The sequence below is a fragment of the Neolamprologus multifasciatus genome, chromosome 23 (genome assembly GCF_963576455.1).
Source record: "Neolamprologus multifasciatus chromosome 23, fNeoMul1.2, whole genome shotgun sequence".
Lineage (NCBI taxonomy): Eukaryota > Metazoa > Chordata > Actinopteri > Cichliformes > Cichlidae > Neolamprologus > Neolamprologus multifasciatus.
In genome coordinates, this window is record NC_140460.1 from 13,091,911 (window position 1) to 13,214,664 (window position 122,754).

At 41.8% G+C, this 122,754-nt stretch overlaps 3 protein-coding genes across 7 annotated transcripts in view; all 3 read left to right on the forward strand.

Moving 5' to 3' along the window:
- Positions 1-17,166, forward strand: part of gabrb3 (gamma-aminobutyric acid type A receptor subunit beta3) — a 48,239-nt gene extending 31,073 nt beyond the window's left edge. For 3 of the 5 annotated variants that reach the window (XM_085150234.1, XM_085150230.1, XM_085150229.1), the window contains exons 5-11: positions 2,126-2,346; positions 3,380-3,462; positions 4,064-4,201; positions 7,693-7,845; positions 11,301-11,545; positions 12,804-12,884; positions 13,809-17,166. In XM_085150234.1, the coding sequence (XP_085006360.1) occupies positions 2,126-2,346; positions 3,380-3,462; positions 4,064-4,201; positions 7,693-7,845; positions 11,301-11,545; positions 12,804-12,884; positions 13,809-14,156 (1,269 nt within the window). In that variant the 3' untranslated portion in view covers positions 14,157-17,166. The remainder of the gene's footprint in view (positions 1-2,125; positions 2,347-3,379; positions 3,463-4,063; positions 4,202-7,692; positions 7,846-11,300; positions 11,546-12,803; positions 12,885-13,808) is intronic. The other 2 variants (XM_085150232.1, XM_085150231.1) reach the window with 2 other exon arrangements.
- A 43,914-nt stretch (positions 17,167-61,080) lies between these two features.
- Positions 61,081-117,895, forward strand: atp10a (ATPase phospholipid transporting 10A). Its single transcript, XM_085150785.1, is given in 22 exon segments — positions 61,081-61,879; positions 68,445-68,649; positions 69,826-69,911; positions 74,559-74,665; positions 74,742-74,873; positions 76,405-76,535; positions 78,554-78,806; positions 78,906-79,123; positions 79,197-79,391; positions 83,594-84,155; positions 99,955-100,058; positions 100,540-100,666; positions 100,755-100,939; positions 102,559-102,907; positions 105,396-105,472; positions 107,071-107,196; positions 107,288-107,488; positions 110,386-110,466; positions 110,950-111,054; positions 113,868-114,055; positions 114,231-114,710; positions 114,712-117,895. Coding segments are annotated over 22 exon segments (4,500 nt in total). The 5' UTR covers positions 61,081-61,451; the 3' UTR covers positions 114,872-117,895.
- On the forward strand, positions 88,885-96,194 carry LOC146491178 (uncharacterized). The gene has a single exon (XM_085150790.1). It carries the CDS (start codon positions 88,907-88,909, stop codon positions 89,972-89,974), a length of 1,068 nt encoding a protein of 355 aa, XP_085006916.1. The 5' UTR covers positions 88,885-88,906; the 3' UTR covers positions 89,975-96,194.
- Positions 117,896-122,754: the final 4,859 nt, after the last annotated feature.

A 122,754-nucleotide genomic window follows, 5' to 3' on the forward strand; every position in this document is an offset into this window, starting at 1 on the left:
ACTGAAACTATTTCGTTCCTCAGACGTGTAAAGTTTTAAACTGCTTGCGGTGTTTGATTCTGTTTTTAAGGGAGGTCTAATTAATGAGGAGCTCTGTGTCACATCCTGTTTGGATGGCTTCCACAGGCAAATCTGAGCCTGGATTTTAAGAGCTTAAACAGTCGTTACTTTGTACAAAGGCTGGGCAACATTTCTCTCCAGAGGGCCTGACTGACACCGATGAAGGAAGACAAGGGTCACATGTTTAATAAAAAAATCAAAACTTATGCTGCAATGAAAACATTGCCAGCATAAAGGAAATACGTAAATGGTACATAATCATGTACCATTACATTGCGACCACATGCCGTGCAGCCAGAAAGCACAGTCCTCATGCATTGATTAATCCAATTACAATCAGATTTCTAACCTTGAATTTAACTAGTTGTTGCATGTATTGTGGCACATTGATATCTTTTTTATTAATTCAATATTATATATGTAATATGTAAACATAACCTTTGATGATAATCTTTAAAAGAGACAAAGTACAACTAGTTAAACTCTAAGTTAAGTCTTTTTGCTCCAAACAAGTGAATTGTGACAAGATCTGGCATCTGAGTCTCTTTCTTGAGTTTTCATTGGACAAGAGTTGACTACGCTGCCCTCCAGTGTGGCTGTCTGACTGTACACAAACTGAAAAGCCTCTGTGGGGAATTAGCCGAGGCCTAGAATAGATCCCTGAGGGAGCCTGCAGGTTACACAGGGTGCTGGGAGCTCGAGGGCGTACAGCACAGCATGTACAGCGAGAGTGATGTGGTATAAATTTGTTTCTGAGCTGCTTGTTTAAAGTAGTCAAGGATAGCTGTGAGATCTGAAGATCTCAAAGAGACTAAAATAGCTGTGGTCCAGACATGGAGGGAGCGTGTTGGTAGAGGGGCACCATCGCTGTAGTAGAAGAGCTGTTGTGTAAAGCTGATTCACCCATCCCACTGCTCTGCTGCTTGTGGGAGGAAGCATAATGAGGGCATCTTCTGTTTGCAGGGGGGTGAAAGAGAATTGGGAGGGTGAAGGCATCTCAGAAAAGAAAACAGTCAATTCGCAAGCCAGGGATTTTCTGAAATCTAACTCACCACAGTTCACTACAGAACCTACACCCAGAACCTGATGAGTTAAAAATGTTTCCTGTACGGCAAACAAATGAAAAAGCCTCGCATAGTCACAGTAACGACTGTGCAGCTCTTTGAAATGAATATCTATTCTGATTATACACACACACACACTGAATTATTCATTGGAATCCATGCTGCATTATAATATACTGTCAAATCACATACACAAAACAAGCTTATTATTTGTCAGTCCTCCAAAACCCAGGTGTCTCTTTGCACTTTGTATACAAAGTAAAAAAGATGCAGTTCTTTCATCTGTTGCGATCAGATCAGCAGTTTATAACGTGACACCACAAAGACCATCCTAAGCAATAATTAGTTCAGCGTAGAGAGAGAAAATACCACCGACGCATTTTTGAACACTTTATTGTGAATATGTTGTTGCACCGGAGGATAGGCATTTTGAGCGCGGACAACTTTTTGTTTATTTCCTGTTTTATTTATTCAGGAGAACATAAGTCAGCAGAACAAAGCAAAGCGAGCTAGTAAAGAGCTCCATTAAAGGGCTGAAAAAGCTTTTGTGTTTGATGGATTAACTCGTGGAGCTAGCTGCAAATGAATGCTCAATAAATTATGGATGCCTTTGTATGTATAGCTGGTAATATGCAATGCTATCTAAAAAAAAAGTGGTCAGTACTAAGCTGAAACACGGTGTTGACACGGCTTGTAGTAATGGAAATCTATAGTTTGAGGGCTTGTGTCAGTCTTGTGCAGAGAGAACAGCTGAGAAGGGTTTCTTTTTAAGGCAGGTCCTGAAATACGATCACCCAGAGCAGACTGACAGTCCTATAAATATCGTTTTTGTGACCAAAAAATCAGTCCAGACCTGCGGGCTGCACAAATCAAGCGCTAAACTTGAAATCCTTTTTATAAATCCTGGCTACAGTTTGGATGGTGTTTGCCTCCTGTTATGTATGCTATGCACTTCTCTGACTTAGCATAGCTACATGACCGTGCTCTTTCACATTTCACAGGACTACACACTGACTATGTACTTCCAGCAGTATTGGAGAGATAAGAGGCTGGCTTATGCAGGGATCCCTCTCAACCTGACACTAGACAACAGAGTAGCAGACCAGCTCTGGGTCCCAGACACCTACTTTCTCAATGACAAGAAGTCCTTTGTGCATGGTGTCACAGTAAAGAACCGGATGATTCGACTTCACCCGGATGGCACTGTTCTCTACGGCCTCAGGTAAGAACTGCTGTTTAGCTTGACCTTTCAGGGTAGGCTTGTATTCTTTATTAATCAGTTTATACGAGCTTCAGTTTTCTTCCCGTCTTGAAAAAGACCGACATTTAAAGTGGGGCCCCTCAATTGAGGAGAGGCTGGATTTTCAAGTGCAATAATTCCACCAGATTCTGGGTGTTTTTAACCAAGTATTATTTGCAACCGGCCTTTATTTCAGCCACTGTTGAAAAAGGAAAACTGTTGTTTTAACCGCAGGAATTTATATTAGCCGGTCAAGTTCTGCTCTCAGCTCTTTGGAGAGTAGCAGTATGACTCCAGCACAGAGCAGAGCTGCAGCTGGGGTGGGTGGTGCAGTGGCTTGCACATGCACCGTATAAGAGATTGGATTTGTAGGATTTCAGTGGCTGAACCACTGAGATCAGCTCATATGCTGGGATCAATTTCTTCATGCTGATTCTGTCGTGTTTCTAATAATATAAGAATTTGTCAGTTATTTCACATTAGTAACATATTGGCTGTGGACAAAGACTTAGAGGTCATTTTTCTTGTTAATATTCATACATGATAGGCTTCCTCTCATAATATACATAATACTCTCTGCAATTAATTACCAATCCATCTCCGGTGCTTATTGGCTGCATCTGGCTTTTACGCCATCGCATAGCTCTCCAAACTGCCCAAGATTCATGAAGTGGCAAAAAGCGTTATTTGTTTTGTTGAAGCAATTTAAGCTGCAGTTCAACACAATTTAATGCTAATGCAGGAAGTCGCATCTCATAACTGCTGTCATATGTTTGTTTGGACTAACTCAGTACTGGATTCTCAGTGTAAATGTGCAAGTCTGAAGAGTCTGGAAATGAGAGTGGAAGTAATTGGCAGGAAGTTTGTTTTTCTTCCTTTAATCAATTAATAATAAAAATGGATGCCATTTGCATCTTCCTCAGATGGAACGCATTTCTCCTAACCATCCTCTGCTCTAACAGCTGTCCTGAATCTAAAACGAGGTCACCTCTCTTTTGTTCCTGTTTTGACTCAGAATCACGACGACGGCGGCCTGCATGATGGATCTGAGGCGATACCCGCTGGACGAGCAGAATTGCACTCTGGAAATTGAGAGTTGTAAGTTTAAGCCCTGCATCTTGTGCTTTGTAAAGAAATACAGCAGACAGCCCGACTTTTTCCATCACTTAAAAATATGAACAGCGCCGTAATTCTCATAAAAAATGTTCAGTCATCGGGTGGAGACAAAAACTGCACAGGCTGCTGAACTGCTCTGGATTTATTAATCTGTCATATCCCAGTGAGATTGCTCGCTGCACCCTCTCCAGTTAAACGACTTCGTCTGCACGGCGAGGTTCTGAGCTGAGCAGACAGTGATTTCCATAGTGGAGCACCGTAATGATTAGTCCAGCTTCATCAGTCTAGATGACGTGTTCGGCTGTCCGTGCTGCCATAAAACTGTTGGCAGTCATGGATCTCATGCATTTGGTATCAGCCTGTCTGTCTGCACTGACACACATCCCCATGAAGATTCACATCTCATGCAATCAGTACTTACAGGATCTGTGTGATTCATGAGACTTCCTCTAAATCAGTTACAGCTACCGGGCGTCCTGATTTCTCTTAAGGATATAAAAATACTTCCAGTGAAATGAGACAGATTCACTTTTCAGAGCTTTTCCACTGTTAAGGACACATCATGTGACTTCTTTTCTTGCAGATGGTTACACAACAGATGATATAGAGTTTTACTGGAAAGGAGGAGAAACTGCTGTGACCGGGGTAAAACGCATTGAGCTCCCTCAGTTCTCCATAGTGGACTACAAACTGGTTTCCAGGAATGTAGTCTTCTCCACAGGCAAGTTATGGCACTCACATTTTTAATGTTTCTTCTCGAATCCATGAAAGAACATTTTAGAGGGTGCATGCTCGCGTTCAGATCTGTTGTCCCTGATTATAGTGTTAAATAACCTCAGTGAAAATAGCTTATAACTGAGATAAAAACACCTTGCCTTGTATTAAGAGTTTGGCACAACGTGTGCTCAGCAAACAATGTAAAAGCAGCACGTCTCACACGCCTCCATCAAGATGCATTCAGATGCATTCTTGCACTTCATCCAATAATCAGTGATCCCAGATTAAAACAGAAGAATAAGACTTTAAAACATTTGCAGCGTCACAGATGAATCTGTCACCTGAACTGCAGAGATGTAAGACTCTGCTGAGGTTGTGTTCTGTTACCTGTCGTCAATCTTGAGACGTCCCAGTATATTAATTCATGACTGGCTGTTTTACGGTGCATTCTATAAAACTGCTGCTTTAAAACTAGATAGAGCTGCACACTGCTGCAGAAGGACTGCTTGCTTCCTCCCATAGGTGGAAGTGGGTGTTTGCAGGTTCTGGATGTCTCATGTACTAAAAGTTCTGCTGCCTACTAAACACATACCTGTTTAAAATGATCCTCCAGTTTGTAACTCTGGCTGAAGACACACAGAGTGCAGGTTGAGAATTTGGAACTAAACTATGTCTGACATGAGAATGTCTGCAGTCTCCCATGATGCATTTGATTGCACTTAGACAAGAACCTGGACTGTCTATTTAGTTCAAACATGCCTGTAAAGGTACAGTGGGTGAAGGGTCTTAGTGCTACTAATGGGCCTAAAAAAGTAGAAAATAACCTGCTTTTTGTGGTGTTGACTCACGTTTCTTTTTATGTATCTGAGCCGAGTCAGGATGATAAACTGTCCTTCATGCAATGACCAGATCTGTTAAACTTTATATTCCCATTGCTTGAAATTAAGAGATGCACTGAGCTTCCTTAAGTGCAATATTTGCATCATACCTCCATTTTGTTCTTGATGCTGTTGATAAAGAATGGGGGCTGTTGCATACAGCAAAATAATGCATTCATGAGGCAGAGTGCTGGCAGCATGAATTATTCTCCTATAATACAACAACAACTCAGAGGCATCAAAACAGTGATTATCCTCACTGCTGAATTAATGACATGTAGGATGGCTACTGTCCGAGCGTTTCTATACAGATAATGTAGAGAAACCTATTAGAGCTCATTAGGATCACTGTCACATTCTGATACAATAAACTCTAATAAATGGAGTGTCTGCAGATGCTTTTAACTTCTTCTCAACATCCTCTCATTGTGTGTGTGTGCCTGTGTGTGTGTGCGCGCGTGTGTGTTTTAAATTCTCATTATCTGTACATATACACTGTGTGTTTGTGAACAAATACTTTTATGTAGAAATCTCTGTCTGGGTTTTGAGATATTTAAAAATTAATATACATATAACCTTTTAAGAATGTGCACACATATTGCCACATAACTTTTACCCCTCAGCCGTAAAAGGCTGATGGGGTATTGTTGTGGGGGACATGGACCAATAGGTTTGTGAATGCAATAACTTGAGAACGTGGCAATGTAGGATTTTCAAATAGGTGCATGTACTAAAAATCTTGGATAAGTCTGAATCTCAGTGATGACCTCAAGGTCAGAGGTTATGTTTTCTGAAAATCTTGTGATCGGGATCACTTGAGAACAAGGCGATGTAGAATTTTGAAATCAATACCAGAGGTGTGTCTGTCTTGATGCATGCTCAGTTATCCAGATGAATTTCCCAACTCCCTGTGAATGGTACTCATGGCCATTAATCAGTTCTCATTAATCAATGGTCTTAAATCAGTGCTTGTTGATTGATCGTCATGACAATTAATGACCTAGAAACTGACTTCACAGCCCGTTGTTCGTCAGTGGTGCTAGTTCAGTCATTATGCAAATATACTGTTTATAAGGTGTGGGAAACCTGCAGTCAGCTGAGACCGAAGAAGTCACTTGGATGAGTGACGAAATGTTTCTCCTGCTGAAAATGCAACGTCCAGATGAACAGAATCAACTTTAAGTCTGTCTACTAGGAGCCTTTACATTTACAAAGTTTTGTGCACATTCTCAGATACTTATTTTGTTATAAAACTAAACAGAATCAATTGTGGTGAGAAAATTATCCTGGTATCAAAATGAAGGGAAAAAAGGAGACTTTATTTTAAGCAGCCATGGTGATATGCGCCTTGAGAGTTTACCCAGAATGCACTTGTTGTCGCTTACTCCATGAATTACTGGAAATGTATCAAACATCCAAGGTCACCAATACTTGTCTCGGTCCCTCTACATCGAGGACACCAAACTTTTGTAGTTTCTTTAAACTATGACACATCCCAAAATATTGATGCTCACAGTTGGTTATAGGACAAAATCATACTGAACAGCAGCAAAAGATTTTGTCTTCATGTTGTGACACGTGGAGTGCGTGTAGAATTGCAGTTTTTAACAGCTTAAATGTGTTGTTCAACCCTGAAAATGTGGATATGTCCAAGTACATATGAAGTTTGGAGGGCTCAAAAATGCTGGGAGAAATAACAAATTAAAAAGCTCCAAACTTCAACCCACCCCATCCCCCTGAAGCGTCTGTAACTCTGAAAATATTTATGGTGTGAAGGTAACATTTTGTGTGGCTTCGTTAAATATACTGATGCTACTGTACAATAAATGAGCAGACTGCGAGGAGGCCTACTCGAAACCGCTTAGATGTGACTGATTTCATATTCTTATTTCTCATTTTTGCATATTTTGTTTCAGATTATCAAAAAAAATAATATTAGTCAAAAATAAGCAGACAGAAAATGTAGTTAATAAATGGCAGCTATTAGGTTTAAGGGCCACTTAGTTTTTACTTGGTCCAGGTAGGTTTAGATAGCTTTTGTTCCCTTAATCTTTGTCTAAGATTAAGGGAACAAACTAAGAAACTGAGTACTTTATATTTAAATATACATTCATAGGGACTTGTAAATAATGACAACTACTTTTACTCATGAACAGTTTTCATCGACTCTGATATTATATGAAATTCTTAATGGAAACATGCAAACCATTCTCTAATAAGTCCTTTTTCACTCATGCACTGCAACCCTGAGATTTTCATGATACTACCTGGTTGAGCTGTATGTGAAAACCTAAATGTCTAAGTTGGAGCAGATATTAAATGTCTTTAATTTGCCAGATGCCAAGTATAAAGTCTAAGGGTTGGTATATTTTTGTCCTGCTTGTAACGTTCCTGAGCAAGTGGGCTTCACGTGTCCTGTCTCCGGCACCCTTTTCCCCAAAGTTTTGTTTGTTTGCATCATGTGAGAATGTGGACAGTGTCTCGTTTCTGCCTGCAGTTCACGTGTAAATACAATTGATGAGCTCATCACCACAGAAACCAAATCAAAGTGGAAGGCATCCCCATGTTTCTCCTGAATTATAGAGGCCTGATTTTTACCTGATGTGTTGTCCTGCAGGTGCCTACCCTCGACTGTCTCTGAGCTTCAAGCTGAAGCGAAACATCGGATACTTCATCCTGCAGACGTACATGCCCTCCATCCTCATCACCATCTTGTCCTGGGTGTCGTTCTGGATAAATTATGACGCCTCAGCTGCCAGAGTTGCATTAGGTATGATTTTTCCAATGCAGTGAGTTGACCTCTGGACTGTAGTTTAATCTACATGCACTCTGTGTTTTCTAAGACTTGTGAACAGTGACCGGCTCTGTGCCAAAGCTGGAAACCAGAAAGTAACACTAAACTGTGACATTATCAAAGTGGCGATTCTGTAATTACAGGATGGATTTGTGACTGGTTACTTACAGTTATTTTACATCAACATTATGCATTCAGTATCCATCCGTCTGACTTATAAATGTGTCAAATGTAGGACCAGATGAATCTTGACAGTGAAAATATTGAAAGAATTGGCTTGTGTGGGAATGAAAAATTGGTTTGTTTAAAGAATATTTATGTAAAAGAAAGCATTCACAAAGATTCTGTAGTAGCACTAACAAAGAAGAATAGTCCTGGTGAGGCATTATGCATTCAAAACTAAACTGGTGAGTTCCTCCCACGTGCCACATTTGAACAGATAAACAACAGATTCAAGAAGAACAAATAATCACAGCTGTGCGTTTCCTTCAGTCTGTTTGAAGCCTCTGCATTGTGGTGTAATAGGAGACTCAACTGGATCTCAAGACTCACACTTTCCACTGGCTTCTAGGGCTGAAACCGTTCACCGTTGTATAACACCATACCTCCCTAACTGCATTGATCGCTGCTAGAATATTTGCCTTAATGGAAATCCTCAATCAGCTTTGGTGCACTCTCAGTCAAGTCCGCGTAAGGAAGAGCACATTAACGTACCAATAATAAAATCTCACTTGAGCATACACTGTGATTAGATGAATGTAGTACATCTTAGGAAGTCTGGTGGGAAGCTGGATTTGGAAGCCCCTGTGCTGGCTCAGACCTCGTCATTTAACGCACGAGTCGGCTCACTCCGCCGTAACGCCTCCTCGTTGAGAAGACTGCTGTCTGGGACGCTGTCAGATCAATGCAAGTTAGAAAGCATCCCTACTCTTGTGCTTTACAAAATCAATCAGTGGTGATTCATTACAGGTCTCTATTCTCTTTGGTGGGTGGTGTGAATATCCTGAGCAAAACCAAATTAGCTGGGCTACTTAACAGGCTTCATACATGAGGAGCGGAAAAACATGTCGGAAGCGTATGGAGTTTTATGAGTCATTCAGAAAGGTGTAATAAAATATATATACTTTTAATGCAAAAAAAATATGCACATCCCAGAAGGATATACACCTTTTTTTTTTTTTAAATTCTCAAACAGTCCAGACCATTTGAAAAATGGTTAAAAAAAAATCATATTGTGCATGGTTGGATCTTAACAAGGTTCCAAGTAGAGCTTCAACATGCAACAAGAAGAAATGGGAGTGAAACATAAAAAAATTTGAGCATGCAATTTATTGAAAACAACGCTTAAACTGAAACAGGCTGTTTTACAGCTGATTAAATGTTTAGGACCACACCTCCGAAAAAAATACCCTAAACCCCCCAAAACAGAAATCAAAGTTCCAAACAGGATCTCAGTAATGAGTAGCTCCACCGTTACTGTTGATCACTTCAAAAATCTGTTGCAGCATGCTTGATGTGAGCGTCAAGCATTGTGAGTGTTTCCACTCACTTTCTGGAAGTGGTGAAGACGGCCGCATGAAGAACATCTACTGTCTGGAACTCCATTGTCCATTTTTGTAAACTTCTCTTGCCATCCATCCCTAAAGGTTCTTAATGGGATTTAGATCTGAGGGCATTCTGTACTGTTGAAAAACCCAGGCGTTACCACACAGACGATGACCCTCACTCATTAGGGATGCTCTCTTCAACATCTGGACATAGCCAGTGGCTGTCTGACGCCCCTGCACCTCCTGAAGCTCCACTGAAGGAAAAAGCACCCCAGACCATTATGGCGCCCCCTCCACTGTGGCACGTAAAAAACATCTCAGGTGGGATCTCCCTTTCATACCAGTTACGTTGGAAACCATCAGGACCATCAAGGTTACGTTTTTTCTCATCAGACAATAAAACTTTCTTCCACCTTTCGATGTCCCATGTTTGATGCTCTCTTGCAAAGTCCAAATGGTCAGTTCTGTGGCGTTTAAGGAGATGAGGCCTTTGAAGACGTATTTTGTTTTTGAAGCCCTTCAGTCTCATATGCCGTTTGATGGTTATGGGGCTGCAGTAATACCAGTAGCACCAGTAATGGCCTTAATTTGGGTTGAGGATTGTCCAGTGCTTAACAGACAGCCAATTAGATCCTCTGGCTCAGTGCTGATGAAATTTAGACTTTTTGTTCCATCACCCTCAGGATCATTTAAGCAATTCCAAATGACTGTCTTACTGTGTCCTACCTAAGCAGCGATGCCACACTGCCAGAGACCCTACTTATGCAGTTCAACAACCCGACCATGTTCAAAAAAGGAAACATTTTCTTGCCTTTGTGAACAGAACATCATGACTGTGTTACTACATGTCAGAAAATGACAATGAAGCCACATTTTTGCACAGATTTGGCTTTTTAAAGGCATGTGGTGCTAAACTTTTGATCAGCTGTCAAACAGCATGTTGCAGTTGAAGCGTTGTTTTCAATAAATTGCATGCTCAAAAAGATGTTGTGTCTCACTCCCATTTCTTCTTGTTGCATGTTGAAGCTCTACTTGGAACCTTGTTAAGATCCAAACATGCAAAATATGACTTTTTGCCATTTTTCAAGGGATCTTAAACGTTTGATCGGGTCTGTATTAGCCAGTTTTTTTGGATTTAACACCAGAACTAGAGCTCAGTTGAGCAAACACAGGATTTTAAAATCATCTGTTCAAATTACACTCCTGTTTTGTCACATTTTATAGTTTATTAGGGGCAGATGCCATCTTGAGGAGTCCAGTGATATTTTTTTTTTCACCATTACTTTCCTACCCCTGTGACATGAACAATAGTGTACAGCAAGTGTTATCATCTTGTATGATTATCACTTCTTAATTTGTCCATCTACTTTTACCTGCTGTGTTCTCAGGGACAGCACTGCGCAGTATTTCAAGGGGTTTGTTGAGTAACCATCTCCTCTGAGCTCTCAGAGTGTTCAGAATCTTGCTCGTCCCTTTGTTATGCAGAAATCGATGCCATGTACCCACTGGCGCTCTTGACTCCCCCACACACTCCATACAGTGCAACATTTTTTGTTTTAATTATGTAAGCCTGAATCGACAGAAATAGACACACCGTCCAGGTCGGTGAGCCTTCATGGAGACACAGAAACATCACAGGAGCATTACTGTGGATGGCGCAAACTACTGAGAGAGTTTACAGTGTGTTTGCTGAGTCTGTTCGCTTGTCATGTGAGTTGTAATTCATCCAAGTTCAGAATATTCAACATCACCCAAACAGACGACTTTTAGCTTCTCAGAAAACAAAAAATCGGGTTCATGGTATTCTTCAGGATATGGTCATTTTAGAGATCGGGTCTCAGCCCTCCTTTAGTACTGTGGAAACAGATTTTTTTTTTCTTCCAGGGATCACCACTGTGCTGACCATGACAACCATCAACACCCATTTGAGGGAGACGTTGCCCAAAATCCCCTACGTCAAAGCCATAGACATGTACCTGATGGGCTGCTTCGTGTTCGTCTTCCTGGCTCTGCTGGAATATGCCTTCGTCAACTACATCTTCTTTGGCCGAGGTCCTCAGATGCAGAAAAAGCTGGCTGAAAGGGCGCAGAAGGCAAATAATGACCGCAGTAAATTTGACAGGCCCAAGGTGAGAATTATTTCCAAACACCAAGAAGGTTCATAAAAAACAACTGCGGTGTTTCTTTTAACAAGCAAGGCTGAAATTTAACAACTTTTAGTGCTTATAGCTGTTAAATCAACCATGTGGAGCAATTCTCCTTGGACATCACACAAATATACACGAATTAGCCGTTACATTTAAAACCGCTGCTGGGAAATGTCACCATGCAGCATTGTTACAATAATGATAATGAACATTATTGCAGTAATTCATCTGTAGTCATTATGTTTTGGCTTTTCGGTGCCGAGATGCAGCGTTATCGTGGTTCAGGTTGTTTTTTTTTTTGTGGATTCCATTTCAAGCAGTGATTTATTTAAGTAGGCGTCATCACTATCTGAAAGTTACCTATTTAACTGTGTGGGAGTATCTCTAGCTGCTAACTGCAATAAGAAGACCAGTCGTACAGCAGTTTGTGTGAAAAGAATCCGAATTCTGTCTTGATCTTTGACTCCAGTAAACATTTTTACAGTCTTAATTCTCAGGTCAAGTATTCCTTGAAACTCTGCATTCGAACTGGAACATGTAGAGGATTAATCAAGGTGTGCTTTAGGATGTGTTTGCCTTGTTACTGATTGGTCACAAACCAGTGGCCATGCGTTCAGATCCACCCCTAGCAGTACTGTAGGGGTGGATCCCTACAGATTCCCACCTGAACATTGAGAGTCTTTTGTGCACATTTAGCTTTAGCATATTTAATGAAACCATATATCTCATACTATGAATGTATTCAGACTTTAAGCTCCTCAGAGATTTTATACCATTTTCCTCATAATTTCATTAATTCAGACATTTTCACCCAAATAAGCTCTAAGAGTCACAGTACAAAGCCAAAACCTCAGCTTTAGTAGAAACAAGCACTGGGGTTGATAACTCAAAAACTGCATTCTGGCTTAACACCATGGCTTTCAATAGCCTGTGGAATTTCTGGCTGATCAGAACAATTTACACCATGAAAGATCTCCTTTTTACCTACATTTGATGCCAGGATGATCTTCAAATCAAGGATAAAGATGAGCCGATTCTGAGGGATAAGGTGGGAGACGGTGATTTTTAATGTGACTGGATCAATACATCCTACAGATGTTTTTTTTAAATTAATCATCAGTCACAGCTTTAACCAGTCCACACTGTGTGACTTTCTGACTCCTGACTCCGATGTTCTGTGAGCATCTTAGGTGACCGAATCTCAGACAAAAGGGTTTGTGTTTGTCTTTTTCCTGGCTAGTCCTTTCTGGAAGGAGGCAATTGCAAGTCTTCGTCTCTTAAACTGTCCAATCAGGTACAAGGGCGTCGTCACTCACGACGGGTGAGTGTCTGTCACTGCCTGTTGTGTTACATCTGTGAAACCCCTGGCTGAAACTTTGCTGCTGCAGTGCAAAGTTTGACCTCATTTAACAAAGTAACACGTCATCACAACCATTTCTCTAAACATCTCACCGTACGAGTACATTCTGCTTAGCCCGCCTTTCCCACTGTCGTATTTTTGCCCTTTTTTAATGTCTTTATATGTCTGTGTTGCTAACATGCTATCCAGTAAGTGCAATCAAACCATTCCAACCATCATTAATGTCATTAGGTGAATACCTTTACACTGCACTAATTCGGTGGCGCATAGAAAACATGAAAAATCACGAGTTACATTTTAAATCAGTTTACAGGATTTAGCAGTCAGGCGTATCCTTGTTGTCCTGTGGTCTATTTGACCATGAATCATGTAGAAACATTCCTTTTTTTGGTTAAGAATTGTATGAGGACTGGAGAGAGTTTTTATCCACTCTCTACAGTCTGTTAAAAGAGTCCGTGTAACACAGACCTGAGCTCATTTTTAGACACAGTGTATGTCAGGTCCGAGGTTGATCTGTAAAACCACAGCCAAAAAAACAAGACAAATATTCACTTTTTCACCTCCTCTCATGCCTTGTGGTCACCTTTTTATATCTTTGTTCATCCTGTGCCTCAACTGGTCTGAATGATATATCTGTTTTTGTGCGGGAAGCAATAGTTGTCACTACATTAGTATTAAAGCTGGCCAGTCCAACCTTGAGCTGATTTGTGAGAAGACGTTTAATTTTGGGACAGAAAAACCTGCCTTTGAAGGTCGCTCTGGTTCCCAGGCTGTAAACTGTCAGCCTGCGAGAGGAGACCGACCCCGGGGAACCGACGCGTGCTGCACATGTGTCGTCAGTCGCTGTAGCCTGTTTTAAACATCGCTGCTGTTTGTCGGTCCTAGGTCGACTCCCAGGGGAACATTTTGCTGACAACCTTGGAAATCCACAACGAGGTGGGAGGGAACGAGATAACAACCAGTCTGAGCGAGACCCACAACTCGTCCTCCATGGTTTTCGACAACTCAGCTATCCAGTACAGAAAGCCAAGCGGGTCACGCGAGTCGGTCCGCCACAGCCTGGACAGGAACGCACATCTTAAGAAAACCCGTCTACGAAGACGGTCCTCGCAGCTCAAAATCAAAATCCCAGACCTCACCGATGTGAATGCCATCGACAGATGGTCACGGATTATATTCCCCTCTGCCTTCTCCCTCTTCAACCTCATCTACTGGCTTTATTATGTTCATTAATGCACAGTGTTTTTTTTAAGCCCATGTGATTCTGGTTTATGACTGAGAGAAGCCTTGTGTGGCCGACCCGACACGGTAACGTCCTGAACGCTTTTTTAACATGTTACGTGCAGAAAGAATCATGCACAGCCACAAGGATTTACCTGCAGAACATGCATCTTACAAAGACTTGCATGTGAAGTCAGCCCTGTGATCACCTGCGACTCTATCACACGAACTGAAACACACTTTTGCAGCACTGCATCTCCAAAAGATGATTTAAGTTGGTTTCGATGAGCTGCTGAAACCTTCCCCTGTAATTTCAGTATAACATGTGGCCACACTATTAAATTTAATCGTAAAGGTTTGTAGTATTATGACAGCGCTAGCCTTCCTTATATCTGCACATGGACAAAGGCGGACCTGTAAGATCCCATGCACCCAGACTAAGCAGATTTTGCCCAGGTGGGAAATTATTTGGTATGAAATCAGCCATAAAGGAATAGTTGTGATATTTTGGGAAATGTGATATTACAAAAGCCTAGTTGAGATAAAATGACATTAAAACAATAAGGCTGCATCCAGTTTTGTTATTTTTCACGATGTCCTTTGTTTGTCGTATTATATACATCCAGCATACCCCTTTTCCTTACAATTGTGCACTTTTGTTTCTCCCAAAATGCCAAAGCTCATTAAGTGTTTAGTTCCAGTTGCTTCAAGACGATAGAAACAGAGTCTGTGGTCAACAAGCTCAATCTAGAAGTTGTACCAAGGTTACAGGAGCTGGACCGTGTGTTGTTGTCCCTGTGCCGTTGTTCAAATGTTCCCTAGACTTGAGATCATTTGGTTTCAGTTCAAATTGTATTTCTTAAAAAGCTCAGTAGGTTTTTACTGATCCTACTGACCAAAATCTTTGTTAGCATTTCTGCTAATCAAATAGTTTAATGCTATGCTCATTTCTATCCTGTAAGTTCTTGTTGATGATGGAAAGTAACTACAACACGTTACTCTATGATATCAAAACAGAGCCATGTCTTTGCAGTCGGGAACAATAATGACCTTCCTGACACAACGTGTAGTATTTCTGTAAAAGTAGAGTTAGGATTATCGCATGTCGTTGATGATGACTCAGAAAGTTGAGTATAAATACCAATATCCAATCAACTTAGCTTAATTTTCAGAACCCAATTTTAAACAACAGGAATAGAACCAGTACTGCATTTTAGAAATAACTTTATTTTCTCATTTAGTGCCATGAATGAAAGATTTTTAAAAGGTTGGAAGAACTAGCCCTAATCGTATTTCTGATACTAACACATTATGCCACTTCAACCACTGCAATAAAATTGTCATTTTAACATATATGTGTGAACAAATTAGGTCATGAGTGATGTTTTGTGTTACTCTGTGGGCTTTTGAGGCTAGTACATGAATTATTTTCATATTTGTTCAAAGCAATGCTAGCAATTTACCACTAAGCTAGGCTAATCCTCTAAAGAAAATGCAAAAACAAAAGGACTTCCCAAAATATCAAACTATTTTATCAACGTGTGCATTTACACATTTTCAAAATGCCATATTTCCGACAAAAACTGGAGAGATTGTGTGACCTTAGTACAAAGGTTTCCAGGCTTTTGTAGTGAATTTTTTATCGAGGAATGTATTAGAACAGTTTACATCGTCCCACTATTTTTGTCACGTTGCTTTCTGTTGATTTTGTGAAACACGTACATAATACAGCACAATCCATAACTTCCTTGTTTGTTTCAGACTGCATGTTGTACTGAGGACTGAGTCGTGGCTGCAGATCCCGACCCTCTGGGGATTTGATGTACATACTGTAACATACTGTTTTCTCTCAGCTCACAGTAATTACATGGCTATGTTGTCAACGATGTTTTGCTCAGTGATTTCTGGCCTCGCTGTTCTGTTTTTGTTAGTCTTTACACAAACTTATCATTTCCTTTTTGTGACAGTAAATATAAAAACACAATATCAGTTCGTTATCATTTCCATTCTTTCCTAAAGGTAGAGCATGTGAAGTCCTGTTAAGTGAAGGAGGAACTGATGGGAGGTGTGTAGCGTCTCCTAAACACCCATTCCTGCCAGACACAGCTTACAACATGCCATCTGACTGCTTGCTTGAGCAACTCGCAGCGCGTGGGAGTGACACCACCTGTCAGTAATCCTCGCAGCTCGGTGACATCCATGCACGCCGGCCTCACGGAGCCCAAAATCAAGAACGAATCGCACATAACGAACGCTTTCTCAATGGGCTTCGCATTTTTTTTAAACACTTTGCTTGATGATCTGTTTCTGCAGACACTGCAGCTTTTTCCATGAAGTGCTCCACCTTCAAAGTCTTAATGGGTCAGGAAGATCGGGGCAGGAAATAGTACATATTTTTGGCATTTGCTAAATAAATCAGAACATTTTAATTCATAATTTTTGGTCCGAGCACTATAAATATCCCTGCTACGCAAACACTTCGGCTTTGCTGCCAGGATTAACCCTTGCAATTACATTACAGACATTATAATATAGATTTTATATCTTTTTATCTCTCTCAAGGATATCCATTCCTTTTTAACCATCCATCTACTATGAATGGAAAGATCAATACATATCTGGAGAGATATAAGTAGATTTTTGTGTTGTCTTTTTCCATCTTTGAGAGATGGATAAAAGCATCTGTGTGGATATCTGTCTGTCTGTGCCATGAACAGAAGGTATTTTTAGCCATCCTTCTATATGGTACCCTGTTGAAATTTTACCTTTGTGTCCAATATGTGAGCCCAAGTAAGAGTAAATACACCTCAGCGATCATTATTGACAAGACACTGTGCCAAAAAATGAAAATTTAATTGTATTCATGCATATTTATGCAAATATCATGGTACACTGTGGTGGACTTTGCCTGCCGTATAGTTTTTCCTCAAGCTTAGCTAACAACTGAATTACAATAGCGTTCCCACCTTAAATAAATTAGTGACGTTTTCTTGGAAATTAGGAACATATGTTTTCATTAACTTGTATTAAATTACAATTTTTCTGTTTTTTAATAAGTTACTGTTACATGTGTGATGAAAGTAACAGTATACTCATTGTTTTTGGGTCACATTTAGACATTTAAGTTTAAATATTATATTGAATATTGTACTCATAAATATACACTGATTAGTGTTTAATTACATCTTTCAACAAATTGATGCCTTCTCACAAACTGAGAATTAATCCATTAAACATAAATACGAGCGGAAGGTGGTTTGTGGAAGTCATCACATGGCCCTGCCATCTTGAATACAGTCGCCGAGGTGGACATCACAGTTCCACTTGATCACGTTTTATGTATCTCTGGAGATCGAACACATACGTAAGAACGGAGAAGAGAACGCGAAGGCATTCTTGTGCTTTAGAACCAAATTTTAATTCATATCAGCAAGATATGAGAAGAAGAAGAAGACTAACTCGGTCACGGCATCAACCGTCCCCTTTTCTCAGATTAGCAAACAAGCAAGCAATTTATTCATATAGCACTTTCAGAAACAAAGTGCTGTACACTTGACAAACAAAAAATGATAAGCATATTAAATTACATTTTAAAAGGCGGGGAGGGGGCTGTCTAATATGCAGGGGCAGGTTATTCTGAGTTCCCTCTTGGACCCGGGTACCTCCAGGAGCAGCTTGTCAGCTGACCTGAGAAACCAGGGGGCGTCAGATTCATTTAAAAAACAAACATACGAATTTTAAAATGACCTCTAAGATATGCAGGCAGCCAGTGTGGTGAAGCCAGGATGGGAGTTATGTGCTCTCTTTTGCGAGTTTCTGTTAAAAGTCGTGCAGCAGCATTTTGAACCATTAGCAACAGTACAACAAGTAAAGAGTAGTGTGCTTGGAGTTTAACCCCTTTTGGCAAGCTTATTTTCTCTAAGTATAATGTAAGTTTCAAATATGTGTGTGTTTACATTTCTTGCTCAGTGCAGCCAACATGATTTAATGACTTGGGTAAAAGCTGCCAGTTATTAGACTGTTAATGGTTAAAACCTTTCTGGATGAATGTGTGGAGGCTCGTTCTAGCCATAAAGCCTAGCTGTCCTCACCACTGTAACCCTTATATTTGTGCCATCTGAGAGTGAAAGGTGGACAGATCTGAAACCTGTTTTGCTAAAGATGATGTAGTGACTAAAGTTTGGTCCTGCAGGTGTTACAGCAGGTAAAATCCATGCAAATAATGAGAGAATTGATTATTTCTGATACAAAGTTAACTCTCAGTGGCCTGAGAGGTCAAACACAGTGCAAGAAAAGTCCAGAGGTGACTAAAGCAAACATGTAACTACAGAATGATAGGAATCATGTGATTTCTTTTTTAATCCCTCTCAGCAACAATGAATCCTCCATTTCTGTTCAGTCACATTAGTGTCTCCCTGTTCAGCTCTGTGACGACGACTGGACACAGATGTAGGGTTAAAAGGGTTAAAAAGGATGTTTTATTTAAAGTATTTCTTTGAGTCAATTTTGGGGATTGTAGACAGGCGATTGTACCAGGGTTTCTTTTTCCCTTCTAAAATTCTCCTAAATGAATTTTCTCTTGACGGCAGCAGGTGTCTGAACAAAGGCGCCCATGGTGAGTAAACCAGACTGTGCCTACTGCAAGATCCACACGTTTACCACATGCGGTGCAACATTCCGGCATTGATTGGATGGAAACACCAGCGTCTTATAGTGGAGGCCCAATCAGGTCAGCAGTGTGCAGGTGCGTAATTGGGAATGTCTTCCAGGTGTGTGATTAGCAGGGCAGAGATCCCTAGAAAAAAGTGCAACAAAAGTGTGTACACACACTCTCACTCACACAGACAGGGAAGAGAAAAAATGGTAAATGGCCTGTATTTGTATAGCACTTTTCTAGTCCCTAAGGACCCCAAAGCACTTTACACAACCAGTCATCCACCCATTCACACACTGGTGATGGCAAGCTACATTGTAGCCACAGCCACCCTGGGGCGCACTGACAGAGGCGAGGCGGCCGGACACTGGCGCCACCGGGCCCTCTGACCACCACCAGTAGGCAATGAGTGAAGTGTCTTGCCCAAGGACACAACGACTGTCCAAGCTGGCGCTCGAACCGGCAACCTTCCAATTACAAGGCGAACTCCCAAGTCTTCCTCCAGGAGGACAAGGAGACCATGACACTCCACTAAATCACTTCCATTGTGTTTTGTGAGCTTTTGTTTTTTTTTAAACTGCTTATGTTGTTTGTTTTTGTTTCTTCTTTCCACTTCTTTTGTGTTTTGTGAACTAGCAGCATTTTTCTGTTAGCTGGTGTTTTCTTGGGTTGATGTTCTTTCTGGGCCACCGTACAATGAAGCTCGTTGTAGCCACATTGGCTGTGTCACTACCCGATCCGTACCGGAAACCCGATCGGTACCCCGCATGCGCGAAAGGTGTCTACTTCCGGTCGTAGCGTTTTACGATAGTTACGGGTCAGAGTATCTGTTAAGATGTTAAGAATAATAAGTATATCTTAAAATGTTTGCAATAATGAAGCATTTCAGTACAATGTAGACAAAAACGAAAATAAAAAGGTAGTTACGGATCGGTACTCCCCAATCCTTACTGCGCGTGTGCAAAGTCGGACCGTACTGTCACTACCCGATCCGTACCGGAAACCCGATCGGTACCCCGCATGCGCGAAAGGTGTCTACTTCCGGTCGTAGCGTTTTACGATAGTTATGGGTCAGAGTATCGGTTAAGATGTTAAGAATAATAAGTATATCTTAAAATGTTTGCAATAATGAAGCATTTCAGTACAATGTAGACAAAAACGAAAAATAAAAAGATAGTTACGGATCGGGACTCCCCGATCCTTACTGCGCATGTGCAAAGTCGGACCGTACAAATGGGGTCTACCCGATCCGTACCGCGCATGTGCAGATGTTTTCTTCTTCTTCTGTTCGTTTAATGGCAGTGTCTTCCCCAGTGTACGAGGATACTGCCACCTGCTGACCGAGCGAATGAACCCCATTGTAAAATGAATTGGCGTCATTACAAACGTGTGTTAAATTTGATTTAGTGATACTCGAGTGTGTTTATGCTTGTCTGTGAGGAGAGGATTGACTGGAATAGTGATGATGATGTCCGCTATCACTGTCAATTGTCAGTAAACACTTAATCTGGCTGATGAATCTTCACGTGACACATTGCTAAATCAATATTATTAAGTCTGTAATTAGGCGCCATTCTTCTTATTTTACGGCGCTGTTGTTAAATCGGGGAACGCTCTCTGTTGAGGAGAAAAGCATGAATTTGTTTGTATACGGATTATCCATTGTTTAAATGTCCCGGGCAGTCGAAAAGGAGGCAGAGCTGTTGAGAAATGCTAGGAGCTAACTGGGTGCTAACCGTATCATTCAAATATATTGAATGTCGCAATGTTGCCAAAGAGAGGAAGTGACGTAAGATTTGCGCATGCGGGGTACCGATCGGGTTTCCGGTACGGATCGGGTAGTGACACGTACAAATCGGGTCTACCCGATCCATACCGCGCATGTGCAGATGTTTTCTTCTTCTTCTGTTCGTTTAATGGCAGTTTACGCCCCAGTGTACGAGGATACTGCCACCTGCTGACCGAGCGAATGAACCCTATTGTAAACTGAATTGGTGTCATTACAAACGTGTGTTAAATTTGATTTAGTGATAATCGAGTGTGTTTATGCTTGTCTGTGTGAAGAGGATTGTTGGAATAGTGATGATGATGTCCGCTATCACTGTCAATTGCCAGTAAACACTTCATCTGGCTGCTGAATCTTCACGTGACATATTACAAAGTCTGTATTATTACCTCTGTCATTAGGCGCCATTGTTCTTATTTTACGGCGCCGTTGTTCAATCGGGAGACGCTTTCTGTTGAGGAGAAAAGCAAAAATTTGTTGCGGATACAGATTATCCATTGTTTAAATGTCCCGGTAGTCGAAAAGGAGGCAGAGCTGTTGAGAAATGCTAAGAGCTAACTGGGCGCTAACCGTGTCATTCAAATATATTGAATGTCGCAATGTTGGCAAAGAGAGGAAGTGACGCAAGATTTGCGCATGCGGGGTACCGATCGGCTGGCTAATTGACTATGTGCACGTTATCATATGCTACTTCCGGTGCGGAAACTCCCGTGGGGAGCTTTGTTTCCGGTGTTGTGCCAAAAAGTGATTGTCTGCCAAAAAGTGATTTCCGGTATTTGCCAAAAACTGCTTGCTCGTATTTAAACTGCTATAAGTAACTTGTTGGGCTATAATATGTGAAACATATGTTAAATGCATCCCTCATGGATGACATAAAGTCATATTGAGCCACAAACAACATTCGTGTAACAAGGTAGAAGCCGCAATCAGTTTTTGGCAGTGACTTTTATATAACCTTTATTTATGCAGTTAAAAAAATCTCATTAACATTAAAAATGTATTTTGTCAGAGTAAGCTGGCCAAGAGGACAGCAGAAATGGCAGCAAATATGACAATAGTTCTGTAAAAATATTTTAAACGAGGATAAAGGACCGGATTGGTTATAATGTAAGTACAATAACACAGAGCTGTAAAGATACTTGAAAAAACAGATAATTTTTTAATTCTATATATAACCCCTTTGTAAACGCTGTTCACCGAAGTCTATTTACCAACTTACATAAAGATATTACACATAAAAAATACACGGAAACATTGGAAATCAGTTTTTGGCAGGCAATCACTTTTTGGCACAACACCGGTGTCCTATTCGCGCCCTGTTTACGGTCCAAAACAAGTTAAGCAAATGAATGAATCAAGCAGCGATTTACATTTCTATAGATGTCTCGGGCATTTACCCATTATATCTGTAAATGATATTCATCGACTTGTCGATATTTTTTCCCGCGCGCCTCAGAGCAAAAGAGAAAAGGGATTCAGATGTTATATTTCTCAGCTGTCCCTCGTTTGTTGGGGTGTTATGTTCTAAAAATAACCAGCGATAGGTGAAATCAAGTAGCCAATTTTATTTTTTGATGGTGCAAAACGTTTCGTGTACATCGTGGACATACAGTACTGCACTTCAGAGTCACACTGCTAGCAATCGATGCAGCGATTCTGTACTGTACAGGAGAGACGTCACGGAGGAGATCGTCTGCAGCGATCAGGATGCAGGACACAATGTGAAAATAAGCATGCAAACTTGCACTAAAAAATCTGCTAAACAGCGAGGTGAAAGGTGAACCGCGTTATAGCGAGGGACCGCTGTAATTTTGAAGGTAAGTCACAACATACCCTTTGTAAATACTAATGTGTAGAAACCGTTACCAGCAATCATTCATTTTTTTGTGGGGCTTTTTTTCACGGTTTGTTAACATGCTGTGTAGGTGTGTACTTGACTAGCTGATATTGACATAACAAGAAACATCTGGTTTTACTATTTACAAATCTGTAGTTTGAATGCTGAACATTTGCCTGTTTAAATCATAAGACCAGTCACTATACAGAGATGTGCTTCTGAATGTGGACGATGTGTCTTCTGCTGCAGTAATGCAGTTCTGCTTGTGTTGAGTGATGTAAACTACTGATCGATCTAAACTCTTGAAACATCAAAATTGATCATTCGATTTTTTATGACACAACAGTGTTGAGTGTTCCCACCTCCTGCTCTTTGTAACTTAACTCGATCTTTCCGTTTTCGAGTTTTGGACATGATTTTGGAGTATATCTTCGCAGTAGCGATTGACCGCAAAGTAAAGCTACCGGAAATGTACAACCCTACATCCGGTCTCAAACCAGGAAGTTAGCATTTTCTCGTGCACAGGGTCAATTAACCATCATATTTGCTCTAATATATTACTTATGTATTTACTATTGTATATACATTTGGATGTAGATGAATTGACCGAAGTACAACATCTGCGTTTAAAGAAGTGAAATATTACAAACTACTGTAAAACTGAAATTGGTATTTTTAAAGTGTTTGAAATTGAGAGCATTTTACCAGATAATGTATTGTGCTTCATCAACCTGTCAATATCTGTTAGCCATACTGTTTTAATGGATGGTCTCAAGTACCTACGTCATGTTTTTTTGTTTTTTTTTACATCATGTTTAGGCTATTAATAATTTATGCTTGGACTTAAAATGTGATTGTAATTATATTTAAGTCTGCACAGTCTCTTGAAATGGTTTTTAAACCATCACATGACCTGGCAAACCTTTTCGTCCATTTGGACATCATCTAAAAATGATGTTAGCAAAAAAATGGCAAGTTGTGTAGAGCGCTTTGAGTGCCCAGAGTAGAAAAGAGCTGCATATGAACCAACTGATTTACCATTAGTTGTTTAAAATATTAAAGACCGTTCAGAATTACTCAATATTTTAAGTATTAAGTACTTAGAGTTTTTATTTTGTCATGTAAACTTGCAAGCATGTCTCTGGACTGTGGGAGGAAGTTGGAGTACCTGAAGAGAACCCCATGGTGGGGGGGGGGGGGGGGGGGGGGGGGGGGAATACAAACATCACACGGAAAAGCCCTAGCCAGCAGGTGGACTTCTTGCTGTGACACACACACACACACACACACACACACACACAAGATAGTCCAAAAAAACAAGTATGATGATAAAGTTTACTTTTTTTCCTTATATGTCAGTGTAAACGTGTCCAAACTGACCAGAATCACACATTGGTGCAGCTGTTTTGCACTTAAACATGCACCTATGAGTCTGCCTGTGAATTGCTCCTATCCTGCATTTGCCATCAGATAAAGGCCACATATTTTCATGTATAACAACATATTCACAAACAATATGCAGCATGTGGTTTGTTTATTTCCTGCTGCAGTGCAATAAATGATCTTCAGCAGCCGTGGATTTCATAAGCCAAGATAGAGAAGGCCATTTTCCTGCGGGACCTCATCAGCAGAAACAAGACAAACAGCCATAGCAATGACCATAACACAAATAAGATCCCTGGTTTGCTGTGTGCATTATCAGTGCCAGCGCCGTATAATCATCATAACCTGCAAAACAAAAGTAAGCATGCCCGCGATCATTCATTAGTCATCGGCGTTCATCATCTACTCTCCTAGTCCTTTCTCTGCTCCGTTATGTTTGCACTAATGTTCGTCATTCTAATCTCGTTTCTGTCGCCGCGCCTGTTTGTTCCTCATTCCCCCGCTCGTGTCAGTGTTGTGATTGGTGTTGTGTGGGATGAATGGATAGGAGAATTCAGCTGCGGGATATTCCAGACATGCAATAATTCAATCTGCAAATTACAGCTGATTGATAGTGGTGCACTTCAGATAAATGAACAGCAGGTGTGCGTTTGGCTGTGAGCTGCACATTATGAGGAGTTTTGGGGGCTGAAATTTGCCTCTTACATTGCCATGAAATCAGAAATATGCCATCTCAGGTCCCCTGCTCTCTGATTAAATGGACACGTTCTAGGGCAGGGGTGGGCAATCTCAGTCCACGAGGGCCGGTGTCCCTGCAGGTTTTATATCTCACCTTGAGTCAACACACCTGAATCACATGATTAGTTCGTTACCAGGCCTCTGGAGAACTTCAGGACATGTTGAGGAGCTAATTTAGCCATTTAAATCAGCTGTGTTGGTTCGAGGACACATCTAAAACCTGCAGGGACACCGGCCCTCGTGGACTGAGATTGCCCACCCCTGTTCGAGGGCTTATCTAGGGCCGGTTCGCGGGCAGCAGCCTAAGCAGTGAATCCCAGACCTCTCCCCGGTCACCTCCTCCAGCTTGTCTGGGGTAACACCAAGGTGTTCCCAGGCCAGCCAAAAGAAATAATCTTGCCAGAACACCTCTCACCCAGGAGGCGCCCTTATCAGATGCCCAAACCATTTCAATGTGGAGGAGCAGTTTAAGCCTTTCCAAAGTAATTTTTATTCAGAATCTTTTTAAGGGAGTAATTGATGCCTGTCTGAATCTAGGTTGTGCCAAACCTTGACCACAGATTTATTCAGAAGATGAACATAGTCACCATTAAATGACCATTTGGTTTGTCAAGCCCTGTTTGTCATCAACAACATGTTGTTTTCACAGGCATATATAATGAATAGAATAGAATAGAATAATCCTTTAATTGTCCCACAAGGGGAAATTTGGTTGTATCAGCAGCAAAAAAACAACAACATACACATATACAAAAGGAACAGGACATGGAACAGAAAACAAAAAACACAATTTTTACATGTTTACATCATGGACAATAGTTACCAGAGCAGAGTACAGTACAGTTGTTAAAATTAGCGTGCAGATTGTGTGCAAACAGAACAGGATACTGAAAGATGTTTAAATAGTTAATATTTAGAATAATTAGAAAAGTGCAAATTGTGTATTGTACCTGTGCATTAAAAAGTAGACATGTAACTTCCAATAAGTTAGTGTATATATAAGCTGAGAAAAGTAATGTGCTGTTATAACAGTAGAAGTTGTTACAGCACTGATGTAAACATCTATGTTTATTGGGAGCAGTTTTTATTGTACAGTCTGACAGCTGCAGGGAGGAAGGACCTGTGGAAACGCTCCTTCGTGCATCTAGGATGCAGCAGTCTGTCACTGAAGGAGCTCTGCAGTCAGAGATGTTATTTTGGCCCGAGTCCTTCTGTCTCCCACCACCTGCACTGGGTCCAGGGTGCATCATAATTATGCCAATTCTCATGACCATTGATCAGCAACCACTGATCACAGCCCATTGATCAGTGGTTATGAGTACCATTCACAGAGAGGCGGGGAATGGCTGCAATCACAGCATTTTAAGATGGTGAAAGATGTACCCTTAGGTCCCCTCCTCGATTCAGAGATGGTCTTTCCCTTTTCTTTTTTTTTCTTTTTTTAAAAAAACTAAACAAACTTGCTAACCTTAGCTGCATCCCTCCATGCTCCTGTTGAAGTATTTTTCACTTCCCAGCACAAAAAACAGGACTTCTCAAACCAGTGTGAGAGTGCGCAGTAGCAGCATCCATCATTTCACAACCTCCACCTCAAAGCATGTAACAAATCCCAGTTTAATCCTCATGAGAATCACATTTCATCTAGAGTATTAAAATTCTGGTGTCCACATACTTCTAATGCCATGTAATCTATTTTAATTCCATGTCCTCTTTAAAGTATATGTACTTGTTTTGTTTTTTTCAGGACATTTTATGCAAATTGTTTGCCATCAAAGCCAAAACAGGCAAAGGTATGAAAATGTGTTTATTCTTAGAAACTAACAAACGCATCCTGACTGCACAAATGCACTGTTCCCTATAATGTCTGTGCTGTTTGTTAGCCGTGAGAGCAACTAGTGTCTCCCTTTAAAAAAAAAAAAAAAAAAAGCCTTTAAAGCTTTTTGTTTAAAGCACAAAACTGAAAAACATCAGCCCGTTACTGAACAGTGACAATGAAACTACAATAAAGTTGCCACTTCAAAGCAGGCGTACAGCAAGAAACAAAAGGCTTCCTTTGTGATGAAATCCCTGAGGATCCTGGACGGTAAACGCTCCCTGAAAAATGCTGCTTTGAGAATTTGACTGTATAATTAGGGTTTTTACAGTGAAGCTGTCAGATGGGTGGGTGAGAGTGTGTCACTTATAAAAAAATATATATATACAGATTTGTTCAGTAATTGGCATGAAAATTAGGGATCAGATGGTAGGAGGCTAGCAGGAGAAAAAGTGCACCGCTGGGAATCTTAAAAGGAATACGGAGCGGTGTAATGACTGAAATGAATGTATACAAGGTATTTTTAACCATGAGATCAGAATCTAATACTAGTGATTATGAAATAAGGAAATTATTGTTCGAAAGAAAGTGCCTTCAAATTTGCAGATAATGAACCTCACAGGAACTGTCTGCAGTAGAAGCAATAAAGGAAACAAACCAATCACTTGATTGGGTTTCTTTGGAAGGCCGTGAGGAAGATAATTAGACTGAGGCAATAATGTATTTCTGTGTGTAATGAGACAGTTGGAATATCAGCACATTCATCTGGGATAATGAATCTAAAGGAGTGATATTAAAACTGAAGGCGGGAGCAGCAACAACAGCAGCTGCAGTGTGAGTAAACCCCCACCACCACCACCTCCTCCACAGTAAGAGCAGGCGGACTGAGAGCTGGGAGCCAAGGTTTTTCACCTCCAGTCGGTTCTTTGCGATGAGCCCAGTAAACTCTGGGCAAAGAAGATGGATGATACTGATATAAAAAGAATATTTATGCAAAAAAGAGTTTGTGGAGACAGCCGTGATGGGTTTTAAATAGTTTTACTTTACACTTTTATTTGAATGTGTGTGGGATTTTCTGTGTTATCTCAGAATGGTTGAAAAGGACAGTCTGTTCAGCCAAACTGAGCAGCTTTGACAGCTCTTTTTGTGCATGGCTGTGTGTGTTTGGGAACTTTTTGCAGTCATCCAACTCTCCAAAGAATGCTCATCACACCAGCTAGAGCTGCTAGGGAACTGTGACACAAGTATGCAGCCTCATATGGGATCTGTTTTTCTTAGTTTTGGCTCCTGTTTTGATTTAATTGTTGTTGCGTCTTGTGTTTGCAGTGTGTCCAGTGTTTGTGAGTATTTCTGCCTTCATCTTCCTGGTTTATGCTGGTAATCTCTGTTGCTCACAAGTCCGTCTGTGCTTTCCCTTCCTGTCTTCATCATTCCTCTGATTGTCTCCGCTTGTGTCTTTTCCTGTCTGTCTTCCCTGTCTTGTGACTGCCTGCCCCACCCGCATTGTTTTCATCCATGTTTAAACCTGCACCAGGGCTCAGGAGGTATTTTGAGACATCGACCAATCAAAGGTAAGTGGTTTAATCTCTAGCTCCTCCAGTGTGGATTGTTAAAAAAATGCATCCGTCAGAGGGCAAGTGTGCAAATGTTTGATAAAAGTGCTCAAACATTTAAGAAGCAAAAAGCAGTTGTATGAATGTGCTTGGGTGAATGAGGCATAAACACATGGCTAAAAACTGCACATCTGCAAGGAAATGTTATTGCCAAGATCATTTTGGTTTCAGCTGGATTACTTTGGATATTTTTTCAGTAAATTTCCTCAAATGTTTTATTATTAGCAATGGATCCATCATTAGCCTTCAGCTACTTTACCTGAATTATTACAGTTAATAGACACACGTTTCCCAGACACATATTGTCCTAGACTCTTCAAAGATCTTCACTGAATTTTTCTTTTACTTTGAGGCTAAACTTAAATTATCGCAACGGAAATCTTGCATCCCTATGCAAATCATCCTTACAGATGTGTAACTCTACCCTTTTATCGCTAGGATCATCCTGGAGCTGACAAGACAGAGAACTGCACAGATGAATTTACAGCAGCTGCACAGCAGCTTCATCATGCTGGCCCATCTGAATCATCACTTTTCTTAGCACACCTCAGCTGGCTGTTAGTGAAGTACTGCTCACCAGCTGGGCTGCAGTGTGTCCAGATGGTTCTGCTGCACCCATATACATATAAAGTAGTCTTAGTGTTGTTTCACATAAGTGCTGAAATGTTTTAAATTCAGTTTTGAACTATTACATGTTTTATTCTAATGCATATAATGGAAACTGTTCCAAATCACATTTACATACTTGAGTCGTATGTGCTTATACATCCACTGTGGTTTAAGTATATGAAAATAAAGCAACACAATGACTTATACATCTCATAACCCTATATTTCATTCACAATAAAAAAAAAAATAGAAAACATATTAAATGTTTAAAGTAAGCTCTAAGTTCCCCTCTACTTTTAACTACAGTCTGGAAACATTGGAGAACTGAGGAGGCCGGCTGGTGGACTTGTGGGACAGATGGCAGTCTGAACTGAGCTCTGCTACCAGGATGGGTCCTCTGCTCTTCAGTCACTCTTTAGTAAATCCAATAAAAATTACTCAGTTTGAACATTTGCCTAGTTTTCTATGTTGTGTGGTGAATAAAATATGAGGTTATGACATCTGCATTTACATTTTACACAACATACCAACATTTGGAATTTGGATTGTAGTTGATTTGCATTCAAATGTATTACCCAGAAGTTTAAAAACCTTAATTACTGCGAGTCATAGCTGTGACTTCATTGCAATGCTGAGAGTCACTGGGTTTTTCATAGTATCTTAGCATCTTTTTCTTTTTTTATATCTGTGGGACTGATTCTGTGTCTCTGCAGAGGGATGGCTATTTACCTGCTGCTCCTGGTACACCTGTGTCCAGTCTGCTTATTTCTCTTAGCTCTTCCATATATGCTTTGCCACATTGTTCCCTCACTATTGTTGGTGGCATCACTCCGGCTCTATAATGTATTCTTAGTTCTCCATTTTGTTTATTGCATATTCTGTGACCTAGACTTTCACCTTATGTGTCAGCCAGCATCACATCCACTTCAAGTATTCACTTCTGGATTGGCTGCCTTCCCACTCTCCACCTCTTATAGACCTCAGCCTGTTGACGCTTTTACGTTTCTTTGCACAATCTGAGGTTTTGTAATAAATCTGTAGCTATCCTTATTCCAATGTGCCATCTCACATCAGTTATTAGCTCTGGTTCAAATATTACACAATACTTGTACTAGGTTTTCATCAATGATAATATCTTCTACATTTACCTGGGATATTCTTCTGCATGGTCATTCTCTATAGTCTCTTACAGTATTTGCCTACTGCAGCATTAGACTGACTTAAACACTGTAGCAAAGTTTAACTTGAAGCATTAGAGCACTTGTGTTTTTATCCTTAGGTTAGCAGAAGAATTCAAATGAAATGGTGTGGAATTAAACTGGAAATGTGCAATGCAGCAAAGTTTCTGTTGTTCTTTTTTGTTTTTGCAGGGTTGGTGTTTAAGACAACTCAGAGCACTTAGACAAAATATCAGTGGCTTTCAAGTTCCCATTAGTTACAGGCATGTAGGAAAGGGCTTGATAAGCAGTTGGTGCGCTCCAGAAATCTCACCATTATTAGTTCGAGGTCAGTAACCAACGCAGGAGCTATACTAGATGTTTAATGAATTTCACACACAGTTCAGTGAAGAGGAAACTTGAAATACGCTCATTCATTATAGAAATTCATTTAGTTTAGATCAGAGGAAAATGTCTGTTTTCGTATATAGCTATAACATTATTTTTGACATATAATACCATTTTTCTGCTTGATTGTGAATTAAAATGATAGAATCTTACAAAAACAATCCAGCACCAGACCAATTGTTTCCTTTACAATTGATCAGACATCCCTAAACAAAACCTTTTCCTCAGACACGTGTGTGCTGTTGGCAGATGGTAAAATAAATGGGATCAGCCAAGTGTTCCAAAAGAACCAATCATGCAGCCAGAGAGAGAGAGATGGGATGAATTTGGTGGGACGTCCAATCCCGGGATGATTTTGACATTGTGTTAAAACACAGCTGAAGGCTCCAGACCTGCAAACTGACGATAACACTGTACAGCTACTTAAAAACAGCTGCTGTAAGTAACCTCAGATCAAGATGTCGGCGTATGACAACACAGGTCCAGCTGAGTTTTGTCAGGATGTGAAAATCAAAGAGCTCAAAAGAAGCTCTTGAGCAAATCCCACATTGCTGTTCTTTCTTACTATGCAGCCAGCAGGTCTGCAACAAGCAGAACTTCTTTTCAGCTCCCCATGAAGACTCACAGTACCACTCTAAAGTTTGGAGTCTATAAAAACTAATACCCTCTATAATGTAACGTGAAGAAATGTTTTAATTATTGGCATTAAAATAAATCAGAATGATTTACCTGGATCCACAGAGACACCGATGCGGGTTTTATTATATTCTATTATTTGTGTTCTCATAAAACAACACTTTTATGTTTCCAGCAAAATAATCATTTTATCTCTTCTTTTTCTCTTTCACTTCTGCTCTGTCTTCCTAAAGGACGCTCTTAGCTGGAAAGCGCCAAGGCTTTCCCGACAAATGGGCTATCTGCAAAATAAATGTGAGCATTTTTATTTTTTTATTCAATTCTACTAAAACATTTCTATAAAGCGCTAAAAGAGAGAAGCTGCCAGGTCTTGGATATCTTGTGATAATATTGGTAGTGTAAAAAAAAAACTATTTCTGTACAAATCATATGAAAGCACTCTTTCTAGCTAATTACTGATCATCAAGATTAATGTGAGGGCACAAAGAAGCTGTATATATATATATGCTCCTAAGCAGTTCATAGCTGCTTATGGATTTTATGGTGTGCAACCTGCAGCCCCTCCACATGTTAAAGTGTCCCTGGGTAGGACACTGAATTCCAGGCTGACAGGCCGCATCTTGCACAATACTGTTATATTGTAGACCACCATGCTGTTAAAGTATCAAGTATAGTTAAGAGGTGCCATGTGAGCACATGCCATTCTGAAGATTTGCTTTGTGGTTTATGAAATGACTGCTGTAAAGTCACATCAAGTAGATGCTACCATAACTGCACAGGTCTCTAGTATTTTCGTCAGGATATGAACATCACGGAGAAAGTACCTTTCTTCCAGCAACATGAAACTCAAGGAAATCCCACCTTGCTGGGCTTACTTACTGTAAAGCTGAGTGTGTATCCCAGCCTTATATAGAGGTTACTGCATCAGTAGCACAGCGCTTCCTCTGACGCAGCACAAACAGCAGGGCGAGAGTGTCTTTGTGAGGAGCCCTGAGACGGCTCTCTAATGGGAAATAGAGATACTCTTAGTATTTTGCACCTCTTCACTCTGCCGAATCACTTGCTCTGTGGCTCTTTACACGAAGGGTTTGCCTTGCAACGTTTACATGCTGACACATCACAACGATCAGTAACCTGGGGTTAATCTTCCTGTAAGCATGTCAAACAATAAAATATCATCTTTTCCTGTTCGCCCTCATCACACCTACGGAAATTATCTTAAGAAGTGAGCTGAGGAGTTGATGAATGCAGGATGTGACTTTTAGTTCATAAATCAGAACCTTTTTTTACCAATAAATGTCCTGTAAAATAACTTTTATTATCATCTTATGACATTATGTAGACTTCATAGTGATTCATACCTTTGCTAACACCTTTCCAGAGATGGTGCCTGTAAGCATGTCGTGGTCACGGGATTTTGACTTTTGGAGGTTGAGTTCTTGTTTTTTTTAGTTTTGTTTCTTGTTTAGTTTTTGAGTCTCGAGTTCTGGTTATATGTTAGTTCTAGTTTGCGGTTATGGAGCTTTATGTACTCCCCTCTGCCCCCTGTGTTTTTCCCTTCTGCCAAGTTTAGTTGAGGTTGTTATCAATTTTCTCTTTTATTTTCTTAGTTATTGTCTCTTGTTTCTTCAATCATTGTCCTCATTCATTTAGCTGTGTCTCATCACTCTCCTGTTTCGATGTCCCTTATGTCCCATTCACATTTATAGTCCTGTCTTCCTTTGTTCCCTCAGTTCCTCTCCTTCCCTGTGAGCTTAGAGTTTGGGGTTATTCCACTTGTTTACCCTTCATGGAGTCTTGTTTTCTTGGACTTGAAATTTCACATAATAGAAGGATAGTTTTTTGTTCATTATCAGCATGGTTGAGTGTTGAGTTTGGGTCCTTAACAGTGGCAGCTCATCAATAGAGTACACCTGGGCCCTGAAGTCTACAGTCTGTAATATATAAGTACTTTTTTTAATTAAGGCATCCTAGCTTTTAAATCTTTTGAAACATATTTGTGACAACCAGTGTTGGGTAAGTTACTTTAAAATAGTAACTTAGTTACATTACTAGTTACTTCTATCAAAAGTAACTCAGTTACTTCAAGTTACTCGTTACTTTCAAAGTAACTAGTTACTAGGGAAAGTAACTTTGGTTTTACTCAGAATTCTCTTATTAATGTGTTGCTTCCATAACTTTGCCAGTCTTCTAGCTTGCTTACTTGCCACAAGTGCACTGTGCCACCTACCAATAGAAAGGAAAAGATAATGTGCATATTTCCACGAGAGAAATCCCACGCCTGGACCGTCATTGACCGTTGCCATGATTCTAGCCTACGTCACAGCGTCATGTGTGCCTTTTACATCCAACACAAAAACTGCAGTCGTGATGCTTTGATTGTACTCAACTTACTGTACTGTAACTCGGAAATTCTGCCTTCTGAATAGGAAGATGTAGGTAACACCAGACTGCAGATGAGCTGCATACAGGGCTGGACGGGCATTTTGACTAGAGACTGGCCCACCATTATAGGAAAAATCATAAAGCCTTTGAATGAAAACAAACGCTGTTGTGACAGTGATGTACACTGTTTTGATGGTACATATGCATCAATCGTTTGTTGTAAGATTGAGATAATTATTTTTTTAAAGCTAGACATTTTAAATGAGAATAAGAAAGGAAAGTATTTCTTTGTGCCCCCGTCTCCCTGTTAATGCCCTACCTGGCCCCCCTGGCAAAACTTTGCTAGATCCGCACCTGCACAGTTACCAGCTGTCAACTACCTAAAAAAGGATCCTGGGGTTATCTGTCTCTCAGAAACAGTTTATAACTTCCCTTCAACTCATTTATGTCACCTAAAAGGTAAACCTGTTTCTCCATCACCTGTTCAGCTCTGATGATTCAGTAAGGACATCTCCTGGTTTCATCTTCATGTTTCCCTTTCACCAGATAACCAAACCGATATCATGACCAGCAGCTTTTTTGCAGCTGTGGCTCCAGCAAACATCAGCTGATAGTAGAAAATAATATTAAATAAATTCTAACAACAGCTGATCAAGCTTAAACGTGCTGCTGTTGTTTAAGGCGACATCGGCTGGTTTCCTCTTTCTGGCGCAAAGTGGGCGATAAACAAACAAGAGAGCCGATCAGCTGATCATTGATCAGTTTTCATGATTGAAGTAGAAACGGGAGAGGGAGGGGGGAGAATGAAAGAAGAAGAGGCAGCTGTGCAGCGTAAAGACAGAATAACTCCAGCTTTGTGTCTTTTTCATTGTAGCTGAATTACGGGACAAACTGTTCCTTTTCGCCTCAATAAGAAACGCGTAATATTTTCTCTGAATACCAGACGGGACGGTTGGCAACTCTAATAACTTATGAACAAAATAAAGTTCAACATCATTAACTTCATAGCACCCACCCAGCTGTATAGAAACTCCTTCATGCTAGCTAGTATACAGTATGGAAAAAGTCAGAATAACGAAAATAAACTCCACCTAAACTTGGTTTATATCTGACCCAGATAGACTGCAGGTCATAACTTCTTACCTGAAGTTCAGTTCATACTTGGACCGGCGGCCGCCTCGGGTCTCTTTTCCTTCTGCGTCCACTTTCTCTCATCCACCTGCTGCCTCCACCACTTGCTAATGTTACTGAATCTGTGGAAGCTCTGCGATAGCCACACGAAGTAACGAGTAACGACCCTATCTAAATCCCAGTAACGACTAACGCGTTCCTGATTTTGGCATAATAACTAGTTACCGTGCTCGTTACCACAATAATAACGTAGTTACCGTAACGCGTTACTTAATAACGCGTTAGTCCCAACACTGGTGACAACTAAAAGCCACCCTGAACCTTGTCAATACAGCTAATCCTGTCTAACAAACTAATCTGATTAGTATAAATCTATCAAAATGAACATGATAGAATGACTGAATTCTGTATTTAAATTCACAATAAATACAGATACATGAATTTCAGTAGGTTATTTAAGATTTGTGTAGATATTTGTGTTTTTTACCTTTTTTAAACATTTTTTGACAATGACACAATTTTTTGAATTTTGCTTCTGTAGCACACTGCTGTGAGCAAACACTCGAGGTCATCATTAACATCTCTTTGAACTACTTATGGTGGTCCTTTTTGTTTTGTTACAGTCAATTAATACATAAATATAAAAGAAAATGTAAACTCTGAAAATAAGGTGCCACCTTCAGAAAACTAAAGAAGGTGGCAGATCTCTCGTGATGTTTGAGGTGACGAGAAGGGGAAGGAGGACAGTTTCCTGTGGGGCTCCTGTGTTTCTGACACAGAGTGCTGCAGGCGCACACACTATGGTCTGCCAGTCAGGTAGATAGTTCAGGTCAGTGGGATAAGGATGATTTCCTGTGGTACATTGTGATGAAAGGAGTCTTTTGTTTTAACCTACTCCTGTCACTGTCCAGTAGGTCATGGAGAGGAAATGAAGTCTTGTCCAACACAGGATGCTGCAATATCCTCCTTTCTGACAGCCGAGCTACACATTCATAGCATTACTAGCTTTCTGGATCAGTTTGAGTCTGCTACCCTCAGTCTGTCTTTAGTCTTGAGTGTGATTTATGTTTGGCTTCTTTAAGTTGATCTTGATGATATTCCTTTATACTGTATGTCGAGTCTTTAGTTCTTGGTAGTTCTGCTGCAAAATTGATACACATACTCTTTTTTTAATGAGGTTCATTAGCCATTTGAAAACTGGATAAAACTGGTGCTGACTGTGTGGAAGTTACTCAAAGCTCAAAATCTTATTTCTGCCTTATTAACTTTTTTTTTATTAAGTTAACAAATGTGTTGGGGTAGAGGTAGTACTTTTATTTCAGCTATATCTAACTATTCTCCCTGTTTCCCGTACTTAAGATTTGCTACTTGACTACAAACCTTTCACTGAGACTATTTCTGATGAGTAGTAACAGTTAAAGTAGATGAATATATCAACTTGGCATGCCACTTAACAACTGCTAAGAACAATGCCAAGTTTTCAGGTAAAGGTTGCAAAGATTGTTTGCAAAAATACATTTTTACATTTGTTAAACTGGCATTTTACACTGATCCAACCAAAGAAATGGGAACAAATTTAGTGTTTTTAGGACAGCTACCTGGCAAGCCATCTGAAGTTTCAATTTCCAATTGGTTCTTTGCTAACTTGTCTTATGTGTCGCCAAAACACTTCTTCAGCCCTTCTGTTACGTGCATTTTTCGGACTGAATGACTCGCAGATCCGCGTTAACTGGATTAAAAGCAAAAACTTTCTTCTGAAAGACCTTCAGAAAGTCTGGAGAACTCTTGCTCAAGAGCACTTTAAAAATTCAAACAAAAGTCAAGTAAAATATAAAGAAATAAATGGTGACTCGGGACTTTTACACAGTGCAGGTAAATACAGACCAAAGATTATTGATAGTGCTACAGTTATATATGTTGATGTGTGAGAACTGATTCATGAACAGACTGCACTTGAGGCTGACCAGTAATAGTGGTGTTAAAACCGGTTTCTTCTTCACTCCAAGGCCAAATATGGGATAAATACAAAACAAGAGTACCATTAAAAGAAGTGGACTTGTTTCTTTGAAACACTGTCTCTACTTAAAAAATAAAAATAAAAAAGTAGATGTGTCAGTGGCATGTGGCAACTTTATCAGAAAGGCAAGCAGAGAAGATAAAACCTCTCTCCCCAGCTCTCACCCACACACACACATGCACACACACACAATCCTCTTTTTAACAAGACAAATTGGACCACATTAAAACATACCGATTTGTGCTGCCTGCCTTTTATTCTTTTAAATATGCTGACAGCCTCCTGCAGCTTGCTACTTGGAGATCTTTACCTTCCTGCACTCCTTTCTGTTTAAAGAACTGTAAAATATTATTACCTGACTCACTACAGTTATCTGCTACACTGCCAAAAATGATTTACTATTAGCTGACAATGAGGAGGGTTGAGGATGCTTTAGAAGTGTTCCTTTAGCAAAACAAAACGCCCCGCAACACATTATTCTGTATATACTAGTAAACTGTACGTAGAGTATCAAAAGTGAAGGCCTTTAAACAGTGATCGCATTGCAAAAAGCATAAAAATAACAAATGTTTCAAATGCAAATTTGCTATGTAGCGTATATCCACTGAAAGCATGGGGATTTTGCAAAAGATTTGTCCTTAAAAAAGGCACTATGAAAAAAATTGACATCAAGCAAACTCCAGCTGGTCCTGATGTTTCTAAACATGAGAAGAAAGAAACTGAGATTCTGGGTTTATCCAATTCTCAAGAGTAGACAGTGGAGTTTGGTGGATGCTAGCCGGCTAACTGATGTACAGAAAGGTTTCATGGTGCAATAACTAACTGCTGGTTACTGTGCCATTGCATCATACACCAATTATTTACACTGCAGGAATGTCAAAGACATGAAACCCTGGATGACCTCTAATTCCTTTATAAATTCAGATAAAACTGAGCTCATTGTACTCGGCCCTAAAAGATAAGCTCACAGTAGACTTTATTGTCCTACATATGAAATATGTCTTGGACAAACAGTAACTAACAATAGCAGCACCAAAATTAAATAAATAATGACGTTAATTTGCTGATAAATTCATTTTAAAATGACTAGTTTTTTACAAAAATGTCCTTTAATGCACATATTACACAAATATGTAGGACTTGCAACTGTGCGATATCTCTAAAATTAGAAACATCTTGTCTCAGAATTGCAGAAAAAAATAGTTTTTTGTTCTAGGCTGGACTACTGTAATTGATTATTATCAGACTGTCCTAAAAACTCCCTATTTTGTATTGTTGATTTCTTGTGTTAATATTATGTTAAAATCATGTGCTATTCTTAAGTTAATGGTAAGTTAAGTTCTAGTATTATTATTCGTTTGTCTGGTTTATGTTATTTTTTCTGTGCTTCCTCGTCTACGTAGGTTACCCTTGTCTCTCTCTCCTCTGTGTTCCTCTGCCTCTCTCACTCCCTCTGTCTCTTGTGTCGAGCTTGTGTGTCCCAGTTCATGTCTCTCCATGTTTTCTGTTTTATTTTGAAACTTTTGTTTCTATGTTCATTGTGCTTAGTTTTACCTTTCTCTGTGGCGTCATGATTATTTGAGTCAGCTGTTTCCCCATGTTTTTCCACTTGCCCTGATCACCTCCTGTGTGAGTTAGTCTATGTGTTTTCGTTCAGTCTTTGTCAGTCATCTGTGTTCCTTCCCTCCTCGTCATGCCGGGTTCCATGTATTTCATGACTCGGTTCAGTTCATGTTTTTCCTTACCATAGTTTCTCGCATGTTCCTGTTCAGAATCATGTTCATGTCCTTTGTCATAGTTACGACAGTTTAGTTTTTCCAGTTTAGGTTTTAGTTACATTTTTTGCCCCTATTCGTTATTGCTTTATTTTGTATTCTTGTTTAATTAGCCTGAATAAATGGCTTGCCTTTTGTTTGAACTCAGTTTCGTCTCCTTCTGTGTCCGTTTCTGGGTCCTCCCTCTCACTCCGCCTACAGTCTGCTTCCTCAAACTGTGACATACTTTACTCAAGTAAAGAAGTTCCTTCAGTACCGGCTCTGAAATGTACTCATATTAAGACAGTAAAAAAGCAGCTCTACAATTCTACCTATTTTTGTGCTAAGCTAACTGAACCTTGTACTATATTAACGTAATAATAAAATAATATTAGTAGATGAGAAAACAAATTTTATTTTAGTATAAATTGTAATCCTAATAAATGTACTCAGCTTGAAGTGTTGAGTAGAACATGAGCACAGTTGTTCAGGCTCATTTTCAAACTCTACATTGATACTGTTGATGCTGCTCTTACTTTTCTCTCCCTGTGAAATACAGCAGCTACGTTTACCACCTCTTGTCATTCTCTGTGTGTACACACCACTCTATGCTTAATGATTAATTATTATTCATCTCTGGCTTCTTTTCAAAAGCGTGTGTTTCGTTCTGTCTCCCTTCCCTCACCCCAAAACCATACATGGTCATAGCTGAGGCTCTAAAAGTTGACAAAGAAAATTGACAGCGATCAGTGTTTTCAGTATTTTCTACTAAAATACTGAAATCTACAATGTTTGCAAGGCTCATAAACAACAAAACAACACAATTAAAACCAACAGCTCTATATTAAACATACATTCATTGTCATGACAGAACAGGGCAGAAGTACTTTTTCTTTTGTCACATTATTTATGATCCATTTCTCACAGTAACCATACATAAAAAAATGCTGGCTTGCTTTTCCTTTAGGGCTTAGTCCTCAACAGAAACCAGTAAATGAAATGCAAAGATTAATGGGCGAGCCATAAAGCAGGTTTCAGAGGTTTCATATCTTGATTTTACTTTAGTTTCCCCTTTAAAATTTGGGAAAATGGTGACTCAGGTGACAAAAGCAAACTTGGATACTGAGGTAGAATAATTGTTCACACAAGATATTTTTGGTTTCTTTTTTTTTTTTTTTTTGCCCGTCCCATTTGGTTCTTTAGCCGTCAGAATTGTTGTCTGAAGACCAACAAAGATACCCAATGGATTTATTTTGCCAAATGGATCATCATGGCATTGCCGTATTGGTCCATTTGATCGACCTTTGTTTTTATTATTTATTTTATTTTATTTTCAGTTGTTACAGACGGGACAGACATGAGTGAGGGATAGGAAAGGGAGAAAGAAAGAGGAAGGAAAAGAAAAACAGAAGGGGAAGAGGGACAGTGAGAAAGGGGGGAAAAAATATCTCCTGGATCATCTGTTGACAGAAAAAGAATAGAAAACAAGCAAAAAAAAAAAACCAAAGCAACATACTAAACACAACACCATCGCATTAATCTAGCTAAGTGTAAACAGCAGTAAATACTAAATATTGAATGTTGTTGTGCAGCACGCAGGACCGACAGCGCACAATGTGCTTTGAAGTAGCAGCCAAGAAAGGTGTGATTTAAGTCTACGAACAGTGAACACCCGTGTGCACACCTGTGTGGATCGGCGCGCTTGTATTCAAATGGTTTCCCCATGTAATGGTCTGCAAGAGGATATAGAGAGCCATAGCCCTGTCCCCCAGGGCATGAAGCAGGCATGGAGGAGATCCAGGCCCCAGACATCCAGAGGCCCCAGAGTGCAAGAGCCCAAGGAGGACCACCGGAGGGGCATCCGTGCCACCCTCATGGGAAGGGCTGAGGATCCCCAGATGAGGGGTCACCCAGTAGCCACCGGGCAGAAGCTAGAGGGGGCTGCACCATATTAGAACTTAGAAACCATATTTTTGGTTTCTAAGTGCCTCTTTAGTTTGCTGCTACCAGCAGTGATGCCCTGTGGCTGTGCACATTCCTGGTCCAGATGAAGCTGTAAGTATTTCCCGCAGGTATTTGTATCTGCACTGGTGTTCAGTCTGATCCATTTTCTCTATTCTTAATGTTCTTGTTGTAAGTCTGAGCTCTATATTTCCCACCATTTCTATCCCTTTTTAGTTTAGTTACCCAGCTGGTAAATTATTATTCACATCACAGCATGTTGTGTGGATGTACACTGCAATAATACTGTACAGTCATAACAAAACCCAACTGGCATACCTGGACTTGCCCCATGGCACACCATTTTGGAACCACTGTGTATAAATTAAAATCCTGTGTGCTGGGGCAATGATTTATGGCCTCTCATAGCTGATAGCTCTGACCACAAGCATGGATTTTCCACTCATTACACTGACATTCAAATTGGAAAGCTTCCATCATCTCTATGACTTCCAGGTATAATGATATATAAATTGTCATTATGTGAGCTTGACATTAAAGCCAATAAGACTGATGACCAGAAAGATGAAGTAATCATGCAGCCTTAGTTTAGTCTGCAGAGGCACCTCACTTCATATAACTGTCAAATCAAACTACTTCATTACTGAATATTTTACCATTTTGTAATTCTACAGCTGAAACACGTAATTATGGCATCAATCAATCAGTCGTTGACTGATCAGAGCTGGTGGTTCCACCCTCAGGGTCAGTCACTGTTGTTGTGATTGTATTTGAACCAAACATCAGCCTGGAAACAGAAAGTCCCCGAACTGTCACATGTGCCTGTTACACTGCCCCTGCGGGTCAGCAGAGCTTAAAGGCCATAATAAATTATGATTTGTGTGCAATAACTCTTCCGCAGGTCTATGGGATCAATGCCTGCCTGAGAACAAACTGCTGTTAATTTGGAATGAAGTATTGATTTGAGTCACTCAACAATGCCAAAGGACTCGGCAGCCGCTATTTTTCATTTAAAAGCAGAAACTAACATCAGTGTTATGTTTCAGTCCATCACACTGACTGCATTTACTTCAATAACCAGAGATCATTTACATGTTCAAAAAAATGTGATAAAGTAATATGAAAGTCTAAAAGTTTAGGTGTTGGGTTGTGATAAAAGGATATATATATGGGGTAAATAAAAGCCATCTACTCACTAGAGAGCCACCCCATATGGAAAAGATATATATAAATGTTATAAAGTTTGTATCTGTCTTGTGTGAAACTTGTATGAAAAGCATACAAGAGTGAAAACAGATATAAGATCCCTTGATCTTTTTATATAATAATTATATATTTATATAATTATATAAATGAAACTTGTATGTTTGGGATACTTACTAAAACAATATATGAAAGTAATGAGAAAGTGGCCACTTTCATGAGTAAATCATATAAGTTTTTACTATTTCTTTTCCATATGGGACTTTACAGCATCACCAGTTTCATTTCAACAACCACAGACAGCTTCTTGTGCAGCAGCCATGTAAATCTTTGATTCGATTTACCTTTGTGATGCTTATTTTAATTGCCATTTGGAACCATGTGATTTTATCATCTTGGAAATTCTTACCCAAACAAGAGTGGAAAGTGGATTAGTGCTAACCTGCAGACAGTATAACAGTTATGTAAGTTATGTAAACTTTAAGCTCACTGTCTTCATCTTTATCCATCACTCACTCATAAACAGGTGTGACACCAGGTTAGGCTTGTCGAGTCATTAGTCAGTGAGAATCCTGGATAAATCTCTATAGAACAGGGAGCTGACGACTGCTTATTCATAGACTTCTACAAAACCGGAAGTCTAACAAGAGGATTCGCCCCCTGCTGGACATTAGAAATAAATACAGGTTCAAGACACTTCCACAGTGTGTGATCTGACCCCACACACTTGTTTCTTTACAGGAGAAAGGAAAGCCAGATGTTACCCAGGTTAAAAGCTGCCGGTGATTCTTGGTCTTTGTCTGTGTGATGCTGCTGCTACAGCCCAATTTTTTCGACTATTTAAGCAGAATGAGAACGTTTATGTGTTTGTATGATTTATGCTGGTTTTGATGTTTTGTAACTCTGGTTAAAAGGTGTAGTTGTGTGTGTGGAACTGCTTTTCTTTTTGAAGCATCGACTTTCAAGGCTTTTAGTTCTAAACACATCATGATGCTTAGCACTGTAGCTTTTTCATCAAAAAAAAAAAAAAGGTTAATTTCTAACAATTCTTCCATTTTGTTGATCCATAGTGCTCAAAAAAACATCGTTACTGTGTGCAGATATCACAGGATTTAGCTGACTGCCTCTTGAATGTAATGCATTTCGAAGTTCACTGTGCAGAGGCCCAAATAAATCAAAATAATTAACACAGTAATTGATCTGATAAATTTTCCTGCAAAAAGGAGACAGTTCTGCTGTATCTGCAGAAATGAGCAGCAGCCTCGGCCTGAGGAAATCACACAAAGGGAGGTCTTGCATAAAAAACAAGCATATCATATCGGAGGATAGGGCACTTTTACAGGACCACAGTATTTAATGAGAGACTGAAACACGTCAGTCAGATGCAAAAATTAAAGAATGAATGACACCTCCTATGAAGCAGATAATGATTTTTCTCAAATGAGAAATTATGACTGTAAGGTATGAGCAGCCCAGTGTTAATGAGGATTTGTTGTTTACTGAAAGAAAGTCAGAGTTTGAAAGAGACAATGTGACAGTGACTGACACAGTTTATCTATCAGTGAATGATTTTAGTACTTATTCCTGTCAGCTTCCTTCCTCTGGGCCTGCTTTTGGAGTGTGACCAGACAGGAAGCGAGGGGCCAGTTCATAAATAAGCACTAATATTTATTATATAAAATAAATCAACAGTAAAAAAAAGCCCCCAAAAATAAAATCTCTCTTAACAACTCATTAACTACTTTAACATGAAACAACTTCACTTTGGTTACCAAAACTCATTTTTTTAGGCACACTTTGGGCTCCTTTGTACCATCTGAGCATCATTTAAACTGAACAGCCGGCCTGAGATTTCCCCTATAATTTCCTCTCCCCTTAAATAGAAAAGCCTCTTAATCACCTCTTCTAAACAACTAAAAACTTCTAACTTAATGTAATTACATATTCCCACGACTGAAAATTATGTAGGTAATTTTCTTTCACTGCTATTTCTCCAGAATTGCAAATGTAAACATTCACAACAAGAAAGATGCCACAATTACGGTTTTAACAAAGTGCTTCATAACAACAACATCACAAGCAATCAAAGCACAGCAAAGGAAAAAACACCTCATGTCAGCTGCTTTTGATTAACACAGACATATAGGAAGATTTAAAATGTCTCTTGGCACAGGAATGACCCTGAACCTCAGTGCTAGTAAGTCATATGCATCACAGTTACTCTGTGATGCATCACCGTTTCTCCCCTCGCAGAACTCACACAGCAGCTTCATGCTGTGTTGTCAATGACCTGCAGTCTTACTGTACAAATTTAAAGTTTCATGCTGCATCTTATTTTAAATCCAGGAGTGCATTAAATATATTTAATGTCACGATAAACAAAATTAAGCATCAATGATAATAACAGAGCCCGAGTCCATTAAAAAAAACAGTTTGGTTTATTGCAGGGATATAGAATATAATTCAGGTCTGACCAAAGAGCAGTCTTTTGTGTATTTGCGGGTTTTATGTTGTTTGAGGCTGGAATTATGGCTGCTGTTGAGGAAAAAATCCTGTTAGTCTCCGATAACACTTTATTTTCACTCCACATGCTTCACCATGGCTAGCTGAAAGTGAAAGTCTTCTACAGAGCAGACCATTCACAAAAGGGCAAACAACAACAACAACAACAACAACAACAACAAAACATGCACATAAAGCTGCCTTTTTGCTTCAGCCCCCATGCATCTGTTAAGCTCTTTAATAGACTGCAGGGGGGTGAGGCTCTCCAAGAACAATTAAGCTAGCTATTTGGCTAGCTAGCTTAATTTTGTGATTTTTTTATTTTATTTTACAGTGTGACTGGGTATAAGCAATTTTTTCTCTTACATATTTGAATACAACTGTGATTAAGAAGGGTGTGCAGTTAATAGGAGACCTTCACTCCAAACTTAACAGTGATAAGTGGGCCTGTCACCATGCTGCAGTGGGCTGCCAGCGGTGTTACTTCCTGACTTTTGTACAATGACCTTCAGGTTAACAGCTATCCACACGGAGCATCCAGTAAGAAAAACATCAAATAAGAGATGATTTTACTCAAAGTCCTCTGGACTTTTGGGTAACAATGTTCATGATCTTTCTAAAGAACTGAAGAGTTATTCAGGCCTTTGTTAATGCATTTCCCCAACAGTTGAATCCCCTGAGAGCTACGAATGTCTGTGTATCCTCTTGGCATCATGATTGTCGCTTTGAAGCATCCATCAGGTGTTAAATTATGTTCAAGTAAAGTTTAAACTGTGACCAAAAAGTCAAAAGACTAACTGATTTAAGAAATGTAGACAATCCACTGCATAATTCAAAAATAATGAGCAAATTTGACACTACACAGGTCAAACATTAACTGTCTACAAAATCTAAATATAGATATAGAAGGTTGAATACCCAGTGAGTTGCTTCATAAAGTCTCTCGTGACACAATGATGACTTCATCTTTTTTTATCCCCACATTGCTGTTGTATGCTCTGCTGTGCTATAGTGGCTTATTTCCACAAGTTGATCGATAATCAGCCTTCACTCAGCTGCATAGGGAAGATTAAACAATTTGCATTGACTGTTAAAAAATGTAGCATAGGGAACATAGGACGTGCATCACACATGTCAACAAACGTGTGGAAGACGAACACAGTCGTAAGGTCAGTATTAAGCGTTCAGGTTTAACCTTCAAATGTAAAAATATATACGATAGTGAGATTTATACACACCACATTGGCAACGTTTATGCAAAGGTTCAACGGCATTCAGACACTCCTCTAGAAAGAGATAGGAAACATACTAATATACATACATATTTACACCATGATCTTTATCTTTGAATGGTCCTTAAATGAAGCTTCCCAAGACAGCCCTACACCATCATTCAAATCCTTCTTTCCTCCGTTACGTCTCAAAGTCATTTTCATCTTGCTAATTTTTGCCCTAATGAATTTTTCCCACTCCGCTCTGCTGTTTGTGTCACATCAGTCCACATTCTCCGACGTGCAGAATTCATAATTAGGATGCTCGGGCGCAGCTGAGGGAGATACTAATTTTAAAGTCATCTTCATCAAAATGGCAACACGTTTTTTAATTAAGCAGGCCAGTATCAACTTCACAAACTCTCAAGAGAAATGTTAACTCAATGAGCTCTATTCATTAAACACACATCACACTTAAAGCTCAGTACACAGGCATTCACTTGATTCTTGAGTTGCTTTAGCTTCGGTGTCATGTTTTTATTTTATTTTGTGGCATTTTCCACTTTTATTTAACAGCGCAGCAGTGAAGAGTAGACAGGAAGGAGGGGAGCGAGTGCGAAGGAAGGCACGCAACAAAGGGCTCAAACCCAGGCCACTGCATTTCAGATATGTGGTATCACCTGTTCAACCAGTGAGCTAGTCTTGCACCTGTCAGGGTTTATTTTTTAAATATAAACACCCAAAAGACATACGTGACTTTATTCAAGCTATTAATCTGATGTTCCTGCCAGCACATGAAGGTAATGCCTGCTGGAACCCCGCTGTGGTGATGATTTCAAATCAATTTCCAAGCAACCTTCCTGGTGTTCCCAGAGTAATATGAGGCCATGCAGTAGTTGGAGAATCTTTGTAATGGGGGAATCCAAAAATGGTGTGCATGGATACTGAAGCTGCAGAGAAGCCATTTCCTATTTTTGCATCAAGATGCAAGATGCACAGGTAAAGTCATCCATCCGCTTATCCAGGGCCGGGTCATGGGGGCAGCAGCCTAAGCAGAGAAGCCTCCCTGTAATGGTCCTGGGTTGGTGACCCAATGTTTTCTGTTCTATCTTTAATTTCATGATGTGTTTTTGTTAGTTCTTAGGGTTTGGGTTCTTGTGTTTAGTGTTTTGTTATATCTACCTGTGTCCTCCCCTGGTGCTCTGTTAGTGTCCCTGAGTTTGTGTTTGTAAGACAGTTTTAATTTCCTGTTTTACTTTGAAAGTCTGTGTCTCTCATGTCTAATTAGGTTCAGCTGTGTCCTCCTCTGGTGTGTCATTCCCTTGTTACCTTGTGTGTTTATATAGTGTGGTTTCGCCTGTGTTCATTGTCGCTCCGTCTGCATTACCTGGTGTATGCCACGGGATGAAGAGCGTATCTCTGCTCTTCATCCCGTGTGTCTCCGTATATTATGATTTCAGGTTTGGTTTCTAGTTTTCCCAGTTTAGTTTATGTCTAGCTCATTCCTCATTTCCTGTTTGCCACTCTGTAAATAAAGCTCACTTGCAGCACAGCTTTTGCCAGTATTTGGGTCCTCCTTCACAACACCAAACGACTGCTGCCGCAGCCCTCTCCCCAGCCCCCTTCTCCAACTTGTCCAGGGGAATACAAAGGTGTTCCCTGGCTAGCCAAGAGATATAATCTCTCCAGCGTGTCCTGGGTCGCCCAGGAGAGGAGGCATCCTTGTCTGATGCCTTAACTACCTCAATTGGCTTCATTCGATGTGGAGGAGTAGTGGCTCTACTCTGAGCCCCTCCTGGGTGGCCAAACTCCTCACCCTATTTCTAAAGGAAAAGCCAGCCACCGTTCAGAGAAAGCTAATTTCTGCCACTTGTATCCATGATCTCATTCTTTCAGTCAGTAGCGGTTTTAGATACGGGCGACACGGGCGGTTGCCCGGGGCGGCATCGTGGTGGGGGCGGCATCACGGGCATCGGCAAAAAAAATAAAAAAAAAATGCTCGTACTCATGCTGCCCCGACGTCAGCCAGCGCATATTGGGAATGTCACAGGCACCGATCGGTTTTCTATCGCCTATTTGCTGGGAGTAAGGGCGCCCTTCGTTTGCGAGTTGCGCCTGCTGCTTGCGGCGCAGAGAGGAGAGGGCGGGGCGGCGGATGATTTTCTGACCGGCTGGAGCAGCATCAAATAACCAACTCGCAAAATAAAACAAAATAAAAACAAACCAATAAACACGAAAACACCAGACATCATGATACAGACTTATAATTTGCACCAATGTTTTTTTTCGAAATTCTATACACAAAAAGTGAGCGCGAGAGCCCTCGGTGCGCCTGCTCGCTGCTGAAGTCAAAGTAAACTTTATTGTCATCTACGCTACAGTCCAGTATATAGAGACGAGACGACGAGGCTCCAGTTACAGCAGTGCAAATAAACCAACAATAAATATAAGCAGAGTAAGAAAATAAATATACACTTTAGGACCAGGGGTAAAGGGATCAATAGCAATTTTAAATTTTAAATTTACAGTTTGATGATTTAAAGTCTCACACACAACCCGTCGAAAGGGGAGGGGGGAGCTGCTACTTCCAAATAGAGCACATTTCATTCATAATGTTGTAAATCTAAGCCCATTATGTATTCATGATTTGAATCCTGGGTTGTGTGAAATCTCAGAAATAAACTCTAGACAAAGTGAATCTGTGAACTAAGGTGTAGGTGTGTTAGATCATGTTGTGGTGATCCTTGGGTTGAGATGGGTGTTCATACTGGTGTGCAAAATTAAAACCAATGGAAGATGGACAAGAAAAGTTCAAAGCCATCAGGTGCTCAGTTTAGAAAAAAGAGAAAAGAAGAGGAGGAGAAACGAGCAAAAGATGCAGGTAAGCAGATGTGTGATTGGATAATGGCAGGTCATCCTGAAACAATCAGAATCAGAATACTTTATTAATCTCTAAGGAAATTATGTGTGTTACAGTTGCTCCAAGAAGAAATGGTAAAAATAGCAACAGTAACAGACTAAACTCCAAACAATACATTATGTTACAGATTTTAATATTAATTAGTCAAAGGAGCTTGCAAAGAAAAGCGTCTGGACTTCTTTAGGTTACTTGAAGACGTTTCACCTCTCATCCGAGAGGCTTCTTCAGTTCTAAGGTCAAATGGTGGAGAGTCCCAGATATAACCCACTTCCCAGACGCCTTAAGGCCCACTCACACCCTGGGCCATCTGACCTCAGGAATTCGCATGATAAGGTGGGGCCAGGTTTCACAATGAACTCACACGAAACTCTGGCTGATTGGGACCCACACCCAGTTCCACACCTTGGCTCAGGCGATTAGAGGATCATCAGGGGGTCCTTTTGTCCCTCTGTGGGGGACACTCCCACCAGGGTTATATCTGGGACTCTCCACCATTTGACCTTAGAACTGAAGAAGCCTCTCGGATGAGAGGTGAAACGTCTTCAAGTAACCTAAAGAAGTCCAGACGCTTTTCTTTGCAAGCTCCTTTGACTACGATGACCTGGATGACTGAGAACCTTCACAGAAATATTAATTAGTCATTGTCAGTTGTTGATTTGTCCTGTTCTCGTTGTATGACGAATTATGATGGCTGTTTGGTAGCCATTTGCATGCATACTCTCTCTCTGTGTTCATATGTGTGTGTGTGTGCGTGTGTACAACAGTTTTATGTTAATGTACAATCCTTAATGTGTGTGTGTGTCGGGGGGGGGGGGGGAGTGGGGGCGCCAGAGGGAGTGTTCGCCCAGGGCGCCAAACAGGCTAGGACCGCCACTGCTTTCAGTCAGTACCCTAAGCTTGTGACCATAGGTGAGGGTTGGGACGTAGCTTGACTGGTAAATTGAGAGCTTAAATTTTAGGCACAGATCTCTTTTTACCACAACGGACTGGTACAGCAGCAGCATCACTGCAGCCACAGCACCAATCCGTCTGTCAATCCCTGCCAGGCGTTCCCAGCACACCCTCACTATACATTTAGGTGCCCCAGGTCTGTCCAGCATCCTCCCCCGCCACCTGATCCAACTCACCACCAGGTAGTGATGACTTGACAGCTTAACACCTGTCTTCACCCAAGTCTCCAGAACATACTGCCGCAGATCTGTTGATGCAAAGCAAAAAGGAAAGGGAAGGAAAAATTCCCTTTTAACAGGAATATATCTCCAGCAGAACCAGGCTCAGGGAGGGATGGCCATTTGCTGAGACCGCTTTGGAGTGATGGGAGGAAGACAGGACAAAGACTCACTACAGAAAAGAGTCACAGATTTCTAATAGCCAATAATTAAATGCTGAGAGTTGTATAAATATATGGGATGTCCCAGCAGCCTTAGGGCAACCTGATCCAGCCTTAACTATAAGCTTTATCAAAAATGAAAGTTTTAAAAACACTTCCCTGTTGTTGTTGTTGTTGTTGTTGTTGTTGTTTTCTTCTTTGTTTTTCAAGATGCATGCATACTTTAAGGTGTTGTTGTTGGAAGTGTGAGTATAAGGTGCAACCTATCTTCTCTGATACCACTAAGAGGTCACATGCAGCCTTTTTTAATGCTACTTATTATTTTTGACAGTTAAGCCATTAAACAGTGTCTGCATCTCACAAGCAGATTTAAAGAGAGCAGATCTATAATACTAATGAGCAATCAGGTCTTTGTTTTGCTCTGTGATTTAGCTGATTTGCCAGCAGTTGTGTTGCTTATGAGCTGTAAGCTGTCTTTTATTCCTTATTATTGCAGCCGAACACTCGCTGCGGAAAAGGAGGGCGAAACATTATAATATTTGGCAGAGGATACCTTATTTCTCCAGAATAATACAAAAACAGTGAAGGTTGGTCTGATCTCCCATTTGAATCTGATCTAAAGTCGTCTATGCGTGGGACGATTTTATGACACTATTAGGCTACGTTCACACTGCAGGCGATAGCGCATCAAATCCAACTTTTTTGACCCTATGCAACCCATACCCGATCATGGTATGACAGTGTGAACGGCACAAATCCAATATTTTCAAATCCAACCTGGGTCACTTTCGTATGTGGTACTGAATCCGATACATATCTGATGTTTTAGAAAGCGACTGCTGTTTGAATGGTCATGTCGCATTAAATCCGTCTTTTACGTCACTGACACAAGACAGACGCCAATTATCAGCGCCGGAGAAGACATCGTGAACGCTTACTGGCTATCCAGTGTAGATGTTAGTGAAACTGTTGGGAAGACAACGTTGGAGAAACGTGAACATTTTATTTGTACTGTATAATCTGCAGATTCTGACAGAAATCTGCAACTATCCAACTAACCTCTAAAACAGCAATAAGGATAACAGCAACAACAAGAAACGCAACGAGATAATAAACTTAAAGTTCAGCTGACACCACTCTGATGCTTGATTGACAGCCACAAGTTTATAGGTGAACAAGAGAAGTATGATTTGGGGATCAAAATGGTTTCATAATGGCATCCAGACTGTGAACGTGTGGAACCTCATACAGTGTATTTTGTGCCTCTGGGCTACTGTAAAGACCTCTTGTGCTGTTAGTCATCTTAGAATTTGATGTTTTAAAAAAAAAAACTGTGGGATAAAGTGAAATAAGAACGGGGCAGCTGTTTGTTTCAAAAGCTTTTAAAAACAACTATTTTATTTTCACTTTATAAAATTAATTTATTTAATTAAAAAAATAAGAAATGCTGAATATTTAATTTAATTATGATTCAAACCTCTCAGGTAATGAAGTATTAAAGAAAACTGTTTGAGCAAAGTCTACATCACAAATTATCCAACTTGTATTTGTGTGCACACAAATATATCATTGTGTTGCTACCATATCATTGTCACGTTTGATGGCGAGGAGCATGACTGAAGCATTATCTCAGCATAAAAACATTAAACTTGTGACAGATTTGAATCGTTTTTTTGTTGCTTATGTGGCAGAGGTGGAGTTTTGGGGCTTTTTTTCCTGGGCTCTCCATGATGTGCACTAACTGATTACCAGAGCTCCAATGGCCCTGAGCAACAGTACATCCTTCTAGCAGATTGATCAGCAGTTTCAACACAATCAGCAGGTTACCTCCTGGCTCACCTGGAAATCATCGAGCTCGGCAGCTATTGCTCATCTGTGTGACAAACATCATATCAATCCCATGCTTTCATGATGAGAAGGGGGGGGGGGCAATTCAGGTGATTTACAGACACTGAGATGGATGTGAGGCACATTTTTACCCGTGTCTTTGCCCTCATCAGTCTAAAGGAACCCACTTTGTTTAGCTGGGAACGTCAGACGCTGACATGAAAATGACATGTAAGCACTGAATGTGATGGACCTCTGAAGATGTAGTTGGCAAGTTTGCTTTGATTTGTAGGAAATGTTTCATGATTTAAGATCCAGTGATTTATTAGATACAGACATGAGAGGCATGAAAGAATTTGTAGCTGATCCCCTATGTTTCTTTGCATTTGCATCGCTGTGTAGACGCCTATAGATGTGTTGAACATCTCACTGTATAACCAGCACGAGTTGTTCAGTACAGACATGCACTCAGTGTTATTTCCAGTTTAGAGCAAGACTCGCCATCAAATGTTTTTTGAATGCAGTGAGTGATGTGTGTAGGCACCAGAGATGAGCAGTAACGCGGTAAAAGTAACACGTTACTGTAACCCAATTACTTTTTTCAAGTAACAAATAAAGTAAGGGATTAATATTGCAATAAAGTAATTCGATTACTGTTACTTTCCCGTGAGCACGTTGCGTTACTGCGTTACTGAACCGTGATTTTGTTTTTGAGAGTGTCTCATGACAATGATGTGTGAGTGTGCGACGTCTGTGGCAGCGACATACATGTGTAGATCAACAATAATGTGGAGTGCGGGAGAGAGTACGACCGTGCAGCGTTTAAAGCTTGAAAGTACTTACATTACTTTGAGTTTGATTCCATAAAAAGTGACAAAAACATTAGCATCCGCTGTACACTCTGCCAGGGAAGAAAACTTCTTTCTACAGCAAAAACAAGGGGACAGGACTCCGTGTCGCTGAATCTTTGATTTTATCTATTTTTTTGCTGTGCTTTACTTGCATCTGTTTGAAAGAGTGAGTGTAAACGCAATAAATTATTTTATTTTGTATGCTGGATTATGCAGAAAATCAGTTTAAATGTTAAAGAATTTCTTCAAGTCAGAGAATGTTGCACATAATTTCATCTTTGCTTGATGCAATGTGCATAAAGTTAAAAGATCAAAACTATTTCTAAAAAGAGACTTTTTCATTCAATTCAATTTTATATGATGGATTATGCAGAAAAAATAGAATTGGGCTGAAAGGTCTATTGTTTTATTACATATTTAGGTTGTGTTTCATGTTTTTAAAAAGTAACTAAATAATAAAGTGTGAAATGCACTACACACACGTACACACACGCACAGGTCTTTGTCGCCAGATGCCACGTTTATTTATGGTTTCCTTTGTTATGACCGACCACAGTCTGACAGCTGTCGGTCTCAGCTGATTTCCAGCCCTCCTCCGCTCCTCTCCCGTCTCACTATAAAAGGGAAGGAGACCATCATCAGTCCAAAACGCCATCAGCTGTTCTCACCTGCGTCTCCAGCACCGCCCCGTTGAGCTCACTGCACCACTCCTCCCCTGCAGCCGCACCCGGGACCACACCTCCACCACATTAAGTAACTAATTACTTTTGAAAATAAGTAATCAGTAAAGTAACTGGATTACTTTCTTGGAGAAGTAATTAGTAATTAGTAACTAATTACTATTTTCAAGTAACTTGACCAACACTGGTAGGCACTGTAATTTAATTCAAATGAATTCAAATGCTTCTAACTTGATGCCTTGGTCATGTTCAACCTAAAAAACTCCGACATGTTTCAGTATTCATCAGAGAGCTGGACACATTTCCTGAAAACATCGTTTTTTTAGTTCCACCAACAACAAACTTCAGTGAAATATTCCTCTAGTAGTTTTCTATTAATAGGAATCTTCACACTTGGACTTCGTGTAGGAGTCTAAAAACATCAGAAAATATTGTGGGTCAAAATTACACTTTTTAGTTTTGTATTTTTTTTTCTCAGTGTATGTTGACAGCTGAAAAATGAAACCCACACTTCAGTGCAAACACATGCAATACTTCTAACATCAATTTCCCCATAGACTCCCATGCTAATGTCCATTATGCCACAAAAGTTTCAGGCTCTATAAAAAGTTCCCCCTGCAGACATCTGAGGATTGCTGAAGCATCTGGATACAGAATTAGCTGTGTGGCCACTTTGACTGACAGGTGTGCAGACACGACGCTGGAGCAGATCGGTGTCACTGAACTGGACCTCTTCACTGTGAGTTTGCAGTTTGTGCCCTTTGGAGCATTTAAAATACATTTTCTGGCTGATATTAGGCCATGCAGTGTGGGACAGACCATCCAAAATGTCTGTGCTCCAGTTTGGTGAACAATTTCATTATTCAAATAAGATTTAAAGCTCTTTTCCTTATCTTTACATTAAACTATAATAGCCAAACAACAGCAGTACACAGTTATTCCAGCTGACCTTATGTTATTTATGCCTGCAGTGCAAACACTGTGTTTCAGTTCAGAGCAGCATGACTGACTGGAGCATCATGCCCTCTTCTGGCAGGCCGCTCTCTGTCCCTGATGGAGATGGTCTATTAACCTTCACGCTGCTCACGCACATCTTTACTGAGGCTTTTATCTGTTTAATTTTGTACTTTTCTGTGATAAAAACAATTTGAAGGATTTCTCTTCATCATTCGCCACATTATTGTGCTCTGTAGTTTTACTTTACTATGTCTGAAAACCAAATATTGTACTTTTCAATTTTACTTATTTTCTTCTGTTTTTGTCCTAGTTTTCTGAGTAAGATTTTAAAGGTAAAGTCTGTCATTTTTTTAGATTATTTAACAGAAAAAAATTGTACTCATAAACATAACATAAACATAAATTGATTAATGAGTAATTTTATCTTCCTACAAACTAATGCCTTCTCATAATTTTAGAATTAATCCATTAATAATACAAAGGACTGGGTGCCAGTTTGCAGAAGCTGCCGTGCTGCTCGCTATGTTGAATACAGTGGCCAAGATGGACTTTGCCGTTCTCCCTGAGTCTATGTACATGGCTCCAGACTGGCCACATACAAAGTACAACAGAGAGAAGAGAACTCGTAGGCGTGAAGGCAAATTCTAATTAATGTCTGCACCTTCAGACTCAAGATATGAAGGCTCATACCTATGTTTTATCATCTGAGAAAAACACAAAAAATGTGACAAAACAGCGTGATCAGCATCTTAAATAAATGCCATCCTTTTCATCCTCACCTCAAGTCTCATCTTCTGAAGGGCTAACACTTGAAAAATTGCATAAACATGCTTATTTATTCCTGATACAGTTGCAGATCCCCTTATTGTCAGCAGATTAGACATGTGACACTCCCATCTGTGGATATCTGACAAGCTAAACCCTCCCATATGGAAAAGATATATATAAATCTTTGTCAAGTTTATATCTGTCTTGTGTGAAACTTGTATGAAAAGCATACAAGAGTAAAAACAGATATAAGATCCCTTGAAAAATTATATAATGAAACTTGTATGTTTTGGATACTTACTAAAACAATATATGAAAGTAATGAGAAAGTGGCCACTTTCATGAGTAAATCATGTAAGCCTTATATGATTTACTCATGAAAGTGGCCACTTTCATGAGTTAAGTCATATAAGTTTTTACTATTTCTTTTCCATATGGGCTCCGATAAACAGTTTGATTACATTCTCCCATCGTATGAGAGTTTATCCATGTCAAAGTCCAACAAAGTTAGCTCCACTTCAAACCTAGCCCTTTTTTCCACTAGTACCTACTCAGGTCGGCTCGACTCGACTTAACTTGGTTTTTAGGGTTTTCCAATAAGTGGTAGTACCAGATAGATATCTGGGTTTTCTGTCATTCTCCCTTTCAGACTCTTTTTTTGTGCAGCCCTCCTCCTCCCCACCTCCAGCATCACACAAATCAGTCAGAGCTCCATCCAAGCCTCAGTATTCATCTTCACCACCAGCGGCGTCTCAACTCCAAGGGGGTCCTGTCCTCAATCCATTTTGCCGTGATGGTTCATTGGGATCTAATCACTAAATACATTAAGTTCTCCATCTCAGTAAATCATGTCAGTTCTTCCAAATGATCTCTCCTTATTAAACTAGTGGCAAGATTTTGCACACTGTAACTTTAAGTGCATTCATAATACACTATTTCTAAAATATGCGAACATGATTAGAGTTAAAGATTTTAATGGTAAATGGACAGGTTCTTATATAGCGCTTTTATACTCTATCTGCACTCAAAATGATTTACACAACTATTATTTAGACTCAAAGGCCATTTAAATAATGGAAGACAAGGAGATGCTGAATTTGTATTTATTAGATATTCATACAATTCTTTTTTTACTCTTTCTGTGCTTCTTTAATGATCTCAAATCCTGTCACATTCATCCTCTGACTGTTTGGATGTGTCCTTCAGAGTGCTGTAGTTATTATGCTGTTTATTTTTGCTGAATGTAAATGTGCACCCTTTATGAAGTCATTTCTCCAAGTTGTTTCTGCTTCTTTTGCTCCCTTTAGTAGTCGTGTTGGTCAAGTTACTTGAAAAAAGTCATCAGTAACTAATTACTGATTACTTCCCCAAAAAGTAATCCAGTTACTTTACTGATTACTTATTTTCAAAAGTATTTAATTACTTAGTTACTTAGTTACTTTATAAAAACACAATTTACAACCTGAATAGGTGATAAAGCGATAGATCTTTCAGCCCAATTCTACTTTTTCTGCATAATCCATCATACAAAATGTAATCAAATGGAAAAGTCTCTTTTTAAAACTTGTTTGATTAGTTTTAATCTTTTAACTTTATGCATCAAGCAAAAATTTAATTATATGCAACATTCTCTGACTGGAAGAAATTTGTTTAATATTTTTTTGTGTGTTTACACTCACTCTTTCAAATAGATGCAAGTAAAACACAGCAGAAAATAAATAAAGTCAAAGACTAGCGGTCCTTTTGCTCTATTTTCACCTGTAAAGCAGGCGCGGGGGAGGCGGAGGTTTACCCTGGTGCAGGTGTGCCGCAGCGGTCAGTTGAAGAATCCGCGAGTTTCTCTGTGAATTTCCCATTACGTCTTAGCGCACTCTGTGCTTGCTTGGACGTTTAGGGGGGTTTTTTGCTGTAAAAAGAAGTTGTCTTTCCACACACAACGGACACTAATGTTTTTGTCACTTTTTATGGAATCAAACTCAAAGTAAGGTCAGTACTTCCACGCTTTAAACGCTGCACGCTCATACTCTCTCCCGCACTCGATATATTATCCACTGTTGATCTGCACACAGCTGTTGTCACGAACGTAGCACTTGCTTACGTCACTGTCATGAGACATTCTCGCAAACAAATCACGGTTTTAGTAACGCAGTAACGCAGCGTTCCTACGGGAAAGTAACGGTAATCTAATTACCGTTTTTGCAATAGTAATCCCTTACTTTACTCGTTACTTGAAAAAAGTAATCGGATTACAGTAACGTGTTACTGCCCATCTCTGGTCGCCACAGTGGATCATCTGCCTCCATCTCACCCTATCCCAGCATCCTCCTCTGTTACACCAACCCTCTGCATGTCCTCCTTCACTACATCCATGAATCTGCTCTGTGGTCTTTTCCTCCTGCCTGGCAGCTCCATCTTCAACTTCCTTTGTTCAATATATCCTAATCCCACGGACAAAAGGAAAACTCCAGGAGCATTTTTAATAACAAAAAAAAGGTTTCACTGCGCTGTGTGGAAGAGGAAAATACAGAATAACACTCATGTCATGATGATCCTTTTAAAAACACGGCACACGCGTAATCTTATTGTTTAAGAGAAAGTTACGGATGATTTTATTTTCAGCTAAACCTGATTTAGTCTTTTTTTTCTTATTGTTTCCTCTGAGCCATGATTGGTTTTTTGAGGCCGCTGTCTCACATCCACCTCACTCTGCTCATTCATCATGTGGAAATTGAATTGTTCTCCGTGCCAAGATGCCACAGCGTACAATCAGCCATTAGTTTTTAGCCCAACAGCTGGATGCTCCTGTAGCAAATTGCTGCAGACTGCCCTGGAACAGGCCTGTGATTTATCACCTCAGGGGAACCTGCTGGCTAAGGGGCCAGTCAGCCTCTGGGGGTACTAATCTTTCAGAGCTGCAGCGTATTGATGTTAATCTTTTCTTTTAGAATAGTTTTACTTAGACTTTTCAGTCCTGCCATCCAAGTGAAAGCTCCAGTTTGCAGGATTTTATGTTGGGACTGTATTGACAAGTAGATGAATATTAAAAGCCAGAGCTTGCATGAAATCACTTTTTCTGGGATAGTATTTACATGAATTTATGACTATTTGGTTTTTAAAAATATGTAGTAATAAAGTACCAGTAAAGAAATCACTGTTATCATCCTGAAACCCTCACTAATAATAAATACCTAACCGTCAGAAAAGCGAGTGGGATTATTTATAACCATTTATTTAACCAACCTCTTTTCTGTTATTGTCCTACATCAGAAATCTTCATGAGTTCATCAAAAGCAGAGTCTGACTGAAATATTAGTCGGCCACTGTGTGCACTCTGTGATAGGCCAAAATAGAAATGAGCCCCAAAATTTGTAAAAGAAGAAGTTTTGTATTTCTGGTTCTCTCATCTCAAAGGTCAGTGGATCTCCTTCATGGATTTGTGGTCAGACTTGTGAAATAAAGTCTGTTGTTAACACAAACCTGCTGATATTTCTTTATCAAATCAAATGTCAGTTACTTCCTGTTTTGGTCAAAATGGCTGCAGCTTGTGGATTTACGGTGCCGGAGAAGCTGTACATGTTGTCATATTTACAAAGTCCTAAATTTAGATTTTGGATTTTCCTTTAAATATAGACAGATCTACTCAAGTCCTGCATTTGTGCAAATTAATGTAATTTTAAGGACATTGTCTGAAGAGCTTGTAAAAGACATAATGACACAGGTACAGAGCCATTCATACCCACAATCAGACTGAACAATTGCTTTTTCCTCAGCGCTGTGACTGCTATGGGCCAGAATACACACAAACAATAGCTTTGTAATACTTGAAATATCCTTGCAGTACAACACGCTGTTCTGTACACATTATCCACTATTCATTTTCACAGCAGATGCTGTTGCACATGGCACTTTACTCATCCTGCTGAATTGTTGCATAATATTATTGTATCGTTATTGCAGTCTGTGTGATTAATGGTGTTATTTTGCTTTTTTATATATTATTACATGTATTAATATTAAAAAATCCTACCAATGGCTGCACAAAGATGGTAAATGGCCTGTAGCGCTTTACTAGTCCCTAAGGACCCCAAAGCGCTTTACACAACCAGTCATCCACACATTCACACACTGGTGATGGCAAGCTACATTGTAGCCACAGCCACCCTGGGGCGCACTGACAGAGGCGAGGCTGCCGGACACTGGCGCTACCGGGCCCTCTGACCACCACCAGTAGGCAACGGGTGAAGTGTCTTGCCCAAGGACACAACGACCGAGACTGTCGGAGCCGGGGCTCGAACCGGCAACCTTCCGATTACAAGGTGATTACAAAGTGGTAGTCCTGTGTCTACCACTCCAGGCAAGACCCCAGGTGCAGGCTGCATATAACAGCAGGATGCAAGATGTTAGGAGGCAGGGCTTACATTGAACGCCATAACCAAGTGACTGGCATCATATACAGGAACACTAGTGCCAAGTATGGCATGGAAGTCCCGAGGTCAACATGGGATAGGGTTTTTAGGTTAGCCCTCTTGGGTGGTTAATGACCACCCTGAGCTGAGATCCTGTGAGACTTCCGGATATAGATGGACAAACTGGTGATGGCTAACAGTAGTTGTGGACAAGCAGAGGCAGATGCCTGTAGTAATAGATGTAGTTATACTGAGTGATAACAACATCGGGAAGAAGGAACATGAGAAGCTGGAGAAGTACCAAGGGCTGAGAGAAGAACTCGAGAAGAAGTGGAGAGTGAAGGTAACAGTGGTCCCTGTGGTAATCACAGCACTCGGGACAGCCACCCCCAAACTGGATGAGCAGAACCATCAGAGATCTCTGTCCAGAAGAGCGCAGTCCCAGGAACAGCAAAGATACTGTCACAGTACTGTGTCTGACACAGTGTTTTATCTTTATGGGTTTATTTATGTTCTTGGATTATTGTAATTCATGTTTTTTGCTTATGTTTATTCTTAGTTCCTAGGATTTAGGTTTCTGTCATTTTTGCCTTCCCCGTGTTCCTCATCTAGTCACTCTTCTCTCCCATGTTCCCTCTGTTTCACCAGTCAGTAGCGTCTCTATGTCTCTGTATCAAGTCAGCGTCTTTGTGAATGTGTCTGTTTTAGTTTGATAGTCCTTGTCCTATGTGCCGTGTATCTAGTGTTGGTTCCCGTTGTCACATTATGCCCAATTAGTCCCAGCTGTGTTTCCCTCCTGTTTCCAATTCCCTCGTTACTCCTTGTGTATTTAAGTCCTGTGTGTTCCTTTGCCCTTTGTTGTGTCGTACCACCCTGTGCGTTGTAAGTGTCTCTAGTTTCCTTGTTCTGTGCTCCTTGTGTTCTAGTTTCATGTTCTGGCTTTGTTTTTTGGTGAGTTTATTTTATGAAGAACTTGTCCAGCAATAAAGCTGGCACTTTAAGTTTACATTCTGTGTATGAGTTGTGCGTTTGGTTCCTTCATGCTGCTTGCCACAGTCAGGACAGATACTGCCCAGGACTCTCAAGCTCCCAGGGCTCTGGTAGAGGACCCGAGCAAGGATAAACAAAAACTGTCCAAACATCCATAATATACATTTGGCAATGACAATAAAGATATATTCAATTTTATTCCCTACAGGTATTTTTCCAACAGGGATTTCATTTTGAAAAATAACTCCATCAATATTAAAAGGCAGAAAATCATCTCAAGCACTGGAAAGAGCATGCTAATGAAACAGGTGGCGCTGTATCTCTAACCATGAAGAAATGTTGGCCAATCAGAAGCCCACAAACATCAACTTAGTCTGACATCAAAAAAAGGTGCTGTTGTGCACACCTTTCACATTGTGACACAAAATCTGTTTTCCTCATTCACTCTCCACCACTGCACTATAATTATGTTGTTTTGCCTGTTCTCTAATACTGTCAATATAACTGTTTCAATTCTGCTTCTGCGTCTGACATGTAAATGCAGAAACTGAGTTTTCAAGATTCTTCAGCCTGGCACAAGTTTTTCAAAGCTCCATTTTTACCGATCCAAATATGCGGTTTACGTGCGGATGAAAGCAAAACACACCAAAATACCCACGAACGTGTTGACTTTGCCATGAACAGATGAGTCTCTGGGCACACCTGATAGCTCCTTATCTCCTATTAGGGGCCTCGAGTGGACATTGGTGGAATAGCAACTTTTGCTGGCTTGCCCACACCCCATAGTTTTTAGCCTTCATCCATCCATTCAAACTAATATCCAGTTCAGGCTCGCAGAAAGCCCGCGGATAAGTCACGAGGCTGTTTGTTGTCCATAAAAGACCAACTTTGGCTTTATGTTTTACTCCACCTGCATCTGCAGTGTGTCTTGTCCCAGCAGCGGGGTCGCCCATAGTTTGAGAACCACTGCTAGAGTATACAACGATTGCGTGCAAACTGATGTTCGTTTATATTTTTGTGTCAACTATATTTTAAACATTTATTCTCTTTGGATGATTAAGGCGTGACGATGTTGTATTTACTGTATTATACAAACACCGCGTTAAAGAGAAATTCTATATTAAGGATTATTTAAACACGCATTTAAAAAAAACAAACATCCCACTCTCACGACAGATTCTCTCCACGTGGAGTTCTTCTTTTAAGCGCCACAGTTTTTTTTAAACAAAGTCAAAAACACGGAGTTTGGATGTGTTGCTGCTTCCTGTGGGCCGGTGCAAACCCAATATTACCGCGTGGCACTTACAGACAAAAAACACCCAGGTTGGCTCGAGGAGGGACCTCCCTCCGGGTCAGATTTCCAGAGGAGCGCGACCCCCTGAACCCTTCACGCACGTCCTGTTTGCGCTCAGCCTGCGCACATGGGCTGATCTGCACACCCCGCAGCTGCGCACATCCAGCGCCTTAAGCCCATCCGCATGGCTCACAGATCCGAGCCGTCCCCCCTTTCCCCTTCCCCCCCCACCTCAGCATCCTTTTCCAGTAGCAGGAGAAAAAAAGCGGAGACGCTCAACAAGCAAAAGTTTTCCTCTGACTCTGGAAAAGAGGAGTCGACATGGAGGAAATGGAACTGCTAGTGTGACCCCACGGAGAGACTCCCGACCCCCGTGGAAGAATGATAACTTAGCCAGCACTTTGGGAGGCGGCTTTTATTTTCCTGTGTGCGTGTGAGTGTGTCAAGTAAACTGTGGGAAAGTTTGAAGCTGGGGGGAGCTGGCTATGGCGCGGCACAGCGAGGAGGACGCCGGGATGGCCAAAGCTCCGCCAGCCGCACGGCAAAGAAAGAAGAAACCCAAAGAGATCAAAACCAGGACTGTCCACGCAAACATCCTGCACGACTGCGCCAAAGGGGCCGAAAACCCCAACCGACACTATGCAAACAACAAGATTAAGACGACCAAATACACCGTGCTGTCATTCCTGCCAAAGAACCTCTTCGAACAGTTCCACAGGTTCGCCAATGTTTACTTCGTCTTCATCGCTCTGCTCAACTTTGTTCCGGTTGTCAACGCGTTCCAGCCCGAGCTCGCTCTGGCTCCCGTGGTCTTCATCCTGTCCGTGACCGCCATCAAAGACCTGTGGGAAGACTACAGGAGACACAGGTCCGATAAAGAGATCAATCACATGGACTGTCTGGTCTACAGCAGGTAAGCTGGGCCTCGGCTCGATCTTGCAGCCAGCGGTGTCCAGCTGCTGCGCAGAACTTTGGGGGAATGTGTTTTTATAGCGTCTCTCTGCTAGAGCTCAGAGCTTTTTAGCACAAGCCCCACTCACACACACATTCATTCATGGCGTCCACAGCTCCCTAACTTTGTACTTTCTGCTGTTTAAGAGGAGAAAATGCACATTATTGAACAAGAGCGTGCTGTAAATGTGCTACATTTAACCACACAGGCTCGTGCCAGGCTGCTGCCATTCAAAGGAAACCCAAATATGTAAATAAACACAGAAAAGAGTGTGAAGCATCTGAACGATAAAACATAACCAGCTCACAGACACCACAGCACAGGAACACAGTATACAGTAGTTTATTATCATAATGTTCACACATGGTCCAATATTATAGGGATTTTTTTAACATTTTGCAGTAACATACTGTGATTTATCACCCTTTTCAACTTTGTCAGTAACTGTTTTATCCTATAAGATAAAGTTTTTCACTTCAGTTATTTGTTTGTTTGTTTTACAAACGGGTCAAGAGTACCAACACTTTAAGCACAACCAGTTGGCAATTCCACACAGTCCGTTTCTGATAATACAACAATTAACTGCGATAACCGATATTTGTTGCTGTTCACAGACAGAAACTCACATTTAACTATTACTGCCATTGATTCGCACTGTTGCGTTACAGCAGCAGGATAAAGGATAAAACTAGTACAGTCTACAATAAACAACAAAGTAAAAATAAAAGTGCCGCAGGCTCCCAGTAAGCTCTTATACTGCGAGAAGGTGCAGAAGTGTAAATGTGCAACAGTGATTTAAAAATCAAAACAAAGAAAAGTAAATAAATTTGGTTAAAAAACAGAAAATTAGAAAAATTAGAGCAAATTGTATTAATACAGAATATTACAATACTAGAGTATTAGGATACAGTCAGCTGGCAGCCAGTGGAGTCGAGTCCCCTCGTGTTGTGTTCGTTGACAAAGACTCATTCAGACTGATGGCAACGTGCTGTCTGTATTGATAAGTTAGACACTTTACTCATCAGGCAAACCTTGATACAAAGTATCACATGGAATCCTCCCACACACACATGCACACACGCCCCTGTAGTATCCAGCCAGTAGGTAAGCACTGATTTACAGGTTTAAACAAAGCATTAAGAGATGCAGTGTTTCCTTTGTTGTTGTTTTATATAGCAGGCACAGCGCATGATAATGGATTTCAATATGATAATTTAGGATGTAAACAAGGCAGAATTTAGCACTGCTGCTAATTTAGACCTGAGCGGGTCACACACAGGTGTTACAGAAACACTTCAAAGCACACAGAAACAAAGACGTGGCTATGCAGAGCTCTTTTTTTCCTCTTTTAGAAATGTTAAGCTTTTTCAGTATGTATTCTACTTTCTGACGGCACAGTTTATCAAAATGTCCAAAGCATTCCAGGTATGTGATGCTCGACTGCCCAAAAGCTCTCTGCTCCACATGTACGCGCTTTAATTTTGTTTAATGAAGTCATGGAGAGAGGACGAGCAGCCAGACTGTGAACAATTTTAATTACAAATAAAATATCTGCAGGTTTAATCGTGTGGAGATTCAGTTTAAGTAGTTAAGCATAAAGAGGAGTTTCTTAACCTGTTAGTCATCTTGACCATAACTGCTGATGATGTGACCAAACCGTCAACAGGTTACAGTAGGTACACAAAAAGCTTTTTGCCCCCCTCACTAAAAAAAGCAAATTAAGGGCACACAGACGTCCCTTCATGCAAGTCCAGAATATTGTGGTCACCTCGGTTTCAGAGGAGTATGAAACTGTGATAGCTCAGCCTCTTGCCTCTGTGTTGTTTCTGCTTATTATGAGCCAACCTGATGACCTGTTTCTGACCATTTTCCTGACTCCGTGTGTGTGTGTGTGTGTGTGTACGCAGACTGTATTTTGCTAATGAAAAGCAGCACTGTGGTCCATGCACAGAGCATAATTCACCGTCATCAAAAGGCTCAGTGTTTAGTGGCTCCACAGTTTTAGCTGAGTCCTGAACCTAAGTTGTTGTGTCAGGGCTGGACATGAGTGAACTTTTTTTCTGCGGTGGCAACATTGTGAAAAATGTTGCCTTCCTCAGCTAGAGCCTGACTGGTATGTCACTCAGCTGATACTGGGTTATCACTGAGATTAGTATACGCATATACAAGGTTATACGAGATGTTTTGCATAGACCAGATTTTTACTTCTTCTTTGTTTTCAAGCAAACACGCGAAAAACAACAACAAAAACACTGGTTAAAGTGCTGTCAGCAGCTCCATTGAACCGTTCGATACAGTGCTTTCGGTTTGGTACGCATATGTATCGAACAATACAAAATTTTTAATTTATTTTATCAACTTTTCTTCTGACGATGCTGTCTGTGTTGAGCGCTCAGTGGATCTGCGTTCGACTACTCCGCCTAGGCTGCACTGTCGAGCGCAGATCCACTGAGCGCTGCGCAAGCTAGCAAGACAGAAGCTAAGCTCGTTGCAACATGGCAAATTGAGCTGTGTTGTGGCGTTAACGTCATTTCAGCTTAACGCTGACAGCACTAGTGGGAACACAATGAAAATGACTGCACATTTACGCCGACATCATCCTAGTGCAAAGACAAGTGGAAGCAGACAAAAACAACAAGCACGCATACTACAAACTTTACCCGAGTCATTTAGACAGCCGTTAGCACATGATTCTCCTTATGGGGACCTGATATGTTTAATATGCTGCTGAGAGTATACCCCAGAAGAAGCGTATAGTATAGCTTTTATTTTGGAAAGAGCCATTTCTCTGTAATAAACTCTCTTTTCCAAAGATGAGTGATTTCTCGATCTGATAGATTTATTTTTTTATTACTTTGTTGTTTCAGCAACATTACATTTAAAAACTGTACTTTTGAGTTAAAATATATATTTATAATTTTAATAAATGACATGACAAAAAAGCATGAACATTTTTTGTATCGAAAAAATATCGAACTGTGACACCAAAGTATCGAACCGAACCGTAAATTTTGTGTATCGTTGCACCCCTAATATATCTATGGCTCTCTTTCACGTCTGAAACTTACCTGATGAGTTTATGGGGTCATGAATATTTTTATTTTTCATTATCAGAGTCAGAAAGGAGGATTATCCACACGGTATCTCAGTAAGATCTTCCCCTCGCTCATCACCTCCAGTTCCCAAACATATGGCGACTGGGAAAACACTCAGCTCGAGGCTTGTTAACGAGATTTAACGTCACAGTGGTCGTGTCCATCTTTTCTTTCCAGTCTATGTTTACAACGTACGTGTAGTACACGGTGTGGAATCGTCACACTCAGAGTAGAAATGTAAAGAGTGCTGACCTGCATATCTCTAAAAACTTTTTACCTTTGGCACTATAGACTGTATGTGACAGATGGACCAAACAAATAGACTTGACCTGAGTGTTTGCATGGTCATACACTAACAAATTGCGACTGACAAGGCCTTAGCCAATGAGCATCCACTAAAAAATCAGCTATGAGCATAATTTATAAAATAACCTTCATCTTTTTGTGGCAGCTGAGCCCATAAACTCATCAGCAAAGTGCCTTATGAGGTCACAGAGTGAGTGAGCTGAGAAGGCTCACATCCGGCATAGGCTACGTTCATCTTTTACTGAGTCTGTGGTTTACACACATAAAAACATTTGGTAGTTGAGACAAAGAATCTGATATATCTTCCTAAACACAGATATATGCCTTTTTATGTTATTTTTGTCCAAAATGCACTTGAAGTTTGGGTAAATTAAACCCCATTTAAAATAAATAATGGTTAAAATTGTTGTCACAGTTCCAGGGATTTTATTTTGATAGGCATCGAAAGTACTACAGATGAACTGCAAGAAGTCATGTACAATAATTTTATTTATATAGTGCCAAATCACAAACACAGTCGCATCCAAGTGTTTTGTATTTTAAGGTAAAGACCCCACAGTAATATGAGAACACCCCAAAGATTATATGACCCTATAAGCAAGCTCTTGGTGACAGTGGGAAGGAAAAACTCCCTTTTAACAGGACGAAACGTCTGGCAAAACCAGACACAGGGAAGGGCAGCCATCTCCTGTGACCAGCTGGGGTGATTATAATAACAGATGATTAAATTCAGAGTAAAGAAGAAACACTTGGTGCATCATGGGAAGCCCCCAGCAGTGCAGGCTTATGGCAGCGTAACTAAGAAAAGATTCAGGGTCACCTGATCCAGCCTTAAATGTATGTTATATCGAGGAAAAAACCAACAACATAATTTACATGTTCTTGTTCACTTTTGTTTTTGGTCCCAAACCCTTCAGGTGTGTGATCTGTACAAGCAAAACTGGAGCTTAATGAATGGAAACAAAAAGAAACGGAAGTCTTTGGCTCACATGACAATCAGTCATGAAGCTTTTTTTTGTTTTTTGTTTTTTTATGGGCTGTGGTGGCGTAAAGTTTGGGACTGGCTGTGTTATACAATCCCTGAAGATCGGTGCAAATAAATGTAGTTCTGTGGAATGTAAATAGTTTGCACCTAATCTGCTGCACAGGGTGCCAACAGCTGGAAACCATCTGCACTCCGAGTCTCTGAACCAGTTCGACCTCGGTTCTTTAAGGCTGGCATATTCTGCCATAACTGAGTAATGAATAAGCGATCGCTGAAGTGTGGAGATTAATTGAACATTTTAAGCAGCGCCGCAGGACACACCTGTGTCTGTCGGTGTACTTTTTATCAGGCGGTGCGCTTCGCGGAAAGCTTTGGGTATGTGTGAATCTGTTAAATAGTGTGGATTACAGGAACTGGTTCCCCACAGTAACAAATACAGTCATTCTTTGTTTTTGGCACGGGTGGGGGAACGGCTTCACAACCAGCAAATCCTTTTAGTTCTTATCATTTGTTCCACTCTCCGAGTCAAAGATGGATTCCTCTATAGGAGCGCACACGAGTCAGAGTAATTCTGGATTAGAATCAGCTTCAGGTTGATTAGTTGCAGCTTGTCATAGTCTATTTTTTCCCTTTTTTAACAGACTGATGCCAGTGTCACTGCTTCTAATATCCAAAGTATGCGCTCGAGTATTCGTTTCCAGCGTGTGAGACATCTCTTATTTCCTCCTCCTTCATCTTCCTGCTTCTTTTCACTCGATATAAATTTATTTTCATGCGGTTTTGCAAATATTTATCGTCCTCGTTGTGTTTTCGTTCACTCCAAGATTTATTTGTCAGACGAGGAATGCAGACTAGAGCTAAAAGTTTTGTTTTTTTTTTGCTGGCACTGAATGTATTTGACTGTCAAAGTTCACGGAAAGGAATGTTATCATATTAATGTAGGGAGGGTCGTAATGAATTAGTAACTCCTAGGCTCTGCACTATGGAGTTCAACATATCCACGATATATTTTCTTTACCTGGTTTCGCTTATCCTAAAATCATCAATCAGGCTCAGAAGTCATAAGAAGGTGGTTATCAGCTCGATAAATCAAACCACGATTTATCACTATAGCTACAAGTATGTTCGCACAAAAGAGGCGCATCGTGTGACCAATCAGAGACACGGACAGGGCCTCTTTCATTACGACAGAGGAAGCTCTCCCTATGACAACAAATGTTATGTTCAGCTAAATTAGTGCACTTTATGTAAGTGTTTTTCAGACATTTTCAGTGTTATCCTTTCTGCCCGGCAGGGTTAGTCAGCTGACTTGCAAATTTTTTATAAGGTCAACAAACACAAGGCCTAAGTTTCCTGTTTTTGAAATACGTTTCTATTTTAAGGCTTTTAACCAGAAAATTTTGTTCGGATCATTTGGAGCCAGAAGGAAAAATGCAAGGAATGAAGCCGATCCTCGCAACCTGTGTTTTATCAGTAATGTTTATCAAAGACAGATTAATCAAACTCATTGTATTTCATGGGTTATATACAACCCGGTTTGATGCCAAACAAGTAAAACCACTGCATAAAAATTCTTATATATTTAAAAAAAAAAGACTTTTTCATTTCTTTAAATGGAAAGAAGTACTCTCTAAAGATGTTCATCTGAGCCGGGGGTCTCAAACCTGCCTCTTCCATCTTCAGTGGCCCCTGGTGACTTGAACTATGTGACAGATATAGATATAGGCAGATCTTACTATGAGGCCTCTTCAAGGGGTAAACGTAAAGCTGCATCCCGTCATGCTGCTTCGTTGTTCAGGATCCGGGACTGTTTATATCTCGGTAATAAGCTTTACTGACGTGAAAAGTTTCAGGGTAATTCATTATTTATAATAGTGGCATCATGTACTTGCTTTGACTGACATATTGAGGAAGAAGTGAAGCTGAATGTGCTTGACCGCGAGGAATGTCGCAGTCGCTTTCACCAGTTTTAGCATCGACAAACAGGCCGTCCTGTTTCTGCGTGGAACGTGTCCCATTCAGATTTATGGAGGTCGGGCTGAAGTTTCCGTTTTTAGATTGTTGAACTGTCGAAAACAATAGCTCCGCATCTTTCACGGGCAGCTCACACCAGCCGTTCGCCCTCTTATTGTTCTGTCAGAGCAGAGAGACGCTATGTGGAGAAGTACTGGAAGGAGGTGCGGGTGGGAGACTTCATCAGGCTGCGATGCAACGAGATCCTCCCCGCCGACGTGCTGCTGCTGAGCTCCAGCGACCCCGACCGCCTGTGCCACATCGAGACTGCCACGCTGGATGGAGAGACCAACCTGAAGCAGAGGCAGGTGGTCCGCAGCTTCTACGACCTGGTGAGATGGATGCTCCTCACTTCCTGTCTGCTGTGTTTTCTCTTTTTTGTCAGAAGAAAAAACTTTTAACAGGTTGAAACTTTGAGTTCTCTCCAACTTTTAGTTGTCAGGAGTCTCTTTATGGCAGGCGGGGGAGTTAACGTTGTAAAAAGTCTCAAAATACCTCAAAATAAGGTATAATTAAAATCGATGGCTGTTTGTTTTTTATTTTAATTCTAATTAATATTTGAGAAAGTCTTTCTCTTTGCAAATTGAACTTCATGTCTTGTTCTCTATAAAATCTTAATGAGGCCTGGACTTTGTCACTGGTCATACTAGATTTCATCTAGAGCTACATTTCTTGCACTCATGTATAAATCTGCACTCATGTATTTGAAAGCTGTCACACACGAGCGCCCTGCCCACCAGCAATATTTGTGAAATGAAGCAGTATAGACATATTCAGCAATATCAGCCATTTTTAACGTAGTATTTCACGTGTAACAGTCAAAGCCATCAAGCCTATTTTGGCCCACAGGTGCGCAACAGCTGCGAGCTGAGAAACGTGCTAGGAGAGAATGCAGCGAGCAGTGAGGTTAATGCTGATCTTTTTGCTGTGGGAGAGGTTAAAGGAGGCTTCTTCAAACCCGGCAAGAGGTGCACGACCAGCCGGAGCGCCACAGGCCAGCAGTTGTGACGCTGCTGTTTTTGGTGCGTGTGGGAAGCAAAAACCAGGCGCTAATCGCCCGGAGCCTGATTTACAACTAGGAGGACTTGATTTTGGGAAAGTTCCTCAGGTCCAAAAGCAACTGTTTAACAACAAGACAAGCTGATCATTTATTAAATAACTTGTGTGGGTGGTTTCTGAGTTGAAAGTCATTGAGTTTTTTTTATGGTGGTTAGAGGAAGGGTAAGTCAGCTCAAACAGTGCAGCCTAATCAATCTAGTTAATATGCAAACTGCCCCATTAAAGACTAATACGTTCCATTAGCTGCAACTTTACTCAACTAACAGAGGAAATAATAGAATGAGTGCAGGTGGGAGTCTCACTTCCTGCACTTTATCCTATTTCGGACTGTTTGGGCATTAGTGTTTTGTAATGCTGTGTAACTGTACTTCCTGGGGAAAGGATAAATATTCCACCTGTCACCTGAAGCTGCATTCTTTACCTGAGTATTGTTTGCTTTCTGTTTGCAGGACTGCGAGTTTGACCCCCTAAAGTACAACAGCATCATCGAATGTGAAAAGCCCAACAACGACCTGAACAGATTCAGAGGCTACATGTGAGTCCCGCCTTTCCTACGCGACTGCCGTCAGGCTGCGGCCGCCACACAGCAGCTTCTAATGCTCGAGTGTATTAGTGATATCAAAGTCTTGTTTTCGTTTCCCTGTAAATGAATGTAGTGTTGTTTGGAGTATCGCCTGCTGCTGGCTTCTGACTGGAAATAATGCGAAACTGTGGTTTGTTGAGAAGCCAGCGGTTTCCATCTCATAATTATGACTCAAACGGTTTTTCCGAGTCGAGATTAAAATTCGCTTTCCCAGGAAAAAGGGCGCAGGGTTTGAACAGTTGAAGATGTATGCGCTGTCTCGTGACCAGGAGAACCTACAGATAATGAGCCCTGTGTGTGTTTTCACTCTCAGTCTTTTGAGAGAAATGGTGAGGAGTGTTTTCTCTGGATGTGCACGATGTACAACAAAGAAATAAGAAAGGAAGGACTGAGAAACATTTCCAGAGAATAAAACCTGGAACAACAAAACCCACTCTGGAATCTCACTGAAGAGATGTGAATTAAAAACATTCAACATGAAATAAAAAATAAATAAAAATTGCACAACTATAATAACTCTGGTCAATCTCCACTTTTCCTTAACTGCAACCAGGAAAGGAAAGCACATCACTGTGTGAGATGACAGATTTTCAAATTTTAAAACCCTCTGTGTGTCATCTCCTCAGTTTATTACTGTAATTTGTCTCCAGGTCACCCAATGTAAGGTTTGTGCCACAGCTGTTCTAAATTAACAATATTGGCAAATACAAAATGAATAATTCTTGTTATCAATGAATTTTAAAATGTATTATTTTACAAAATAACAATGATTAAGATGCTAAATTGCAGTCATTAGGAAAAGGTTTTGTTAATTTCCCTCATAAATAAAATAATTGTTGTGACAGGTGGTCGAAATACTTAGCTAACAGGCTAATGTTTCAGGACATAGAGAACCTGAAAGTCACGATGTCGATTAACTTTTTACAAACTAAATGTTTACAAAATGAGCAAGAAGTGAACAAAGAAAACCAAAAAAGTTAAGTAGAGTCAAGAAACGAAACTAAAGATGAAGTAAAACACTGAGAAAAAATGCAAAACACAAGCTAGGATGGGTGAACCAGACGAGTGGACAAAGAGTAGACAGAACAGGAAACGGGAAGTAATCAACGCAGGTGAAGACGGACAGACGGGAAGTAAAGCCCAAAACAAAGACGCAAGTGACAGCCCGAGTGTTAGAGTAAAACAGACACATCCTAAACACGGAGACACACGGCAAACATGAGCGAGGAAAAGGCACGAACTCACAAAAATAAACTTCATCACCAGGATTTGATTTCACAAGTGCAAAAACTCAGAATGATAACAAGTAAGACAAATTGGGCAAACACAAGGCTTCAAATCCTGGAACAACATAAAAAGCACAGATCATTTATATTTATGCACCAAACTCTCAGATCGTGACAGAGTCTGATGAAAGATGCTGCAGAGTTGCATTTGCAGCATCTCTCTGGGACTTTTTGAGCTTTGCTCATATAAGAGACGAGAAGTCAGAATATGTGAGTTTCTGCTGCTTTGATTTTGACGCACGTTTTCCAAGGCGAAGCTCGAAACACCTTTCGATGTTCCTCAGAATGAGTCAGGACCGTTTGCGTCTGCAGTCTTGCAGTAGCGCTTGGATATTTGATGCGCGCAGTTGTGTTCATGCTGCCTGTAGCTATTGGTTACATAATACTTCCTGTGTGGGTCAGACTTGGTCACTTTTCTGTTAATTGCATTATGTTGGACAAAATGGTTTATATTGAACATCTCACACAGCCATTTGAGGTGATAACTCATATCTATTCCCACTCTTTTTACCCGCAGTGGTAAATGCTGCGGGGGTCAGGTTTCCGCCGTCTAATTGAAGTACACTTTATGGGACCTCCTAACTGGATTTGTTTCAAATATATGGCACCCCTCGCCCGAGAAGCCTTCTGGATGTGTCTGCTCAGGCTATTTTTGGATCTTTTGTAATATCATAGTGGAAACACTCGTTAAAGGCATCAAATACGTCTTTCCAATAATTTTCCGACTTTCCTGGGGATGAATAGAAGAATGGGTGCCAATTTATGGTCCAGCACTTAACCTCAGGTAATGTTGCCTTTACCTGTAGACTCTGACTTTTTCTTTATTTATAGTACTGCAGTAAATTGGCACTGTAGCTTTAGCAGAAATGGAACTACTCTTCACAGCAATGCAGACCTTTAAATTTAAGTAGCCAGGTGGACGCTGAGGATCTGAGGCTGCGAACTGATTCCTATGAGCTCGTGTAGCTCAGGCCCAGACCCAGATGTGTTTTTTAAAGCTTTAAGTACAAAGCTGTGAAAAGTGCAGGGAGCCAGAGGTGAAACGCCGGGATCCGGCTGACGTGATGCTGTTTGCTAGAACTGTGAGAGAGTGACGTTTTTCTTTCAAAAGTATTGTTTTTTGAGAATCTGAGATTCTGTTTTGGAGAAAGTTAGACTGGTCAGCTTCTCTAAAGCTTGAAAGTTTAAATATTTAGATGTCATTTTGACAGAAAAGCTTAAATTTTAATTTAAACTACCTCATTTAAAACTTGGGAAATGTAGTTTTAATTGTTTCTAGCTTCTCCTTTTGTTTCAGTGAAAAAGTGTCTTGTTTTTCTAGCTTCTGCTTTTGCTGTCTTCTAATGCTGTCAGCGTGTGCAATTTTTCAAATTTTGATGGATCGGCTCTGAGATCTTCTCAGCTACAAGTTATAAAAGCAAAGGTACATAAATAGCAAAGATATGGCCACTGCAGCGCAGGTTCTTTGAGGATTTAGAGAACAACAAATACGCTCTGCATTTAAATTTGCTCTAAATATTTACAATTAGCACTCATGCAGTGTTTCTCCCCAGACGCCAACGGCTACTTCTCTGGATTTTGGCTCTATGAGTTATAAAGTGTTCTTGGAGTTCATGGCTCTTTATTCTAATTAGATTCAGTGAGTATTTTGGAGTAACTCCATCTTTTACACATGTTGCTCCATTTAGAGCAGGAGTCGAGTCTCGCTTTAGTTGATCGGCAGCATAAAGCCCAATCAGTTCCTAAATGAGCCGTCCCAATAAAAAAATGCATTATATCTGACCTGTCTTTAATATCAGTGCAGTCTCGACAGCATGTCTTATTACATACGGTTACAGAAGGTATAAGCAGTTGTGTTATTTGATTCTTTATGACTTAAACAGTTTGTCAAGATCTGGAAATACTTGATATTTTCAGGCATGTGAGGAACACTGAAGTTGTTAAAGATCTTCAGTCATCTCAAAGATCTCAGTCAATTTCCCTACTTTGTGCTGGACTGGATCCTTTGTTGTGCCAGTTGTGCTCCACTGCTTTATACATATGTTTAACACTTTATGTGTTACTTAACTGAGGAGGATGCTGGTTGTGTAAGACGCCAAATCTGGGAGTCCCAGCCCTTCTTTTGGTTTGGATTGTTTAAACCATTTCAGTCTTCCGCTGGATCAGTTTTCCTAAAATATGACTGCGGGGATCATGGGAAATAGGCTGAGTAACCTTGGTTAACCTCGCTAGTTCTCTTATCTGAGTTAAAACCGTTATAGTTGTTGTAGTGTACACCTTTGAGAAAGAAAACAGAAATGATATTTTACACATTTAAAATTAAAGTAAATTAAAACGTGCAGGAAACGTCTTTTCGTTTTCACCTTTCTTTCTCTTTTTTTTTTAGGTCAGACTTGTCAGCAGTGCCAGCCTGAGGAGGCTTTGGTGCTGTGAGCTGATTGAGGTTACATGGCTGCAAGTCATATAAAACCAGTTCTGAGCTTCCCCTGAAAAATGTCCTCCAGTACAAGAAACGCAAGCTTACAGAGTTCAGATGTTTTGTCTTTACACCCCTGCTTTTACCACCATCATGCCTCTCCAGGTGTTGTCAGTGTGAGACGTGTTGTGTGTGAGAGACAGAAGACGAGACGCGTCCTCGGTAGCAGCCGAGCTGACCTGCGCACATGTGATTATGACTTGTGTTCGTCTCTCAGAAGGAGACCAGATGCTGCGGGTGTTCAGTTGCCAGGCTACCGTGCAGCGTTGGGCACAGAGCCTCATCTCACCAGAGTTTTATTATATTACAGCCACTGACACGAGTCTAATTTCAGACTTAGAGCACTCTCTGCGTATCACGTGCTGTTATCGGCTTCTCCCGCAGTCTGAGCTGCTAGTGACGGCTCTGTTATCAATCTATCGTGGTGGTGACGTGTCAGTCACAGGCCAAGCGCTGGACTTTCCTGTTGGTAAACACGCCGATAGTTGTGACTCTAAAACCGCCGACAACAGAGATGATTAAACGCAGCTCTCCAGCTAAAGGTTGCTGGGCTGTTAAACTAACGCGCTTGTAATCCTTGATTTAGTAATAGGATTAATGCTGACATTAAAAGCTCAGCACCTCCCTCATAATATCACTTTGAGTTACAAAGTAAAGGGGGGGAGCAGCTGGTTGGTAACTGCTTGGTGCGGGGCAAAGAGTGATTGATTGACCGAGGTGCTCAGCGGTAAAAATCGATGTTGTGTTTGGACTGGTAATTTTGTTTCTCTCAGTATTTCTCACTTGAGTGTAACTGTGATCCTTGCTGTCATTCTCACGCCTCCTCTCACCTGACAGAATCCATCGAAGCGGCAGGAGAGACGCGCTTTACAAAGAGAACCTGCTGCTGCGAGGCTGCACCATCCGCAACACGGAGGAGGCCGTGGGAATTGTCATCTATGCAGGTCGGCCCCCAAAATGACACCTCGGCTGCCACGCAGCTGACGCCACCTCTGACTAACCCGCCGTGTACATCCGCAGGTCACGAGACCAAAGCCATGCTGAACAACAACGGTCCACGTTACAAGCGCAGCAAACTGGAGAGGCAGATGAATGTAGACGTGTTCTGGTGCGTCATCATCCTGCTGGTCATGTGCCTGTTTGCTGCTGTTGGTATGTAAACAGCTGTTTGGAAGTTTAAGGCGACCTATTGTGTTCATTTCCAGCTGCTTGGTATCTCCTCAGGAGTGGTGCAGCTTTGTGTCATCCACACCTCAAAATTCTCCTTATTTGTGTATATAAATAAATATTAAAAATAAGATATTTTAAAAATGCATACAGGGAAACTGTAGACATACAGAGAACTGTCAGAATCTTTTGGTTTTAATAACAGAAATCTGCTCTTTCCTTAAAAGATAAATGAATTTGTTTAATCTGGATTTGGTACTTAGCGTCACACCTGGGAAAACGTATTTTGTCGTGACTTTGTCGTAGTCGATCTTTAATGAAAACCCTTTGTACAGTAGCCCTGAGAGGTCAAACAAACTGCAACTTAAGAAAACACCAGCAAATTTTAAAAAATGTTGTAAAATGCCACAAAACACAGCAGAAAAGTTTCTGTGGAGACATTAAAGTGTTTGCATTAGCCATTTACAGTTAGCTTGTCACTTCTGCAGCTGCTCCCCAAAAACGTTTCCGTTTTGTTTTGTGAGTTTTTTGTTTTTCTTTGTGTGCTTTTGCTGCGTTATTCCATTTGTGGTTGTTTTTGATCTTTCATGGCCACCGTACCTTCACCTGTGTTAAAGAATATTTCTACCGGCCTCCAAACCTGCAGGCAGAGACTGGACATCTAAATATTTTAGGGATTTCAGACATCCATCTTTTTGTGTTACCCTGAGCTCCGCTCCTGAGAGTCCATATTCACAGAGCTGAAGTACCATAAAAATGATTTACCATACAAACATCTAAAATCACCCTTCCGTTGGAGAAAACTAATGATAGTTGGGACTCGTATTAAGAATTCATTTCAGTAAAATCGGAAACATACAGGTCCGAGGCCTTTGAAGAACTGACATGGGATTAACTTTATTCAAATCAGTTTTTTGTTTTGTTTGTTTTTTGGTGCAACCTTTCAGTTCATCCTCAGTCTGACCGGTTGAAGTTCTGATTGGCTGCCCTTTGGAGTATCAGAAAGCTAGAGCCTCGATTCAGAAGGAATTGCAAACCTCTTGAAACCAGAAAACCAGAGAAACACAACAAAAGAGCGCAGATGAGGGGGAGAAGACTGCAAATCCACATCCATCTCAGGAATCTGAAACAGTCATTGTTAACAACCTGGAGCCACAGCAGCTTGATCAACAGGCGCTGGAGGCTTTGTAGTTGTAGCCAGAGCTGTGCCTGAGATGACCCCCACTGACATCACACAGAGCCAAGAGTAGAAAGATAGTCTGAAATCTGAAGCCTGCTCTAAACGATACTAGGTTAACACCTGTGAATGTGTTGCCTTGCAGGGATTTACCTAATTTTAATTCATCTTTGACCGCATTTAATATGAGCATTGATCACAGAAATGGCACGTAAACGTCAGAAAATAAATCTAAATATTAACAAGGAATAACAAAACTCCTACACAGAGCTTCCTCTGCTTCTCTCTCCTGTCCTTTCACTGTTTCCATGAGCTGACCTTGTGCTGTTGCTGTTGCAGGTCACGGGCTGTGGATGTTTCAGTATGGAGATAACAGACCCGTGTTTGACGTTCTTAGCCCAGAGGGGACCATCTTATCGCCCATCATGTCAGCCATTTATCTCTTCCTCACCATGATCATCGTCTTTCAGGTACTAAACACAAAGCAGCTTAAAGAAGCAAAGGCACAGATAAAGATATAAAGGCAGTATCACAGACCGTGAAATGTTTTATTCTGCTGTACACAGTGGCAGTATTTCAGCCTCCCTCTGCGTGTGACCTCTAGATCTTTTTCTCTTTTGGTTTGGAAAAGCAAAGATGAAAAATGTGTTGCTTCGAGCAGCAAAACAGTCTATAATCTGAGCTCAAAATGAGGAGAAAATGAGACCTAACAGTTATTGATCTGGTTGTGTTTTTTTTAGGCAAAAAGTTTCAGGGAAAATGTCGGCGTGTCCCGTGTCACAGCAGCAGCAGACGAGCTGCCCCGGTGTCGGGCTTTCAAAATAAACGAGAAATCGCAGAGGGCAGTTCTTTGGTCTCGCTGTGCAAATAGTAACAGTAATGCCAGAAAAATGATACACTCTGAAATAAACACATGACTGTTGAGCAGCACGAGGACTGTGTGCAGACGTCGCTGCCCTCCCCAAAGCTATGACTCATTTCTCCGGAACTACTTTCCATAAGTGTTGCCTGGAAATGTTCTACTCTGGATTACACCAACATTTTTTAAACAATCCAGCATATGCCCAGTGTATTTAAAAATCACTTTGGACATTTTGGAACTAAGAAGCAATAATTCTTTTAATTATGATGTTTTGGTTTGGGGTTTGTTTTGTCAGATATAACCCCACAGAAATCTCAGATGAACTCTTTCCTCTTATTTCATCTCTATCTGTTCCTATTTATCCATTTTATCTAGTTAACTGTTTTAGATATATTTAGCCACCATGTGTAGCCAGTGTAAGCATTGTAATATGTGCAATGTGTAATGAGTTGCAAAAGGAAAGTTATAGAATGATACAAAAATGAGCCACCAAATGACGAAATATAGCACTTATATTTTATTAGATGTTGGTGATGATGATCTTACTGGTTATAGTCATGGAGGGAGTTGTCCTATTGGTTGACTTCCACATTAAGAAGGTGTGACTGGGCCTTCCTGTCCTCTCGTTTCTGTGCTTTTTATTACCATAGTTACTACTGACCATGTAGTCATAGCACTGCTGAACCCAAACCCTTTCATTTGCTGCTAAATCGTCCCGGTCACGCCTGCTTGAGAACCTCTGTGACTTCTCAGTGGACACAGCGAGCCAATGAGAAGAAAGCTCGCCTTCTGTCTGTACTTCACTCATTCCAGTAACCTGTGAACTGGGATGGATTGTGAGACAGATGAGCTTTGACGTGTTTGACGTTCTGGTTTCATCCCGAACTTGTGAACTGAGCAGTTTGAGCTGTGCGAGGTCACATACACTAAAAAATAAATATCTGTAAAATATTCGGTTAATGCGACATCTGCTGCCACCCTCATGCTTCCTCCCCAGCCTCTGGCCTCAGGCTTTCCATGTGTGATCATTTAAAATTTGCTTTAGATTAGTATTACCGGTACTAATTAATGTACATAATATTTGACTGTTCAAGATTTTCTTTTTGGGTTTTCCAATAATTGAATCTCTTTTTTTTTTTTTTTTTTACAAGATTTATTTAATTATTTATATGAATTGATTTTTTTTTTGAGCTGCAGTTTACATTTTTCTGTCTCTACTGTTCATCCATTTAACTTCATAACTGACTTTTCTTGTTGCATTTAGCTACGTACTGCACCAGCTCATCCCTGCAATTTCAATGTATCCTTTCTTTTCATATTTTCAACCCTTTAACCATTTGAGGTTTATTTGAGTCGATCTATTTGATCTCTTTTACCTGTTTTATTTTTAAGCTTCGCTTTTAACTTTCATTGTTTTTGTTTTTTTGTTTGTTTTGTTTTTTGTTTTTGGGGGTTTTTTTTTGGGGGGGGGGCCCTCATTAAAGCATTTACACTTTTTTACATCTTTAGCTATTTGTTCTTCTGCATCTTTACTCGTTATTTGATTTGATTTCACGTTCAGACGTTCACACCATTTTTCCATCAGTTTCCAGGATAACAGCCTGCTCTGCCTCTCTCCTCTCCTAGGTCCTGATACCCATCTCCCTTTTTGTGTCAATTGAAATTGTCAAGATCTGCCAAGTGTACTTCATCCATCAAGATATGGATCTGTACGACGAGGAGACAGACTCCCACCTGCAGTGCAGAGCACTTAATATCACAGAGGATCTGGGCCAGATGCAGTATATCTTCTCTGACAAGACAGGCACGCTGACGGAAAATAAGATGGTGTTCCGGCGCTGCACTGTGGCAGGGGTGGAGTATTCCCATGATGCCAACGGTGAGACGACTAGCCAACCCTCTCACACGCTCTCTTAAAGAAACAGTGAGCGGTCATCATCTTCTAAGTCACCACTAACGGTGTGTGTTTGTTTTCCAGCTCGAAGGCTTGCCATGTACCAGGAAATGGACTCGGAGGAGGAAGAGTGCATGTCTCACGGCGGCACCCTCCCCAGGCGGGACAGCGTGACCAGCCACCAGAGCGCCCGCGTGGTGCTGCGGTCCCAGAGTACCAAGTCCCACCGAAGGACAGGCAGCAGGGCGGAGGCCAAGAGAGCCAGCATCCTGTCCAAGCACACGGCCTTCAGTAGCCCCATGGTGGGTCCTCATTACTGCTCTACAATCCTCATCCTGCCTCTTTTACCCTAACAAACCCCCGTCTGTTCTGCAGGAGAAAGACATCACCCCCGACCCCAAGCTCCTGGACAAAGTCAATGACTGCAGCAGTCAGATGGACTTCATGCGCTTCCACAGCCAGCCTATGTCCCAGCTGCCCTCTGACCTCTCAGACATCATCGATTTCTTCATCGCTCTCACAATCTGCAACACGGTGGTCGTGTCGTCCCCCAACCAGCCAAGACACAAGGTAACACTCACCTGTTCAGGTCAGAAACATCAGTTTGGTCAGACCTCTGTCAGGTCAGAGAGGGATTGTTTGTGGACTGGGCCGCACAATGATGTTACCTCAACTTCATTCCACACTTCCTGCTTTCTTCTGTTTTGACTTTCATTGCTGTAAGTGTGTGTGTGTGTGTGTCTGTGTGTAAGAGAGAGAGACTTGCAGGTGAAGCAAGCCTCCCCTTTAATTCCTCTAATAGGTGCATGTGTGCAGCTGGTAAAGACACTAAGCTCATAATAAAGTGTTGACAGCGTGTCAGTGCCTGACTTGCTGCAGTCATCAGAAAGCATCTTAGCTTTTATTGGGGCAAGTGTCGGCTCTGGGAATTTATTTATATAATTAATTTTTTGGATTTTTTAGAATATGAAGCCTAAAAAAGACGACAGAAGAGTTACAGGCCCTTGGTGTGCAAAGGGGTCGCTTCAGATTTCATAAGTACAGGAGATAGATGAGATAGAAAAGTCTAAAGCCTAAATATATTTTCTGTTAAGAACATTTTTTTTTCTCTTAAGCACCTCTGAGCTTCAGTATCTCAGGATCTATCATAGTGTGAGAAAACTGCACCGATTTAACGTCTGTGACATAGAAGAGCATTGGTACCCTGCATGCTTATTTTTTTCTGAGAATTCACTGGGGAAAAACTAAAGTGCATTGTGGGTAAATGTTCAGGGCTCATATCACCCGGTGGGATAGTTGCCATTATTCCATCTTCATCGAAATAAGTCAGGTTCCTGGGAGGGGCAACAGGAAAGGTTTTATAGGCATGAATTAAAAATGAAGCATTAGATTGTATATGTTCAAAATGGCAGGATATTATAAGAGTCCAAATCCATGATTCGGTTCATTGCTTAAGCAGCTCCCTATGACTTATTAGAATAAACACCAGAGCGCATGACAGTTTCATGTGTCACCACATGCACATTACTAGGCTGTTGTTCAGCCGAGTTTTACACGCCTGCTGTTTACACCAGCACGACATGTGCACAGCTAACCATCACACCACAGACTCGTCTCTGCAAAGTGACGTGAAGTCTCCTCTGTCAGTGATGTAAGGAGGGTAATGTGCAGTGGCAGCAGATCAGCGTTTTTCCATATCTGGGATTGTGATTTAAAAAGTATTAGGGCTGTTCGATATAACGATATATATCGGATGACGATATAAAAACGTCTATCGTTTGATTTTACGCTATCGTTTGTTTTGTGGTGTCGCAAAATAAACTCTTTACGGCAATATTTTTTCACCGTTTTGATGGTCACTGTAGCGCCTATGTTAATTTCTTAAAGTTCTCTCTTTCTCTTATATTTCTTATAACCACACTACAGATGGACAAGCGCCTGTTTTTATGCGTTGTGGTTAGCAACAACGACGGTAACAGCATCGCGTGTCCGCTTGTTTATGTTCCACATAAACCTTTCACAATAAAGCTCAAGATCCTGTTGAGACTTTTCAAAATAAACTGAACCACGTGAAAGAGCAGATTATTTACGGATGAGAAGTAAAAAAGAGCCGCCAGGTGCTAAAAAATAAACCATAGACTCAAACGTTAGAACATGCTTTTCCCTGCAGTACGCCGTGTAATAAGTACTCACAAAGAAAATGGCGGCCGTTACAACTTATGTCTAAAAATGTATCGTTTCATGCATCGGTTAAAACACTCGACTCCAGCTACATGACGCGCAGCTGGAAACACTTCCCGCAAGACGAGCTGCCCGAGATTCACAGAATTTACAGAAAATGTTACATTTTTGTGATTTATATCGTTATCGGGACGATAGAATTCTTATATCGGGATATGAGATTTTGGTCATATCGCACAGCCCTACAAAGTATCATTAAGAATTCATACATAACTGCTTTGGTTCACAGTTGCACTGATGGTTAGTGGACATGTAGCTTGAGGTCATAATCATATAATGCTCCAAATCATTAGTTCCCATGGAGACACTTTACTTTCTTTGATGGTTCCTTGTAATCTATATAACTATTAAATGTACAGACTGGAGGTATTATAACGTATTATATATAAGTATTGGTGGAAAACATTTTATTGAAAAACAATAATAGACAGAGTATAACAGCATTCTGGATCTCAGAGCCCATTATGGGGTTGCACAATCATTAGTGGTTTAAAACATGGGTCTGCTGTGTGTTGCTGTCTGTAGAAGTAGATTTATTTTTGATTTCTTTACAGTGAAATAAGTACAGATCCTGTGCTTAAAAAATACTCCTACTTTGTTGAGCTAACGACCCTGTTTTGAAAATGTAAGAAGTAGAAAGCACAGATATGTATTTAAGCGAGGAGTAAAGTAAAGGTAAAAGGTTGTCAGAATTCTGCCTAGGTTCAGTAAAGTATTTGTACTTTGTTACTTCCCACCTGTGGTTGCAGGTGACCTCGTTCTCATACAGCTCACACTCATGAGGTGAACTTCAGGTTTTTCACAAATCCTTTGTGATCCAAAGAAGATTCATATCTTAAAGCTGTGTCTGTATCAGTGGAGAAAAATGCAACTGAAGTCCTTCCAGCACGCTAACAAACGAGCTTTGTGTTTTGTGTTTATGTTTTTTTTGATCCGTGTGGGAGTAGTTTCCACCTTTTGAGCGAAAGCTGCATGTTACGAGTTTACAAAAACGTTCCAGATCTGACGCTGAAAGTGTGCGCTTGCACGTAGCTTTCACTACTTTTTCTGTTAGCGTATCCGCGTTTTGTTTCTGCTTCTCTCTGGGCCTGGGTGTGGTCGTCCTGTCAGGAGGCGATATCCTCTCCTCGCCTCACGCAGCGTGCACTGGCTCACAATGGATCCCGACAGTCAGAGCACAAATCTGCTCGATGAAACTGTACACGGTGGCACACCGTTTATGTATGTCTGTATTTTTCTCTTTGGAGGTCATCTGATAAGATGCACGTCTGCACAGAAGCGCTGACTTTTCTTTCGGTTTTTATCGGTTGTTTTGTTGTCCCGTGTTCCAGAGCAATTGTTCACATTTTTATTATGATGCCCTTGTGCGTAGCTGGGCCACTGAATGATTTATTCTTGTATATATGTGAGAACTGTGGTTCCCGCTGCCAGGAGACCTTAAAGTGAGTCGCTTTTTCTTCTGTTGTACTGCGGCACCTTGGGATGAATGATTGGCCGAAGGATTATGGCCAGGAGAAGCTTTTTCATCAGAGATAAAGTCCTCTGTAGTACCAGAGCTTTTCAAACATTTCTAAGGACTAAAACGATGTAGAACATCCATCGTATGAGCTTCTTAACCTTAAGAAATATTCCCCCAAAAGCAGCACCTGAATTCACTCGTAAGTCAACTTCTTATCCATTTCATCCATTTGAGCATCTTTCTTAGTAATGCCATATGCTGCAGTTGTCATAGAGCCAGAGGCTAGTGGCTAAATTCATCGTTATTTACTTAAATGTCAAGTATTTTGACCTCAGGATCTCTTTTAACCAAGTACCAGTCTCCCCGAGTTGAACTCTGATAGGCATAAAGCCGAAAGCTGCAGTTCCTCCAACGTCCATCGGAGGCTCCAGAAATGAGTCAGTCCCTCTGGATTGCCACATAAACATCTCTGACTTTGCAGCACAAATGGGTTGAAGCCTTTAGCTGTTCACTCCAACAACAGTGGTTGATGTGACAGTGGCTACATCCATCTTTTATTTACAGTCTGTGATCTACACCGATTCCCACCCAGTGACAGAATCTCGCCTCAGAGCCCGATTTGGATTATTTACGCAGTGCTGCGTAAGTCGTTTTAACTTGCTGGCCTTTTTCTTAAATCCACTTATGCACAAAATCTATTTTTATATTTGACCTTTTTAGGTATTTTGTACTGGCTGATGAGCATAAATGATTTTTTTGACACAACTATTTAACAATCAATAGAAAGAGCACTTAGCTTTTATTGCTGTTTTTTACTGTGTTGGTTCTTTTTCTGGAAGAATTTGTCCCAATGTCTGTTTAAGTGAGAGAAACACTGTTGTGTCACATTCTCTGCGTCAGACTCTAATTGCCCTAAAATGAGCCTGCTGGGTTGTCTCATGTCTTTTATCACTTTCAGTGGTCTGTGTTAGATTTAAGAGCACCTGGAGAAAAAAATGAAGATGGAATCAGCGTCTGTTCTCTCTTGGATTATAAAAACATTATTTTATGCCTACACTTTCTGCTCCTGCAGGTCAGGATGAGGTTCGAGCTAAAGTCTCCAGTGAAGACCATCGAGGACTTCATCAAACGCTTCACCCCCAGCCGACTGACCTCCGGCTCCAACAGCAGCAGCTCCTCCAGTCTCATCACCAACCGATCCTCCAATAAGGGCTGCTCCAGCCTGCTGTCCTCGCCCTCGGCAGAGAGCACGCTCACCAAGCTGCACGAGGAGCAGCCCTCGGGAGGTTTGGAGCAGGCTTTTAGCCCCATCCCGCCGTCCTACGATGGAAAAACCTCCTGGAGCCTCGAGGAAGGAGAGCTGCGCTACGAGGCAGAGTCGCCAGACGAGGCCGCTCTGGTCTACGCTGCCCGGGCCTACAAGTGCTCCCTGGTCGGACGCCTCCCCGACCAGGTGATCGTGGAGCTGCCTCACCTGGGGAAGCTGAGCTTCGAGCTGCTGCACACGCTTGGCTTCGACTCCACCAGGAAACGCATGTCTGTGGTGGTTCGACACCCTCTGACTGATCAGATCACCGTCTACACTAAAGGAGCAGACTCTGTCATCATGGATCTCATCAAACCCCCCGACACAGGTAGGAAAACACTTGTTTGGGAAATCTCTGCAGACCGTTGTGACCAGTGAGATTTTTTTTTTTTTAAATGTTAATGGTGATAATGAGCAACGGCACTGCTTTGGCTTGTGATCATGATGTGGTTTGTTCCGCTATGTGAAAGATGAAGCATTGTTTAGTGAAATTACAGTTTCATTATAGCATGAGATATCAGACATGGAGATCAGCCTCATAACACAGGATTTAATCTTTGCAGCTGATTCTGTGGTCCACTGAAACTGCAAACATAACAAATTTCTCCCAAAAGAATTATTGACTGAGGGAACTGATTAATAGATGACTTTCAAAAAGCAGGCATTTCCTCTAAATCAGGGATGTGAAACTCATTTTATGTCATTGATCGTAAGTCGACCGGACTGGTGAAAGTGCCAGTCGCAGTTTGACATTTTGCTAAACATTTAACAGTTTTTCTACATAAGAAAGACGTTCTGCTGTAGCAACTGAAAGAAATCTGTCAGGATGACTATTTGGGCTTTAAATTGTAAGACATAAATGTGTAAAATTACAGGAAAAAGCTCCAGTAGCCCAGACTGAGTTTTTAACTGTTAGATAAATATATTAAAACAAAAAAATATAAATTTCTATCATAGTTGGTGGAAAAACAGGACATTTTCTGTCATTTCATTGCTTCCCTTTTACTTCAGTGTAGTATAAATGAGCATGGGGGAGGTCTTCATCAGTAGAAAAGTTGTCAAAGTCTTAAACATTTGCCCTCCTTCACATTTTTCACACCTGTCCTGCGGCCGGGTTGGAGTCTTTGCTGGGCTGATTCTGGCCCCAGGCCTAGTTTGTGACACTTCTGCTCTAAAGCTGGCTTTTGACATTTCTTTATACTTTTCTGCTTCGTTATGCAAATCAGTTCTCTTTCATAGCATTCATTTCGTGTCTCACTATGGGAACGCCTCCTGCGTGACCTCATCAGAAGCTCAAATACCATTACGCCAGCCCTTATAGGCTGGCTAGGTGACGCCCATGTCAGGAGGGGCCAGTGCCTCCCTATATAATAGGCTGACATAGCGTCAGATGTCATTCAAAAACCTCTTCTCGCTTCTCACAGAAGCCTGTAGACAACTGTGCTATTGGGTGATAAAGCTAAACTGTCCACAGATTCGAGTGAACAACTCGGTCGCCGGGCGCTTTGTTCCCAGCTTTTCAGTTGTCCACTAGCATACAAGCAGTAGCAATACTGTTCTGTAGCTAGTGCGGGTGCCAAGTAGCAATACTTTCACCCAGGGAAGTAGCAATACTTTCCGAAAGCGAAGTAGCAACACTTTGCTAATAAAGGTACCCCTAGCTTCACCATCAGGTAGCAATACCCTTTGACGCTAGCGGTTTTACACATTAGGTAGCAATATCTGTAGAAAAGTAGCAACACTTTTCACCCCACGTTAGCGAGGAATAGCAATATTCTCCGCACTCAGTGTCAGTCTCGCTAACGTGCGCAACCCTCTAGCTAACCATGGCTACGACGGCCAACGAAGTTGCAAAACTCTGTCCTTGCGGCAAGAAGATGTCTGCCTGGGATACACACCCCGTGTGTGCGGCATGCCTGGGTTTATCTCACGCTCAGGCTGCCTTGACACCCGCACAAGACTGTATCCACTGCGCGGCTTTCCCACGCAAACTACTCCGCCGCAGGCTAGCTCGCCAGGCTAACCTATCGGGTGGCGACCCTTTGCTGTGTGAGGCTGCTGCGGCGCAAGGAGAAACTGAGATGCCCGATGATTTGGCCGCAACGCCAGGGCCGAGCTGGGCAGAGGCAGACCCTCAGCCCATCGCGACTGCTTTCCCGTCACTGGAGGCACACGGAGATCGTGTGTTTGTCCCCAATGCTGGAGTCACCTGGGGAGGAGATGCTAACGAGGACGGAGATGAGTCGGCTCCTGCTGTCTGACGACGGCGAGGAGGAAGATTCCACCTCCTTGGCTAGCATCAGCTGGGCTGCAAAGCCCTCGGCTACCGGCGAGGTTGAAAAACCGACACCGCCGTCTCCCCTGGATCTCGACATGCAGGACATGTGCAAGCGCGCAGCCGCTAGGCTCAGCGTCTCGTTTTGACGGTAAGAAATTGCCGAAGGCGAAAAAGACGGGGAAGCATGTGTTGCCTGTTTTCCCTGAGCTACTCGATGAGATAGCGGTGACGTGGAAAGCAAAACCTTACAGCGAGAAACACCCCATCGTGGGGAGCTCCCTGCTGGATTGTGAGGGGATGGAGTCTATCGGCCTCCGCCAGATGCCACAAGTGGAGCCGTTGGTAGCGAGCCACCTTCACCCGAAGACGTCTCTGTCCTCATCGGCCCCGTCTCTCTCCTCCAAAGCAGACCGCTTCCAGTCTAGCCTTACAGATAAGTGCTACAAGGCAGCGGCTCTGTCAGTAAGAGCCCACAACGCCTCCTCTATGCTAATGGCTTACCAAGCTGAGAGAGAAGAGGACATGACAACTAAACCAGATACCACAGTGTGGGAAGAAATCTGTGTTATAACTGACCACGTCCTCCGCCTCCACAAGGTAGCCATACAGGCTACTGGGAGAGCCATGGGCCTCATGGTTCTTCAGGAGCGAGCACGCTGGCTCGGGCTCACCAACCTGACTGCCAAGGAAAAAGAGGAACTCCTCGACACCCCTGTCGTCCCTCAAGGTCTCTTCGGTGTGGCTGTTACATCCATGCAGAAGAGATGTGAGGAGAAAAAGAGAGACGATGAGGCTCTGAAACTCTGCCTGCCGAGGAGGGCCCAGCACGCCACCCCAGCAGCACCGCGCCAGTCATTCGCGGAGGCAGCGTCTCACCCGGTCCCCGCTTTCAGGATTCCCAAGGTGCCTAAGCCCGTTTACTCTCGTGCTCTGGGCGAGTCAGCCAGTTTTCTCCTGGAGGAAATTTCCACCTTGAGAGACAAAGGAGCTATAAGAGTTGTCCCTCCTGAGTAACGCAGGCAGCCCCCGAGGCGGCCGGGACCCCTAAGAATCCATGGACTCGGAAGCAGTCTCCCCAGGCCAGACCTCAAGCGGTCCCTCCTCCTCCCCCCACTGCCGCGACCGTGAGGAGGAAGAAGCGGCCGGCCTGACAGCTTCTCCTCTAGGCGGGAGCAAACCCAGTTTCCCCCTTCATGGGCCGCCCTGCCGCCTCCCAGCTCCGTTCCAGAGCAAGTTCAACGGGACATGTTCCACACAGAGTGCTTAACTCGGGCCGGCGTTCCTGTCACCGGACCCGCCAGAGGGAAAGAGAACCTAAGTTCACAGTATTGTTTCACTGGCACTTATTTCGTGCATTCTGTATTTAAAAAGCCCCGACACGCGCATCCAGGCATTTTGCCGAGGGCGCTGTCAAGTGTTGCAAAACACATGAAAAGAAAAAAAAAAAAAAAATGTTGAAAAACAGAGCAACGTCTGCCATAACGCAGCCCGTGGAGACTCGCGTTTCCACGGCTGTGATGATGCAGATGAGCTTGTCACCTCGCTCGCCTGTGACAGAGGTGACGGGACGCCGAAATGGCGTTTGCGCTGCGTCCACATGGGGGCGCCAAAACGCCATCTTCGGTGGAGTGGCCAGTGAGCCCTCTGTCTCTCCACATGAAGAGCTGGGCCACCTGCACTCAGTGCATGGGTGCTGAGGACATTGGAATAGGGCTACAGGCTGCAATTCAGTGTCGCTCCACCACATTTCAAAGAAATCGTTTACTCTCGTGCTCTGGGCGAGTCAGCCAGTTTTCTCCTGGAGGAAATTTCCACCTTGAGAGACAAAGGAGCTATAAGAGTTGTCCCTCCTGAGGAAATGCACAGCGGGCAGTGGCCCCGCTCATGGAAAAGAGCGCTGGGTGGACTCGCAGGGACTGGACCCTCACCGAGACGGCCACCGTCGCGTGAGAGTCTCTGCAGACTGTTCACTCGCTCTCCATGAGTGGAAGAGGCCAGGTTTCTTGTTTCAGGGTGTTGCCATGGGGGCAGTTTCAGCCAGGAAGGTGATTTCCACAGATGCCTCTCTTTCGGGCTTGGGGGGCCACCCACGAGGGCAGAACAGTGAATGGGGAATGGGGCCCTCACATGCGCTCCACCCGCATAAACTGTCTGGAACTGCTGGCGGTTCATCTGACGCTAAAACACTTTCTCCCTTGGCTGAGGGGTCATCATGTTTTAGTGAGGTCGGACAATTCCACCGTTGTGGCCTACATCAACAGACAGGGGGGTCTGGGGTCCCCCAAGCTACACACACTGGCACACAGACTGATAGTCTGGAGCAGTGTCCACCTGCTGTCACTGAGAGCTGTTCACGTGCCGGGGATCTTGAATTTTGGAGCAGATCTTCTCTCCAGGGGCAACCCACTGTATGGGGACTGGAAGCTTCACCCAGAGGTGGTGAAGCAGATCTGGCTGCGATTCGGTCAGGCGACCGTGGACGTTTATGCATCCAGGGAGAATGCCTCCCTGTTTTACTCGCTGCATGATCAGAGAGCTCCACTCGGGGTGGATGCTCTAGCTCACGAGTGGCCGAGAACCCTCCTCTATACTTTTCCCCCAGTGACCCTCATCTCTCCAACTCTGGCCAGAGTGAGGGAGAGAAGTCACTATATGATTCTGATAGCCCTGCACTGGCCAGGGAAGCACTGGCTGGCGGAGATTTTTCAGCAGCTGTGCGGCCCACCTTGGCCGTTACCACTACGCAGAGACCTCCTGTCTCAGGCACAGGGGGAAATATTCCACCCAGAGAGGCTAGCTCTATGGGCTTGGCCCGTGACTGGTTTAACCTGAACACGGTGGGGCTCCCTCATACTGTTATCGACACTATTCAGTGTTCTAGAGCATCGTCTACTAGGACGCTATATGAGCACAAGTGGCGTGTGTTTGAAAGCTGGTGCTTAGAATCACAGGCCATCCCTTTTCAGTGCTCTGTGGCTGTGATTCTGTCATTTCTTCAGGCCCTGATTGATAAGGGTAAAGCCTTCTCCACCATCAAGGTGTATTTGGCAGCAATTTCAGCCTGCCATATTGGTTTTGAGGGAAAGACTGTTGGCCAGCATCCCTTAATATGCCGTTTCATGAAGGGTGCACGGCATAAATTGCCTACGTCTAGGCCGTTGGCTCCATCGTGGGACCTTCCCACAGTATTGGCTGCGCTCGCCTGTTGCCCATTTGAACCCCTGGAACAGGTTGAGTTAAAATTTCTGTCCTTGAAGACGGCTCTATTAATTGCTTTAACTTCTGCTAAACGTGTGGGAGAGATCCACGCTCTCTCAGTGCATCAGTCATGCATTCAGTTCTCCACGGATAATACGAGGGTCAGTATGCGGCTCAACCCTGCCTTTGTCCCGAAGGTTGTCGGCACATGTTCCCCTATAGAACTGCCGGCCTTTTGCCCACCGCCTCTCTCCTCAGAGGAGCAACAGTGGCTGCATACCTTGTGTCCAGTCCGTGCTCTGCGCATTTACATGGACCGAACCCAGAGTGTCAGACAAAGTGACCAGCTGTTCGTGTCCTGGGCTAAACCACATATGGGAAAGCCTGCGTCTAAACAGCGCCTCTCCCATTGGATAGTAGGAGCAATTGCCCTGGCCTATACTAGCAGAGGCCTTCAGCCCCCTGCTGGCTTACGTGCGCATTCCACTAGAGGTCTGGCAACCTCATGGGCTCTCTTTAGGGGAGTTTCTATTCAGGAGGTGTGTGCAGCTGCATGCTGGACCTCACCTCATACATTTGCTAGGTTTTACAGGTTAGATGTGACAGCGCCTAACCTAGCACATTCAGTCCTCAGTGCAGGTTCTTCCCGGGTGGGGGCCTCTCCCCTGTGAAGTGCTGTTGGGGACAGTTGTCTTCTTAACAGGCATGTCTGGCAATCCGGGAGTCAGTATTTCTCCCATAGTGAGACACGAAACGAATGCTATGAAAGAGAACTTAAGGTTATGTATATAACCCCGGTTCTCTGAGCAGCATGAGTGAGTGAGTGTCTCACCAGACCGCCCTCCTTGCTATGGAAGCGAGGAAGAAGTGGGCTTGTTTTGAATGACATCTGACGCTATGTCAGCCTATTATATAGGGAGGCACTGGCCCCTCCTGACATGGGCGTCACCTAGCCAGCCTGTAAGGGCTGGCGTAATGGTATTTGAGCTTCTGATGAGGTCACGCAGGAGGCGTTCCCATAGTGAGACACTCACTCATGCAACTCAGAGAACCGGGGTTATATACATAACCTTAAGTTTCTGTCATTAAAAGTGAAGTCAGGCTGTAGCTTGATTGACTGCAGGTAAGGCTGTTCGATATAACGATATATATCTGATGACAATATAAAATCGTCTATGTTTCATTTTACGCTATCGTTTGTTTCGTGGTGTCGCAAAATAAACTCTTTACAGCAATATTTTTTCATCGTTTTGATGGTCACTGTAGTGGCAATATTAATTTCTTAAAGTTCTCTCTTTCTCTTATATTTAATATAACCACACTACTGAAGGAAAAGCGGCTGTTTTTATGCGTTGTGGTTAGCAACAACGACGGTCACACCATCGCGTGTCCGCTTGTTTATGTTCCACATAAACCTTTCACAATAAAGCTCAAGATCCTGTTGAGACTTTTCAAAATAAACTGAATCACGTGAAAGAGCAGATTATTTACGGATGAGAAGTAAAAAAGAGCCGCCAGGTGCTAAAAAATAAACCTTAGACTCAAACGTTAGAACAGGCTTTTCCCCGCAGCACGCCGTGTAATAAATACTCACAAAGAAAACGGCGGCCGTTACAACTTATGTCTAAAAATGTATCGTTTCATGCATCGGTTAAAACACTCGACTCCAGCTACATGACGCGCAGCTGGAAACACTTCCCGCAAGTCGAGATTCACAGAATTTACAGAAAATGTTACATTTTTGTGATTTATATCGTTATCGGACGATAGAATTCTTATATCGGAATATGAGATTTTGGTCATATCGCACAGCCCTAACTGCAGGTTGACTCTAGAAGTAGCTGTGTGTAGTCAAGAGACTACTATAAGGCAAGACTCTGCTGTGATCTAGAAGAAATTAACACCACGAATTACTGGACTGTTTGCTTTTGTTGTGTTTATGTATATGTTGAAAGTGCATGTATGTCATGTGACTACAGTGCTTAAAGTATCCACACTTTACCTGCTTCACATTTTGTCCAGTGTGGACAGGCACATGTGGAAACGGGACGACAGTGTTATTTTGTTTTTTCTTATATAGTAACTTTGAATCCCTTTTGGAATAAGGCTGTAACGTGACAGAACAAGTGAACACTGTATACTGTCTGTAATTGTTGTAGAGTCTTTATGCTACAATATGAAACGCATTGAGATGACAGACTTCATGAATTGGTGCTTTGTGTCTGATCGTCTATTTCAGGTTTGAGTGGTTCATTATATACAGTCTGTGGAGGTCTGTGGTCTTGGTCTTTATAAACACTCGAGGTTTCACTGATACTTCCCCAAACCCTCATGCTTTCTACTCAGGTGAAAGGATAAGGTCACATGTTATATAAGGACTTTTATTTTTAGAGCTGCTGAACTCAGAGCCTGCCTTGGCTAGGGTCTTAAAAAAGAAAACTTCCCTGTGTTTTTTTTTTTTCCCTTTTTTTCCTTGTTCCATATTCTACAGCTTCTTTTATGTCCTAAAGGCAAAGGTGTAGCAGGGTCTTACTATTCCAGTCACACAAAGACCTACACAGACCTGTACCAGACATCTGTCCAGGGGTGCTTAGCAAAGACTGTTTCAACCCACAGGAACGCGTGACACAACACGCAGTGTGGAGGTCTGCAGCCTGGGATTACGTCACCTTTTTTTAATGATATTATTGCCTTAGAATAGTTTAGAAAATTCCCATGACAGTGTCAAAGAGTTAACAGGTTAACATCTTTATTCCACATCTTAGAGAAATCTATAAAGAACTGGAAACTGTTTACTGACTCAAATAATTTAACCTTTTTTTAAAATTCACCGTAGTTTCTTGGATATTAGTTATTTGTTGGGAAAATATTTTATCGTTATCTCTAGGGATGTTTGATATAACGATATATATCGGATGACGATATAAAAGTCTATCGTTTCATTTTACGCTATCGTTTGTCACAAAATAAACTGTTTATGGCAATATTTTTTTATTGTTTTGATGGTCACTGTAGTGGCGATATTAATTTCTTAAAGTTCTCTCTTTCTCTTATATTTAATATAACCACACTATGGACGGACAAGCGGCTGTTTTTATGCGTTGTGGTTAGCAACAACGACGGTCACACCATCGCGTGTCCGCTTGTTTATGTTCCACATAAACCTTTCACAATAAAGCTCAGGATCGTGTTGAGACTTTTCAAAATAAACGGAATCACATGAAAGAGTATGCAGAGTATTTATGGATGAGAAGCATAAAAGAGCCGTCAGGTGCTAAAAAATAAACCTTAGACTCAAACGTTAGAACAGGCTTTTCCCCGCAGCACGCCGTGTAATAAATACTCACAAAGAAAACGGCGGCCGTTACAACTTATGTCTAAAAATGTATAGTTTCATGCATCGGTTAAAACACTCGACTCCAGCTACACGACGCGCAGCTGGAAACACTTCAGGCAAGTCAAGCTGCTCGAGATTCACAGAATTTACAGACAATGTTAAATTTTTGTGATTTATATCGTTATCGGGACGATAGAATTCTTATATCGGGATATGAGATTTTGATCATATCGCACAGCCCTAGTTATCTCCAGTTATCGCATTTACATACAGAGTTTTCAAACTATTTGACGTTTGTCTTTCTTTAAACTCTGTTTATCAGTTCCGGTTTTTCCTTGTTTGATAACTTTCTTTACCATAATCCAGTCTGAATCCGATCTGTGCTGGCATCTCTGTAATCGTGATATTTTGATTTCAAAGAAATCCTCTTCCCATTCAAATGTTTGAATCCAGATAAAAAACTGGATAATGTTAGCAGATCTTTTACGATTCTGTAATTCCATTTACTTTTTGCACAACCAGATTTCAGGATTTTAATCCTGCCAGATTATATTTCAGCAACTGGGCCCTGAGATTTACTAAAGCATTAAAACCTGCAGTTCCTCCAACATCCACCAGAGGCTTCAGAAAGGACCCACATTTTAAAAACGTCCAACTTTACAGTAGAAATAAACATGTTTTTATTCTGCTACAAAAAAAATGTGTCCCCTCTTTTATAAAAACAGACAGATACATTCATCTTTATACTGGAGTGAGGTAGTCACTGGGTGTGGCCACTTTGATTGGCAGACTGGTGGCTGGATGCTAGGATTCATCTTTGGTGCCTTTTCTTTAGTGCAAACTCTCTGACAGATGATGTGAAAGGAAGAGAAAAACACACACAAATGCAATCATTTCATTCCACTTATTATAATTCGCTAATATTTTAGAGTCATAATAGTCCTTGACATTAGCTGGTTAACACAGAATTTCCGCATCTGTACACAGATGGCATCGACTTCTCACCAAAGATGAAAAACAAACTAAAAATGTTATAATGAGCCTCTAAATACACTGAATTTACTATGTGTGGGAAGCACGAGTAGTAAGTGAATAAATCGAGTCGTAACTGTGTCAGTAGATGTTGGCATATCGTGGACTGCGTGTGTATCCTGCAACAGTGTTTACCACACTTTATACAAGCTTTCCTATTACGGCACATTCCTTCACCGCATCATTTGCTCAGAAGTGTAAAAGTGCTCTGAAGTGCTTTCGTTTTCATGGACCGAATCAGCTGGTGCAGCAAACTGTCTTGGATCCCCTTCAGTAAGAGCATGCTGTCATGTTGTGCGAGTAATAAATTTCTTTCACGTGCCTGCTTAGTGGCTCCCTCCTGTTCATTAAAGGCATCTCAACACGGCTTCGTAAAAATGGCTCTCCCGCTGAAATGATCCTCCTACGCCGAATGAGGACTTGTTAACTGCAGCAGACAAATGAAGATGAGCCCACCCCCCAAACCTCGTTTTGGCATGTTTTCTTGCTGACATGTAATCTTATCCTTTGGAGAATTCTGAGTTACAGTATGATTAATTGTATTGATTTTCCATCGTGCATCCCGTGCTGAGTCCTGCACACAGTGCTGGGTGCACAAGTTTTTCCGCTTACTTAAAATTCAGTTGCTCACAAAAACAGATCATACCGCCTAGTGTCCCAGTTGAGCAGCTTTAATTACCAGGGTTTGCACGTTGTTTGCGTGCACACTTTGGTTCCCCATTGGACAAAAGCAGCCAATTAGAGCGCAGCAGGCACCGGGCCTTCTCATAACCCAGAATGTCCATAATAGCTCCATTCAGGGGATGAGGGAGTTGTTCAGTGTCATTCTAATAACAGGACACGTGGAGGTGACAGACTGTAGACATTTGGAGATGAAAGTGTGCCTGCAGACTCCTGTTTAGTAGTTGCACTGTGAAACTACATTTATTATTTATTCACACAATAAATAATTAATTTCAGCAATAAAAAAGGGTGTGTCAATCCCTGTCAGTAGATCCCAGATTTAGATCTGAAAACAGCTGAAATCAAGGAAACGGTAAAGTCAAAATAAACACATGTGTGGTGTCTGCAGTAAAGCAGGTATATTGGACTCTCGTGGTGAAAACGAGGCAGAGTCACTGTCATTTTAATAGTTGGTGTACGTTCCAGCCTTCGGCTGTAGTCGTGCAAGGTTGTGTTTCGTTTTTTTGGGTGGCAGTCGTAGAGATAAAGAGCTTGGAGTACGGTCAAAATGAGTCCGTTGAGGTGATTGTGGGTTCATGTAAGGATGCTGCTCAGAAGCCTCCCTTTTTTCAGGTACTCCCAACTGGAGGAGACACTGAGGTAGATCCGTATCCCATTGGGTAGATTATATCTCTGGGAATGTCTCAGTGTCTTCCAGGAGGAACTGGAAACTGTTGCTGAGGAGATGGACATCAAGAAAAGCAGCTTAGTCTTCTGCCAACGTGGCCCAACTTCAGAAAAGCGGACGATAACGGATGTTCAGTCAACTAACTTGCAGACATTTAGATGATCACCTGTCACCTCACTGGTCTATACTCATGTGGTAGCCCAGAAACATCGATTTCTTTATAATATATATAGAACTAATCAAAACTAATCATCATCGTCGTCGTCGTCGTCGTCATCATCATCATCATCATCATCATCATCAACTTTATTTATAAAGCACTTTAAAAACAACCACAGCTGACACAAAGTGCTGTACATTGGAACTGTAAAATAAAATTACATAAGATATAAGTAAAAACCAAATAAAATAAGAGTGAAATCATTAAATAACTACTTCAATTAAAAGAGAAACTAAGTCTCGCTGAGGTTAAAAGCCAAGGAATAAAAGTGGGTTTTAAGACGTGATTTAAAAGTGGACAGTGAAGGGGCCTCTCTAACGTGCATGGGCAAATTATTCCATAATTTTGGAGCCACAATAGAGAAGGCCCTGTCCCCTCTGAGCTCCCTCCTGGATCTCGGTACCTCCAGGAGCAGCTGGTCAGCTGACCTGAGAGACCGACAGGGTATGTGGGGATGAAGAAGCTCAGAGAGGTAAGGCGGGTAAGACTGTGAAGGCATTTAAAAACAAACATAAGAAGTTTAAAATTAACTCTAAAAGACACAGGCAGCCAGTGCAGAGAGGCTAGCACGGGGGTTATATGCTCTCTTTTTCGAGTTCCTGTTAGGAGTCGTGCAGCCGCATTTTGAACCAGCTGCAGACGTGAGAGCAATGACTGACTGACCCCCACATAAAGTGACTTACAGTAGTCCAGGCGGGAAGAAATAAAAGCATGGATCACTGTTTCAAGATGCTGCCTCGAAAGAAAAGATTTTACTCTTGCCAGTCGCCTTAAATGATAAAAACTGGACTTCACCACTGCTCTGATTTGGTTGTCCAATTTAAAATCACTGTCCAACTTAAAACCAAGGTCAGTAACAACAGGTTTAAAATAGACTTCCAGGGATCCTAAAACAACAGAGGAGGACTCACAGGGACCACTGGGTCCAAACACCAACACTTCTGTTTTCTTTTCATTAAAATTTAAAAAGTTTAGAGCCAACCAAGCTTTAATTTCATCTAGACATGTCAAGAGAGGTTTTATGGAGATGCCATCCTTGTGTTTTAGTGGCAAATAAATTTGGCAGTCATCGGCATAACAATGAAATGAGATCCCATGCCTTCTAAGGATAGAACCCAGAGGCAATAGATACAGTGAAAAGAGCAGTGGCCCTAAAATTGAGCCCTGTGGGACGCCGCATGACAGAGGAGCAGAAGACGATTCGTAACCGAGAAGGCTGACCGAGAAAGTTCTATTTGACAAATAAGACCTAAACCAATTAAGTGCAGTGCTACCAATACCCACTACATCATGTAATCGAGAAATTAGAATATTGTGGTCTACGGTGTCAAAGGCAGCAGTTAGGTCAAGCAAGACAAGAACAACATGGTTACCAGAATCACATGCCAGAAGGATGTCATTAAAAACCCTTAATAATGCAGATTCTGTGCTGTGAAGGGTTTTAAAACCTGATTGAAAAACCTCAAAGATGCCATTATCATCTATAAAATCTTTCAGTTGACTAAAAACAATTTTCTCTAAAACCTTGGAGACTAAGGCAGCTTGGAAATAGGACTATAGTTCGCTAAAACTATGTGATCAAGGCCAGTTTCTTAAGCAGTGGCTGCACTACTGCATGTTTGAAATTTGCAGGAACCATACCAGAAGACAGACTGACTGTTAATAATTTCAAGGACATACTGTCGTATACTAGGAAAAATTTCTTTAAAGAATTGTGGAGGGACAGGATCCCGTGGGAACCTGTGGGCTTAATATGGCGAACCACATCCTCTAAAGTGGAGAGCGTCACAAGCTCAAACTGAGTGAAAACAGCAGCGCAAGGGACAAAGACAGAGGGGTCAGATTCAGGAGCTGTGATAAGAGCCCTGGTGGTGACAACCTTTTCAATAAAAAAGTTCAGAAAATCATTGCAAATCTCAGGAGAAACTTCCAAACAGACATTCAATGGAGTATTAAGAACAGTGTCAATGGTCCTAAATAACACACGTGGGTTATGACAGTTGGAAGAAATAATATTTGCAAAATATTCCCTTTTTGCCTCTTTAACAGTGTTCTGGTAGTGATGCCAGCAGTCTTTGAGAATTTGAAATGATACATGCAGTTTATCCTTTTTCCATCTCCGTTCTGCTCGACGACATTCCCTCTTAACAGCACGACTGCTCTCATTAAACCAAGGCTCAGGTTTAGCCTTAGGCTGCCTGGTTTTTAAAGGAGCCACAGAGTCCATGATTTTTTTGACAACAAGAATAAAACCAGGAATTTAGCTCTTCTGTATCAGAGGAAACAAAGTCAGAAGGGCCGCCGAGCTGATTAAAAGCAGCAGAAAACTGCGCGGCAGTGGCGGGGTTAATAACCCGACAGCACCGAGTAGCAGCGCCAGATTTAACTGCGGTATATGTCAAACCAACGTTGAATAACACAGGCATATGATCTGAGAGTGCACAGTCACAAATCTCCAAGTTAGTGACAGGCAGACCATATGACAGAACAAGGTCCAGTGTGTGTCCGTGCTCATGTGTAGGGCCAGGCACGGACTGTAGCAGGCTAAAAGAGTCAATAAGGCTTAAAAAGTCCTTTACCAGTGGCTTATCGGGACAACATACATGTATATTAAAATCTCCAACAATAAGAACACTATCATAGTTGGGCATAATCCCAGCTAAAAAATCAGAAAAGTCGTTTATGAAGTTCTTATTGTATTTCGGGGGGCGATAGATGACAGCGCAGAAAATCGGGTTTGTACGACTCACCTCAAACGAGGTAAGTTCAAAGCTGGAGAACGAAGGCTGTAGAAAACACTGCTTACATTTAAAATCCTTTTTGTAAACAGTCACTGTGCCTCCACCTCTGCCTGACGTCCGTGGCGAGTTAAAATAGCAACAATCCACAGGTAAAAGTTCAGATAGAGCACTGGACTCACCAACACTCAGCCACGTCTCAGTCACACACAGAAAATCCAGATCACGGGAACTGAAGAAGTCCCGAAGAATAAAAGTTTTGTTTAAAAGTGGTCAATCAATCACAGTCGCATTAGATATTGGTTTGCAGGAGTATCTAAGCAAAGAGTTGGAGTCCTCCTTGACACAAAGCTCCTCCCCTCACTAACAACTGACAGCTAATGTTCACAACACTGAGCTAACTTGTGGAATTTCAGGAAGTCAGTAAAGCTCCTGTTTCAGTAATACTGGGGTATTGCACAGTTATCATAAATGCTAACCTGCCTGATTGCCACAAGCCCAGCTTCAGAGATTCCTAAGCTTAGATAAATGGAGCGGGAGCATCAGGAAGGCCATCAGGCATAAAATCTCTTGCTAGTTCAAACATGTGGATCCATCCGCTGTAGATATGAGGGCACAAAAGTACTTTTATCCGATAGCCACACTAGCCGTCTGTTTAGGGGTCACTAAGGTAGCAGCTAGCAACTGTGGCTAATAATAAAATGATGACATTAAATTGGGAGCGAGGCTGCAAACACTGTGCTTCCTGCCCATCTGTAACAGTGTAATAGAAATTGTTAATTTAACAGTTGTTTGTTTCCAAAGTCACAAATAATTTTGCGTTAGTAACTTTGATCAGACTACATCAGACAGATTGAAATGCATATATATATTTGCACTACCTTTTAGATTCTGAAAGTATTTGTTTCATAGAGATCTAATAGTTTTGTTAAAGTATATATTTTACAGTATCGATCTATGGCGTTGGTATCTGACAGAAAACAGCCTGTTTGTGTTTACAGTGGTCGGAGACGAGGTGAGCATTAAAATCATGTTGTCAGGCTTGACACAGCCGGGCTTCTTGTTGCAACCATATATGGTGCTATTTAAGGCACTTCAGCTTTGGCTTTACTCTTCAAAAACAGCTCTGTCTATCTTTTATATACAGTCTGTGACACAAACTGTATATAAAAGACAGGGGAAAAAATGCACCTCGGTTTTCTGACTGGAAACCGAAACATGATGTGAATTTCCACCTGTGTCTGCGAGCCTGTCTGCTCCCAGCAGCTGTTCATCAGAAAGGCAGAACTCACGCTGTGTTTTTGGTTTAGTTTTTTCCCTCCACAGCCAAAGAGAAAATAGACTGTTGGTGTAATTGTAACGTCTTCATAACACAACTCGCTTTTAGCGGTGAATAAAAGCACTTCGTTTCGATTATTTCCTGACTTTTCGAGCTGGAACTGTTCGATCGCTGCCAGTTTTGTGCTAATTTGTTCCTTTCAGTAAAAATAATTTTGCGTGGCGGTGCATGTGAGGCTGTGCCTGCCAAGCTGTTGTGTTATTAGTGAGATTTCATGGCTGGCAATCAGAGTGTTGGCTGGTGCATCTGTGTCAGGAGACCCATAAGGCCAATCTGTTTGTGCGCCGCTCCCCTGCCAGAAAGATGGCCGAGGTGTTGCCAGAGAGGCGCTCCAGCAAGACGCTTTGAAACATCTTAGATAACTTCGAATGTTCAGTCGTTTTTAAATCATTTGGGCAGAAAATTGAAATAGATTAATTATATTTGCGAACGCCGTAACCCAGATGCCGCTTAGTGAGCAATATGATGGCTTTACGTTGAGGTGTAGCATGCATGGTTAATTTAGGTGTGAGGACAGATGGCTTCTTGGATGAAGTCTTTTGTAATTTGGAACTAATGCTGAACCACTCATGCAAATTCCCCCAAAGCGAGAAAATCCCATCTCCGTTTACTTCTGTCTTTGCTGTTTTTTAAGGAAACTCCAAAGGGAAACGTCAGAAAAAGATTGTCTGCAGGACCCAGCACTACCTGAATCTGTACGCTGCAGATGGACTTCGCACGCTGTGCATAGCAAAAAAGGTATGCAAGCACGGATCTGCAAACCTGAACAACTGCCCTCTGTCATTAAACTGCTTTAAAAGGGGGACGGAGGTGGTGTGTCTCAGTGGCTTCTTGACAGGATGTGTTTGCAGCCCGGCTAGGATGATCACATGGACCAGCCCTTCCACAAGTGACATTCTTCGTGACTCAGCTGCAATCTGTGCCACTTTCCCAGGCTGTTAATTTATGCTCTCACAAGCTGGGCTCATTATATTCCTGCCTGTGCAGCGCCATCACCAAAGCAAAGCGATAAAACACCTTGTCAAGGTCTCACATTCTGTTATGGAGGATCCTTTTCTGCCATAAAGGCGAATGAGGAGTTCAGTTTTATCCCAGCAAGCTGACACATGAGTGTGTGTGTGTGTGTGTGTGTGTGTGTGTGTGTGTGTAAACGTTTGTGTGTGTAAACGTTTGTGTGTGTAAACGTTTGTGTGTGTAAACGTTTGTGTTTGTGTGTCAGATTCTGAGCAAAGAGGAGTACGCCTGCTGGCTGCAGCGGCACTTGGCGGCTGAGACGGCCATTCAGGGAAGGGAGGAGCTGCTCTTTGAGTCGGCCCTGCGGCTGGAGACGAACCTCCATCTTCTGGGTAGCTCTCAGTTACAGCTGAAACTGTTATTATGAATGCAATTACTCTAACGTTGGAGAGTTTGTCACAGACTTGCCTTCTCCTTCAGGAGCGACGGGCATTGAGGATCGGCTGCAGGACGGCGTGCCTGAAACTATAGCTTCCCTGCGGAAGGCGGGCCTACAGATATGGGTGCTGACGGGGGACAAACAGGAAACTGCTGTGAACATCGCGTACGCGTGCAAGCTGCTGGACCCCGAGGAGGAGCTCCTGACACTGAACGCTGACTCTCAGGTGAGCAGCAGCACCTGGGTTTTAATAAACTCTGGTTTCCTAAATGTGGAGCGCTTTCACACCTGCACGCTGTAATTGGATTCTTGCTCATTTCTCCCTTAGTACCATTTGTTTTGGCACATGTGACCAATGCCAGCTTTCCTAAAAGGTCTTCCTTGGTCACAAATAAACTCTGCAGCCACCGACTGCAAAGTGTACCCTATAGTCTTGAGCTAATCAAACAGCAGCAGATTCCTGTGTAGTAGCAGCTGGTGGACACATTGGTCATTGCTGTGTGAACAGTGGTGGTCTAAACAATCAGCGTGCCGCCCAAGATTAGAAAGGTGAAAACTGAAAAAGTGGCTGCAATCAACAACAGTCGCCAAATCACAACAACAGTCGCCTCAAGGTGCTTTATATTGTAAGGTAGACCCAACAATCATATGACCCCCTATGACCAATCACTTTGGCGACAGTGGGAAGGAAAAACTCCTTTTTACAGGAAGAAAACCTCCAGCAGAACCGAGCAACCATGTGCCGCGACCGGTTTGGGGTGAGAGAGAAACTCCTCTGTCATGTGAGCATCTCAAGCTCCTGCAGTGATGAGTCACTGAAATGCCGGTAAAGACCGACCCCGGTCGTCTTTGCCTAACAACGTTTCAGAGGACGGAGTCTCAAGCCATTTGGATTCTTATTCACAGTCTAAATGTTTTTCTACAAAAGTGATCGGCTGCCTGAAGAGAATAACTGATTGCACAACTTACTGCATTCATTTTGCATTGCTCAAGAACATCGCCTGTGAAATTGCCAGCAAATAATTAGATTTATTATCAGATTTAATTCATTTATCCCAAAAATTGCAAATTGTATCTTGCAGCATCCAAACACTGAACATAAGATTTAACAAAACAGCATAAATAAAGTATAATTACAGGGGGGAAAAAAGAGCTCAATAGGCAACAAGCTGAGTGTACTGTTGTAGAATAAAGTTGGCTCATAAAGCAAACTAAAACTTGCTGAATGCATTAAAATATCTGCTCTAAACCCGACCGACCCGACGACAGGCAGGAGATCTTTATATTAGTTGCCTAAGTTTTAGCACAAACTGACAGCAGAATGGGTGAAAAACGGCCCACAGAATACAGCACAGAAAAAATGTGCTGGCTGCGATTCTCCTGTGGTGACGAGTCGGGTGGAAATGTACGACATGTGTCAAATCAACCTTCGGCTCTGCTGGTGGGATGACAAACAGCTAGTTTTGCGTTGGCATCATAGATTGTGTGTAAAGCGTTAGCACAGCGATAGCATGCTGCTGTTGTAGAGCTTTGTTGTCAGACTCACAGCTGTGTGTTGTTGTTTTCTAGACCGAGCACAGGTTGATCTTTAGTGTCGCGTTCTTGTCCCTCTGGAATAAATCAGAAGAAATCCTCATTCCAAAAGATGGAGCTCGCTCATGTTTGTGTCTGATCTGACCCATCCTACATGATGTTTCTACTACAGACGTTTACTGTGTTTACAGTAAAGACTTACACATGATTTAAATTTGTATTTGATCTTAAAGTATCCAAGCTCTAGAGCTCCGGAGATTGTTGCCGCTGAATTAACATGCCGTCCTGACGCTGAACTTCTCTGTGAAACAGGAGGCGTGCGCACTGCTGCTGGAGGAGAGTTTACACTACATCCAGGCCAAATTCCTCTGCAGCCATCAAGGCCCAACCACCAAGAGCTTCAACACGAACTTCTCGCCCTTTGACATCTACTCCTCTTCATCTCCGTCCTCCCAGTCCACTCCCTTCTTGGTGCACCGGCTGGGCCTGGTGATAGACGGGCGGACCTTGGCCTACGCCCTGGATAAGAGTTTGGAGGATAAGTTTCTGGCCGTTGCACGGAGCTGCCGTTCCGTGCTGTGCTGCCGGTCCACGCCGCTGCAGAAGAGCATGGTGGTCAAACTGGTGCGGAACAAGCTGAAGGTCATGACTCTGGCCATAGGTAAGGAGCGGGTGAGCATATTCAGACACAGATGTGCCTGATTTTTCTAATCCCGTCACAAGCTCACTGCTGGACTTAAAAACAACTGACCTCACCCGAAGTAAAAACTAAACATTTGTCCTATCTCATGCTTGCATGTGTTTATAGTTGCAGACATAAAAACGAGGCCTGTTAGGCTCTAACGTTGTGTTTAAGCATTCCTTAGCTTTGAACGGCTTCAACTGTGAGCTGTAGTCTTCAACCTTCAGGCTATCCCCAGCATGTAAGATCCCAGCAGCGTCCGGACAGATCAGAACGTGCCTGAGCTCTCAAGCACAGCTGCTAACCTGCTCGCAAGTTGTTCCCAAATATTAACGAGCTTGGATGAGGGATTTTTTTCTCAGCGTTGAAAGACATTTTTGGAACACACAGACTCTTCCAGACAAGTGTACAAGTGACTTTCCCCATCTTCATCTTACTCTTTAGCTGTTCTAACAAACGCATGAATGCCATATTTTAATTGCAGTGTGCACACCTGAACCTGCCAGCCCTGAACATTCACTTTATTTACTTTATTCATTGCATCTTTACCTCATCGTGCAGCAAACTGGCTGCTACACAGCTCCAGTGAAACTCCTGTATGTTCCTCCTGCTGTGATCTCCGTGTGAGCTGATTTTGAAATTTGCCTGAGATGGAGGTGCACCATTCATCATTCAGCCTCTGCTCTGAGTTATTCTTAGTATTTCTACACTTTCCCCTAATGAAGCTGCAGCAGCAAAGAAGGGACGCGAGGATGTCACTGTGACCTGCGTTGGTCTTTTCTCTGTTTTCCATTTATTTGGTCCAGCTGCGCTCAGGAGGAGCAGGTTTTATTTGCCAGCGGGGTGGGTTTTTTTTTTTCAGTCAGTGCTATGTTAGCTTTTGAGCTTTAATATCTTTCAGTACTTCAGTCTTATTATTCAGACGTGTCACGAGCTGGTACGGAGCCTTACACACATTATTTGTAATAATAATCAATTATGGCCTCCTCGGGCTATTCTAAGGTTTTAATGCAAGTATCTGACCAATAATATTGCTGCAATGGGGCTAATTATACTAACACACTGTCCAGTTCTGGTGAGAAAAATTCAGGAATTTAATTTCCTGAAGATTGAATTCAAAATCCTGCTCCTCACATACAAGGTCTTAAATAATCAGGCCCCATCTTATCTTAATGACCTTGTAGTACCATATCACCCTATTAGAGCACTTCGCTCCCACTCTGCAGGCCTACTTGTTGTTCCTAGAGTATTTGAAAGTAGAATGGGAGGGAGAGCCTTCAGTTTTCAGGCCCCTCTTCTGTGGAACCAGCTTCCAGTTTGGATTTGGGAGACAGACACTATCTCTACTTTTAAGATTAGGCTTAAAACTTTCCTTTTTGCTAAAGCATATAGTTAGGGCTGGACCAGGTGACCCTGAATCCTCCCTTAGTTATGCTGCAATAGACGTAGGCTGCCGGGGGATTCCCGTGATGCATTGAGTTTTTCCTTTCCAGTCACCTTTCTCACTCACTATGTATTAACAGACCTCTCTGCATTGAATCATATCTGTTATTAATCTCTGTCTCTCTTCCACAGCATGTCTTTTATCCTGTCTTCCTTCTCTCACCCCAACCGGTCGCAGCAGATGGCCGCCCCTCCCTGAGCCTGGTTCTGCCGGAGGTTTCTTCCTGTTAAAAGGGAGTTTTTCCTTCCCACTGTCGCCAAAGTGCTTGCTCATAGGGGGTCATATGATTGTTGGGTTTTTCTCTGTATCTATGAAGCGCCTTGAGGCGACTTTTGTTGTGATTTGGCGCTATATAAATAAAATTGAATTGAATTGAATTTGGATGTTGCTGATCACAATAACTTCTTCATGCTGTCCATCATCCATCACTTCTGGCTCCAGAAAAACTGATATGGCAGCAGCCAAAATGCACTCTGGTTATACTTTTCTGAAAAAGTCGTGATGGCACATTAATCACGTTGTTCCATCCCACTCACAAAAAAAATCCAGCCTTGTGAATTCTCGGTGAAAAAGGAAAAAAGGAAAAGAAATTCCAGCCAACTTCTATTTGAGTGCTTCTCACCACCTACCTTTCATTATCAGTCTGTGCTGCCACTGCGGTGCCATTGTGACAACAAAATCCTCCTCCTCTCCCACTCCACCACCTGTAGTGACAAAAAGAAGGGAAAACAAATTTATCCACACATCCGGAGACACCGCCTGTCGGCTGCCGCAGCAGGGAGGACTCCGCCTCACGGGAGGCCAAGCTGCAGAGGTGGCGAACGGCACCGCAAGCGCGCGGCTCGTATAACGGCTGAGGAGTCTGTGAAAGCTTCATGTTCCTCTCGCAAACACGGGGCACGCCGGCTTCTCCATCTTGTCGTCTTCACGCTCGATAAAGCCCCCCCCCCTCCTTATAAACTGATGTACCTCCTCCTTCTAACGGTCTATTTTCTCTCTTTCACTTCCCCACATTAATCACAGGAGATGGGGCCAATGACGTCAGCATGATCCAGGTCGCAGACGTGGGTGTGGGGATCTCAGGACAGGAAGGCATGCAGGTAAGGTGATGAATAGAGTGGCACATGGGGCGGAGAGGAGAGGTGGGTGATTTACGGTGGGCTGTAAAAAAGCAGCGCAGCCTGAGAGCTCCTGAGAGCGAGAAGAGGTGCAGATAAAAGATTGGGGAATTGGGAAGAGGGGGAGACACTAGCATTCTTTAGGGTTGTTAATGGCTTTTCATTACACTTAAGTGCGGTTTTTAGCCCACATCCATGACCATCCTCTAAATAGGATTGCCTGTGCTGTGCTGAGTCAGCAGGAAGGCCCTGTGTCCTGCAGAGAAGCAGCGCGGCGTGGACGCTCAGCTCCAAGGCCACAGCTGAGAGAGCATCGTCACGAAGAAAACCCTCCTCCCCTCCGCTCGTTTACCTGCAGCACCCTGCTCCAGAGCTGTGCTCTTATGATGGAGATTCCAAATTAACTTCCAGGGGAGGCTTTGCCGGTGTTGTGCCAAAAAGTGATTGTCTGCCAAAAACTGATTTCCGGTATTTGCCAAAAACTGATTGCTCGTATTTAAATTGCTATAAGTAACTTGTTGGGCTACAATATGTGAAACATATGTCAAATGCATCCCTCATGGATGACATAAAGTCATATTGAGTTACAAACAACATTCGTGTAACAAGGTAGAAGCCGCAATCAGTCTTTGGCAGTGACTTTTATATAACCTTTATTTATGCCATTAAAAAAATCTAATTAACATTAAAAATGTCTTTTGTAAGAAGTAGTTGGACAGCAGAAATGGCTCAAATATTACAATAGTTCTGTAAAAATATTTAAAGTGGGGATAAAGGACCGGATTGGTTATAATGTAAGTACAATAACACAGAGTTGTAAAGATACTTGAAAAAACAGATAATTTTTTAATTCCATATATAGCCCCTTTGTAAACCCTGTTCACCGAAGTCTATTTACCAACATACGTAAAGATATTACACATAAAAAATACACGCAAACATTGGAAATCAATTTTTGGCAGGCAATCACTTTTTGGCACAACACCGGCACGCTGCTGTGTAGCACATCTGCTAAAGCCTCAGTATCCTGTCTTTAACCAAGCCGCTGCATTAATTACCGTTAATCAAACTGCCGCTTAATGAGACAGCGGTCACTCTCGGGGACTCCGCCGCACACCACGTGCTGAGACGCTCTTTACTGCGCCCCAGGCCTGCACACGCTTCTGCATTATCATTAACGCACCATTCGTCTATTAGCGACGCGCTCCCTGTGTAGTCGTTAGGAGGGGTTATTGGAGCGCAGCAGAAGCGAGAGGCCTGCTGTTGTTTCTGTTGCTGACAGCCGAGAGGTGCCGTAAAGGGTTAGCGGCGGCGTTTATGATGTAAAAGCAGGGCTCAGTACTGGGAGTGTTTTACACAGTGATGGATGAGTTTGACAGCTTTCTGCCGCGCTAACGGTGAATCCCAAGAGGAGGCCAACTCGTTTACGAGTTATTGCTTTGGAAAGATTATACCCGCTAAAGATTCATTAAGAAGAGGCGAGAACAGTCAACGAGTAACTGCCTAATGTGTGCTCGTCTCGTGTACGTAGGAGAGAGGCGACAGGAGACTGAACGTTTGGTTCTTGTGGTGTTCTGCAGGCAGTGATGGCAAGCGATTTTGCCCTCCCACGTTTCCGGTATCTCCAGAAGCTCCTGCTGGTACACGGGCACTGGTGCTACTCCCGCCTGGCTAACATGATCCTCTATTTCTTCTACAAGAATGCAGTAAGGCCCCTCCCAGTGCACACAGATATGAGTCAGAAAGGATGAGGTGTTCTGCTTTTTCTCACTGCTTCCATCCCATTTGTTCCCTCAGATGTTTGTGGCGCTCATCTTCTGGTATCAGTTCTACTGTGGCTTCTCAGGTTCAGCCATGATTGACCAGTGGTATCTCATCTTCTTCAACCTGATGTTCTCTGCTTTCCCACAACTCATTACTGGCACTCTGGACAAAGACGTGTCAGCAGAGACTCTCCAACAACTACCTCAGCTCTACGTGAACGGCCAGAACTCCGAGGTGCGCTCCCTCCTAATGATCTGACAGCACATTTCAAATTTTTACTAACAAGAATGTGGGGGAAAAAAACAAAAACTGAAAAGTAGACCGGGTGTCTGTCTCCTGAATGCAAACTGGGAGCTGGTTCCACAGAAAGGCCTCCCATTCTACTTTTAAATACTCTTGGAGCCACAAATAAAACAGGAGTCTAAGAGCAAAGTTTTAGGATAATCTGGTAATGAGGTCTTTAAGATGTGATGTGGCCTGGTTGTTCTGGACTTCATAGGTAGGGAGAAGGATCTTCAGTGCTAATTCTGGATTTAACAGGGAGACAGTGAAAATAAGCAAATATGGGAGAAATATGAGCGCTGTATCTACACCCAGTTAATACTCCCTCTATAGCATATTAGATCAGCTGAAGGCTTTTTAGAGAGGTTTTACAAAAGTCTGATAAGAAGAAATTATAGTACACCAACCTAGAAGTGAAAAATGCATGAACTAGTTTTTCAGCATCACTCTAAGGCAGGATGTTTGTAGCTCCGTAGTGTAGTAAGTTTACACAAATGGCTAACACAAATTGCGGCTGTTTCAGGTGCTGAGTTATCTGTGAGCCAAACGCTCAGACTGCTCTAAACACTCAGTTCACACTACTACTGTTGACTCATATGAGAGAGCAAATGTCCCTACTGTAGTTATCTCTGTCATAGAAGCCCCACCTTCTGTTTGCGTGAGGCAGCCAATCAGAACGATGTTAGCTTAAAGGCAAGTTGGCTTGAAATGAGGGGTTCCAGTGAGCCCTAAACTCTTAATCATGCAAAGTTCTCCACGATTTAGAGTCTAAGAATTAAACTTGGTATTACCATGAGGGTTTTTTCCTCTCCCTGGCATAGACGTAAGACTTGACTCTTTGCTCCAGAGAAAACCCAGTTTGTCAGGCTTGACTCAAAAGTCAAGAATAAGTCGGAATTTATTTTGCATGCTGCATAAATACCATTCAGTTTAGAAATCCACATTTTTCCTAAATAAAATGAATTTATAAATTTTTTTTATAAAATGCCATGATTTCTGCCATTAACCTTTGATTTCTAGCATAAATTTTAGTGTAAAGGTTAAAACTGTTGCGCTTCTTCATTGTTTTGATGGGTCATTCATTTTATTTCTGACCCAGAATTAATCAGGACTAGTTACAGTGGGGCAAAAAAGTATTTAGTCAGCCACCGATTGTGCAAGTTCCCCCACTTAAAATGATGACAGAGGTCAGTAATTTGCACCAGAGGTACACTTCAACTGTGAGAGACAGAATGTGAAAAAAAAATCCATGAATTCACATGGTAGGATTTGTAAAGAATTTATTCGTAAATCAGGGTGGAAAATAAGTATTTGGTCACCTCAAACAAGGAAAATCCCTGGCTCTCACAGACCTGTAACGTCTTCTGTAAGAAGCTTTTCTGTCCCCCACTCGTTACCTGTATGAATGGCACCTGTTTGACCTCATCATCTGTATAAAAGACACCTGTCCACAGCCTCAACCAGTCAGACTCCAAACTCCGCCATGGCCAAGACCAAAGAGCTTTCGAAGGACACCAGGAAAAGAATTGTAGACCTGCACCAGACTGGGAAGAGTGAATCTACAATAGGCAAGCAGCTTGGTGTGAAAAAATCAACTGTGGGAGCAATCATCAGAAAATGGAAGACATACAAGACCACTGATAATCTCCCTCGATCTGGGGCTCCACGCAAGATCTCATCCCGTGGGGTCAAAATGATCATGAGAACGGTGAGCAAAGATCCCAGAACCACACGGGGGGACCTGGTGAATGACCTGCAGAGAGCTGGGACCAAAGTAACAAAGGTCACCATCAGTAACACACTACAACGGCAGGGAATCAAATCCCGCAGTGCCAGACGTGTTCCGCTGCTGAAGCCAGTGCATGTCCAGGCCCGTCTGAAGTTTGCCAGAGAGCACATGGATGATACAGCAGAGGATTGGGAGAATGTCATGTGGTCAGATGAAACCAAAGTAGAACTTTTTGTATAAAACTCAACTCGTCGTGTTTGGAGGAAGAAGAATACTGAGTTGCATCCCAAGAACACCATACCTACTGTGAAGCATGGGGGTGGAAACATCATGCATGGGGCTGTTTTTCTGCCAAGGGGACAGGACGACTGATCCGTGTTAAGGACAGAATGAATGGGGCCAAGTTCGTGAGATTTTGAGCCAAAACCGCCTTCATCAGTGAGAACTTTGAAGATGAAACAAGGCTGGGTCTTCCAACATGACAATGATCCAAAACACACCGCCCGGGCAACAAAGGGAGTGGCTCCGTAAGAAGCATTTGGAAGTCCTGGAGTGGCCTAGCCAGTCTCTAGACCTCAACCCCATAGAAAAATCTGTGGCGGGGAGTTGAAAGGTCCGTGTTGCTCGGCGACAGCCCCAAAAACATCACTGCTCTTGAGAAGATCTGCATGGGGGAATGGGCCAAAATACCAGCTACTGTGTGTGCAAACCTGGTAAAGACCTATAGTAAACGTTTGACCTCTGTCATTGCCAACAAAGGTTATGTTACAAAGTATTGAGTTGTATTTTTGTTATTGACCAAATACTTATTTTCCACCCTGATTTACGAATAAATTCTTTACAAATCCTACCATGTGAATTCATGGATTTTTTTTTCACATTCTGTCTCTCACAGTTGAAGTGTACCTCTGGTGCAAATTACTGACCTCTGTCATCATTTTAAGTGGGGGAACTTGCACAATCGGTGGCTGACTAAATACTTTTTTGCCCCACTGTAACTGCTTCTTGTATCAAATGTAGGTAATAGAGACATTTTTATGTGTGTTTTGAATATTTACATTGTTAACATTTTTCCTCTCTACAGTCACACTGATGCTGAGTGTCTGTGTTTATCCTGCAGGAATATAAGCCATATATGTTCTGGATGAACATGATTGATGCCTTCTACCAAAGTCTCGTCTGCTTCTTCATTCCTTACTTTGTAAGTGTCAATTCTGCCATTTGTCTTCACCAAGATATTAGAGTTTTACCTTTTTATTGGTTTGGGGTTTTTTAGTGTTGATTTTAATGTTTTATCCTCTTTACATGGTTGTTAAAATGGATTCGTCAGCAATGAAATTTATTAATTCACAATTTATTTATTACTTTCTTTAAATTTTACTTAAAAATAATGTTTTCAGTACAAAGCATGAAACTGGAAGCGTTGTAGAGATTGCTAAGCTCAAATTTTTATTTCTACAAAACTGCAATATATTCAATATGTATCAATAAATGTTCAAAAAATGCTTAAAAATACAGAAATTCAGTGAGATCCTCCTATCAGTATGTAAGGTGTGGTCTTATGTTGTATTGGTCGATCATCAGTTCTAGCAAGCACGTGTATTCACGTCGCTTTATGTTGTGTTGGGGAAAAAAATTGACTATTTTCTGTATATATATTTTTTTGTTCTTCTATGCTACCCAGGCCTACGCTGACTCTGACGTGGACCTGTTTACATGGGGAACTCCCATCACCACCCTCGCCTTATTCACTATTCTGCTGCATTTGGGCACCGAGACCAAAACATGGGTAAGAAATCTGATGATAAAGCCAACAGATGACAGCAGCGATCCCTGATGTTTATTTAAAAATAAAAACAATTTTAAGCTCATAGTCAGCCTGCTTTGGATGGTTACAGCATTGTAATGCTCAAAATCTCTGTGGTGGAACATGAGTGGTATTTTTATTTCCAAAACCTCACTGTTGGTCTGTGATTATCATTCACTGGTAACACATTACAGGAACCTTTGTAATAAAATTATAAAAAATGATAGTTTTCTGCAAAAAAACTCATAAAATTACATATTTTGTAACCATTTTTTTCATGGATTGGAAAATCAGCATCATAGAAATTTGCCAGACATGAACAATTATTGATTTATTTTGAAACTTCTGTTTCATAACTTGTGAAAACAAAGGTGACATTTGTTTAATTCCTGGATTCTGTCATATGTAGCTTTAACATACTACTTTAATTCTGTTATTATCACCAAGAGTACATTAATCACGTAGTGTACATATTTACGACTTTATTGTGAAAGGCAAAAGAAGCCTAAAACAAACTGGGTTTCCAATAGAGTCTGTACAGGAAATTGAGAGAGAGAGACGGCAGAGATATCTACAGGACCAGGCGTTCCTTAACCTCCTAAGACCCAAACTCTTCCATTGCATGCATTTTAATTTCTCTTTAATATTTGGGCATATTGGGACCGCATGAATGTAAAAACAAAGAATTACCTGGGGTTTTTTTTTTTCTCACCTGATTTTTGTTTCTAAGAAAGTGAGAGCCACATATGAGGATGTTCGTATAAAATTTTGAATCAAACAACAGCAGTATAATGTGCTCATAAGTGGATATAGAGCAAAATTGAGTATTTTGGTCTAAGTAACCCAAAATGTGATGTCCACATATATGGACGCCAGGTCTGAGGAGGTTTAAACAGAGATTTGAAGTTGTGCAGAAGATGGAACAAAGACTAGAAAATGTCAGAAACAAACCCATGTTTTTTCCCAGGGTGAGACCAGCCTCGCTCAAAACTGAACCAGTCAGCAGAGATCAGAGCTTACACTTGGAGTGCTATAAACTCCAGTTACAAACTCATAACGTCTGCGTGTTAACTATTTACAAACATTTTTTAGCATCATTTGCAACTTTACAGTAACCTTCCTGGTAATGTTCTCCAAACCAGTCATTAACAAATAAATATTTCATTGTATGCAACAGTAAATGAGTATTAACTGAAGTTGGGGCTATTTGTCAAATTCTCATCTTTTTAATAATTATTAGAAAGCGTCATTCAGCAGAGCTGCTCTGTGTTTGCAGCGTCAGACAGTCACAACCGCATCACAGCGTGCCAACACCTTACACCGCCAGAGAGCTCAGACATGCTGCTCATAAACTGTTGAAATTTATGACTTTGCCCTGAGTCCGAGTCGTCTCCATCATCTCTGTGGCTGTAAATTCAGCCTGATGAGGGTTTTTTTTTTCTTTTTTTTAAACACGTGGGAAGAGTGTCCTTTTTACTTACTGCCTTCATGGACACGACTGCCCCTTATTTAGAGGCGCTTTCATTAAGAGGACGATGGAAGGTACACTTCCACACACTCGGATGGCAGGCCCTTCATTTCCTCGCTGCTCAGGAACATAATGCATGCCTGATTGGTAAACTGGTGTGAAAGTCAATTAAAGGTAGGTAGGTGACAGCAGCACCCCCCCCCCCCCCCCCCCCCCCCCCCGCTCCCCCAAAATACAGAAGCTGTGAGGCTGTAATTAATTACGTGTGTCAGTACAACACTTCAGTGAGCCATCGTACACGATTCACTGTGTCAGACGTCAGATCAGCCAATCATCTCCAGGATGCAACATGAGGAGTTTTTTCCCCTCGCTGACTAAACTCATTTTAGGGCACGAGAAGACGGTTTCGCATCCACACTTCTGTCTTTCTTCCTTTGAGGAAACTTCTTTAATGTCGCCTAAATGTACAGCAAGCTTTAGCTTCCAGTCACATTTGCCTTCATTTTAATATATATGTTTAACAATATTTTATTTGTAAATCAAATCACTGTGTATCCCTTATAAATGGTAAATGGCCTGTATTTGTATAGCGCTTTTCTAGTCCCCCAAAGCGCTTTACACAACCTGTCATCCACCCATTCACACACACATTCACACACTAGTGATGGCAAGCTACATTGTAGCCACAGCCACCCTGGGGCACACTGACAGAGGCGAGGCTGCCGGACACTTGCGCCACCTGGGCCCTCTGACCACCACCAGTAGGCAACGAGTGAAGTGTCTTGCCAAGGGACACAACGACACCGAGACTGTCCAAGCCGGGGCTCGAACCGGTACCCTTCCGATTACAAGGCGAACTCCCAACTCTTGAGCCACGATTGCCCACTTATAGAGAAATTGAGTCTTTGTTCATCTGATTCTCGGGAAAGGGCGGCAGCAGGGAAAATTTCACGGTTTTGATCTTGGCAGTTGAAGCTGAATCATGACTGGCTTTCGTACATATATCAGGATGTCCGTGGGGCAGTTTGAGGTCTTGTTGAGGAGTCAGAGAAATTCAGCTCATTCAGGGCGGCAGATTAAAACAGTATTATATTAGTATTTCCGTGTCATTGTATATTCAGTACCGTGCGTGTTTTGCGCTACAAGCGAAACTTGGTGAGATCTGATTAGTCGCATGTGAAAAATCGAGCTTTTGTTTGAAAAAAATAACGACTGTAAAAATGACGTGGTTGGTGGTGAGAACGCCTGCGTTAAGAATAGGTGTGTAAAGTCTTATGATTTTAAGTTTCTGTTACTGTTTCTCATCCTCGTGTCCTTCCCCCTGTAGACGTGGATGAACTGGATGTCGATCGCCTTCAGTATCGCCTTATTCTTCACCGTGGCGCTGTGCTACAACGCCTCCTGTCCCGCCTGCTACTCTCCTTCCAACCCCTACTGGACCATGCAGAGGCTGCTGCAGGAGCCCCTCTTCTACCTGCTGTGCTTCATCACGCCTATCGCTGCGCTGCTGCCTCGGTACACCGTGTTCAGTTTGTGGATGAGTGAAAACACGAGCCTGTTTTTCAAATATTTATGATCCGAGTGCTGAATTACGTCTGTTATTGATACCAGATGCCTTTCATGTTTATCCCAGCCGCCTGGCGTTCTTCGGTGGAGCGATGCTGATGTCAGTCTCTGTTTTACTTTTCAGATTTTTCTACAGGGCGTGTCAAGGCACGCTGTTCCCGAGCCCAGTCCAACTTGGAAGGCAGTTGGATAAACTCCCCGCCGACATCCGCAGGAACATCCTTAGCCTGAGTCGGGTCAAGGTGGGGTCGCCGCTCTGCCCCAAGCTTCCTTTCCTGTCCCTCGCTAAGGCCTCGCCTAAAGGTTACAATAAAAAGGATCGGAGGAGCGTCTCTGGCTCTAAACAGGGGCCTCTATTACAAACAGATGAAGCAAAGAGAAGCCCGCTGCAGCCCACAGACAGCGATATGCACCTTTCAGATCTCTATACACCAGCTCCGTCAGAAGTAGACACCCTTCCCTACACCAAAGACAACCCCGCCCCGTCAGGGGAGCTGCAGACTTCTTCTGCCGCAGACTCTGAGCATCTCAATAAGACTATAGAGCCGTCAGATGTGAATCTGTCCAGCTGTGTCACCTCCACACCTCTGCCGCTCAGGCAGACGCGTGCAGCTGAACATGCCCCCCGAGCGGAGCCCCGCAGTGCGTCAGATACACGAGGACTCAGAGGAAAGACTCAAATCTGAGCACGCCGTCAGTTCGGCACACAGGACAGAGCCGGCGACAGAACGGCCGCTGCAGGCCGCTTCCTTCAGTCTTAACTAGAAATTCAATTGCACAATAGTTTGTTTGTTTTTTAAAAATCTAATTATATTTTTCAAGCAGATTCTTTTATGAAACGTGCAAAGAGGTACTTTATATTTTGGATGTAAATCTAAAGCAGAGATATTTTTGCCATTTTGGGAGATTTATTTTCTGATACTGGGAAACTTAAAGTTCACACAGAAACATCTCAGTACTCTGTCAGGTCTTCATGAAAAGAAGAGCGGAGAGATTCCACCGTGATATGGTACCCAGTTCGTTCTTTCAGCTTGGCCTGTAAATGCACCAAGACCTGGATCAGAGCCGTTCGTGGCCTCGAATCGGTGCTGACGAGGAAAGAAGTTCCCGTACTTTACTTATACTTAATGGCCACGCAGAAGCATATTTCTGTGAGGACTTCCATGCAGATGATACCAAAGGTTTATATCACGTGCAGCAAGTTGTGGTGCTGGCTCTGTGCACATTTTCTTCTTGTTGTTGGATCGGGAAACATAGAAGTCCGTTTCTAGCTGTTCTCTTGCACAGTAAATTCTTCTGAATTATAATTATTAGAGCTGTTGGCTGTAAAGTTATTTGTGCATTATGACCAAGAAATCGCCATTTCAGTCTTTATGCCTAGAAATCCACCAGTAATTATGCTGTGTGTATGGTGGGTGCGTGTGTGTGTTTGTTTCTACAGGGTTCAGACTTGGTTTGTAATGCTTTAGCGTTAGGATTATGTTGCAGATTAGGGTTCAGGTTAGACGTTTAGCTTGGGCCATGGAATACGCTACGTCCTCAGCAAAAGCAAAACTCTTATATACGTGCCGTGCGTGCATGTGCTGTGTGTTTTGTTTACCCAATGACTCATTGGATCTCTTTTAAGAGCCAGTTCCGCATAAATGTAGATTTGCTAACTGTTGCCAAGAGTTGAGGTCAATCCGGTATCTGTCAAATATAAAGCTGAAGTCGGAGGCGTTATTTTCTAAAAATAAATTTTAAAAAGTAATAATTTTAAAAACCTGCTTTCCAGCATCTCTAAAGCTCATTAATTAACATTTCATAACATCTCCTTTCTTTCATTTTTGTAATCACCATATCATAAAGATAATGTATGTATCATTGCTAGCGGTTAGCTGCTTCTGTCTTCACCTTCATGTACGGAACCGTCACTTGTCCTAGCAGCGCTACACCAAGCACCCAGCAACAAGTCAGCCTCCATCCGAGTGAAAACCCTCCTCTGTGTGTCTGCGCAGATGTTTTGCAGATGTCTTCTCATCTGCATCCTTTACAGTTTTACTAGGAAGCACTTTAAAAGCCCTATTTTGCTTTTAGCTCCACGTTTACAGTTGGATATTTTTACCTTAAACTGTTTCGCTCTGCTCTTCGACTTTATACACAGCTAAGCTAACGCTATCATAAGAAGCAGGATTTTTGCTACCGTAAGCTTTTTTTTGTTTTTTGTATTGTTTTTTTTTAGTCTGACTTTTATCATGTTTGATCTTTGGCCCTGTGCGAGTAACATAGTAGCATTTAACTAAATGCAATCTTAAAACTGGAATTATTCTGACAAAGATTTATATCTTCATAAGCAACGACCGGTACTCAGAACAGGAGGTTTTGTCCTGTGCAAGTGACCTGACTCCAACACAAACATGAGAGAGAAGGATTAAATTTCTTTTGTTTGTGAGAAACAGCCAGTTGGAAGGAGTTTCAGAGTAGAAACTGGGCGATCGATGCCCAGAATAAGAAAAGGGGGCATTATTTTGAACTTTTACTCATGAAAAGCTAGGCTAACGCTAATGAGCGAAATAATAAATACAGCATGAGCATAACAGAGTCTGTGCAAGTCCCCTTTTTCCATTCATGTCATGTGTTTAGTTTATCTGAAGCCCGTCTGAGTTTTTTTTTCTTCTACAGCTGTAAACCAAATCCTCGGGGCTCAGTCTGTCCCAGATCTTAAAGAGACTGCTTTAAGTTTGCACTTTGAAAGCTTTCAGTCGCCGAGTGTCGTCGGTGCTGCTAGGAGAGCGGGAGCTTTGCACCCCTCTTACCTTTGCAGACACTTTGATGCGTTCCTCCAGTTTATGGTTGAGCATTTAAAGCAGCAGCACCTTTTTAACATTTTCTGAAGGGCGTGTCTCATTCCAGGATGTTTTTGTAAAGAGTTCAACTTTTGCCAAAGGTCATCTATATATTCTACGTGCCTTAACACTGGATAAGAAATGAAAAATGTGCTCGTGATGCTGATTCTGTTTGTTTAATGATGACGGAGCATATATTCGGAGGCTGCAGGCTCTGTGGTCTCTCTCCACCTGTCCTTTTGCACATGGTGCTTGTTCCTTTGGCATGCTGTTGTCTGCAGTCTGTTCGCTTTGTTTCAGAGGTTCTGTCATTTGGGGTGTTGCACTTTGTGTGCCAGGCTGAAGCTTGAGCGTTTCTGCGATCCTACACACACACTGTCACACAGCGTATCTGAGCATATTCGATATTTTTCTCCTTATGTTTCTTTTGGTTGCTGCATCGGCCGAATGTGAGCTTCACTGTTTGAATGGTTTACTCTCAATGCTGATCAGCCACAGCATTAAAAGTTTTTTTAAAAACCACAATTATTTTGAAGCACAGTAGTTTTCGAAAGGTCAATGAGACATTGAGTCTTCATGTTAAAATAGCTGCCAGGTTAATGGGATGTGAGATGGGTTATTGTTGACCGGGACCAAAAAAACAGCAAGTCGCTCCACTTTCACTAAATTAATTTAGGAAGACATCGAAGCGTTCAAGGTGTTAAACTCTGCCACTGCCAGCTGGTGAAGCCGTGTTTCTACCAATCAGATCTGCTTTTTATGTTGTGGCTGATCAGTATATTGAAAGGTATTGATCAGAGATTTTGGGATAAACACTGAAAAGCTGCAGCCGGTCACCAACATAGAAGAACTGTTTTAGGTTTTTATTAATACTCCACATTTTCATCAGTTCTTTAGCCTTTGAGCAACTGGAAAGTTTCTGTACATGGCTACTTTTGAACAAAATAAAAATGATAATAAAGAATTTATGTATGCTTTCCTGGTCTTATTAATATACATTGACTTATATTACTTATATTATGTATAGCAGGCTTGCCCACTATAAACTTGAAACGAGTGAGCCATTGATCATACCGTAGATAATTCTCCTTTCTGACTTTCATAATTGCCATAATTTACTAAATTAAGTTAAAGTTTTATTCAACAAAAGCTGAAAATTTTGACTGAGGCCATAAAGACATCAGGAAAGTGTTTACTGGGGTCCCAGACTGAGGGAGATGTGCACTATTTTCCCCTTACACTTCAATTCAATTTCAGGTTTTGTATAACCTGAGTCGCCCCCTGCTGGCCGTTAGAAAGAATGCAGGTACTCCCACATTAGCATCGCCAGCTTTTTATTCTAGCTTTGTAGTCCGGTAGGAAAATCCTGATTCAAAGTAGAGTCTAACAGTCATCCTCAGAAACATGACTGTTGGGGGTTTTGTGTGTTTTTTGTTTGTTTGTTTTTTAAAGTTCATCTTCCGTTTCCTTCTCTGGATCCATGTGCTGTACGGTGTCCTCAAATTAATGACCGTCGCAGCACTTTCTCCTCGGACACTGAGCTAGTGATGACTCCTTCCCTCATCAGCGGTTTTTTTTTTGTTTGTTTGTTTGTTTGTTTTTTCTGCCTACGCATGAAGGTGTGACTTTGAGAAAAGGTTTTTGTTTTGAGAGTTGCATTGCTGATAAGCAACATGGGTGGCCGTGGATCAGGATCGCGGGTCCTCCACTGGGTGTTTCGTTCTCCAGCTCGTATCCTTGGGCAAAATACTGAACCCCGAGTTTCCCCTGATTCATCCACGTGTGTGAATGTTAGGTTAAAAGTGTTTAAGGTGAATGGGTGAATAAGATTTGTAGTAAGAAAGTGCTTTAAGTGTTCAAATAGAGTAGAAAAGCACAGAAGTACCAATCCATGTACAGTAAAACTGACTTTTGTCAGTTTTATGATGATAATTAATGTAAAAGATTGATATTATCATTAAACAGGCTCCACTTGGATTTGAAGACTTAATCTAATTACTTTTTAAATCACCTGCACAACGACGCTCATTCGCAAGTTAATAGAGTTTGATTAGATTTTTTATCATAAAGGAGCTCCATTGATTGTGGCCATTAAAGAGGCCCAGGCCCTCTTCGTGACCCGTAGTTTTAACGAGCTTAAATCAGACTATTTTCAATTTCCCAAGCTGCCTCGTATATATAACGTGGTCCACCGCAGCAGTCAGAGACCTGGATCGTGGGAGTGATGATGCTTTAAGAGCCTCTCCTTTTCCACTCCTTTCTTCCAGAGACGTTTTGTTCATTTGCACCAGTGAGGATATGCAATGCATCATTTCTGATCGCAAATAATAAATGAAGGATTTTTATTTTTTTTTTATTTTTTTTTTGTGAGCCAGGGCCATCTGTCTTCCAGTTGGTGGAGGCATTGCGAGGCTCCGTTCTGCTCTGTCACGTAGGAGTGGCTCAGAAAAAGCATTATTGCACTTTTTCAGTCTAACTTCCCACTGACACAGGAAGCCTGCCAAACGAAACAGCAGGGACACCAATAAACAGCACACAGAGATAGACAAACACCTACGAGTAGTAAAGGGTCTTTGGTTCACCTGAGAGTAAACTGTGTGAGGAAACACCACAAGAAAAACATGACTAAGAAACCTATTTATGGGTTAATCCTTACACTTTTAATAGTAGTTTTTAGAAAAGTCCTTTGGATGATTTTTCCATTCATGCTTAAATTTTTCAGACCTCTATTTGGGTCCGGGTCATAGAAGCATATGTTTAAGAGGGTTTTCAGGGTTTCCTCTCACTTGGACATACCAGAAGCACCTTACATCAGAGGCCCCACGGTGGTATCAGGGTCAGATGCTGAACCTCTTCACTTGGCTCACATCAGTGTGGAGTAGCTGATCTACTCCGGGCCCCTCCCGGATGACAGAACTCCTCACTTGTCTCTTAGTGAGGGGTGCTTGTGTTTGAGATGCTTTATTTCTTCTAGTCATTACTCAGAACTCGTGGCCACAGTGACTCCCCATGAATTGTGTAATCCGGGGCAGTAGAGTCTCTTCAGGCAATCCCGTCTTGGTTGAGGAGTCAGGCTAAGAATGATGCAGTATCATAATTCATATCCATCTATTAATTTTTTTACGCTTATCCAATTTGGGGACTAGAGCCTATCCCAACTGGCATAGGGCGAGAGGCAGGGTACATCCTGGTCACGTCGCCAATCGTTCTCAAGGCTAAAACAGAGACGGACAACCGTCATACTCACATTCACACCTACGGCCACTTTTGAATCACTGATTAACCTAACCCCACTGACTGCACGTCTTGAAGTGTGGGAGGAAGTCTGAACGCCAATCAGAGAAGGCCCCGGGCAGGTGCTGGAATCAAACCCAGGACCTTCTTGCTGTGAGGCAACAGTGCTACAGTTTGAAAATGCTCACCGATAGCTAGGAAAAACCCCACTGACCTAAAAATGTGCCTAATAGCAGACACTAATGTTTCTTGGTAATTTAATTTTCTAATTTACAAAACAGGACAAATTTAGGGAAATGGACTATGAAGAAGTATTATGAATACATGTATTGGAAATGCTTTTTGTTTTACACATAAAGTTGAAAAACTATTTCAGAAAGTGACCAGATGCTTAGTTGGTATAAAGACCAAACTCGTCACTCCGACTGATTGGGGGCATCTCTAAAACAGAGGATCTTTGTGCCGTGAAGTGTGAAGCAGAAACCTTCATGTAAGCATATTTTGTTGTTTTTGCCTCATGAGCAGTTCAGCGGCCCGTTTGCCTGAGCGTGTTGTGATAATGTCGACATTTGCTGAAGTGTTGAAAATCCCCTGCACTGATGAGCCCGTGTTATGAGCCATCTCCAAGGATGTCTCTAAGGTACATGTGTCCCGATCGCACGAGACATTACCTCCGTCATGATCGTCTCGGTGACCCCTGTCTCTGCCTGCTGTCTGGCACATTTCCAGGAATTGCTTAATACCCGTGATATAAAACGATCCTCTCCATCCTACGTCCTGCCCTGCAGTCTGCAGCATCTTCTCTGGAACTCTGGGCCACCCTGCAGTCTCACTCCCAGTCTGCATCGCAGAGGCTAAAAACACAAACACTTTTTTTTATAGTTTGAATTTCATTGCTGTGTTTCTGCTTTTGTTCTTGTTTCAGATACAGAGATAACTGGGAGAGTTAATGAGCAGTTAAAAACTCCTTCTGACACATAGTAGGGAGAGTAACAATGATCTGTTAAATATTCTGTAACAAGTAAAAGTCTTAGATTCTAAATTTTACTTAAATCTCAGTAACTTTTTTTTTTTTCTAAATCAATCAGTTGCTCAGTTCCTGTGGGTGTATTAAATGATCTGGACACAGTTTCGGCCTTACTGCCAGTTTTTGTCAGTGGTCATTTAAAAATCCCCCAAACAAACAACCAAAAAAAACCCAAATCCCTGCAGCCCACAGAGCATTTTCCCACAGATGACTACTATTAATACTGCAGAATTCTTGCAAACAAAGTATTTTTCCCTTGTCTTACTGAGTTATATTCAGCTGATGTCTCATGTTTTATCTTTGTGTCATGATAGTAAAGACAGAACAGACCAAGGAACCTGCAGGACGGTGCAGCTGATCACAGAGTAACGGGCCACTTGAAGATCTGAAGGCTAGCAATACAATAGAAGGTGCGCAGTGATGCGTTAGGTGCCTAGGGGCTCTCCTCTTACTTTGATGGGCTGAGTGGGGTGCTGGAGATTGACAATGGTGTGGCAGTGGTGTCTCTCCCCCCCATCCTTTCTCTTCCCTTGGTCTGCCTCCCTGTCATGATGTGTGCCTCAAAATGATATTCAGGTAGTTTGTATGACCCCCACGTGCTTGCATATGTGCTCCTAAACTCTTAGTTTTTATGAGGCAACGGGTTTGCATAACTTTAAGTTCTGGAACTAGTGAAGCTAATGCGTAAGTTCAATAAGGAAGATCTGTAATCACTCATCTGCTTTTCTGTTTACATGTCTCCTGCTTCCCCACGCTCTCGATACTGACATACTTCATGCTGTACTCTGACTAAAAAGTATTCCTTTAATTTTTTTTAACAGCGTATAAACCTATTTTATTCACATAAGAGATAAGAACCTTTTTTATAAAAGGAAAGTAATATTCAGAGCTCAGCTTTTTCAGTTTAGCGTAGCCTCTCACTGAGGGTTTGAATCTATGTGTTGTGGGACGGTATTATCGCCTCTCTTTCATAAAGGATGCTCCAGTGTCTACTCTGCTAAAGCAGGAAATAAAGAAGGCTGTAAAGCTTCTTTCCTGAATATCTTGAGAGTTCAAACAGCTCTGATTATGGCTACTTCTGGGTCGCTGAACCGTCCAAAACAAAACTCACTATTTGACCACACCCATCATTTCCTGGTTATGGGAACTGCCACTGCAGTCAAAGTACTTCTCCATACTGCATACTCCTCAGCTTCTGCATAATACAACAGTTTCTTTAGACACAGAGAGTTCATTCAAATCCAAACATAGTTTCAAAGAGAGAGACAGAAATCATGAGGGGCCATAATAAGAAGTTTCCTGCACACATGCGACCTGTTTGAAAGTAGGTCTGGTTGGGTATTTTAAAGCAGTTCTTCTGATTTAGCTTAAAGACATAAAGTCCCAAACTTTAAACTTCAGCATTAAGGTTTTGATTTTTGGAAAAGCAGAAATAAACATGTCTACAGCAAACACGTTTCCCCCATTATAACTAACCCATATCCATACTGGAGTTAGGGGTGTGGTCACCTTGATTGACAGGTATATTGGTGCCTCATCTCCACTGCTTTGACTCATTGAAC

What these genes read in the sequence shown, in the direction of transcription:
- LOC146491178 (XM_085150790.1), top strand. Translation starts at nt 88,907, where the DNA reads ATGGGCTTGGCCCGTGACTGGTTTAACCTGAACACGGTGGGGCTCCCT.